The sequence below is a fragment of the Hoplias malabaricus genome, chromosome 13, assembly GCF_029633855.1.
Source record: "Hoplias malabaricus isolate fHopMal1 chromosome 13, fHopMal1.hap1, whole genome shotgun sequence".
NCBI lineage: Eukaryota > Metazoa > Chordata > Actinopteri > Characiformes > Erythrinidae > Hoplias > Hoplias malabaricus.
In genome coordinates this window covers 38,255,577-38,383,971 of record NC_089812.1, presented here as the reverse complement: position 1 = coordinate 38,383,971, position 128,395 = coordinate 38,255,577, and the positions used below count along the sequence as shown (strand labels likewise).

Genomic DNA, 128,395 nt, shown 5'->3' with positions numbered 1-128,395 from the left:
ACCTTCTAGGTGTAATTCATTGCTCTGCATACTTTTCTTCAGTGGTCACGACTCAAAAGATCACCACATACTAGATATTATTTGAGCAGCACTGCAGTGACGCTTTGAGTGGATCAGACAAAGCAGTGCTGCTGGACATTTTGAACACTGTTCACTCTCTGTCACACTATTATTTCGATACACTTTGCTGGCCCACACTGTAGATGTAAAGTCAGCGACAGTAGCATGTGTTGCTGCATAGTTTGTGTTGGTCATTGTAGTCTTTCATCAGTCATTGTGAGGGCTGATTACACGGCTAAATCTGATTTTAGAGTAACACAAGTGTGTGTGTGTGTGTGTGTGTGTGCGGCAAACCATTCTAACCTTAATAACTGTGTGTGTACAGTTTTTTAAAGACGGTCTGTATTTCATTTCTTTACAACACCTTAAATGTTGACCAAATGTCTAGGCCAATGTGAGATATCTCTAACTGCCTTTTTGAGAATTCAGAATGACATCACATTTTCCTTTGATTTGTGTGGAAGCTCCAGTTTAAGATATTAGCTATTAATCAGTGATTTAGTTCAGACTTGTCATAAATCCCTAATTAATTCTAGAATTGTATAGTTGAATCTTCCTTTAATGTATCTCCAAACACAAAATAGTTGCTGTGAACATATTTTAGCTAAACTGTTGACATCTTAGGCTGTAGAAAAGAAGTGTAAACCGGAAAGGGGTGGTAGAGAGAGGAATAACCACCACAGGATGACCTCTAGTGGGCCAGCTGAGAATTACAAGAAAAACCAGTCCAGGGAGGTCAATTCCTGCACTTCGAAATGTCATTGGACAGTGAAGGGAATGTTCTGGATTTAAGGTTAACAAGTTTATCAGAGGCAATTTGTCAGTTACAAGACACCCACCAGCACTTATATAGCGCCTTTCCAGTTACCCAAGGACGCTTTTACAATCCACACTGCACAGAACTCCATTCCATTCAACACTCAGTCCACACACACACTGGTGAGAAGCGGCATTCAAACGCGCACAGCGTACTCTCGACCAGGAACGACCACCTGGAGGACTACATCCGGCACTAGGATTTCACCCAGGACACAGCGCCAATCCATATCTGGGCTCACACTCATTCACTCACACACCAGGACTGTTATTACACAAGGCAGTTCACCAAATCTCCATGAACTGCGGGAGGAAACCAGAGACCCCGGAGGAAACCCACACAGACACAGGAAGAACATGGAAACTCCACCCAGACAGGACTTGAACACAACGCAAAGCGCAAAGAAATGCTGCTGTCCTCCACATGTCAGACTAGGGTTCAGATTTCAACTTGGACGGGAAGACTACACTACTTTGGGCAGTACTTTGGAATACAATGCTCCCATCTCTGTAACATAAGCAAAAATTGCACATTGTTCTACATAAGAACATCAGGTAAATGTCATAAATATATAACGTGACCGAGCAGTGAACACAGAAAACGTCCTGTGACTTGAGCACTTTAAAACCGCAGAAGTTTTCATTCTTAGTTAAGCAGAGTATAGACAGATTTTTGGCCTGGTCTCTATCCCAATTTGCTACTTCCCGTATACGGTATATTAATCTGAAGTTATTTTCCAATCTGTGAAACATTGCTGCCAGTTTGTAGTAAACATTACTGGATCAATCACTGATACAGTAATTACAGATGATACACTCTGTGTGTTTCAACTATTGAGTCATACACAGTTTGTGTTTTCATGTTGTTTCTTGTGTTCATCAAAGCACAAAGAGGTCTATGGCATAAAAACATGGCCAAATGTGTTTAAGAACCAAAAAAAAGCAGAATTCATAACTAAAAATACGATGTTGTAAAGGAAAGGAATGTTGCTAATATCAAGTTTTTAAAACTCATTTGTAAACAAATGTTTTCCATATGTAATTATCCATCATAAATAATACATCTCTACATGGCTGTGTATAATATACTCAGAGGGTGGGGCTTATCTCCAGCAGCCAATGACTAACTAGATCCTGCCCTCTCATTAAAACAGGGACTGAGCGACATGTAACTGGGATAAAGAGCCATTTAAAACATGTATACATGTTTTGTTATACCCATGTATATTTCCTTTGTGTGTATAGGAACCTCACCAAATTAAACAGAGAAAAAAAAAACAAAATTGATATAATTTCATGCAAAACTTCAGAAATGGGCTGGACACACCCTTTGGAAAAAAATAACCGAAATCAATCACTTCCTATAACCATCAACAAGCTTCTTACACTTCTCAACTGGAATTATGGACCATTCTTCTTTTCCAAACGACTCCAGGTCTCTCATATTTGAAGGGTGCCTTTTCTCAACAGCAATGTTATCATCTCTCCACAGGTGTTCACAGGTGTTCAGTGGGATTCCTGGTCACTTCAGAACTCTCCAGCGCTTTGTTTCCATCCATTTCTGGGTGCTTTTTGAAGTATGTTTGGGGTCATGTTCCTGCTGGAAGAACCATGACCCAGGACACAAACCCAGCTTTCTGTCACTGGGCCCTCAATTGCAACCCAAAATCCTTTGGTAATCTTCAGATTTAATGATGCCTTGCACACAGTCAAGGCCCCCAGTGCCAGAGGCAGCAAAACTACCCCAAAACATCTTTAAACCTCCACCATATTTGACTGTAGGCACTGTGTTCTTTTCTTTTTTATTTGAGGTAAACAATAGAGTCATGTGCATTACCAAAAAAGCTCTGTCTTGGTTTCATCTGTCCACAAGATGTTTTCCCAGAAGGATTACTCACATACATTTTGGCAATCTGCAGTCTAGCTTTTTTATGTCTCTGCGTCAGCAGTGGGGAACTCCTGGTTCTCCTGACATAGCGTTTCATTTCATTCAAGTATCGATGGATTGTTTGCGCTGACACTGATTCACCCTGAGCCTGGAGGACCGCTTGAATTGGGGCTGGTTCTCCACCATCTGGATTATCCTGCATTGCAACCTTTTATCAGTTTTTCTCGTCCGTCAGTGTCCAAGGAGATTAGCTACAGTGTCATGGGCTGTAAACTTCTTGATTATGTTGCGCACTGTGGACAAAGGAATATCAAGATCTATGGAAATGGACTTGTAACTTTGAGATTGTTGATATTTTTCCACAGTTTTGGTTCTCAAGTCCCAGTTCTCTTCTCCTCTTTCTGTTCTCCAGGCTTAGTGTGGCACACACAGACACAAACTGCAAAGATTGAGTCCACTTCTCTCCTTTTTTATCTGGTTTCAGGTGTGATTTGTATGTTGCCCACACTTGTTACTTGCCTCAGGAGAGTTTAAATGAGCGTTACATGCTTGAAACGGGGGTACTCGTTGGTTGTGTTTATCCTGTTTACTGTGTTGTTACAGCATGTTGGCGCAGCAGGTAGTGTTGCTGTCACACAGCTCCAGGAACCTGATAGGTGGATTGAGTGTTTATAGGTTAAACAGTGAGGGTTGTGTCAGGAAGGGCAACTGTGCCAGACTACCGGTGTGGATCATGGTTGATCTGCTGTGGCAAAAGAAGATTTATCTCGTTTATGGTATCTTTGAATAGCCTCATTTGATCATTCTGTAAATTAAAACATGTCATTAAATTGACTTCACACTGTTAATAAATCAGTCAGTGTTTCTTTAAGGTAACATGAAGTTTAATCTGTTTAAAAGCATTACTTAATACACCAAACAATACTTAGTCGTATAAAACCACACTTGATGCTAATGCTCTGTTAAACCACACTTCACTATTAACTCTTGTGTCTCCAAATTGTATTTAGGATGGGTGTGAGATCAGAAAAAACAGGGACACAGTGTCACACACACGATAATTACAGCATAAATCTCCCATTAATCACAAGATATCAACAAAGCTAAACTGGACAGGACATGGGTGCAAACAAGAAGCAAAAACTGAAAACTGGTGTTGAATGTGTGTCTGAGAAACACATCAGAGCAAGAGCTGGAGAAATATCGTACTACCAACTGGCAGCTGATTCTCGCTGCAGAACCTCTGTCTTTGTTGGTTCCGTAGATGTTTCTCACTCTGCTGAGATGAAGGATGTGCTCTGTGTTGTGTCAGGTTACATGTAAGGCTGATATTTTAAACTAATTACAGACCATAGGTTTTCTTTCAGCAGGTGCAGTGAAATGTAGCTGACGTCAGTGATGATGTATTTCAATCTGTGGCCAACTACTTTTCTGTCTCCAGACTACCTAAACCTTACCTACTCACTTGTCTGACACCTGTGATATCTGTGTGTGTGTGTGTGTGATTATACAGCCGTTCATGTGCAAACCTATGGACGTCTGGTGTCTTTTATGTGTCTGTGGTGTGGTTTTGTGTGGTTATTTAAATATATAATAACATAATTGTATGAGCTAAATACCTTATAGAATGTTTCCAAATTGGTGCTTTCCCCTGCTGCCACTTTGCTGGATTGCCAACCTGCTTTTATCCGTGGTACTACTTTGATGTACACGCCGGTGTTCTGACGAGTTTTGCTACCTTGTCAAAATGTGCTACCATAGTGTACTTTTATACGTACAGTTGTTTAAATAAAATAGAAAGTAACCTAAATGTAGTGTATCAAGAGATGATGCCCACAGAAATATAAGCAACAGATACTCACATCATCAACCGTGCATAACATCATCAAAAGGTTCAGAGAATCAGGAACAATTGCTGTGTGTAAGGGTCAAGGCTGTAAAATTCTACTGGATGCTTGTGATCTCCGGGCCCTTAAACGTCACTGCACCTCAAACAGGAACGCCACTGTCAAGGAAATAACGGAATGGGCTCAGGAATACTTCCAGAAAGCATTGTCAGTGAACACAATCCACCGTGCCATCCGCCGTTACCAGCTGAAACTCTACAGTGCAAAGAGGAAGCCATTTCTAAGCAAGCTCCACAAGCTCAGACGTTTGCACTGGGCCAGGGCTCTTTTAAAATGGAGTGTGGCAAAATGGAAGACTGTTCTGAGGTCAGATGAGTCACGATTTGAAGTTCTTTATGGAACACTGGGACGCCATGTCATCCGGACCAGAGAGGACAAGGATAACCCGAGTTGTTATCAACGCTCCGTTCAGAAGCCTGCATCACTGATGGTATGGGGTTGCATGAGTGCTTGTGGCATGGGCAGCTTGCATGTCTGGAAAGGCACCATTAATGCAGAGAACTATGTTCAGGTTCTAGAACAACACATGCTCCCATCTAGACATCATCTCTTTCAGGGAAGACCCTGCATTTTTCAACAAGATAATGCCAGACCACATTCTGCAGCAATCACAACATCATGGCTACGTAGGAGAAGGATCCGGGGACTGAAATGACCAGCCTGCAGTCCAGATCTTTCACCTGTAGAGAACATTTGGAGCATCATAAAGAGGAAGGTGCGACAAAGAAGGCCCAAGACGATTGAACAGTTAGAGGCCTGTATTAGACATGAATGGGAGAGCGTTCCTATTTCTAAACTTGAGAAACTGGTCTCCTCTGTCCCCAGACGTCTGTTGAGTGTTGTAAGAAGAAGGGGGGATGCCACACAGTGGTAAAAAATGGCCTTGTCCCAACTTTTTTGGGATTTGTTGACGCCATGAAATTTTGAAACAACATATTTTTCCCCTAAAATGATACATTCTCTCAGTTTAAACTGTTGACCTGTTGTTTGTGTTCTATTCTGAATAAAATATTAGATGTTGGCTCCTCCACATCATTGCATTCAGCTTTTATTCACAATTTGTTTAGCGTCCCAAATTTTTTGGAATCCGGTTTGTACCAAACACAAATGTCCTTACTTTTTGTGATATGTTTATTTTTAAGTGGAGAAACATATTCTTCAATTATTGAACTGTTTGCCTGTGGAGTGTTTCACTGATCAAACTTCCCCATTTTTAGTTCTCTCTGAGATGCTAATTTTAAACCAAAACAGGCCGGTTTCCTGGACATAGATTAAACTTTATTTTAGACTCAGACGTTATAAGGGAATAAAAACAGACACTCATGGAGATGTGTAGGTTTATTATCCACTACTAAAATGTGTGTCATTTGGGCCTAGTGCTACAATCTGTGCAGTTTTGTTGAGCCAGTGATCACAAACAGCTATCACTTTTGGTGTTAAGTTACTTCTCATTCAAAGAGATAGGAGCGTGCTCTTATGTATGTGTGAACAAAACTGCTTGCTTTGTATTAAAGTTTATGCTTAACATGGAGATTTTTGTGCTTTCATGAGTGCTTTAAAAGTATTAATAAAAAGTGTTTTATAGTTTTAACACGTGTAGCAAATCCTCTCATTTTGCATTTCATTTTTTACAATTATTTTGCGTTAAAATAAATATCTTGACGCTTTAAATCCTTTGCTTGCATGATGTAAATAGCTGGAATAACATTTTCATATATTCAGCCAAAAGTATTGTGTTTGTTGAACTTTAATGTCTAATAGTTGACTTTTTCTTACCTGTGTTCAATAAAAATGCAAGTCACTTCATCTCACGGTTATAGTTTTTATTTTATTGTGAATGCAAAAAAATTCAAAAAAGATTTTGAAATATTCTATTAATTAAGAAATCAAGAGGATGCTGAATTCATTTGACATTATTTTTATTTTTACAGGATCAAGTGTGTAATCACACTTTTAGTTCCAATAAATGCAGTTGAATCATTGCTTTCAAAGGTGTGGGATTTGGGAATGACATAAAGATGCGGATAAAGAAAACGCTTTGACAAACTTATGCCAAGGTTCTAGACGGTGAAAGCACAGAGACAAGCGGCTGAGGCAGGGTCTGTAATGGCTGACACATGAAAATAGAGAGGAGGAGGAGAGAGAGAGAGAGAGAGAGAGAGAGAGAGAGAGAGAGAGAGAGGGAGGGAGTACGAGAACGAGGAGAAGGTTGTTATCCGAGCTTGTTTGGACAAAAACTGAGCCGGAAGAGAAACTGAAGAAAGAGGGTGTGGAGCTAAAAGACAGAGATCTTACGGCGAAAGATCATTTAAAGACAAAATGGCAGAAGACGAGGATCACTACAGAAAGCATGGTAACTGCTTATTTAACGCCAAATACCCCCGTGTGTCTTCGCCGCTTAGACGGAGTTTACTGAGAGAAAACACATTTAATCGAAACTGAAAGTATTTGTCGCATTCCGTTTTATTCAATAAATATTCCCGAGACAGACATATCTAAGCTATATATGAGAATATTCCCGTTGAATATAATTGTTTATCCTCCTTAGGTGTGTACACCTGAAAATGCCGTTGGTCTGTTGTGTGTTTTGTGTAAAAAACAGCAGCGCATTGTGTTTCTACGGCGCAGGAAATCAATAAACTAGGAGCAGCGGTGCTTCAACAGGGAATTAACCGCTGCACAGTACATTCACCAGGACGTGAACAAAGTCCTTCACTGTGTTTATTTATTTCCATAACCCCAGCGAACCTACACACCTCACGCTATTTAAAAACGGTCATTTTAATTCTGAGGAGAAAAAACGAGAGCGAATATATATATTTGTTTGCAGTGAAACGCCCTGTGTCTGTGTTTACAGCGCTGTTGTCGGGTCATAACTGTTTAAATATGTTGTTTATCGCTGAGACTTATATAATTTTAAATAATAATTAAAAAAAACATTCAGCTGAGCCTACTATACATAGTCGTATTAAATTTCACTTTTATCCCAAGTCCAAACTGATAAGCAATAGATATTTGGTCGTTATATTTTTGTCTTCGAGTGTTTCTGCTGGACATGCTAAATGCTAATTTGACTGAACGTTGAGTCCTGCCTGTGTTATTAATAACTTACGGCTACTCCCTGGTAATGTCGGGCCTTTGTGTGCTCTTAAGCGGAAAGTGAAACCTCTGTTTATTTGAAATGTTGTGCTGCTAAACTATTTTAAAAAGCCATTAGCTCACAGTGCGTACTCTGAGTTTTATTTTAATGGCAAACTGTCTCAGACGGGTTGGATTAAAATAGAGGAAAAAAAATTGGGGAAAGGGCAGTGTACCAGGCCCCGCCAAACAGGCGTTTGCTAATGGCTGGTCTGTTTAAATGCACGTTTAAGCAAAGAAAGTTGATATGAAACTGTAACATGTTCATGATTAAGGCTGCTCACACCACTTATAAATGTTTTATGTACAGTCACTTTGTGGCCTGCTTAATCATCGCTACTTTTCGGACTTTTTCTTGGCTGTATCTGTGTTTGTTGCTAAATGTTCTAGGCATTGGCTTACAGTGTTATTCAAATCATCACAACCCTTCCTATATAATGCTGACTATGTCTCAAATTATTGAGCAAGAATCTTAAATTGTGTGTTGTTTAAGTTGCATTTTCTAACTAAACATGGCACAAAAAGCAAGGAAATTTATGTTTGGTTGATATTTCTTTGTTGTAACAGTGCTTGACAATAAATCATATACCGTTGGAAAGCCTGTTAATTTCGCTTTTAAATGGTGTCACATATGTAAGGAACGTGTGTTTGTGGGAGGAGCGGTAAAGATGAGTGTGTGGGTTGCACCTAAAACAATTTTTCCAAATCCTCACTGCTAAAACCAAACAGCTCATTTTGTGTGATGATATGGAGTGGGGGATCTCCCTCACTGGAAATATTAGACTTGTCATCATTGGGGCTGATCTCAATGCAGAGAGACATCGAGATTAAATTCTGCCACCAGTCACAGTCCCATATCTCCACAGTCTGGGACCAAACTCTATCCTCCAAGTTGACAATGCTCGCCCCCCACAGAGCATTTGTCAGACACTATCTCCAGAATTTGGGAGAGGATGGAATGGCTAAATGAACAAATTGTTAAATTGCCAGTGTGTCATCCAGTCCACCAAACGAGTCAATGGCAGAATAAGTTGTTTGGCATTGGCAGAGAGGATTTGGCAAGTTTTTCATGGGCGCAACACACACATTCAGCTCTACTACTCATCCAACGAATGCATGTTCCTTACAAATGTGGCACCACTGAAAAGGGAAATTAACAGGATTTCCAACGGTATAAGATTTATTGCCAAGAAGCATTGTTACAACAAAGATATAATCTACCAAACACAAATTTCCTTACTTTTTGTGCTATGTTTAGTAAAACTTGTGTTAAATAAGAATATGACTTGAACATCTGTATTGGGAAACCTGTTTGGAAAAACTAAAGCATATTACCAATGAAGAGCGCTATTTGATATCATAGATGATCAGTGTAGGATGTTTTTATTTGTTTAATTTTTACTTTAATTGTTAATTTTCAAAGTGTTGAAATAATCTATGACCAATTCAGATTATAAGTCAATTATAGGGTTTACTAGCTTTAATTAAATTTACTTGGTTTATAACTTGCATTGGAAAGGTTTGCAATTACGTTACCACAATATGCTAGAGAGCAATCCACTAGTTACATGTGAAGACCACAATAACTAAAGAAATATTCTGAAGCCATTTCCTAGTCCTGCCCATTAAAACCACACCACTCTAAAATCTAGAGGCCACCTGTGAAACAGGGCAAGCATAATGTCACACTAAATCTTTGAAAATGTATGGTCTATGTTGAAGACGTTTTCATATATGGTGCATCATTACATTTACAATCTTTAAATATGGCTAAGTACTGCATTTACATTTTTATTTTAACAGAGGAAAAAAATTGTCATCTGGCATGAATGAGTTGTTCTTATTTTCCACTCAAATCACAACCAAGCGGGCATAATTCTTTATAGTTTGTGTGTTTCATTTTTAAGTAATATTTCTGGAATGTTTAAAATGCTATCAACAATGTTGGCTACATGTGTTACAGTAAGTTAGCCTTCTCATTTAACTCAAGAATTAAGGGGAAATTCAAATGAATCAGAGGGTCATGCTGCACAGCTCCATGGTCCTCTCCGCGCGGCGCGGCTTACTGGGTCGTGCCACACTGTTCACTGGTTCTCTCCGCGCTGCTCGTTGGTCCGCACTGCGTGGTTCAACCGAGTACCTTGATTTTGGCAGACTTTTGAGCTGTTCAGCTTCCCATACCTTCGTTGCTAGGCACTATCCAGTAACAGAGGGAGAAAATGTGGAGCTTAAAACTTTGCTAAGCACTGTTGCTGTTGAATTAAAAAAATAACATTTTATCTATAAATATGTCTGTTATTTACAATCAGTCTAATTTTGTGTTAACTGTTAAATTAATATTTTAAAATGTATATATTTTAAATTGCACAAACCTGTGCAATTACTGTGACATTTATTTATTTAAATAAATATTTACTGGCAATTTCAATTTGGGTCACCCAGTGTTATAAAACAGCAAATGTTTATATCCCCTTATTATAGGCAATTTGAAGAGACTACATACATAGGTTAATCTAAATATGATTAAGCATTCAGTGCAGAACAACCCCATCATTTGTTTTGCCATGTGATTTTATATCATTCCAAGATGATTTCCCAAAAGCAGCAACACTCAATATAATGAGCTGCTACCTCAATATACTTCAGAGTTAAAATAAATAAATTACTTGGATATCTTGTATTCTTTATAAATCTTTGATGTGAAATACACTTCTTTTTTTTTAGATTTACCAGACACATTAGGTGTATATGCAGTATCGCTATCAGCTCGGTATTGCAGATACCAGTCTGCATTTACTCAGGATTGTAAAGGATGTCGGTGGTATTGAACATCACAAAATTTCAGTGCAGTTCCTGGGCTGTGTTATACTTGAGGCTGACATTTGTCTGGAATTAATGTCTGAATCTTTGTCTGGGATTCAGAAGTTGGTGTAGCACAGTGAATCAATATTGTGGTATTCCTTTAGAATAGCATAGAATAGAATGAACTGTATTATCCACAATATGGAAATTCATCTTCAATCACTCATGGCATAACGATACAAACAACATATAACATCCACAAGCATATACCAAATAAAAACAAAACAAAACAAAAAAACAAACATTAAGAATTCATCATCTCCACAGCATTTGGTAAAAATGATATCCTGTATATCTCTAGTAGTGCTTGGCATCCTATACCATCTAGCTCATGGCAGCTGTTCAGATTGTGAGTTCACTGGATGTTGTATATCCATTACGATCCTTCATAGATCTGACTTCTTTCTACCAAGTTACAACCCATTCGCCTATTCTCATAAGCCTTCCCTTTCCCCTACAGCTCTGGCTCCCAAACCAGAGTGTCACAACACCTCAATAACACATTACACTATCAACCAGAGATCGATACATTCCGCTATATCTGAACTGACCTCAAACTCACACAGTTTATTAATAAGATAAAGACGCTGCAGAGCTTTCTTATAAACAAACTCTCAATTTTACTCAAAATCCAAACAGGTGTCCAAAATTATGGCAGGACATCTAAAAAACACCTAACTACCTCTATACTCTTCCCCTTAATATCCACCATTGGCTGGTAATAGCTGTGCCCTCTGCTGCTAAAAAAAAATCTCCTTTTTCTTCTCCTCATTAATTTCCAACCTTCTCATCATGGCTTTCTTTTCTGTTTAATAAACGGAGGAGTGCCATGTCATCTGCATATTTAAATAGATAAAATCCATTTTAAAACCATTTTTATAAATAGAAAACAACACAGGAGATAAAACACATCCTTGAGGTGCAACATAATTCACAACCACCCATTCTGATACCTTTCCATTCATGTTCACTTTGAGGGCGGTCTGTCAAAAAGATTTTCATCCACAGAATAATACCACCATTCACTCCTAATTCCAATAAGAGCTGTAACAAAATGTGTTTTCATCATATTATACGCCGCACTAAAATCTATGAACAGTGCTGTAGTGTACGCTTTTGGTTGTTGGAGGTGACTGCTTACGTTATCATATAATGTAAGAATGGTGTCCTCAGGACCCCTGTGACTCTTATACGCAAACTGAAGTGGATCAAGCTCACTCTCTAAACTAGACATGAGGTGTTTAGCAACACTTTCCATTGTTTTACACAAAACAGATGTCGGGGCTACTGGCTGAAAATCATTAAAAGCTGAATTCCCAACCTTAGATAAGGGAACAAGAGGAAAACTCCATTTTCAAGAGTATTTGGCAACCCCTTTCTATCAGTCGCTGAAAGAGCGGAGTAAAGACTCCTCTCATGGATGGATGCAATATCCAATAGAGATTTGCATAGGGCCCACCACACTCTTTTTCCAAACTGCAGCCACAAAATTTCTGTTGAATCCTACACCTCAACGCTGAGGTTGTTGTGGCCTGTTATCGATCAGCAGCCGGCTACGTCTAGCCACTTTAACTCACTAGCATTGCTGGGGTAGTTTATGATCCGATCAGCAACCAGCTACTCATTGAGCCCAGCCCATCAGTACCCAGACCACCCACTGTATCACTAGCTCTTTACAGGGGTCATCAGGTAGGCACGACCTCATTTTGGTGTTTCGCTGAATTAAGCCCACAGCACCTCCGGAAGCCTCAACATTGAAGTCTGGCATCCCAGACCCACCCCCACCCAACTCCAAGCCAGGTTTACAGTCCCCTTTACAATCAACAACCGTAAAACCACACTGGCCTCCCTGGTGACTAAGGATGTACGTAACCCCACTGGCACCGTTAATGCATGCTCTCTGGGGTTGCTGCTCTTGGCCTTTACAATATGGGGGTGGTGGTTCAGTAGATTTTAGGACATGAAACAGTAATTGATACAAAATTGTAAAGATGTACTAAAATAAGTAAAATGAACCCATTACACAATGTAATGAGCAGGTACTTCACTGATGTTAACAAACCTTTTAGGACAAATAGCTGAGGAACATTGTAGCCTGTGGTCAAGGTGTGTTACTTTGGTCCCCATGGTTGTATGGGAGAGGTGATTGTAGCTGGAAAAGTAGCGTGTTGCAGAATGTGTATATATTTTCTGGGCATGTCTGCACTGCTAAAGCACTCATTATAAACTCCCTTCTGAGCCATGCTTCAGATCCATTTGACTCCACCTTCATTTAGTATTTCCATTGCCAAATGTCACATCAGATAAAGTTACCGTTCGCAAACAAGAAATATTACATTTTACTGAACAATATTTAGTTTATAATTTCTATATTTGCAAAGTTTATTGGTAAGGATCTCTGAATCTTTTAAAGAAACATAAAAGATATGTTCTGTAGAGTTTGAAACCCCCTGATTCTTTTCTATTTTAAGTTGAGAAACATTGTTATTGAACTGATTCATTATTTGTGATGTTACATTAGAGAGGGTTCATAATCCAGCCCAAGATGCGGACTGCAGTCTGGTCGGTATGTGCATCAGCCCGGTCCATCTGAGTGAATGACCTAATGTTGAACCCGATTCCTAAAATGTATCAGATCTAACACAGTTCAACAGAAAAATCTCAGTACACCACCACAAATTTTTGTTTTTTTTTAAATCAGCAATTTCGAAATAACTCAAAATCCCACAAGCTGCTCTAAAAACAACTGACTAAGAAAACAGGGAACAAGATACAGTTACATTGCTTAACTTATTTTAGCCTAAAATATTGCAAACGAACAAAAGACAAAACTTGGTAACTGATGCTTTCAGTTCTTCACCAAAGTGTCCACATCCTTACGATGTAAATATATTTGCTTATTTAATAGTCTTATTTTTTTTAATAGTATGTTTTGGCTCTTTTGATTAATATAAATAAGAGTGTCAGAATATTACTTACTTACTCATGTAACCTGTACTGTATATTGCTCTATGTAGATGTGTGTGTTTGTTACATTTCTAAGTGATGTAGTATTTTGAGTAGCTTGCAGAGTTGGCACTCTTGAAGATGTGTGCGTATCTCAGTTTGATCCTCTTTTTTTGTTTGTTTGCACAGGCGAACCCAGGAAATATGACCCGAGCTTCAAAGGGCCCATTCAAAATAGGTAAACAAATGTTTCTTATTCAAAAGTATTGTAGTATTATTATTATTATTAGAGATATTGGTGAGGCTTGTGGTACGCTTGATTTTACAGAAACCTGTCTATGTTTCTTATTACAGAGGCTGCACAGATATCATCTGCTGTATTATTTTTGTTGTGGCCATTGTTGGCTATGTTGCCGTGGGAATACTTGGTAAGTGTGTATACTGTATGCTATGTGTATACTGTACTGACATGGAGTGTTACTGCTGTTTGAAAAATGGTTGCTAACTGGAGCACAGGTTAAAACAAATCATTTTACATTTATTAGGTTCAAGGCTTTTTGAACAGTGTAGTTCATGTTTGTGCATCACTGATACACACTTGTGCCATTACAGATGTTAAATTTGCACTATGTACTTATAATAATCTGAACCCTACTTTGTGTTTATGGTACAGGAAAATACACACAGTTTTTCTTAAAGGAAACTCACACCTTGTCACGTGTGATCACACATTTCCTCTGTCAGTAATGCTGCAAGCACACTGCATATCTGCCTTACTACATCTTCATGATATCTAGGCTCGGGCGTTTCTCTGGACTGTTTTGGCATTCCACAGTGAGAAAGAGGGAGTTAGTGTCCTGGGGAGTGTGAGCATAGTTTGAGAATGAGCTGTTAGAATGACTACCTTTTATGTCATGGCTTTGTCCAAACACAGCTAAATTAAAAACAAGTAATAAATAGATAAATAAACAAATAATAAAAATTAAAAAATTACCTCAGCTCTTTTTTTTTAAATGAGTGCATGTGTTTACTGCCTGCTGGATGTTACAGCATTTCAAATCATGAATTGTGAGCACAGTCAAAAACAGCAGAAGGCCTTGTTCATATGCATCTGGATATTCCTGAAAAGTTCCTCATATTAAACAGTCATTTTCAGAAATCTCTCACCCACATAAAATGACTAGCAACTAATCTTGGCTGTAGAAGTGTCCCACCCAAGTTTAATGGATTGTATGTGTAAAAATATGTATGTGTTAATTGTAGGTGTGTTTTTAATGTTTATTGCTTTTGTAAGTGTTTTTGACCCCAGTAAATTGCCATCAAGGAATAAAAACCACAGGCAGTATCCTGGGGTTTTAGTAATTTCAGATCAGTAGATCAGTACATATCAGCATATCTCAACCATGTGTTGATCCTCGCTTTGTGTGTACGTCAAAGCACTAATTAGTCTGGTAGCATTTCACAAATCAGACCACCTAAGCTCAAAGATGTCTGTTAGAATTGTCCTATGGCACTTTTGTCTGGTACACGCTTGACTTTGGAGTATAGTTTTTTGGCTAATCTGAGAAATCTTGCTAAGGAAGCGCCCTCCTGGAACCTCTCTTACTCATAGTTAAGTGACTCTAAGTTTTAGAATTTGACTCTGTTGTGTTGTGTATGCTAAGAGTTGAGGGGAAAACCTTTGTTGAACTGTGACTTGCTCTTTTGAGTGAAATTAAAGAGGAAATGGATCTTTTTACAAAAGGCACACAACTGACAAACCTAAGTTAGCGAACTGAAACCACACTGTTGGCAAAAGGTGCTAGGTGCACAGTGAAGCTCAATAAAACAAATCCTAATTTATAGGAAGTTTATAATTGATTAACTCTACCATGGTTTCCTGCTTTATATCCAAACACATATTCATTTATTTAATTTATGCTTGAATCATTCAATTTATACATGTTTTGTTCTATGAATTTCATGATATATAGTGATTAAATGTAACTTTTTTTTTAATGCACAAGGCTTCTTTCTTTAATTTCCACCTTAAACACTATAGAAATAGATTTTTAATAATTTTTTTTTAAACATTCTGTCTGAACACTAAACAGAAAAGCTGGTGTAAAGCCAGTGTAAGAATGGTGTGTTTTTTTTTGAGGCTGAACAGCGTAGTCACTGCTCATGTTTCATTTTGCTCCTCCTCAGCATGGTCTCAGGGCGACCCCAGGAAAGTCATCTACCCCACAGACAGTGAAGGACAATTCTGTGGGCAAGTTGGAACTCCTCTGGAGTAAGTGAATTTCTTGCCGTCGAAAATGCCGTCGAATTTCTTGCCGTCGAAATAAGTTTGACAGTGAATGGTTTCAGATCCTCCTACAATGAGTAATGCATGGCAAGAAATGCATGAAGAAGCAGTTATAAGAAAAGTATCGTGAGTTATTAAAAGTACTTTTGGAGAACCTCAGTCATACAACTGAAACATAGTTACTTGCTTCTTGACTGTAAGAAGTGGCAAGCTGTAAACATTGAAAGAGGGAGTTCTCTGTAGGTGTGCCTCATCAAAAGGAGACTGGGAAATGGCTTTAGAATATTTCACATTATTGTAGTTACTGACAGATATAAGTATGAATTAAAATGAAAATAGCAGCTTAATTTGCTTTAAAACTGACAATTTTATTAAACTGACGGAAAAACCCGAGCTCCCTACGGAAATTCTTGAACGCGACCGTGACGTCACTGGTGGACAACAGCTGAACAACGCCGCGGTAAAACACCGTTATGACTGACTGTTATGACAGTATCTAGCTAAATAACCAACATTATTCATGACAATAGCCTAGCAATAAGCTAAACTCAAATGTAGAGGTACCGTTATTCTTGTAAATGTGATCGAAGTCGAACTCGAATTCATCCGACACTATAAACCTCCGTAATGCAGCTACGTAGCCGAGTATAATCTGAGACACCAAGTTTAGCGAGTCAAGCTAACGTTAACTAACACCAACTAAAACAGGCGAAGTGAGTGTCCTTACCCTGTTTACCTCCATGTTACAGAGGCTCTTCAACACCTTTCGTTGGTGTCCTTACATGCCCATAGTGTTGGAAAAGCACCAGTGAAATGAGCTACAGATAACGGAGTGAGCGGATGGTCCTTTCCAAAGTGCCCGTTTAAAGTGGACAAATTTAGTCCATTTTCTGGATATTTTGGGATCTTTGGGCCATTTGTTCACAGATGTCCCACTGTACATTGAATGATTGCAGCCAAAAACAACACACCTTTTCCTCATTCTGCATTAAATTAAGTGCAGCTTCTAGAGTGTTGTCCACCATCTACGTCACAGGCAAGACGCCTATTAGAGTTTCCCAACACCGCTGGGGGGGGGGGGGACCAACGGTCTTTTAAACCTTATTCCTTCAATTAGTAAGAAATAACATGTTTTCTGACGATCAATAAACACAAGTTAGGAACTCAAACTCCACTGGATTTATTTGACACTTTCATAGAACTGCTGCTGCTTAGCCTTTAAGTTTTCAAGATTTTAAGGCTTTAAGGACAATAGGTGAAAATTTCAACAGTATTGAGGTTGGATCAATATATCAGTGAACTGGTCAAAGTATTGTTTGGGTTATAGGCCAGTGACATACAACGCAGCTGTAACTGAAATAAGAAAAAGCACGCCCACTATATCACTCTGTGTTATGGAATGTACTATGTTTATTAAAAAAAAAAAAACAAAAAAAAAACTCAGAAACATGAAAGATTTTGAAGCATATGATGTTTCCTGCAAATCTCAAGGTCTAATTGAGGGCTTTTTTTTTTTTTTTTTTTAATAAATTAATTTCAGGAACAAACCCTACTTGTTCTATTACAACATCCTGAAGTGTGCCAGTCCAATGGTCCTTGTGGCGTTTCAGTGTCCTACAACTCAGGTACGTGTCCACACTCTGCCCTCTTTCTATCGCCCTTCTTTCAGTTTTCCACTTTACCTGTTGATAGCCTCCCACTGAGCTCTCTACTATTATTTATTATTTTATTTTTAGGTGTTATGCGAGATTAAACATTGTATATTTAACCTTGTGGTTGCACTGTTCTAGTCTGCACCATCTTGGCCTTCTATATACAGTCCATGGCCAAAGGTTTGTGGACACGCCCTCTTCTAAAAAAAATAAGTATTATGGGTATATTATATACACTTGCTTACACAAGCCCTCCAAACTCAAATGGTTGTGTTCAAAAATATCGTAGCAATTGTAGTGTTGATTTGTTTTTGTTGGTGAGAATATAAAAAAAAAACCCTGAAAAAGTAAATAAGCTTGGACTTAAGAGAATGAGCGATTCATTGTTAACGGTAACTTGGTCCAAGACAAGGCATTACCCATTCTCTAGGCCTGAATTTTTCTCTCTTCTCTGGTAGATTTGTGTGGAGGAATGTCCCAGTACCTCCATCACCTTGATGACTGCCTACAGTAATGCCGAAAAGTGGAAGAGCTACACGAAATTCTGTAAAAAAGACATAGCTGGCAAGGTAAGTTGGGTGGGGTGGGCTTGTTCCTCCCTCCTTTATTCGAGATTTTTGCTGTATTAATTTGCATGTTTTTTCATTTTTAAAACGTTACAGCCACCCCAACAGATACTGAAAGACCAACTGTGTCCTGGAATGCTCATCGCTAGCAAACCATGTAAGCCTTTGTAATTTGTAATAGATTTAGCCCTTATCCACTTACATAGATCAGCATTTGTGTCTTTTCATTGCTTGTTATAACTGTTTTACGTCATTGTTTTTCTTTATCCCCCTCAAAGTCACACGCAGGTGTTTCCCAGCCCTTGGTGTAAAGGAGAATAATATCTTCACTGTAGGAAATCAAACCACATTTGTTGATGATGAGAGCAAAAACAGAAAGGCTAGTGACCTATTGCCTGCAGTAGGGTGAGTTCACACACACTCACATTCGCAATAAAACAACACCCTGTCTCCTTTAAATAGATCGCAGGGTAAAATCAGTGTTGATTTTTGGGCAGCAGTATTTTGTTCACTTTCCACTAGTTCTAACATTTGCAGGCAACCTAATCTCACTCCACCAGTCACTACTGTCTGTGGTACGACTGAGTGCCTGTAACTAGATCTTTTTGACAGATATCCCAGGCTTTGGTTTGACGTCTGCTTCATCACATATAAGTGCTCTCACAGATTCTTTTCTAGAAGAGAGGCACAGCAGAAACATTTTGGGAACCACTGGTCTAATCTTTAATTAGTTTAACATATACAATGTTGTATATAGAAAATAAAGAAATGCCCTCCACACTGCAAAAAATGAAATCTAAGCAGGTAAAATGTACTTAAATCTAGTCTAAATATCTAGTGTTACTCATTTGGAAATTGTCGTAAGAATATAATTATTCAACTTATTTCTCACAGATTTTTACCTGTTTTAAATCATTTTATCTACAGAAAGGGTCTTATTCCATCGGCAGATATTTTTGCTTCTTTTAAGCATCATTTTATGTTAATTCTTGAATTAAGAAAAAATATCTGCCGCTGGAATAAGACACTTTCTGTTGATAAAATGACTTAAAACAGGTAAAAATATGTTAGAAATAAGTTGAATAACCTTAATAAATTCTTACAACAATTTCCAAATGAGTAACACTAGATATTTAGACTAGATTTAAGTAAATTTTACTTGCTTAGATTTCATTTTTTGCAGTGCACACAGAACACATTTCTATGTATTTTAATACACCATTACACTTTATTTGCTAAATCTAAGATATTGGGATTACCTGATGATTATAATATAATCAGAGGAAAAAGTATGGCACAGCTTTGATCAAAATGCACTTTTGATATCGACAGGAATGCCACAATAGTGAGCGAGGCTAGACTGGTGGTCGTGAAGATCTTTGAGGATTACACGCAGTCGTGGCATTGGATCATCCTGTAAGTCACACGTTGCTTGTATAAGAATACAACATGTCTTTAAATCCTGAAGTAACACAGGCCTGTATTTAGCCAGGTTACTGTAGTTTCATATTTGTGCAATTATCCTGATTATGTGTAAGGTTTATATTTTGGTGAAGCAGTGAATGATTTTTAGTTTTTGTTGTTCTTCATACTGTTTTCACAGAGGTCTTGTTATTGCCATGGTCCTGAGTCTGATCTTCGTTGTGCTGCTGAGGTTCCTGGCTGGCGTCATGGTCTGGGTCATGATTGTCCTGGTCATCGTGGTCCTTGGATATGGTACAGAGCATCTAAGATTTATAACGATCTTTTTTTTTTAATGGGTTTTCTGTGACAGTCTGGTGCAGAAAATGAACATGTCATGAAGCAAAGATTTAGAGTGAAAATGAATGTGTTCGTTACAGTTTTTATTTGGTTTAGTTTGTAGTATTTGGGTGAATATTAGTGCACTGTTATTTCCTTCTTTTACATTGTTAGCAATGCTACATTTGCTAAAAGATACCTTATGCTTAACTAGATTCTTTACACCATCAGGGAACTTTAAAATTTGAAGGTTTTTCATGTTAAACAGAATCTGTGGGTTTTCTGGAGTTCTTTTTTCATGTCAGGCACTAACATCAGCTAATGAGCAGTTATTTCTTCTGTGTGTTCAGCTTTGAAAAATTAAGCTTTCCTTCCTATGGAATATATTTATAAAACTTCATTCACCTCAGTGACATTCTGTGAATTCACAGATAAGTGTAAGCAGAGTTTCTTTATGAAATGGCAGTCATTCATGATTTTATGCGAATTGATGAAAGGTTATCCCAACCCCACCCCCCCGCCCCGTAGACCACACTATTACAGCACCCATTGCAATAATGTGTGTTACTATGGTCTTGTACCACATTTTTCTCATGAGCAAAATGTACATAAACTTTCCATATGGAGTATGTAAACGGATACAGGCATTTACTTGGTCATTATTCATCTATTTAACAGATTATTTAAAGGATTACTCTTGTTTATTCACATAGACATTGTAATCAGATTGAACTCAGTCAGATTACTGGGATGTATAGTGTACATGTACTGGAAGGTATGTACTTGGAAATGTTAAATTCCAATTAAGATATGAGTAGGTTTATTAACAGATTATCACTTTGCGTGTTAAGTTGGGGGCGGCACGGTGGCGCAGCAGGTTAGTGTCGCAGTCACACAGCTCCAGGGACCTGGAGGTCGTGGGTTCGATTCCCGCTCCAGGTGACTGTCTGTGAGGAGTGTGGTGTGTTCTCCCTGTGTCTGCGTGGGTTTCCTCCGGGTGCTCCGGTTTCCTCCCACAGTCCAAAAACACACGTTGGTAGGTGGATTGGCGACTCAAAGTGTCCGTAGGAGTGGATGTGTGTGTGTGTGTGTGTGTTGCCCTGTGAAGGACTGGCGCCCATTGATTCCAGGTAGGCTCTGGACCCACCGCGACCCTGAATTGGATAAGTGGTTACAGATAATGAATGAATGTTAAGTTGGCTTATGTCAGTCATTCTGCTGTTTTTTGTTCATGTGGTTCTTCCTCTGCATTGTTATAAACAGGTATAATCCACTGTAGTGTTGTGTATAGTAACCTGAAGAATGAGGAAAAGTCAAACATCACCCTCAAGGAACTGGGCTTCCAGATGGACTTGAAAGTGTATTTTAAAATCAGACAGACCTGGTTGGCCTTCAGTGAGTATCACAGAGCTGGGATTCTTGATTTTCTTCACAAGGAACTGGACAGGTTGTCCTAAAGTGACATTAAAGTATGCTGAAATTGTTACCTCCTTGATGTTCCAAAGGACATTAAAAAGTAGACCCCCAGAGAGGATAGAATATCCTATTATATGATATGTGCATTAAAATTTAAGAATATTTCCTTTCTTGTAAGTAAGAATTTTGGATATTTGCCTAGACCACAGCATTTGCAAATCAAATACTGGAGCACTGAGTGTCCTTCTCTGTTTCACTGTACAGTAATCATTTTGGCCATAGTGGAGTTGGTGGTCATCGTACTCCTTATATTTATCAGAAACAGGATCAGAATCGCCATTGCTCTCATCGCAGAGGCCAGCAGGTATGTGGTGTGGTGTAGTGCCCTGACTGTATAAATATAAATGAACTATAACGAATAAACTTAAAAGGTAACATTAAAAAGTACAGAAATATACAAATACTAAAAAAAGAATTTGTTTTATTTTAATCCAAAGTGAATTTGCTTTAATTAAAAAAATATCGGTGTAAATATCGGCTACTCCAAGGTGGTAATTATCGGTTATCGTATCGGCCCTAATATAAATCATTTTAAATGTTGTTGTCATTCTGTTGTACATATTTCCAGTTTATTCAGAATAATTTAAATATTAAAGGCTGTGTTTTTCAATTTTGGACACATCAAAAGCTTATATTTTCAGTTTGTAGTTTTCTTCAATTAACACATTTATTTATAAAAGGAAATCCTTGTTAAGTATAATTTGCTCAAAAAGCCATGGAAATAAACTTTGAAAATGTTTTGAAATCATGCCTCAGTATTGAACTCTAACTTTTCCTAAGGATTATTTTGATTTGTTAAGGTCAGGTCTGATTATGTCAGATCTGTGATAACAGATATATGAAGGTATATAAAGCTGCTCTTTTCACTCACTTACAGGGCCATCGGTCATGTGATGTCATCACTGTTTTATCCCCTGTTTACCTTTGTCCTGCTGGCCGTGGTCATTGCGTACTGGGCCATCACAGCGGTGTATCCTGATGTTGTTGGTCATGTGCTGCAAGTGCTTCTAGAGTTCTGTTCATTGTTGTTAATTATTTTTTGAACTATGGAAGATGTGCTAAACATGCGTCTGATTAATCTTTGCATTTGACAGTGCATTGTTACAAGTGGTTTGCGTCTGTCCTACTGTGAATTTAATAATGATTTTAACATGCGCTTGTTGAAATACGTAGTGGAATGTCACAAAAAGTACCCAATTGCAAGAAATTGTGAGGAAAGAGCAACAGATTTTCCAGTAGAAGCACACAAGGTTTAAACTGGGCTAGGTTTATGACCCAATTTGCAACGCAGTTTATTTTTCCAAAGAGTAAATGCAAACTGTTCAATAACTAACCTTTTTTTTCTAAACGGGGTTGGTATTAGCTTTATAACTAGCAAATTAGCGTAGAAATAAAATGGGGATATACTTGGCTCTGTACAAACCAGTTTAAATGCAGCACTAAACGTGATATTTTTTTTTTTGCGCTGGCTTATAAATAGCTTGTTTTAAATCCAGCTTGTTTTATTTCAGATTGCATTGTTTTCTGAGGTGGTTATTTATTTATTTTTATTACGTTTTGTAAACAATGACAGGAACTAGGGCAGGGCAGTGATTAGTAACATTAATTATTATGTTATTGTTATGAAATGATCAGAAATTGTGATGTTAGCCCTTAACTTGTTCAGCTTCCTCTCAACATCTAATGAGGCCGTGTACAAAGTGTTCAACGAGGGAAAACAGGAATGCATTCATGAAAACAAAACGTGCTTTCCTGGGGTGAGTGTAATGACACATGCATGCATACCATAATTAGTAATGAATAGCATTAAATAAATTGAATGCTAATTAAATAGCATTAAATTAATTTGTTTTTAAATCAAAATATAATCCTACATTATTTGAACACAGCAGCTGTCCTTCATTTTGTGTGAAAATTTCATGAGAAATGGACCAATAGAAATGCTTTATGCAATAGAAAATTTTACATGGACTTCCATTGAAAGCTCAGGAGTTTTCCTTCTTTTATAAAGTTACTATTTTGAAGATAAGTTTTTCTTTGGACATGGATGATTACTCGGTTTGACTGGCTGCGTAATTAACGGTTGCGTTGAGCTGAAGGGGCAATTACAAGATCAATGAATCTACAAGGAATCTACCAAAATACAAGGAATCTACCAAAACTGAGAGCATACTTTTCCTTTTACTGCACTTTTAATTTCTGAAATCTTATATTTTAATCTAAATGTAGTCGGAAGTAGTTCAAAAGGTCTTGTTTTTTTTTTGGCTATTTCAGAATTACTCAGAAAGTGATGACAAGAAGGACTGCCCAGAGTCGCAGTGCCTTTTTACTTTCTACGGTGGAGAAACCCCATACCACAAGTACCTCATCTTCCTCCAGTTCTACAACATCTTCCTCTTCTTCTGGTGTGCCAACTTTGTAACAGCCTTAGGTCAGATGACCTTGGCAGGGGCCTTTGCGTCGTACTATTGGGCATTCAACAAGTCTAAGGATATGCCCGATTGCCCAGTGTTTGCCTCCCTTGGCAGAGCTCTCAGGTATGCACTCAAGTATGGATTCAGTTTGGTTGGTTTTACGCTTGTGTTGGCTGACAGACCTGTTTTGTTTCTTGTGTGGAATCCATTTGTCATGTTGAATTAACTGTTTATGCACTTTGGGTGTGTGTGTGTGTGAAGATATCACACAGGTTCTCTTGCATTCGGCTCTCTCCTCTTGGCAATCGTTCAGGTTATCAGGGTTCAGTTGGAGTATTTGGACCATAAACTGAAAGGTAAATTTAAAAAATACATATCTGCAAATCCTGCATTCTTTTGAAGGAGTAGCGTGGACAATTGAACTGAACTCATTTTTCTCTAATGAACTCTGTGAGTAGATTAGCCAAGGCATGTTTGGTTGTAGGTATATTTGTGTTTTTGTTACTACATAACATTGTGATATTGTTATGTATAAAAATGCATAAGAGTATGATACACAGCCCCACAGACATTAGCTGATAAAGTCCTGCGTTTACCCTTTAATTTTTTGTCCCTCCACACCGAAATTCACTTGACTATTTAACATCTCATTGTGTGACCCCTGATCCAGTTGCCCATGCAGTGAAAACAACCCAGTGGTAATGGTTGAAAACCTACATCAGTGACATGCAGGAAAATGGCGGCAAAGCATGAATGAGTTTGTGCCGCTACATTCATGTTTTCATGGGTCAGTTTTGATCCCTCTGTATCAGAGATGATTTACAAAAGATGAACACAATAGCCCAACAAGCCAGATATAGAAGCCAGATCATCTGGTTTGTGTGCATAAGATACATGACATGACCAGTGAAGCGGATCCAAGTTGATAACAGCATATCATGCAGTAAAAAGAAGAAAAGTTCACCCAAATGTGATTTAGACATTTTACCAAAGTCATTTTTGAGTTGTTTAAAGCCATTTAAAGGAAGCATGAGGAATAACAACATTTGTGCTTTAAGAGCTATATTTACATTTTAAAATATGTAGGTTTATTAGATTGTTGCTTGACATTGGCACTGCCACACTTGAATCACCTATAGACTAAGGGTGTAATTATAATGTATACCAAATGAAATAACCAAACTTTGGATAGTTATGCCTTGTTCTAATCAACTAATCAATATCTTTAGCTGTGTGAATAGTGAATGACCGCCAGGGTAGTCCTTCACAAGTGTATGGTTTGCTGCTGTCACTGTGCCACACACTGTATACAAAAAAAAAAACCCTAAAAAAATAAAATAAAATAAAAACACTCGCTGACCAAGCGTTCGTGTACAAGGATGTCTGCAAGGTGTATGCTTAACACTAGAACCACCGTGCTGTTTTGACTTACTGATACCTAGAAACTCCGGGAGCGGGTTATTTGACCGTATTGGCTTCCCATAACAAACCAAAACCTAGCTCTCTACTATCTTCTAGTGATTATATCCTTCAGGACCTAGCTCTTCTTATTTCTTTGGCAGTCATCCAACAAATAAGAGAACAGAATTTAATAGGTAGTCATTTTTGCACAAATGTAAATGAACAGTAACAGAACAGGTAAAGGATATCAACAGTTGTTGAAATGTTATTTCCAAGTCAAAATCCAGACTTCAACCTCATTTGAGATGCTGTGCTGGCCGTCACTAGAGATTAATGATTAGGGAGGCTAAGCTTTAAACGGGGGGTCTAGAAATAATCGCCTCATAGCAGCAAATAGAAGCAAATTTGAATATCTGTCTACAGGTAGAAAAACTAAACTGAGTTGTGATCAACTATTGACTCTTTATATATTACATATTATATACAGGTATCTGTAAAATATACGTCATAACATCAGGAAAGAACCTAAACATTTTACATTTATGCATTTGGTAGACGCTTTTATCCAAAGCGACTTACAAAAGAGGATCTAACATTCAAACTACAGCACGATTTATACAAAGTACCTTACATTGAGTGCAATATGCAGGAAGTAATAAGTGCATTAAAGGAAGACATTCAGTGCAAGAGATACTCTTGGAAGAGCTGGGTCTTGAAGGATTTCTTGAATGCGGAGAGGGTTTCTGTTGCTCTGATGGTGCTTGGAAGCTGGTTCCACCAGCGTGGTAAGCATCAATTCAGTCTTCCCTAAATACTGCAGGGTTTAATGCATGAACGTTTTAACTGGCTTTTTCAGCAGGCTTACTTTACGTTCATCAATAATCAGGTTTGCTCTGCTAGCAGAGTGCTATTGCAACAGTGGTTTTTCAGTTTGGTTAATTATAGATTGTGGGGGGCGCTAAAGAGAACAGGTCTGACGATGTGCATGGCTGTGCATAAACAATGCCCTCAAACGTTAATAAAATGAATACATTTTGTAAAGAAACGTAGGCAAAATTTCTCAAAAATGTTGAAACTGATGAGCTCATTACTGATGAAGTTACTATTGCTGAAGCTGGTCTTTTGTGTTATTAAAAAATAGGTTGTGTTTATTTTACTCGTTTACTGTTTTTTTGTTTATTTTGGTTGTCTAAAGGAGGGTATACTTTGTTTTTTCCCATGGCTGTACATCCACTTCTGAAGCATTTACCCAGCGGTCAGTTGGTATCCAACATAAATGTACTGTCCACACTCCCTGAATTTAAACAGTGAGTGTTTTTGTTTACATGTTCTCTCTACAGGAGCAGAGAATAAATTTGCCAAATTTGTCCTCTGCTGCCTCAAGTGCTGCTTCTGGTGCCTGGAGAAGTTCATCAAGTTCCTCAACAGAAACGCTTACATCATGGTATTTTGGCATTTATAATGTGGCATAGTTACAGTTCTAGTTGCAGTAAACAGAACTGTGGAAGAATGGCAATAATGAAATTTTGGGCTATAACCTGAGACATTTGACACTGGTGTACTGATCTTTGGCATGAGGGAACAGTGCTAATGTTACCTTTATAGCATGGACTTTGAGTGTATTATTGCTTGTACAGTTAGGACATGCCAGGTTTTTTTTTTTTTTAAACATTTTTTTAGTCATGTAAATAAACCTCATAGCAAGATGATTTCCCAATCATTCCTGGTCACGATTAGTGACAACATCATACATGCTCCAGCTTGGAAGCATTTTACATTGTAATCCCAAAGTAATTAGCAACATTTGGTGTATGTTAAAGACCCCTCCTAAATATATATATATATATATATATATATATATATATATATATATATATATATATATATAAAAAGTTGGCTCCATCTCCATTAAAGCGAGTCAAGCAGTAATACATTTAAGAATAATAATAATAAAGTAATATGTTGTTTCTCAGGTACACACTGACGACTGGGATTAGATTCTAGATTAACACACAAAGCAAGACTTTTTCAAAGAGTAGGTTGTAGGCCAAGAGGAGCCACCTTGTGGTTAACAATATTAATACAAGAGCATTCTAGCCATTTCGCTACATTACAGCAGAACAACCTTTTTGATTTGCTTACATGTGATCCCTTGTGTCTTAGTGAAAAGTAGGTGTGAGAACTGCAGTTAGAAGCTGTATGTATTCCCACAGGTGGCGATATACGGTAAAAACTTCTGCACATCAGCCCGGGATGCCTTTTTCCTCTTGATGAGAAACGTGATTAGGTGAGTAAAGTCCATCATGGCAGAATTACCTGCCTGGCCAACAAGGGTCCTGTGTTACAGTGTGATTAGGTTTCTGTTTTAATGGCTCTGTTTCACGGCTCTTTTAGGGTGGCGGTCCTGGATAAGGTCACCGACTTTTTGCTGTTCTTGGGAAAACTCTTGATTGTTGGAATTGTGGGTGAGTAAAAGACAATGGAGGGCAGAGTTAAGTAGAGGTCCTAATTACTGGCGTTACAGTTTGTGCTAATGGGTGTGGTCATTTTAACGGTTTAGTCTGCTAAATATGAGTAATAATTTAGATGACTAAAAACTGGTCTGCAGTTAAAAAACAGGTTATAGTACTCTAAAGAGCTAAAGGGAAACAATCTTGAATTGTGGATATTTAGATATTTAGACTTTTTGACGATTTTATCCTTCTCACTGCTTCTGGAATAAATATGCCATTCATTTGAACATGTTACATTTAATTTCATTCCTTTAGAGGGAAATACAATAAATGAATAAAATGTTGACCATTTCAAAGTAGATTTGTTTCCCTTTTTCATAAAGAACCGTATTAATTTATTAGAAGTATTTTGCCAGAAATAACTATTTAAATGTGTGCTGCTTTCGTTTACTTCTCTCTTTCTTCATCCAGGAATTATTTCCTTCTTCTTCTTCTCTGGGAGGACACAAAGGTTGGATTTTGTCCCCAATCTGCACTACTACTGGGTGCCTATTCTGGTGAGAGAAAAGCACATCATGTGCGGATCTGAATCTCCGCACAATAAAGATTTTGATTGTCAATAGACACAAGGCCAAATGTGCTCTGGGATTTTCGGCAAAAACTGGAGTGGTGCAAATTTTGAGTAGGAGTACTGTAGCATATTAAATTTCTATAAAGTTACATTACAATAAAGGCACAGTTAGTTCATATTATTTGTGCATCAAACACATACAGGGGCTGGTCATTAAATCAGAATATCAGGAAAAAGTTGATTTATTTCAGTAATTCCATTCAAGAAGTGAAACTTTTCACACAGACTGATATATTTCGTGTTTACTTCTTTTAATTTGATGATTATATTTGATGATAACTCTTTAAATATATCAGTCTGTGTGTTATGAATGAGAATAATACACACGTCTCACTTTTTGAATGGAATTACTGAAATAAATCAACTTTTTCATCATATTCTAATTGTATAACCAGCCCCTGTATTTACCAAACAAGCTGCATGAAGTAGTTGGGTGTTGGAGTACAGGAATGTGTGCAAGTCAGGAAAACTACCCCATTAAGGATTAGAAACTAACAGGAAGCACCGGCAGGATCCTGAGAGGGAATTCTGGGGGTGTTTATGTTTTGTGAGGCTTATACAACACAAACTAATTTGCAGATATTCCTCTAATTCTGCGTTTTCCTTTCACAGACAATTGTGGTGGGCTCTTACTTTATAGCTCACGGATTCTTCAGTGTGTACGCCATGTGTGTGGACACACTCTTCCTCTGCTTCTGTAAGTATCAGATACAATTATTATTCCATACTATACACTTCCTATGGAAACAGACTTTACTCAATCACAATGAAGAATTTATTTCATTTTTTAGCTCTGTCACTATTCACTTTTTATTTTAAAAAACAAACTAAAACAAAAAACTGGACTGGAGCGCTTCGTATTTGAAAATAAATAAAAGCCTTGGACTAATCCAAACTCACTGAAATGAAGCGTGAAAAGCTTGTAATCCTGGATATGTATATTTTTCTATTACAACTTAGATGAAAGACATTAAAACTAGAGTATGAGCCTTTTTAAAATGTGTGTTAGTGTTAACTAGCCATTGCTCAACCATCGAGGACTAGGTTTTAAAGCTTCATCTATGTTTATAAAACTTTTTTGTACACAGTACAGCTTTTATAATAGCTATTGGTTTTCTGCTAATGGAATGCCATTGTTTGTTTGTGGGTGTGCGTTAACACACTATTAACGTTACAAGGGGAAACTCTACATAGCTCAGTGGTTGAGATGTAAACAGTCTTTCACAATGGTTTGATGTTGGATGATTCATTAGAGAATAAACAAGGAACTTAAGGTTTAGATGTAACCATTTTATTTACCATCCAAAGAGACTGATGCATCTACATAAGCTTGTGTTTTGTATAATGTTTACTCTTTTTCATCTGGGGGTTGTTTCCCCTTATAACACCCAGAATGTACATTGATACAGGAGCACTTTGTAGTTCTGCAATTAGACTGTAGTCCAGCTGCTTCTTCCTTCTTCCCATTTCATGGTCAGGACCCACACAGGACCACCACAGAGCGAGTATGATTGGGTGGTGGATCATTCTCAGCGCTGTGGTAGCGTGGTGGTGATGTTTGTGTTTGTTATGCTGGTATGAGTGGATCAGACACAGTAGCGTTGCTGGAGTGCTACATCTGGAGCAATGAGTTGTGTGTGTAACAGAATGGACAGTGAGTGGACACTCTAGGAGCGCTGCTTTGTCTGATCCACTCACAACATACTTAAACACCAGTGCACAAGCCACACAATAACACACACAAAATGTTCTATACCTATAATAATATTTTTTTATATTTTATTTTCTATTTCATATTTATACTTCTACTTGCTGTTTTATTCAGTTCTATATTTCTACTTTTGTTGCCACTATAGAGCTGAATACAGGGGGTCCTCGACTTACGACGTTGATCCATTCCTACGTCGCGTCGTAAACCGATTTTCGGTGTAAGTCGGAACATACGTACATACTGTACGTAAATAACATACTGTAAGCACTGATCCTCCTCCTAACACTTATCCTCCTCGGTCCCGAGCCCGTAACCATGTATTCTTTCGCCGCGCACACCACACACAAACTTCACGTTACGACGTTTACGATGTGTCGTAACCATGAAACATTGTAACTCGGGACTGACGTAACCCGAGGACCTCCTGTATATGTAAAACATAGTTCTATATTTGTTGTCTTATTTTTGTTATATATATTACTCTTGTATGCGGAACAGCTACTGGATGCCTTGAATTTTCCTTTGGGATCAGTAAAGTATGTCCCTGCAGCGCTGAGAATAATCCACCACCCAATCCTATCTGTTCTGTGGGGGTCCTGACAGTTGGAATATCAGGGTGAAATGGGGATAAAGAAACTGGTCTGTAATTGTAGAACTACAAAGTGCTCCTGTACAGTCAGTAGAGCTGATAAAATGGGTAGGTGTTCCTAAATACACAGTAGGTGTTCCTAATCAAGTGTACTTCAGTCATAAATGCCTTAAAAACGTTATAGCTTTCATAATCATTTCGTGTCCCACAGTGAATGACTGTTTTCAATCTTAATGCTTTAAATATGCTCAGTGTAGATACATGCTCTGAAATGTGGGTTCTTAACACTTCATTTGGTCTTTCCTGGTGAGCTGTGCGACCTTCATGAGACTAAAATGGTGTTCTGCTGGCTTTTGGCATTGTGTCTTTACTCTTTCACTAATTCTATCTTTCCCTCTCTCTCTCTCTTTCTCCCTCTCCTTGTTGGTCTCCTCCTCTCTCTACCCTTCACAATCCTCCTTGTCCCGTCGTCTCTGGCCATTTTATCTCACATTACTACCATTCAATTGATCTTCCCCCAAAATAATGGTCCTCCCATCATCTTCCTCACTCCGATATACCTGCATGATCACATCAATTACCCCCCCCCCCCCCCACGCACACAATCCCATTTTCATGTATATACATACACAAACATAAGGTGAGGACCTGGAGCGTAATGATGGATCAGCAGCTCGGCCGTATTACATGTCCTCCACGCTGCATGAAATTCTCTCATTGAACCCGGAGGAGCCCGTCTCCCAGTCTCCGTCTTCGCCTCAGAACGAGGAGCTCCCACTGAAAACCAGGAAGGATTCCACAGAATGAAGCTAACACACATTAGCACCAAGCTTCAAAAATGCTTTTGTTTGCAATATTTTGTTTTTGACACGAAGGCAGGAACTGAAAACGCAGGTATAACCCAATGGCTGATGTCTTTATTTGTAAGAACTGCTACAACATTATAGGTGATCAGCAAATCATCTCTCTCTTTTCTTAATTGATCATTAGATTTAAAGATTGACACGGGTGGTGGTGTTGGCCAGCATTTAATTTTTTGTTTGTCACTTTTTGAAACAGGGTTGGGGTGGGACCCCCTCAAAATCAAAAAATGTGTTATTCAGCTAAAAAGTACCTTTTACAGCTCTTTAAATTAGCTTTAGCTCTTTTGTTGCCACATTGTGCTTGCCACTGGTGAAAGTTGTATGTTGTTTGTGTGGTGATGAATGAAGGAAAGGAACAGGAGTGTGTGTTAAACACATATAAGGAAAATATATGTTTGCGCTATTATTGTGACCTTAATGTGTATATAATGTACATGCCAGCTAGTGAGGTTAGCATGCGACATACAAACAGTGTATTGTTTTTTTTTTAATTTAAGATTAAACATCTTCCACACACACGTTCATATGCAAGAAAGATAAATCTGACATTTTTGCTGTGTAGAAATGTTAGAGATTCTAACAAGGATAAGGCCCAAGCCCTAGTTAATTTAGTAACTGACATTAGCTTTACTTCACAAGGCTCTGTTTGATTCACCACAGACGCTGAAGACAAAATCAGCTACATCAATCTGGTAGTTGACTGCCGAAGTGCGTGCATGGGAGCACAGTTGGCCTTGCTATCTCCGGGTGGTTACAGTCCCTCCATCTTCCCCATAACATGGGCAGTGCTAGCCAATACAGCCATCTGTTAGCGACTAGCATTCTCCTCAAAGCAATATTAAGTTGTCTAGTGACACTTCATTAGCAGCAGTTCAAAAAGAAGCGGGGTCTGGATTCACTTGACTCAGAGAAGGCTTGTGTTAGACATCGCCCTCAGTTTGTAGCACTATGTGATTGGGGGGATTTGTGATTAATCTTGAGGAATTAGCATAAGAATAAATCTCAGCTGAACTATGTGTTCTGCATAAATGAAAATGAAGTGTATCGCACTATTTAGTAGTTTGAAATGTGCAACTTCTTCCGAAGGTCCTTGTAATTATGTAATTATGTTTTAATATAACAAGTATCATAAATCAGACTAGTTTTTGTAGAATTGTAATTGTTACAAACTCACAGTTAAGACAAAGTTTAATTTATTTTTTCTTTTTCTGAATGTTATGGCCTCTGTTATCACTTGTATGCCTTTATTAGTTTGAATATCGTTTAATTACACATTATGTTTGGAATAATTATGGCTGTGGACTGACTAAATGGATCTCATTTTACTTTTGCAATCTTCTTATAACATTGCAGTGACTGCACCCCCCCCCCCCCCAAGATGATAAGCCTTATCTCTGGGCCTGAGCCCAGACAAAAATGCCTCTTTGCCTTGAAATGCACCAACTATCTGCATCCTAACAACAAACACGTCATTGTGAATTTTCTTCCTCCTCCTTTTCTCTGTCTGTTTGGAATGGTGCCTTTTTTAAATCTGTCTATTAAAAAGTCTTTCTCTTACATACTCTTGTTGTCCTTCAAATGTTCAAATCCTTCTCTGTCCTGAGAAACTAGTTACAAAGCCTTGGTGTATCAGGATGGAACTGGTTTAAAACAGTTTGCCGGAACAATTGGGTGCAAGTGCTTTTAAGTTTCTTACTTATTCACCCTTTGTGTAATAGAGTGTAAAAGTCAGAGATCACGCCTCGTACGTTTCAAGTCTAATCAGAAATGAAGCAATGCTTGCCTAATGTTTTTTTAAGAACACACTGTTAACAGCTCTACCTTTCAGACCTGTAGTTTAATTTACTTCTCAGTGGACGTAGAGAAACCCTTGTGAATTTGAAGTGAAAAATCTGCATTCACTTTAAGACTGTGTTTTCAAAGGATGGCTGTTCTAATGTTGACTTTTTGACAGTTGTCAAAGCAAAAGATTTTTAAAGACATTATAGTTGAGGAATTGTAATGTTTCTTGTAATCACTTGTTTCTGAATGATTTCATTCATCTCCTTACGTGTTCCTCCAGAAGAATGAATGGTCAGTGGCATAAAGCTACATAAATTAATGAAAAGTTGAACTCTTGAGAGGGAACTGTATTGTCATGAAAAGGTGGCAATAAAACTGATCCCTGATGTTTGCTCCTCACCTCTTTTCTGTTCTGAATCTCTACTAGTGGAAGACCTGGAGCGGAATGATGGGAGCAATGAGAAGCCTTACCTGATGCCTGAGTCTTTGCTCAACATCCTGAACAAGTCTAATAAGGGCAAAAAGTAACGACACTGAGAGAGAGTACTCCCATGTGGTCAGAACTTACGGCATGACCTTCCAGTGGCAACTATCAATCGCAAGCCAAAGTAAATGTATACAGATAAGTGCCTTCATGTGTTTTGACAAATCAAGAAATGGCTCTAAGTGCCAGAACAGAACGGGAAGACATATTTTATGTATAGTTTTATACAACTACTATTTTTTTTTTTATCTGTTACTGCCTACAAATGCTGTTTTCTGTAAACTGTTACAAGATTGAAGAAGCGAAAGTGTTGGCAACAATTCTCATCAACTGAATGTAAACCTTAGGCCCAGTGCACGTGCATCCAGATATTTTTAAAAAAAATTATATATATATATCAAATCCCAGTCAAATTCCATCACTACAGATAATATTTTTTTTAATTATGCAAATCTTTATGTACTCAAAGTTGAATTTTTCTTCATTCTATCATAATTAACTCTCTCTAAAAAAAAAATAAAAATGACCTGCAGTTTGGACATTTTTGAAAAAAACAACTTTTCAGGTGAATACACGCATGTTTGTTTCTGTTAAAATTTCCTTTTAATCTTCACCCAACTCTTCTGAGTCTGAGGGACACTGCTGATGAAAGGCAACTAAAATATCAGAGTACTTGCTTCTACTGAAGTCCCCGTGGTCATTCTCCTGGGTCTTGTTAGCCTTGTACTCCAGTGTGAGTTCAGCAGCAGGTGTACGTCGTCAGTGTAAATAAACGAGTCCCCTTTATTTGTGACAGCCTTCTGTGCCTAGGTGCATCCTCAGTTTCAGAACCCTCATAGTGGTGAAGTTATTATTATTTATATATAAAGTGTATGTTAAAGGTGTTTTTAAATGTCCAGATGCACGTGAACGGGCCCATAGTGTTATTTTAAAAGCACATGTATTTTGTGAATAGAAAAGGCCTACAGTCCTCAGCGCTGAACCCCTTGGTAGAGTGTGAGAAATTCATCAGGACCAGAAACTGTTGATTTGTAACTCATCTTGTTTATTCTTGGATATAAAAGGAGCTTTCAAAGACGACCGAATACCCTGAGCAAGAGTGGGTTATGTTTTGGGATCAGCGTTTTAAGAGCAATGTTTTTTTGTAGAGAGCCGCCCTAAAAAAACACATTTAACATTCACAATTGTCAACATGACCTCTTTTCTGCAGAAGCTCCACTTCTTTAATCAAAACAGCCACATGTGTGTATCATCATCGACTGCTACAATACACATATTTTGAGCTCATGTTAGTGTCGATGCAGTTTTGTCAGGGATTTGTAGTGAGTCCTTACATTTTTATAAAGCACAGCTGTAGCCTTCAGTGGGGTGTTTATAGATCATTCACAGAGAGACGATAGTGCTCTTGATTGAGTGGAAATAACTGCTCAGTGGGGCTCAGGTGGAATGTCAGTGGTGATTCTCTGCTGGTATTAATCTGAGAATCTTTATATTTTGTGGATGAGGACTAATTTAATTAAAGATTTTGGAGTTGAAGTGCCTTAATAAAAATGTTGTTTTATACTATGTTTAACATGTTTAGTAAAACTGTATTTACTGTGTGTATATTTTTACAGTTGTTCTTTTGTTTAATGTAAACATGAACATGCTTGAATTGCATGATGGGATATATACAGCCAAAAGCATGTTTGTTGAAAGTGTATTGTTCACTTTTGCTACTTTCTAGCTATTAATACATACAATAAAGTTGCAGTTCCCTCCCACACCATCTCATTCTGGTTTTTGTTTATTTGTTTTTGTTTTAATTTAAACTTGATAGTGAAAGCAAAAGTGATGGTGGCCACAGAGACATGATTTCTACAACATGGGCTTCCCCAGAAACACTTGTAAAGCTTCCCTTTTCCTCTAATGAGAATATGCTCCACAAATTTTACTTTTTGATGCAGGTTTACAGGAAGTATTTACAGTAACTGTGAACTCACATTGTTTGTGTCCAAATGTCTGGTATTTTGAGCTTTATTGTGTGGCCATGACTTAAATGAGAGGAGCTGTGATTTGGATTTACTCACAGCTGCAAATCATTTAATGAACTGAGCTTATCATTAGCCATCAGACTATCCTTTCATATCATTTGGGTAAATACTGCTGCTTTGACTAATTTTTTGTTTTTATTGTTATAAATACTGAGTATAGTATGCTTTAATTTTATAAAATCAAAGATAATTCTTGTTAAATAAATGCACGAGGCAGTGAGTGGGTGTGAAATGGAGCACGTGGAGCGTTTTAAATTTTTGAGCTCTGCGTCATGGGGACTGTGATGCTGTAAAGTGGATTTCATTCATTCCATTACTTCATTGAATTTCACTGCTGGTTTCCTCATTTTTCCACCTGTCCTTCAGACACATTTTCACTATCACTTGCTTCGCTCGCTCTGTGTGTGTGTGTGTGTGTGTGTTGGTTGGTGGTGAATACAATAAAATCACAGGCTTATGAATAAATTCTTTAGAGACCAAAAAGCCATAAAAAAAGTAAGTGCATCTTATGAAAAAGAGATCATTTTACTTCTCGTAATAATTATTTTTGGGATTTTCTTAATAATTCATATAAATGCAATAGTAAAATTTATTCCTGAGAATGCATTTGCATTGGGTTTGTTGTGGTTAGATGAGGTTAGATGGTCTGATGATGCTGTGGTTGGCTCACTTTCCAAATATTATGCAAAGGTTTGGAAAAACCTGTCAGTTATATGTTGACTTTCTAAGCTGAAATATCTTAATTCATACAAAGAAATTATTTCACATGAGATGCCACCACTCAGCGAACACAGACACGGCAGGGCTTGAACCCTCAGAATTACAGATTCTCTTATCACCAATAATAAGATGAAATAACACGTTTTATTTTGTATGTATGTCTGAGTGTATTTAATAGACTCCCGTCTTAGAATCCGATTCGGAGTCGACACCTATGTTTCTGAATATTTCTATTAATGGAATATTTATGACCGTGAACTTGTTGCCATGGGGACGGACACGCCTCCGAGACAGAGGCCGGCTCCGCCCACTCGACGCTCCGCGACACCTCAGTGGATCCGGGAGCGCGCGCGGGGAGCGGCTCAGCGCTGCTAGCTTTGGGACAGACCCAGAGATCCTTCTCTGAGAGACTTCACCCGCTCTGAACCGAGCAGCGGCTTCATACGACACTTCGGCGTCTTAGAGATGGCTTTACCGGAGCTTTAACTCCTAATACCCGCTCACTACAAGACCTTAAAGCTTTAGTATCCGTTTTTATTCGACGACACAGCAGCATGGAAGGACCCGCACCTTAGGACTCTCACCGGAGACATGGGAAAATGGGAGTTAACCATGGTAAAGTTCATTACAGGATTCAGCTTTGAAGAGAGAGATATTCTGTGCGTTACCTGTGAGTTATTACCTCTGTCTACACACAAAAAAAGTGTGTTTCAGTGGTTGTTTTGTTAAGGTTTCTTTACAGAATCTGAGGCACTGGAAGAACCCTTTGGATAAGAGGTTTTTAATGATGGAATGCCTGCTCTTCATGGCGTATAGTTAAATAACTACTGTGTTACTGTGTATCATTCTTATCCATTTAGTACCATTGGGAAACCTTCAGAACCCAGTAAGGGTGTTTACACAGAATAATGTTGAATAAGCAGCAGGAAACTAAAGGCTGGCTTTGCCCGGAGGTGGAGAGAGTGAAGGGAAAGAGTCCCAGTCTCTCCCTCGTCCACCTGCTGTCCATATTTCAGTGCTTGTGTACGGACTGACAGTCACTGAGGGGGCGAGGGGCATTTTAAGTTTGTGTATCAAGGCCAAGTTGCTTTTTAACTGCTATCTGACCCTGTATGGGGCTGCAGCTTATCTGTGTGTTTATTCCTTTCTCCTGAAGCTAAGGTGGTCTATTGACACGTCCCCCTTTCTGTTTTTGTTCTGTTCTCTCCGGTCCTTATTCAGTAAATACAGTTCCCCCTCCTTAAAGTGCATTAGTTCACTTTTCTTACTCTAATTCACTACGTAAAGGCACTTATCACATTCTCAGTGGAGGGAGAAATACTGAGCCTTTAAATCTTTTATACGGTGCACAATTCAGACCATTGTTTTACTTTTGAATTTATATTTTTTTGTGAAAGATTCTATGAGGTTGGAAAGGAAGATGTGCTTGGTGTTGTTTGGTACGAGACAAAGGCTTTATGTAGCGTTTAAAGCTGGGTTGCAGTGTTTTGTTAGACCCTTGTTTAACAACTTTTGTTTTTTTTAGATACACTCTCAATAGCACCGTGCAGGTACATTACGGTCACTAAATAATGGTCTTTAATGGTACCTAAAGGTGTTCTAGTCCAGCGGTGTTCCCTAAATGTACATTATAAGGTACATCTCCTGAAGGAGAGGTGAATATTTGTGTACGGTGTAAAATAAAAGAACATAAGCCCTGAAGATGAATGTGGCGTATCAAATCAACACAGCATTAAAGTCTAATATTAGTGTAGAATATGGAAGGGTTATGCTCCCTAATTAAACGTACTGAATGTGTACACGGTGAGTTTTTCTGAGAGTGTGAAACAGGCGCTGGGATTGTTGTTGTTGTTGTTTTAAACACCTAATACATCAAAATCATTCAGTACACCTCATTAGACTCAGGCAGAATATGTTTTGCGAATAGATAATGTTCAGATTTATATTTCTGTGGCGGGCCCTGAGCTTCTTTCCTTCACTGAGCCTCATTGTCCCCGTTATATAATTGTGACGCCTCATCCAGCTGATTTAGCCATGGGTGTGTGCATCATAACCTGCTGGATGACCACTGCGTACTTGTTTGTTCTGCAGCATGTACGGCCGTCATTGTGTCTCTGTAGCTTGACCTAAGGACAGAACAATCTCGCTTGATTTGAAGAGATATCTGGGTCTAAGAAGCATAACTGAGTATTGTACAACCTGCTGAATAATCCTGATCAGTCTGAGAGTTGGATCCTCATTGACTGAGATGAGCAGCAGCACATCTGTATTCAGCAATGAACCCTTTTATTGCAATAAACAAAAGATCCAATCTAGGAGGGAAAAAAAGCCATTATGATGCTACTAAAGCATATGATCTGTATGTCATGGGAAAGATTGGAGATTTGAAAAATGATATGAGATGAAGTAGAGCACTGAAATAGAGGCCATTCTTTTCATTACTGCCTCGAAACGTGACACTCGTGACCTGATTGTATCAAGTCCAAGTACTGGTCGAGCAAGAAAGAGGCACTTGGCTTGACCTAGTGCCTTCTGAAAGAGAGTCTTAGGGGAAGGATATATTTTGGGCAAAGAAGGAAGACAAAATCTTCTTTTGGTGTGCAGTTGAATGTACTACAAGCCCTTATTTAAACTCCCCTAAATAAAGGTGACCAAGTTCCAGTTCATGGCAAATCTAAGCTTGAAAGGTCCAGGTTAGGGATTGATACTGAACTCAACACTGAATTTCAGTCATGATAACAATAACCTACACTGAAGAGTTAGGTATTTTCTGTCCTCATGAAGTGTTTATATTCAGTTTCAGCTTCGTTCCAGACACTCCACGTACTTGTCAGCTTTGGTTCGATTAAAGCAAGCCTTAGTGCAGTTCATTAGAGTAAGAGTGAACATTACATTTTTGAACTCAGGTGCTCACCAATCAAACAAAACAAGCCCGTCTGAGCAGGCGGGTCTCGGTCCAGTTTTAATTATGAAAACAATACAAACCAATGGCATCTACACAAACCAAACATAGGATGTGACTTCCTTATCCGCTTTACCACTTCTAACTGTGGTTCAGATTGGTAAAAATACCACCAGGAACACACAACACCAAGTGAATTTTTTAAAAATCATATTTTGGTTAGACTGGACTTTTGTCAGTGTGAAAGCTATATAATGTAACAATTTAACATTTTCTTGTTTGGTTCAGAACAAGGGATTTATATTTTTGATTATGAAAGGAATAATACTTGTAATTGACTATTTCTATTTAAACAAAATTGAATTTATACTTTATATAACTAATAGCTTCAGTGATTATAAGACCGCTTTAAAATCTAAATATGCATCTCTGCTCATTTCAATGGTAATGTATTCCATCATGTGGCATTTGCATGATCTCCTTAAAAAACTGCAGTAAAGTATCAGATGTTATTTCTGTGAATAACCTTATGACTAATAATATATTGCATACTACTTATGAACTGATTATCCCCAGTAGAGCAGTAGGTCTGTGTGCATTAGACACAGGGCAACATCAGTAATTTACAATGAGGTTCCCAAGGAAAAGGTTGTAAAACGGCGTAGTTAAAAAGGTAATTGTGAGTCCACATGTAATATTAATGCAGGATTTATTGCTTTATTTCTGATTCCAACCTCTTTGTCTGTGTTATGTCACGATGCTCCAGGTGTTTTTCCTTTGAACTGTTTCTCAAGTGATTGTTCTTTTTTACTCGCTGAGTTCATGCATTTACATGAAAATTAGGGACGGCCCTAACGCTTATTCTTCAGAAACGATAATGAACTCATGAGCTTTTTTAGTGCTGGAGATCAAGGGTTGCACCTGAGGCAGCTAATAACTAGGATATTACAGATCCCATTATCTGCGGGAAGAAGCAAAAGCAAAAAAGGTGCTGCTCATTTATTATTGATGCAGGTTTATGAACAAAAAACTGGCATCTGTGATCAGGAATATAGAACATCTAACATCCTCTGATTTGTACAGCTTCCTGTTGTGATACATGACATGGCCTGGGCTATGTTTATATATATATATTCACCTCATTCCTAATTTTAGATTTTGTTATAATTGTCAAATAATAAGCAGTGATCAATTCACTGATCAGTGATGAGCCATCAGTTTTTATGAGAATAAATAAAATGATCAATTCTCCTATTGACCACTTAAATGCCTTTTTGTGAGGTTTTCTTTTTTAAGGACGTCGTAGCTGACCGGCTTTCCAAAAATGTATCATCGATGTTAAAATATGTTTTAAAGGCTTCTTGTTTTTGTTGTTGTTGTTGTTTAAGTCAATCTATGATAGTCATTGACTAATGTAATTGAGACATTACTAAATGACTAATCCTGAGAAACATTCCAGTCTAAAAAAAAAATACAAGTATGTCTGTATGATAAACCTTGAGATCACCGCTCATAGTTGGCTCACCTGTGCAGTCGCATGTTTTCCTAGCTGCAGTTGCTTAAATGGACCATAAATAGTAGTCTAAAAACCGCACAGCTGCTCATTATGGGCTTTTGCGTTGGCCTGTAGTTTGGTTACTCAGCCAGAGAGAAGCTCAACGCTGCTTCCAATCACACGCATATTTCTTGTGTTAACTTGTACCAGACGGCCTTTTTTGCTGACATCACTGGTTGTCTTAGTTCTTTGGCGTGTGATGGTTGTCTAAGTGAGTGTTTGCTGCGGGTTACAGCTCTGCTTTTAGCTGACCGTTCAGCTTCACTGTTGTTTCTCCAAACACAAGAGACTAAGGGCTGCTGGTAGGAGCAGGTTAGCAGTGGAGCAGTGTTCCTAGGAGAAAATTCCACTACATCATTCGTTTTACCAATCGGTGATTTGGCCAGAAATTCACACCAGGGTACAACTGAAATCACAGCGGTTTCGGTATATATCACAGCGCAGTGCCTTAATTCACTATGTTGCCAGATGTTTGTGGACAAATATCCATTTTGGTTTTCCCCCTGTGTTGCAACAGAAATGCTTTTCTATTCTGGGAAAGATTAAGGCTAGATTTTGAAGCATTTCTGTGAGGATTTGATGACATTCGGCCACAATATCATTAGAGAGGTCAGGCTGGATCGTTTGTGTTGGATTATAAAGACAGAGGTTGAGTTGATTTTGGTTGCAGTTCTATCACACCAGGGAATATTATATTTTATTATAGTTAGTTATAGTTATAAACCCCTCTAGCCCACTCTTGGCTCAAATTTTTGATATTGGATTTACACTATAAATCCTACTGTAGGTATTTCTTCCAAAATAGCATGGCTCCTTTAACAAAGATTTTGAATATAGCAAAGGAATATCAGGTGATATGGACACTAGACGAAGCTTGTGTTATGTAACCATCATTTAATAACTAATAAACTTTGTATTTGTAAAGACTTTTATATTTTCTATGTTGACATTCTACGTTGAAATATCTTAATCCATACAAAGAAATTATTTCACAGTATGAGATGCCCATACAAATGCAAAATAACACTCCCAGAGCAACACACACACATTTTCTGTCTTGTTTTTTTCTATTTATTACGCCCCCCGTTTCCCTTTTGTTGTCTGAATTTTTTTCTTTTCACCTTCTCTTTTCTTATGCAAGATATCTACCATCTAACGTTACTGTAAGAACAATGTATAATGTAATATAGTTAAAGGCTACTTTGTCCAGAAATTAATTAAAAGAAGATTGGCTTCACTTTTAATCCCAAAATCTAAAATTATTTTTTTTATTTTATTTTCTGTGACGTTGACCTTCCAGAATCCAGTTCAGGAGTGGGGTGAGGAGTTTGAAGATGGTGCAGTGTTTGGGATTACTCTGCGCAGAGAACCTGTCCAGCAGTCGAGCGAGGCCACAGCGGCATGTCCTTGCTCTAAGTTTGTGCAGTATCGCACCTGCAAGGTACGGAGGCTAAAAGCAGCCACTTTGGAGCGACTGATGGCCCACCTGCTCGATCCCAGCTGCCAAGAACAGGACTATAGTAGGATACTTCTGTCCACATACCGCACCTTTACCACCTCCAACGAACTCATTGAGATGCTTTTTCAGAGGTACGTGTTTGTGTGTGTGTGTGTGTGTGTGTTTGGCCTAATCAAAATTGGCAAAAAAATAAAATGAAGCTTCCAATTAGCAACATCAAGCCAAGCACATAAACGAATGTACTACAGGACGCCTTGTCTTTTGATTTCTTTAAATGTTTAGATATTGATTTACTCATTTTTATAAAATAAAGCCAATATTTTCTTTGGATATTTGGACACGTTTGGTTACAGCTTGTTTAAAACATATGTATTGTTCTATACACGTGGAGCTAAAAGCAGTAGCAAATGCTCCTGTTGTAATTCTTCTCTACTATATCAAGAACAATTTCTTTCATTTTAAATATTAATGGGGATATTTTGGCTGCTGGCTTTGATTTACTTTTGCTAACGCTGGAGAGAAGGAAAAATTATGGTCCAACCTCTTTCCCAATATTGAAACTGATTTAGTTAAAACTAGTTGGTAGGTTACTGACTTCCTCTGGGCATCCTTTGAGCATCCTGTAGCACTTTGTGTCCTGGGGTGTGTCTAAAGTACAAAATGTACATATATGTGTGCTTGAATATGTTTTGTAGCTTTCTGTCCCACCTGGACTTTCCTGCTTTCTTGACTGTTATTATTTAGCATTATATAACACCATCAGCCTTGAACTCAAACCCCATGACTATTCTCCATGGGATGCTGGAAATGACTCAATTTCTGTTATGAATGGGACATTTCCTGGAGAGGTTATGAGCCTACAGTGATTTCTCTTGAAATGTTGACACCATGGAGCAGTGCCAGAACTTTTCAGAGTCTGCAATCTCACACTTTCACTGAATGAACGTTTTCTGTTTTCCGATGCCACAAGTCTCTTTTCATTTGTTATTTACCAAGAGCAGACACATTCCAGAAAATCCCTGCATAACAACAGTGAAGGTAGCCTACACAGCCTGTTCAAGGGTGTCTTGATTAGAGGTTAAATGTCTTGTATAAAGAATGTGTTTTCAGAAAAATACCACTTGGAAGGACAATAAACAAAGGCAGGGTCATCATATTAAGTCACACTCCTAGACAACAGGGCTATGTCTCAGCATGTTTGGAGTGAGGACAATTGGCACTTTCAGCAAAATGCTCATTACAGGTCTGTTGTGTTAAAACCATCTGAAACAGAAGTGTTTCTGCAGACGAGTCTGGTTTGCTACACGAATATATGTGCATTTAAAATACTTGGCTTTAGCATTCATTTAAATCCATACCAATATTTATGGGATATTTCCTCTATTCACATAAACAGGGACAATCTTGCTTCTGAGCTGGAAAAGTGCCATCAAAGGTAAGACACTTAATAAATCACACAGAAAAACTATTTCTTCTTTCCTTAACCCTTTAGGTTTTTAAAGGCTAAGGTTAATGTATGAGTGAGGAAACTGCCACCAGGTGTTTGAGAACTATTGTAGATAGAAAATATATTTAAAGGGTTTCATTAAGAATGATTTGTTAAATTTTACATGTTTTTGATTTTAAAAAATGCTTAGTATTTTGTTATTTTTTTAGCTTGTTGTGGACGGTGCTCCAGACCTGGTTGGAAGAGTTCGCTGAGGATTTCAGAGACACTCCAATGCACTCTTCTTTGCGCTTGATGTGCCTTCAGCTGAGACGGCACCCCTCCCTCTCACCTTTGGCCAAGCGCTACGAGTCTCTCCTGAAAAGATTCCAAGCAGAAGGTCAGACATTTCCTCCTTAGTTAATTTAAGATTGTTTATTTTGTGCTCAGAGGTGTTGTATAGGGGTTGTGTATGTAAAATTGATATTTTGTAGTTCATCCATCCATTATCTGTAACCGCTTATCCAGTTCAGTTCAGGGTCACGGTGGGTCCAGAGCCTACCTGGAATCATTGGGTGCAAGGCGGGAATGCACCCTGGAGGGGGCGCCAGTCCTTCACAGGGCAACACACACACATTCACTCACACAGAGAAAACACAGCACACTCCTCACAGACAGTCACCCAGAGGAAACCCACGCAGACACAGGGAGAACACACCACACCCCTCACAGACAGGGCACAGGGCAACACACACACATTCACTCACACCTACGGACACTTTTGAGTCCCCAATCCACCTACCAACGTGTGTTTTTGGACTGTGGGAGGAAACCAGAGCACCCGGAGGAAACCCACGCAGACACAGAGAGAACACACCATACTCCTCACAGACTGTCACCCGGAGGAAACCCACGCAGACACAGGGAGAACACACCACACTCCTCACAGACAGTCACCTGGAGCGGGAATCGAACCCACAACCTCCAGGTCCCTGGAGCTGTGTGACTGCGACACTAACCTGCTGCACCGCCGTGCCGCCACTTTTGTAGTTCATTTACTGTCAAAACATTTGAAAATGGCAATCATCCTTATTTATATCAACATTTTGGACATTCAAAAACACAAAATTTTGATGTGTTATAAAGCTACCATTTCAGAGATGTACAAAATGTATTTTGTTTTTTTGTATGTAGCTCTATCAGGATCATGGTATTAGTAATATAATAGTAATGTGGCTGTACTCATTAACCATACAAAATGAATGGCATTTTCTTTTTCAGATGTTATGAATAACGAGGAGTCTGGTCTGAACGACGAGCCAGTGATGGATCAGGAAGAGAAAGATGAAGACACAAATGATCTCACCAGTCAGGCCGAGTTTATGGAGTTTTCTGTTACAGAACTTGCAGAACACCTCACCAGGCTGGACGCTGTGAGTCTAGTTACTATACGTCCTACATTGACCTAGTTGCTTCTTCATAATGTTTATGTCCACTATGTCCTTACATGTGAATCTTCCTTTGTATGGATTCATAGGAGCTGTTTGCAAAGGTGGTGCCCTTCCAGTGTTTGGGCTGCGTATGGTCACAGAGAGACAAGAAAGAACATCTCTCCCCCACTATCCGAGCCACTATCTCCCAGTTCAATGCCATCACTAACCGGGTCATAACCTCACTGCTTTGCCCCTCCGCCAGTCCACTGTCCACAGCGGCGCAGAGATCCAGAGTCATTGAGAAGTGGATATGTGTTGCACAGGTTCAATTATTTACTAAGCATTATATTACAACACTCACTGTTATTGGGAAACGTCCTAATTTAGTTTGTTATGTAATTGTTATGTCAGAGAGACATTGAAAATGCTAAAAAGATGATCAACAGCAACATGTAAACATAGATGTCCTTTACGGTCTGTTTCTCACAGTGAGAGAGAATTAGGAGAATTATAATATGCATGAACATTGCAAACTAATTATGACTGAAGCAACAAAAATGTACATATTAATCTATTACATATAATCTATAATTTATTACTTGAATAATTGACGGTAACCAGTTTCAATCACATTTTGTCACAGCCTTTGGGGCCTACGGTGGTATTAAGGTTGTAAGGTGTTATCGTAAGTGAAAAGGAAAAGGCACAAGGATGTAATCTCTTCATGTATCTTCACAGTGGTGTAATTGTCTGATTTTAATTGTTACCACAGGAATGCAGACAGTTAAAAAACTTTTCTTCCCTGAGGGCCATTCTGTCTGCCTTGCAGTCCAACCCTATCTACAGACTGAGGAAGACCTGGGCAACAGTGAGCAGGTACATATTAATCCAGCAGGGTTCATTTAGCTGAGATGCGAATCAAGTAACTGCTCACCAATTATACTGTTTGAGTAACTTTTTCCTGGAGTCGGATCCTGATTTCTGAAAGCCAAGGTGTAGATCCTGTGCAGCTTTGTGGAAAATGACTTGAAGCCACTGTGTAGGAATTACAGTGTGTTCCGGTTTGTTTATGTTTGTACTTGAGCTGGGCTTTGTACTTTTCCAGGGAGAGCTTGAGTATATTTGACAACCTTTGTGAAACTTTCCCTGATGAGAACTGTGTACTGACCAACAGAGAAATCCTTGTGGAGGTAAGACAACACTCGTACACATCGCCTTGATGATTTTCCATGTCAACACTGGCTATGTTTTATAGCTAAAAAACATCAGATAGCAACACCGCACTTAAGTTTATTTCATTTCCATTCAAAACAACAATTTTATACTATCTATATTTTACGTTTACATTTGTTAAAAATCAAATGAAATAGCAAAAATATAATTTCTCAGTATTTTTCTCAAGCTCCATTAATGGAATATCATTCTAAGTCCAGTGTTAGACATTGGTACGTTTTCTGCTTGTGTCATGATCCAGGTAAATCCATGTTACACACTAAAACATGTCAGCGTAAGTCTTAGATGTCCAGTTTTGTCTTCTTTTTGGTCCGTTTTGGTCCAGCAATTAGTAACCGCTTCTTAAGAGTAGCTGCAAATCCTTCCAGACCTAGGGCCTTGAGTTTTCTTCTCACAGTGGAAAGATGGACAGTAAAACATGTAGATTATCATCAGTTCTGAAGCAAGACTGGAGCTTCCTTGTGAAAGTTGATTCATTTCCATCGAATGACCCTTGTTCCTGAAAATAACTTGTACTTAATGGACAATCTGTCTGGAAAAACTAAATTAGGGCATAGTACAATTTCACTGTGCGGATATTTATTCATTTATTCTCATAGTTAGCTGTTAACAGATTTGTAAACGGACACTGATGCTGTTTCGTAGACGTTTAACTTAGCTCTTGTACATCCAAACACTGTCCTTTATGCCGTATTTATGGCAGTTGGAATTGTTAATCACTGGACAGAAGGGAAGCCAAATCCGTTGTTAATTGTTCTGTTTGTGAGATGAATTTATTTCAATTTATGCTCAGCGTCCACCCTCAATTAGTTTTAGTTTAAAATAAGTTTCACGTGTTCTTCATCTAAAGGTAATGTCCACGAAAACTGATGTTTACACATTTCAGATGTTTCTTCCTCACTTCAAAAGAAAGACACGTTTGTTCACATTTTTAAGAATTCCAAAAACAAATCAGGCTTCAAAGCTCATGGTGGAGGGTGTCTCTAAGTGCACGCCTGGCCTAACATTTCCAACAGCACTCTTCAGATGTTTCTTAAAGTGGTTTTCCATGAGTAACTCATACACATAACTCACACCATGAGTAAGCCACCGTCTACCACTGAAAACGTAACTAATTAATAAAGTGAGTTTTATATACTCTGTAATATTGAGCAAACGACTCCTGTGTTTGAAGTTGTAATTCACAGAATGAAAAAGAGAGTGAAATGTGTGGTAGATACGGTGTGTGTGAGTAAGGGTTATTTGATTATAAGTGTCTCTCAACATGTTTCAGGAAGGGAGCCGTGCAGCTGTGGAGAACATTTCATCCAGCACGTCCAAGCAATGCCCTGTATCCAGACAGATGGTAAAGCTCTTATGTGCATGTACACAGAGGCTATAATTAATCCCTTTTTTTTCCCCTAGACAAAACTGTGCTTCTTCCTCTAGTCAAAAAATATAAACGAGAAGGAAGCAGATGTGTTACCAATCTGACACCACGTCCAAAAAGAAGGAAGTACACGTAAAGTGGGTTAGATCGTGTTAACTCAGGGCTTTTTTGCAGGAGAGAGATTCTGTGTATTACAAGAAATCACATGCAGAGAACTTTCTTTTTCATTTCTCTGTGTGTGTGTCTCTCTCTCTCTCTCTCTCTCTCTCTCACTCACACACACACTGGTGCTTTCTCTCTTTGTTTTTTGGTCAACCTCTCCGTCTTTTAGTTGCACTGAATGTCAACATATTCATTATTATTATAGAATTTATAAACAGACGCCTAATTCTATATTTGGCCTTAAACATTACTGCCTTGTGTGAACAATGAGTTCTTTCTATATTCTCATAGACTGTTGACTGTATTAACTGATCTCACTTAATGACAGTTCTGCTAATGCCTACATTTTTCCACAGAGCCCCGCAAATGGGGTCGTGCCTTACCTGGGAACGTACCTGACTGTGCTCACCATGCTTGATACAGCACTGCCTGACACGGTGGAGGTGAAATATATCTACTTTTACTATTAATAATGTTTCAGTGCTTATCCTATGACTTGATTTGAACGCTATGGTTTTTCTCGAGTTCTCTCGTGATAGGAAGAATCTTTGATTGATGACTGATGACACTTTGTTTGAAAGCGGCAGAGTTAATACGATTTAAATGTGAATTTTTTGCATTGTCTACTTTTCAATAGAAAGAAGAACACTTTGTATTTCATGTGATTATCTTTGGTGATTGCTTGACCTTTGGGACAGAAAACCCAAACCAGACTTGAACCTGTTAATACAATAATCTTTAAACCATATATGAATGTAATCAACTGTGTTACTCACTGTGTAGTTAAATACACGAATGAGTGATTGCCTTTGAATGGCTCAGTAAAACAAAATCAATAAAGCAGGAATTTCTGATCGTAGAAAGACTGCAGACTACGGCACCGTGTAGGACAGTTGTGTGAGGTCATGTGAAGTTATTTATTGTTAAGTCTGTAATTAACATGCATTTGTTTTAAATCCACAGTGTGGTCTTATAAATTTTGAAAAGCGGAGGAGGGTGAGTATCTGGCTTTCTCCCACACTTTAATCAGCATTTACATTCAACACTTTACATATGCGTGGGTGGTCACATTGTGTGCTTTATCAATACACACTGGTGTGGCCTCAAAGATAAGGCCATTCTGAGCCCCAGGGAAATCCTCTAAAATCTTTTATTGTTGAGTATTGACACTGAAGGGATGGGTTCATATCTCTTGGCTAGTTGCTGAGTTACTAGTGTGATCTAATCTTATGACTGCTCATTCCTTATACAATTATATGCCCTCATACACCATCTCTATCTCTCCAAACCCTTCTTTCCTGAAGGAGTATGAGATTCTGTGGCAGATTCGTCAGCTACAGGCATCCTGCTCCCAGTATGTGTTGCCTCACCATCCTCAGATTGCAGCTTGGCTACAGCATCAGAGGATTCTCACAGATCAGGAGAGGTGAGGGTCGAGCTTGGCAGAAACGTTTATTTCATTATGTCTTTTCCCTGATTTTGTTTTAAATAAGCACAATCTTGAGCATGAGTCAGATTTTCAGTCAAAATGACTATTATGAAATTTTTCAGGATATATTTTACTGTGATTTGATTCAATTGTACATTTGAAATATATAGAGAAAGAGATGTCCCCTAACAGCTCCTAACAAATCCACAGGCATTTCTGATCGTCCTTTCACTGTGAGCAGATGACTCAATGCCATGGATCTGAAGGAAGTGTAGTAGAGACAGAGATGTGAAGTAGAGACTGAAGGAAGTGTAGTAGAAAAAAAAAGCAAACCAACAAAGTCAAATGGTGTCAAAACAAACTAATGTCTGCACCTGACACTCCAGACTTCACTTAGAGTTGTGGAAAAATACATTCATTCATTGTCTGTATCCGCTTATCCAATTCAGGGTTGCATTGGCTATGGACCCTACCTAGAATCACTGCGTGCAAGGCGGAGAGGGTGCCAGGCCTTTGCAGGGCGACACACACTCACAGACACTTGAGTAGCCAACCTACATACCGACGTTTGTTTTTTGGATCAAACCGGAGCACCCGCAGGAAACCCACGCTGACAGTCACCCGGAGGAAACCCACGCAGACACAGAGAGAACACACCACACTCCTCACAGACAGTCACCCGGAGGAAACCCACACAGACACAGAGAAAACACACCACACTCCTCACAGACAGTCACCCGGAAGAAACCCACGCAGACACAGGGAGAACACACCACACTCCTCACAGACAGTCACTCAGAGGAAACCCACGTGGACACAGAGAGAACACACCACACTCCTCACAGACAGTCACCCAGAGCAGTGTGACTCTGACACTACCTGCTGTGCCACCATGCCAATCATGGTGGAAAATGTTTCTTAGAAAACTAAAAATAATTTGCCTCAAAAAGGAAAACTGTATGATACAATAATTATAGATAATTCTGTTTTAAAAATAGACTGTTGGTCCCAGTCAAGACAAAATGTGTATACAATTTAATGTCACTTTTGACTGAAAATAAAATTTTGCACTGTACAATGTCTAAGAGGTCTTTGTTATTTCTACATAATGTTTATTATTTATTTTCAATGATTATTTCAATTCCTAAGCTATACATTATTAATGTCACTGTCTCTGTATATCCCACGTTAGTTATGAATTGTCCAGGCAGTTAGAGCCACCCATGGACACCTGTTCACCTATCAGCAGTAGAGCCTGGAGTCACCGCATGCTCACCAGGAAACTCTCTTCGTGAGTATAAAAATGAAACATGGCATTCTACAACATGCGAGATACTCTGAAATACTTTAATATGACCCACTAACACAGTGTTCCCAGTGTGGTATCTCAGGCAGCACTACTGGGTTCATAATATCTATCAAGTTCAGAATACAAACTAGAGCTGAATACTAAACACTTATAAACAAGATCTGACACAAAGGACAGAGGGAAACAGATAAGCTGTGTTGTCTGAGTGTACACCTAAAATGTAGATGAGATTAATCATGTGAGTAGTCAGTGTATAGCACCACTCACTGTCTCTGTATGCACGCAGCCTCTTGAATGTGAGTGACAGCTCAAGAAAAAATGCTGACCAGATCAGTGTTTCGTCTTCTGGATCCAGCAGCTCAGAAATGGAGGATCTCTCCACCAATCAGCTGTCTCCTCTCGGAGCACAGGTACTGCAAGTGTACACACACATGCCAATGAGTTCATGTATAATCACAAAAACAAACAAACACCAGGTACTCTCCTTCCACGTTATCTAAACAGAGATATGTCTAGAAAACCCTGACTGTAACGAGTAACAGTTGATTACTTCTCTTAGGTTTACATAATGTTCTCCATTCTTAACAGTCTGTCCCTAACTATGGAATCTTCCATTTTACATTAACCTGGATCTTGAAACTCACCTGACTGTGTTTGCACAGCTGACAGCACTTAAGCAAAGCATGGCTGAGTTTTACGTCAGCAATCACACTCCCTTTTTTTTTAAATGTTCTTAACTCACTGAGGCACCCAGCAGCTGTACTTAGGCGCATTCTAAAATACACCGAATAAATTAATAAAATTCTGGGAATTCTCCGCAGTTCAAAACTGTTTATCCCTCATAGGTCCCCAATGGCACAAATATATTTTTCTCATTCTTAGCTAATTGAAAGAAGCAGAGAATTCTAATTATCTTGACACCACATTTGTAAGACAAAAAAAAAGCAGAGACTGTGGACTATACATGATATTTAAATATAATTCACTCAATAACTTTCAATGTAACAAATGTGTAACTGTGAGCATATTTAATTTATGACATAACTCTGATACCTACACAGGAGGTCCTCGGGTTACGTCAGTCCTGAGTTACGATGTTTCATGGTTACGACACATCTCCCATTTACTGTATAAAGCCTTGTTTCGACGTAAGTGGTTTTGCGTCGTAAACGTTGTAACGTGAACTTCGTGTGTGGTGTGTGCGGCGCGGCGGAAGAATACACGGTTACGCGGTTCGGGACCGAGGAGGATAGGTGTTAGGAGGAGGATAAGTGCTTACAGTATGTACAGATGTTCCGACTTACACCGAAAATCGGTTTACGACGCGACGTAGGAACAGATCAACGTCATAAGTCGAGGACCCCCTGTACTTCTAAAGGTTATACTACGCTTAACGTGAACAATGTAAAACAGTATTTTAATGAAAGGCAGTTTTGCAAGTATAGAATATTTGGCATCTTAATTCAAATGGCATTACACTGCAGTACATGCTTCTGCTTAAGTTGCCTTAGTTTCTGTCAAGTCTTTCGTAAGAAACATTTACAATTGCATTAAAAAAAGTTGCTTGCATTTGTTCCTCCGGGTGCTCCGGTTTCCTCCCACAGTCAAAAAAAAAAAAAAAAAAAAAACACGTTGGTAGGTGGATTGGCGACTCAAAAGTGTCCGTAAGTGTGAATGTGTGAGTGTGTGTTGCCCTGTGAAGGATTGGCGCCCCCTCCAGGGTGTGTTCCCGCCTTGCGCCCAATGATTCCAAGTAGACTCCGGACCCACCGTGAGCCTGAACTGGATAAGGGTTACAGATAATGAATGAATGCTTACAGTTGACACTTTTTCTTGGCTGGGGAGTGCCATGTTTATTTTCATTTATTTCTGTATCATTACAGATCAAACCTACTTTTTTTCCCACTTCCAATTTGTGTGGTTTGAAAACAGTTCCATTTCTAAAATCTGATTGAATGAGCTATGTTCAAAGCTACTGCATTTTATCAAAATATTAAAATACATCATATTTAGCCGCCATCTTGCTTTCTCCCTCTAGTCCCTGTCCAACTCTTGCCAAAACGTGTCTGAGGCTCGTCCTTCCTCATCTTCTCCGGACTCCACTTGTTCCTCTTCCAGCTCCTCAACTGACCTCATACCTTCTCCACAATCCTCTTCTTTGACTATGTCCAAGCACTGCCATAAACGCTCAGTCTCTATGACCACCCTGCCCCTCTACAACAGACAAGTGGCAGACTCCTGCATCATCAGGGTCAGCGTGGAGAGCAGTAACAATGGAAACATGTACAAAAGCATCTTGGTAAGTGCCGACCAGCTGGACTAGTTATACTCATTACTATTTAACTCTCCAATATAAAACATTTATCTCCATTACTGTGGACACAACAGCTGTCTTTAATACTCTGTGAAAAGTTAATGATGAATGGACCAGGAGAAATGCCCCAGAATGACTTGGAATAAAATCCTTTTACATAGACTTCCATTGAAAGTTAAGGTTTTTGCTTTCTCCTGTTAAGTTACTGTTTTTGGAGATACATGTTTTTCATTGGACAGTGACGTAAATGTTATTGAAAAAACAGACAGACTAATAGTACAGTAAATCTTATCTCTGAGTAGTGAAACAGTGTAGAGGTTATGTTGTCACCAGCTACACGACTGACCAGATTACATTCCTCACCTGCTACATAAACTCACTGACATAGGTTTCCTAATATTACTTTCAACTACCATTGTAAATGACTGTGGATATGAGCAGCTGCTAATTGTGCTGTAGCAGGAGAACATCTTTGAAAGATCAAGTTGATTTCTTCCATTCCATTCCAACCAGATTTTTTTTTGTTTAGTTTTTTGTTGTCATATAATAAAAATGGGGAGGCGCAGTGGCTCGGCCCGTAGTGTTACAGTCTCACAGCTCCAGGATCCTGGGGTTGTGGGTTCCAATCCCACTCCGGGTGACTGTCTGTGAGGAGTGTGGTGTGTTCTCCCTGTGTCTGCGTGAATTTCCTCCGGGTGACTGTCTGTGAGGAGTGTGGTGTGTTCTCCCTGTGTCTGCGTGAATTTCCTCCGGGTGACTGTCTGTGAGGAGTGTGGTGTGTTCTCTCTGTGTCTGCGTGAGTTTCCTCCAGGTGACTGTCTGTGAGGAGTGTGGTGTGTTCTCTCTGTGTCTGCATGGGTTTCCTCCGGGTGACTGTCTGTGAGGAGTGTGGTGTGTTCTCCCTGTGTCTGCGTGAATTTCCTCCGGGTGACTGTCTGTGAGGAGTGTGGTGTGTTCTCTCTGTGTCTGCATGGGTTTCCTCCGGGTCACTGTCTGTGAGGAGTGTGGTGTGTTCTCCCTGTGTCTGCATGGGTTTCCTCCAGGTGACTGTCTGTGAGGATTGTGGTGTGTTCTCCCTGTGTCTGCGTGGGTTTCCTCCGGGTGCTCTGGTCTCCTCCCATGTTCCAAAACCACACCTTGCTAGGTGACTCATATGTCAGTAGGTTTGAGTGAATGTGTGGGTGTGTCGCTCTCAAGGACTGGCGCCCCCTCTAAGGTGTGTTTTTCCGTGCACCCAGTGATCCAGGGTAGGCTCCGGACCCAACACGATCCTGAACTGAATAAGCAGTTATCATTCAATGAATGAATTATAAAGATGTACAGATATTCAGCCCCCCACCTCAGGAAAAGAAAATGTAATGTACTTTCAAGATACTTAACTGGACTTTAAGACCACTGCTGTGACTTTAAAGGGACTTGGACAGTGTAGGTAACCTTTGGATCAGTACATAATAGATGCATATCTTTACATCTTCAATCGTCAGATTATAACAGAACCTGCATTATTTTAGGTCTCAATCCTTTACTGAGTTAAAAGTTGTGGCATTACCCTGTTCCCTGACATATCAGTAAAGTTCCCACAATGTTGTATAAGCAATAAGCTCATGTGCCATCAGTGCTTGGTCACTGTTTCTGGATTCACGCAGCAGTCATGCAAAACCTATATTTTCATTTCTTGTTGAATGAAGGGAAATGGGTTTGCTTAGCTATCTGTGTGTAAATTAGCACTTTGTGTCCTCCTCAGCTAACGAGTCAGGATAAGACCGCCCACGTGATAGAGAGGGCTCTGCAGAAGCACAACATGGAGAATGCCAGTGTTGAGGACTTCTCACTTATTCAGATGATGTCGCAAGACAAAGGTCAGTGGAATATACTGTACACTGCTGCAGTTATTTTAAAGGGCCCATGTCTTACAGCACTCCTGCAGTTTTTGTTTTTATTTTAACCTTGGGTCTGCATTTGGTGTCAGGGTTTTGTGCCTTAAGCACTTTTAAGAAACTTTTACACCATTTCATCTTCACCACTCTACAACTCACCAGTGACGAGGTTCTGTCACAGTTCCTTTAAAATACAAACATGTAAATAACCACTTTTCTGACTGTGTTTATCTATTTCATCATATATTTATTTCCCAAAATATCAATGTGTATGTAAAAATAATTCTTTTCTATGACATGGACCTCTTTATTAATATTAACGTTTATTGTCCTTACATCCATTTTCAGAACTACTCATTCCAGACAAAGCCAACGTCTACTACGCGATGTCTACTTCAGCCAACTATGACTTTGTTTTGCGCCCGTGTCCAAAAGGTCATCGGAAGCAACTCACACGCTCTGTGTCGCTGTCAGCGGGCCGCAGCACAAAATAACTACGCCCCCTACACCCATGGAGACAACTGATAAGTTGAAAACCTGCACAGAAAAATGCACAAGACTCTTATTGCTTGTCTTATTCTAGTTTTATAGATGTGTACAAAATGTAAATAATATGTAAAAGTATTTATTAAATATTAGCTATTTGAAAGACAGTACTTTAATATATAAGCACTCTGCCCATCCTTGAATTTTTTTTCATTGTGGGTTGAGGAAGGGCCCTAAACTGTCTCTAAAAACAGAGGAAGGTCTCATGCCAGAAGTATGATGTAAGAACAGAGGTAAATTATGTGCAATTTTTATTTTCTTTTACGTTCAAGTTTCAGATTCCCCAAGGGCTCTCTCTTCATGCTGCAAAGTCATAAATGTGTCATATCTGTTGAAGCACAGACACCCTGTATAGGTTCTACCTGTTCGTGCACACATTCACAGCACATACCTGGGGTTTAGATGATCAGTATGTGACACCGACATGTAGTTGGAGTTATAGTTAAAGGCAGCTGAAGAGTGGAGATGTAAAGAGCATTGCAAGAAATAAATTGCATATCAGTGATGTATGATAAGTAATTGACTGGATGACCATCTAATGTCATGTTTATATCAGAAGAGTTTCTTTAGTAATACATTCATTCATTATCTGTAAGCGCGTATCCAGTTCAGGGTCGTGGTGGGTCTAGAGCCTACCTGGAATCATTGGAGGGGGTGCTAGTCCTTCACAGGGCAATACACACACATTCACTCACACACTCACACCTACGGACACTTTTGAGTCACCAATCCACCTACCAACGTGTGTTTTTGGACTGTGGGAGGTAACCGGAGCCCACGCGAGAACACACCATACAGAGAACACACCACACTCCTCACAAACAGTCACCTGGAGGAAACCCACACAGACACAGGGAGAACACACCACACTCCTCACAAACAGTCACCTGGAGGAAACCCACGCAGACACAGGGAGAACACACCACACTCCTCACAGACAGTCACCCGGAGGAAACCCACGCAGACACAGAGAGAACACATCACACTCCTCACAGTCACCCAGAGGAAACCCACGCAGACACAGAGAGAACACACCACACTCCTCACAGTCACCCAGAGGAAACCCACGCAGACACAGAGAGAACACACCACACTCCTCACAGTCACCCAGAGGAAACCCACGCAGACACAGAGAGAACACACCACACTCCTCACAGTCACCCAGAGGAAACCCACGCAGACACATAGAGAACACACCACACTCCTCACAGTCACCCAGAGGAAACCCACGCAGACACAGAGAGAACACACCACACTCCTCACAGTCACCCAGAGGAAACCCACGCAGACACAGAGAGAACACACCACACTCCTCACAGTCACCCAGAGGAAACCCACGCAGACACAGAGAGAACACACCACACTCCTCACAGTCACCCAGAGGAAACCCACGCAGACACATAGAGAACACACCACACTCCTCACAGGAGCGGGAATCGAACCCACAACCTACAGGTCCCTGGAGCTGTGTGACTGCGACACTACCTGCTGCACCCCTTTAATAATAACATGTCATGCTTAACTGTTCTTTTGGATTATTCTTATGGTCATTTATGGACAATGTGTCCTCACAGATCAGTTTATTTGTGAGGTGGCTTCAGCAGAATAAACTGGTAAATCAAAAAAAAAAAGGTAGCAATTGTATAAAACATTCACATTGCAATGTGCTCTTTACCCAGAATGGTGATACTGCCATGGTGATGAGGGATGTACGTTTGTGTGCGTGCGTCAGATTAACTGGTGCAGTGGCATTCCACAGCCAGAGTGACAGGAACCCAGTCAGGAATTACAGTAGTTTCTCTGAACTGCAATGACAACAATGTGCACGTTTGCCACTGCTTTACTCAGTCTACAATTATTTGAATTGTTGATTAATTCCTGACTGGGGTTTCAAAGAGACCTTAAAATCTGGTTATTGTTTCAGGCTTTAAAACGCCATGAAGCACAGCTAGGGATGTGTTCTTGTACTTTCACTTTGCTCCTGAACAGATATCACTCTACAAGGCAAACATGTAGCTCCCTATTTGTTGATTTTTTGTCCTTCACACTGAGTGAAAACTTGATGATTAAGCCAATCTTATCACATTGACGTCCATTGAAACTTAAGTTGTTTTTTTGTTTTCTTCACTTATTAAATTGCTACTTTGGATATATTTTTTTTACCGTGATGATATTCTCTTGGACGTAGATGTTTAAATTCTACAGATTCCCATTATTAATATTTCACAAGGGTTTCAAAACAGCAACAAATGTGGAGTAGTACCTTTAAATGTTTTGTACCATTCTTGTTTGTCATTTATTTGTTTTCCTTATTCCATGTGCACTGTGCAATCCATAGCATTTCAATATCATTGTAGAATGCTGCTTATGCATGAATATGTTCATGTAGCACTTTTCTCGAAAGATTAAAATGAAGCTGAGCTGTTCTGGAAAGCTCCCTGTCACTTTCTGTAACGAGTGAAGTTGTCTTCTTATGCATTACACACTACGTATATCATTCTACTAAAGCAGAGTCATCCAACATTAAGATAACATTCATTATGGATCACAGTCTCTAGCTCAATGCTGGGGGCAGCCGTGGCCTTGAGGTTAGAGTGGAGCTTGAGGCGGGAGGGTCGCAGGTTCAATTCTGGGGGAAAAGTTGAACCCTTGAACAAGGCACCCAACCCCCAAACTGCTCCCCAGGTGCCGAGGTGGATGGTAGCCCCCTGCTCCGGTGGTGTGCATGTGTTCACTGCCCCTAGTGTTTGTGAAGAATTGCTCATTAGTGTGTGTTGGTGTGTTCACTCCCATGGATGGGTCAAACGCAGAAGTAATTTCCCTAAGGAGATCAATAAAGGTGTTTCTTCTTCTGAAAACCCAGAGCACATTTGCAGGATGGTGAATATCCACATGTTTATATCTTGATGAGTCTTTATTATATAGACATTTTCGCAGTGTAACAACATCATCAGTAATTCCACCTTCTGAAGGACTGCTTCCGGTTAAATCCCAGTTAATTACATTTGGAAGAACACCAGCAGTCTCTGACACACACATGGAAAATTAATACCCAGGAACAAGACAGAAGCTGTTTTTTCTACTCTCCCTTTGTTTAGAACAATCTCACTGATCTAATCAGTAATAACTTGGAAAGAATGGTGTTCTGAACCAGATCACTCACATCCTCTGAAGCTGTTTAATCATTCATGCTTTACGTTTTCCTGTTTTCTAGTTGTTCACTACAGTGACCCCTCGTTTTTCGCGGAGGATGCGTTCCAAGACCATGTATTTAATGAGTATTTGGACTGTGCTGTTGCTAACAACCCACCCTTTGCATTAAACATCCATCCATCCATCCATTATCTGTAACCGCTTATCCAATTTAGGGTCGCGGGGGGTCCAGAGCCTACCTGGAATCATCGGGCGCAAGGCGGGAATACACCCTGGAGGGGACACCAGTCCTTCACAGGGCAACACAGACACACACACACACTCACACCTACGGACACTTTTGAGTCGCCAATCCACCTACCAACGTGTGTTTTTGGACTGTGGGAAGAAACCAGAGCACCCGGAGGAAACCCACGCAGACACGGGGAGAACACACCACACTCCTCACAGACAGTCACCCGGAGGAAACCCACGCGGACACGGGGAGAACACACCAACTCCTCACAGACAGTCACCCGGAGGAAACCCATGCAGACACAGGGAGAACACACCACACTCCTCACAGACAGTCACCCGGAGGAAACCCACGCGGACACGGGGAGAACACACCAACTCCTCACAGACAGTCACCCGGAGGAAACCCACGCAGACACAGAGAGAACACACCAACTCCTCACAGACAGTCACCCGGAGGAAACCCACGCAGACACAGGGAGAACACACCACACTCCTCACAGACAGTCACCCGGAGGAAACCCACGCGGACACGGGGAGAACACACCACACTCCTCACAGACAGTCACCCGGAGCGGGAATCGAACCCACAACCTCCAGGCCCCTGGAGCTGTGTGACTGCAACACTACCTGCTGCGCCACCGTGCCGCCCTTACAGTAAACAGTCGTTCTCTAATGTTCTTCAGCTGGAACTACATGTGATATCCCACCAGTTTCTTTAATAGAGTCATTCCTAAGCTGTGATTTAGCATCAGTAAATTTCACTCGGATGTGGACGTGAACAACACATGTACTGTACGTAAGAAACACTTGTAAATGAGATATTTTGTCACCTACAGCCCCAGTCTAATACATGTAAATAATAAAAAAGCCCCCTTGAAAAAACCTGCGAAGTAACTCTAGTGGAAATTCTCAGTGTTCATCATATTGCTGTAGAACCTAAGGAGCCGATGTGGATTTTTAAAACTATTCTGTATTTTATATAAATATTAATTAAAGATGATATTAAGGATGACAAAAAACAAACAACAAAAACAGATTCCACTGAAATGTCTACCTTTCTGTTCAATAAAGTACATAAATTGATGTTGCAATGTCTATTGTCAAATGTATATAGGAGTCATTCTATAATCTTTCCCAAAGTCAGGCACAGGTTTATGTTTGTCTCCTCTGTCAGTTGAAATACACTGAGAAGCAGTTTGTTCTGATTCAAATTTCAGATCCATCGTAACTGCTATAACACGGGTTAGTGGAGCTACTGAAATCTAATGTTTGAGTCTTATTACACTTCAATTCCACGTGGTACAGAATTGTCATGTTGCTGCGTTTCTGTAATAAACACGTATTTATTTTCATTTTTCAATCATTTTAGTTGTTGCCATTAAACAGGAACTGATTTTATAGTTTACCGTATCACACTGAATTCACTTTGACAAAAGTGTTTTTTTTAAAGGGGAAATGAAGCCTATTTTACTTAAAGACACGCCGTTCTGACATCATTAAATGTCTAAATTTAAAAGTTATTTCCCAAAGTATGGAAGTGTGTCTGTATCTAAATTAAAATGTAACTACGGAAAATGGAAAACACATCCTAAATCTGAATTTAAAAAATAAACAGCGCCTCTCTGCTTCACGATAACACTGTCCTCCCCACTGCACTCTGTCTGTCTTCCACCTCAATCGGCCAATCATGTTCCACAGATATTTTTTATTCTAATCAAGGGCGTAGAATTAGCACGGAGGGAAGTGACGTGTCCCCACCAGTTTATAGCGATTACTGAACCGTCCCCAGCAAAGACATAGATTTGCTCTTGACATTGGTGTGGACAGAAATTATTCCCCCCTCTGCGCTCCTTGAAAAAAAAAAAACGATAAAAAGGACTGATATACTACTGTTATTCGACATATTTTTAAAACTATTCTAAATCACAATTTACAATTTAATTCATGAATTATATAATGTTAAATCAATGTTGAACTAATGACTGATAAAGAAGTAGTTTAGACTTCAGTTTACTTCGGCCGTAGTGCAAATGAAACAGGTCTTAAACATCATTCATTCATTCATCCATTGTCTGTAACCCTTGTCCAGTTCAGGGTCGCGGTGGGTCCGGAGCCTACCTGGAATCATTGGGAGTAAGGCTCTCATACATCAGCAATAATAAAATAATAAAAGCAGATGGAGCACTGCATAATCTCCACAAAACAAACAAAAGACGATTGTAGCCTGCTGTGCGCTGTGCGCCAAAGCCTAGCATCGCCATTAACGTTATGATGATTTCCTGTCAGTTTTCCTGTCAGTTCTGGCGCTGCTAACAACCAAACGTAGCTATGGAGTCTCACGTGACAGCGCGGAAAGGCATAGTCAGTCACAGTTGCCATATGTGTTATATGTGTGTTATGATATGTGTTACGGGGAGATAGAGAACCTTGAATTAACCCTTTCTGCAACTCTAGGTTAATGAGATGTTGACAGATCCTTTTTTGTTTTTTGGAAGGGAACAAATTATTGGTGAGGACACGCCACTTCCACCCAACGCCAATTCTATGCCCTTGGTCGAAACCAATAATTTGAGCACAAGAGAGCAAGTGCAAGAGAGAGGGAGGGATTTACTTAAGACATGTCTCTGAGGCCTAATATTTATGCAATTGTACCATGTTTAAAATGTTATTGCACAAAAACAGGGAATACTACAGCTGAGAGTGTGTTTATTTAGTGTTTATTTCTTTTAATTTGATGATTATAACTGACAACTAATGAAAACCCCATATTCAGTTTCTCAGAAAATTAGAACATTGTGAAAAGGTTCAATATTGAAGACACCTGCTGCCACTCTCTAATCAGTGAATTAACTCAAAACACCTGCAAAGGCCTTTAAATGGTCTCTCAGTCTAGTTCTGTAGGCTCCACACTCACGGGGAAGACTGCTGAACCTGTACTTGGCCAATTCAGAAATATTTGGCTTAAATTATTTGCATGTCATTGCATTTTGTTTTTATAATTTTGTTAGTATCATCACAATTACGCACTAAGCTTCATGTAAACCTTCTCTAACTCCACCATTCACTGAAACTATCCTCATTTACTAATACACTGAGAAAGCTGTACTCAAGAAATGACTACAGAGAGAGTTTTAATTGAATAGAAATAACCCCATGTACAACGCTCCACATGTCACTCACCTCCGAATAGATTCTTTTTGTGACGTATCTGTGGTCATCTCCTCATACTCTGCCTCAGTCCTACACTTCCTCTTAGAGAGCACTGCGAGAGACAGAAACATGGAGCCAGGTCAGTGGAAGACTGAAGACAGACTGAAGTACTAAATACGCTTAAAACAATGCTGGATGGACTGTAGACTTCTGAATTTCTACCTCTTGAGTGCTCTGTTCTGATAAAACAGCACGGACAGGAGCACTAAGGCAAGAAAGAGCAGCGTTCCGAGCAAAAGGACAGGCAATGGACAGACACAGGGAGCCGGCAGAGACGTTGGCAAAGGACTGTTCTCTTCATTGAATAACCAACTGTGGGAGAAAAATAAATAAATAAAGAAAGAAAGAACATTTTACAGCAATCGATGTGTAGCATTAAAAATGACTTTTGTCATTTCATTCAGCCTAAATCAATAAACGTAAATAAGTTTAAATGGCAATTAATCAATCAACTTGTGTAGTCAATTACAACCATCCATTTTAATAATCAATTAATCTATGGATTATTTTAATGTTTGAATAATCATTTCTTAATTTAGGTCAGGTTTATGTTTAATAAACTCTAAATGTGTGAAACCCTGAGAACTCCATTAACCCAAGTAGCTAATTAACCAAAATAACTGGGAGAATTAAGTAAATAAAAGCCTCAATTAATTCCTCTTGACAAATTTCAGAAGTCTCCAGTTGTTTAAAACTGTAAAGGAGAATGTGGAAAGGCTAACTCATGTTTAAAGGAACAAAGTCCCTCACTCTTGAAGACAAAGCTCTTCTTTTCTTTGGAGAACAGTCTCTTTGCTGCTATACGCTAAATGTGTTTAGGTCAGCGCATGCGCCGTCCAAAAATCGGGTAGGGACACCCTCTTAAAAAAAACTTCATACCACCCAACTGATTTTGAAAGTATTAAGAAGTGTCTTAACTGTGTTCTTAAGAAGTTCATATCGTGCAAACAGATAAATTAACAAAACTCCAACTCTTACTCAGCTGAAGAGTCAGAGAACCGAAAAGACTGCAGCGGCGCTAGTGGAGTGACCGTTAAGTCAGTTGAGAGAACTCGTGAATTTTCAAGAACACGTTTTCACTGTTATTATTCAAGGTTAATAAATTCAGATAAAAAAATTCAAACAATATATTTCGAAGTTGCTCAAATACGATAGACGAAATTCAGAACCAAATTACGAGATCACAAAAAAATTCAGATACACATCCGGGTCACCAAGGATGAGCAATCGATTCATGAGGATTTTCTCTTTCACCTTAAATGGTGCAGTAGTTGCATTCTGTCGCCGCTAGATGGCGAAATACGAACACATCTTCCATACCGTGGAAAAACTACACGTTTAGCTTCCGCGGATATTATCTCTTTATTTTAAAAGTGTATCAAAAATCTGAAAGGCTCAGTAAAGACACAATATAACAGACTATTGATGTCCTGAAGATGAAGACATTTTACTGAGTATTTTTTGTAATGGCCCTGTGAAGAGAGCGTGTGATATGTTGTGCTACAAATTCAAAGGTGGTATTATTTCAAATTCTGATGAGACCGATTTGCTTCCATAAGGTGCGGCCGCAAATAACTGACACGTCAGAGATTAGAATCACAAACAGAACCCGGACTGGATCAGGATTAGAGCCACTATCCGTAGCTGGAAAGTTAAAAGTTAAGTTCGCTAATGAAATGTGTCCATCATCATAACGTTAATGGCGATGCTAGGCTTTGGCGCACAGCAGGCTACAATCGTCTTTTGTTTGTTTTGTGGAGATTATGCAGTGCTCCGTCTGCTTTTATTATTTTATTATTGCTGATGTATAAGAGCTGTTTCATTTGCACTATGGCCAAAGTAAACTGAAGTCTAAACTACTTCTTTATCAGTCATTATTTCAATATTGATTTAACATTATATAATTCATGAATTAAATTGTGATTCATCCATTATCTGTAACCCTTATCCAGTTCAGGGTCGCGGTGGGTCCAGAGTCTACCCGGAATCATTGGGCGCAAGGCAGGAACACACCCTGGAGGAGGCGCCAGTCCTTCACAGGGCAACACACACTCACACATACTTTTGAATCGCCAATCCACCTACCAACGTGTGTTTTTTTTTTTTTTTTGGACTGTGGGAGGAAACCAGAGCACCCAGAAGAAACCCACTCAGACACGGGGAGAACACACCACACTCCTCACAGACAGTCACCCGGAGCGGGAATCGAACCCACAACCTCCAGGTCCCTGGAGCTGTGTGACTGCGACACTAACCTGCTGCACCACCGTGCCGCCCAATTGAGATTCAGAATAGTTTTAAAACACGTAGAATAGCATATATAGTATATTGTTGTTGTTGCTTTTTTTTCACGGAGCAAAGAGTGGGATGGGATCCCCTATGGAATCAGATTCGTGCCAAAAAGAATCTCACAAAAAATTATCTCAAACGTAAAAGTTAGCAAACAAAATATCCAGCTATGACTTTTGTGCGTGAGTTCTGCGTGTGCTCTCTGAGTTTTGTGCGCCTGATCCTTGAGTTTTGCAGTTTTGGCACAACGCTCTCGCGTGGGCGGGACTTCTCAGGGGTGCCTTCCCATTGGCTAATGAATTTTTGAGTGACAACTTAGTGCCCTGAACGTTGTTCACGACTGTGAGTGCAGCAAGCGTGTGTATTCGGAATATAACGCATATGAACGTTTACGTTGCTGAGTAGCTCTGATATTTAATTAATTTCCTCTCTCATAATATTTAAACAGGGTTAGTTTTGCTTGAACTGTATAGTGTTAGAACATTTTGACTTCTTGTTTATCATTTAGTATTAATGATCATCGTTATTATTAATAATTCATTATTGTTAATAATTATTAATGATTTATTAATTATTCACATTATTAACATCGGTGTGGATTTACCTCAGATCAGTATCTGGTAATGAGGGACAAACAGGTTTGTACTCACAGTGAAATCTTTAATGCTTTGTTTTAGACAGAACATTACCTCAATATCTACATTGATTGTCGGAGTTTGCAGGTATTTCATCGTTTTAAAACAGTAAAGTACAAAGAGAATTCGTGTTTGTGTAAAATTAAACTCTTTAATGTTGAAATCTTTCCTGTCTTTCCGCTGCTGAGCTGCAACGAATGCCTTGGGCACTGAGTTGTCACTCAAACTCATTAGCCAATGGAAAGGCACCCCTGAGAAGTCCCGCCCACGCGAGAGCGTTGTGCCGAAACTTTGTGCAGAGCGCACGCGCAGAACTCAGAGCTCACGCACAAAAGTCATGGAGCACAAAGGTCAGAGCTGGATATTTTGTTTGCAAATTTTAAGTTTTACGTTTGGGAAAATTTTTTTGTGCGATTTTTCTTGGCACAAATCTGATTCCGTAGTCCCCTCCAATGTCAAGAGCAAATCTACGCCCTTGATTCTAAAAGCATTGGAGTGTGTTTTTTATTTTTTTTTTAATTAATTTATTATATTTTTTGTCTGATTTCACTTGCTGTAGTTAATTACGATAATAAGGCGCGTTTTTATGGATTGGCTTTGCATCTTAGGATCCTGAAATAAAGACTGGATTTATACATAAAGACGTGCACTTTAATGACGGTGCCTTATTTTTTCATTTGACGAACAAACCGGGTTCCACCGCTCGTATTATTCTGACGGCAATAAACGTGGAGTTTTTTTTATTTTAAAGGGTAGTGAGCTCCACCTAGCGGTCAGGAAATCAATTTGAACTTCACCTAGTCATAGAGAAAGATCAGACTAGGTCAGTCAACAGTTCTCACTCATCTGCTGACAACGTGGATCCAAATCCTTTCGTAGTCTAAGTAGTTTTGTGAGTTCTGTCCGTGTCAGAGGGGGTTTCCTCCAGGTGCTCCCCACAGTCCAAAAACACAGGTTGGTAAGTGTGAGTGCTCTGTGAAGGACTTGTGCCCTGTCAAAGATATGTTCCTGCCTTGTTTTTGTGATTCATGTCAGATAGACTCAGAGTCACCTCAGCCCTGAACCTGTATACCCTTTTTATAGACGGTATTGATTACTGCCTAGTTCTTCTTGAGAGTTGAGTATTATAACACATATAAGCCACAAACGTCAAAGGTTAAGGCTAAGCAGCAGCTCTATGAAAGTGTCAAACAAATAAATACAGTGGAATTTGAGTTCCTGTGTTTTTTGATAGTCAGAAAACATGTTATTTCTTACTAATTCAAGGAATAAGGTTTAAAAGACCGTTGGTCCCTGGCGCTTTTCCAACAATATGGGCGTGTTCAAGAGCCTCTGTAACATGGAGGTAAACAGGGTAAGGACACTCACTTCGCCTGTTTTAGTTGGTGTTAGTTAACGTTAGCTTGACTCGCTAAACTCGGGGGCTCAGATTATACTCAGCTACGTAGCTGCATTACGGAGGTTTATAGTGTCGGAGGAATTCGAGTTCGACTTCGATCACATTTACAAGAATAACGGTACCTCTACATTTGAGTTTAGCTTATTGCTAGGCTATTGTCATGAATAATGTTGGTTATTTAGCTAGATACTGTCATAACAGTCAGTCATAACGGTGTTTTACCGCGGCGTTGTTCAGCTGTTGTCCACCAGTGACGTCACGGTCGCGTTCGAGAATTTCCGTAGAGAGCTCGGTTTTTTCCGTCAATTTAATGAATTTGTCAGTTTTAAAGCAAATTAAGCTGCTATTTTCATTTTAATTCATACTTATATCTGTCAGTAACTACAATAATGTGGAATATTTATGGAGGTCCATTACGTGGTGCTTAGCCTTTAAGAAGTTTCTGGACAGTTAATAGTAGCCTATTGGTTTAGCCTCCATTTGGCATAACCACATTTTACATACGCTGTTTCACATAGTATTCAATATTCGATCACGAGGTGTCACAGAGAACGACCATTTACTCAAGAAATAATCATGAATACTGCTTTAAAATTGTGGCATTTTCACATGCATGTTTTCATAAGATGAGAAAAGTTGACTTAAAATGATGATAGTCAGCAAGTACAGTATAGTGTTTTAACCACAATGTTCTGGTCCCTAAGGGGAGTGTGGAATGTTGTTTTAAGAACATTGGTGACTGCCACAGACTTGAAGTTAATGCTAGTTAAATTTTATTAATTAAGTGCAAACCAAGTGTTGTTGACTAATGGTAGCACAGTTGAATACCGTGACCAGATCGACCTGTTATTATAGAAGATTATATTCTCCCAGAGTCAGTTGAGCTGTTTAGTTTTGTAGCACTTTTGCTCTGTGTTTACTTTCATGCAGTTAGCTGTGTTTGGAATTTGGAGACATTTTCACATTAAGTAATCAGAAACAGCAAAAATGAATCAATGTTACCATGTTACCCACCTATGGAGCAGGAATTGAGTAAAATCATCATCACGGTTCATGCTTTTCAATGTTTGGAGTTTTCTGCCATTGTCTAAAAATTTCAGATGCATTTTCTTATTTTCTTTGCCATGATGAGAGAGAGTGTGAGAGCTAGAGCCTAGCATAACGGACTGAGACACTTTGTTTTTCTTTTTTTTTGTTTTTGTTTTCTTTGAACTGGGCTTCAAAAACACTTACTCCACTTTTTTTAATTGAAAATTGTGAATGTGGCATTTATAGGACTTTGACGCCAATAAAACACTTCAGTCAGTGACACTGAGGTCAGAATTAACTAACTGCAGTACACCGTCAGAAAAATTCACTGTGGTGGTACCTTTTGCTGTTTCTCTGATGGTACCCTCAAAGGGTCATAACTTTGATTAAGAAACACAATTGTAACTTATTCTATTATAATTGTAGATTTTAAAATTGTGTTGGTTTAATTTGCCCCCATTTCATCTCCAGGACCTTAATTACGGAACATAATTGGATTTTAAAACCACTGTTGTACCTTTTTAAAGGTACATTTACACTGTTTCTACATTTAGTGCCCAGTACTGTCCCTCTACTCTTTTTTTTTTTTTTTTTTTACTTCTTTTTCTGAGAGTGTATAATGAACAATAAAATCAAAAAGTACATGACGCACACACAGCCCACCAAATGTGTACTTGCAGTTTCCCAGTATCTTAACTAACTTACAGTATGTATTAAATGTGGGGCGGCACGGTGGCGCAGCAGGTAGTGTCACACAGCTCCAGGGGCCTGGAGGTTGTGGGTTCAATTCCCGCTCAGGGTGACTGTCTGTGAGGAGTGTGGTGTGTTCTCTCTGTGTCTGCGTGGGTTTCCTCCGGGTGACTTGTCTGTGGGGAGTGTGGTGTGTTCTCTCTGTGTCTGTGTGGGTTTCCTCTGGGTGACTGTCTGTGAGGAGTGTGGTGTGTTCTCCCTGTGTCTGCATGGGTTTCCTCCGGGTGACTGTCTGTGGGGAGTGCGGTGTGTTCTCTCTGTGTGCTCCGGTTTCCTCCCACAGTCCAAAAACACACGTTGCAGGTGGATTGGCGACTCAAAAGTGTCCGTAGGTGTGAATGTGTGTGTGTCTCTGTGTTGCCCTGTGAAGGACTGGCGCCCCCTCCAGGGTGTATTCCCGCCTTGCGCCCAATGATTCCTGGTAGACTCTGGACCCCCGCGACCGTAAAATTGGATAAGCGGTTACAGATAATGGATGGATAGATTAAATGTATTAATAAGATTTGATCCATTGTTTTATTCCTAATACATTTTGGTTAGCATTTAGGCAGCATGCATCATCATTTCTAAAATATGTTTCATGTAGTGGATTTTACCCAATGTTCCCAGTGAATCTTAAGCCAATATTAATAAGAATATTGATTCTGGATTTATAACAAACAAACAAACGTAACTGGCCCAAACATGTACAGATTTATTTCAGATTCAGACCAATCTCAACAAAGCCATGTAGTTTTTTGTTTCTTTGTGAGTTTAAAATAACATTTCTGTGAAAATATTTTAATGAATGTTTATAAAAAGAGAAAAAATACAAAACAACATACAGTATTCCCCTCAGAGTAATCACCTGTCAGAGTAAATAACTGAATCATGATGGTAGTGAATTGTTTTTCTTTTATCAGTTTAAATCCATAATTCCACCAGCGAGACTATGCATCATATTTAGTTTTTTTCCGTTGTATTTTTATACCACTTTTCACAAAGGACGTGGTCACAAAGCAGCTTCATATAAAAACTCTTAGTGCATGAACAAACCAAACAAGGCAGTGGAATAACTTCCTCAGGGCAAAGGCGTAGATTAGCTCTTGACATTGGTGGGGACCTATGAAGCTACTTGTGTGTGTGTGTTCACTGCATGGATGTGGATGTCACATTCCTCTGTGTGCAAGTAGACACAGTAGACAAGGAGGTGTATCCTAATAAAAGTGTTTGATGAATCTACAGGGGTTGGACAGTGAAAGTGAAACACCTGTCATTGTAGTGTGGGAGGTGTCATGGCTAAACTGGAGCAGCCTGGTGGACAATCTTCATTAACTCCACACTGCACCAGTGAGACCATGTGCATCCAATGGTTCAAACACTGTGTCCTGAAGGCGGTGCCGTGTATCAGGACGACAACGCACCAATACACACAGCGAGACTGGTGAAAGACTGGTTTGATGAACATGAAAGTGAAGTTGAACATCTCCCATGGCCTGCACAGTCACCAGATCTAAATATTATTGAGCCACTTTGGGGTGTTTTGGAGGAGCGAGTCAGGAAACGTTTTCCTCCACCAGCATCACGTAGAGACCTGGCCACTATCCTGCAAGAAGAATGGCTTCAAATCCCTCTGACCACTGTGCAGGACTTGTGTATGTCATTCCCAAGACCAACTGACGCTGTATCGGCCGCAAAAGGAGGCCCTACACCACACTAATACATTACTGTGGTCTAAAACCAGGTGTTTCACTTTCATTGTCCAACCCCTGTATGTTTTAAACACATTTGAGTGTTAAACGCTTGGCCGAACTTTGTGGCAGTTTGCAGTTATTGGGATCTATAGCCACTAGGTGTCGCTGTTCTACTATATTCGCTGTTTCCATATCAGAGTGTTTCCAAAAGACATAATCAGTGCCCATCATTGTGTGTGTGTGTGTGTATAATGATTGACCATGTTCAGCTTTGAAACAGTAAGCAAAGAATATAAAATGCTCCAGATGAAAATGGAATAGTGATGAAAAACCTGTCAAAGTTGGGTCTGAGCACGTGCAGAACTTGTCACAACAGCCCTGTGTTTACCAAACGTGAGCCTTTACTAAGATCTCCACTAAAACCAAAGAGGACAACCTTAGCATTTCAGAGCTCTTTGGCTCAGGAGGAGTATCTAAGCTTCACTTTAGTTTAGGAGACACTAGAGGGGTATTAAGAAGATCTGTGGTTTGCACACAGTACACGAAGGGGACACACATCCTCCTACGTTTATGAGCTCTGGCGTCTTCACACACTTCTCCGCAGAAAACACCTGAACATAACTCACTGCTTTGTAGTTTTTATGACCATGACATTCTCCTCAGGGTTTTTTTTCCTCCCCTTTTATTGGAGATTGGTTGTTTGTTATTGTTTGACTTGTTCTGTATTTCTGAGCCAACAACACACACATTCTTCTTTATTTTAATGTTGACCGTGTTTAGTGTTGAGTGGTAGTTGTTCGGGCTGAATCCCAAATGGCTCCTTACTCCCTACACAGAGAGAGTGAATGCCCTTTGGATTACGATCAGTGAAATGACGAGCTCATATCTGCAGTGTTAATGCTCAGAGTCCTGGGTTTAGAGCTGTCCAGTTCACACAGAACTCTAGTCTGACGCGTCTGGATTTGATATAAAAATGTTCCTGTGGACCCTGAGGATCTGGCTCTGTTGGAGTTGGAGTTAATAAAAGCCCGTGGGTCACAGGCTCAGACGAGCCAAGCTTTACAAATATATCTGTATTTCAGTGAGCACTGATATTGTATGAACGAGATGCTTGGGCACTGTTAGTCAAAAGATTATGGAAACTGGACCCACTTTTTAAATTGTACGGTTTTTAAGATAAACACTGTTCAACTCTCAGCATCATCCATTTACAAGTTACTGCCTTTTTCATGAAAAAATGTTAACTCCTGATTCAATGAATATTGTGATGATATTTTGGGCTGAAAATTGTGGCTTTTTAAAAATAAGGTGAACCTCTGTGCTCTTGTGTGTGTATGTGTGTGTGTGTGTGTGTGTGTGAGACTACCATTTTGCACCTGTCCCAACATTTTTGAGATGCATTATTGCCATCAGTTCCTAATGAGTTAATGTTGTTTTCATGTGGTCTTCAAATAATTGCTGTTTTTAAAAAAAATCCGTTTTTATTTACATGTATTTCACACAGTGTCCCAGATAATATTTTGGAATAAGGGCTGTATATAAATGGAGTGGTGATCTCTGATTTTTGCTCTGTACATTGACCTTAGAGTAAATAAATAAATAAATAAACAAACAAATAAATAAATATATCAAACAAAGACAATGTAAACAACTTTGCACGACTAACCTACACCTTTTAAAATAGTTATTCTGTATTTACATTTTTGGTGTCTGAATTTTTGCTTCCCGTGTGATGGAGCGTTTAAGGCTAATGTCGATAAGAGGAACCTGAATCATGTTTGGACCCCATTACAACACGGTTATCACAGTGTCAGAAACCACATAAAGATCTGTGATAATTTAGGCTTAGAATTTACACAATGTTCATTGGCAGCATAGAAAGTACTAAGAAGCAAAAACACCGTCCGATTGGCTGTTAATGGTCTTCTTTATTCTGGTGTTTTAATGAGATGTAAATGAAGGCACTGAATAAATGAATAGCCTAAATAATGCAGATGAACATGAAGCAGACCAAAAGTGATCCATAGGCTATTTTGCCCTGGAACGACTCTTACAATAATGACCACAAGGGGGCGGCATTGTCATTGAGCTTTATTCTGGATCTACTAGAATATAATATCCCTTTGTAGTCTTCATACTGCAAGATGCCCCGTGGAAGAAAGTTGACGAGGACAAGCTGAACTCTGGGCCTTTCAGTAAAGTTATTTCAGTTTTCTGCTGGCGCTGTGCCATTTCATTCATTATAATATCGCACACATTTTTATAACTATTAAAAAATATATTGTGATAATATTGATGGTCTGACGTGTTTACGTAGTGATGTCATGCACTTGTGCTTATTATGGTATACGTTCATTACCCGAGTCCATCACAGCGACAGATATATCGTTAGAAGTTGCGGTGGAAGAAAGCAAATATTTATACTTTTTTTGTTGTTTCTTCTGAATGTTTGAAAATGATAAATAAATCTCTGTGTAATTAATATTAATTTAATATTTATTTTGATGCAATTGTGTTCTTGAAATAAAAATAAAAGTAGTTTTTTAGTTTATTGTCATATCACAAAAAATATTGTTATTTGCAAAATATCGTGATATCGTTTTAGGGCCGTATCGTCCGCCCCTAGTTTCCGCTATTGTTGGCTTTTACTGTGTCAATGTTTAGACATTGTTTGCAAGTTTCTTTATGGACCCGTCTTATTGGTGGTGTCACTATCAGAATTTAACAGGTCAGAGAGAGATAGAGAGAGAGACACAGAGAGAGAGAGAGAGAGAGAGAGACATTCTTCTGTGATTGGTGTGTCTGGTTGGAAAGTCCTGACTCATACTCTGGCAGGTCAGTGGGGGTTTTTTTTGGGTCGGCCGGCCTCTCCTGTCCCAGTAAGGTCAGTACACCAAGTTAATTCAGACGTTGTACGGTCCGTGGGTTATTGCATAAATTAACTCGGTGCAGACATTCTACTGTGTGAAACTGCAGAAAAGACACTTTGCATTTGGAACCAGCATCAACATCCTTTTATCAAGCCTCATAACTCAGTTGTAAATCTTAAAGGTCTTGAACATCTGCAGCACATGGTTTATTATCAGACACTATGAATGTGACACCTTTTCTGTTACTGAGTAAAAGAGCAAGCTGTAAGACATAGGCCTGAGAATTCTCTTGAGGCAGACTGTGGAAGGTATGTTATGGCTGTAGGTGTTGAAGTGTGAACTCGATGGAGGTGTAATCATTTTCTGCAGGCCACATTGCCTCAGTTGTGCTGCCAGAAACATAATAGATTTGATTATATTTAAAATACTGTGTGTAATCAAATAAAATACTCCCCTACAACTAGGACGCTGTTGGGTTTCTCCTGATGAACTGTTGTGAATAGACGTTGAGCTGTTCATGAGCAAAGAGGTGTGAAAATATAAGTTGGGGTCCTGTGAAAACAATGCTTCTTTCCGAGAATGGCCGTAATGAGAGATATGTTCACAAAAACAAACACAAACAAAAATGTTTTGTAAATCATATTTTTTTATATTTTATATAAATATATTCAACACTGGGGCGGCACGGTGGCGCAGCAGGTAGGTGTTCTCCCTGTGTCTGCGTGGGTTTCCTCCAGGTGACTGTCTGTGAGGAGTGTGGTGTGTTCTCCCTGTGTCTGCGTGGGTTTCCTCCAGGTGACTGTCTGTGAGGAGTGTGGTGTGTTCTCCCTGTGTCTGTGTGGGTTTCCTCCGGGTGACTGTCTGTGAGGAGTGTGGTGTGTTCTCTCTGTGTCTGTGTGGGTTTCCTCCGGGTGACTGTCTGTGAGGAGTGTGGTGTGTTCTCTCTGTGTCTGTGTGGGTTTCCTCCGGGTGACTGTCTGTGAGGAGTGTGGTGTGTTCTCCGTGTCTGCGTGGGTTTCCTCCGGGTGACTGTCTGTGAGGAGTGTGGTGTGTTCTCCCTGTGTCTGCGTGGGTTTCCTCCGGGTGACTTGTCTGTGGGGAGTGTGGTGTGTTCTCTCTGTGTCTGTGTGGGTTTCCTCTGGGTGACTGTCTGTGGGGAGTGCGGTGTGTTCTCTCTGTGTCTGTGTGGGTTTCCTCTGGGTGACTGTCTGTGAGGAGTGTGGTGTGTTCTCTCTGTGTCTGCATGGGTTTCCTCCGGGTGACTGTCTGTGAGGTGTGTGGTGTGTTCTCTCTGTGTCTGCGTGGGTTTCCTCCAGGTGACTGTCTGTGAGGTAGGTTCTGGACCCACCGCGACCCTGAACTGGATAAGCGGTTACAGATAATGGATGGATGGATATTCAACACTGTTTCACGGCTCCTGCTTGTGTGCAGAGGTTTGTTGCACTTGCTGTGATCAGTACCCCAGCCGATCAGGTGTGGAGAATATATCCCTTTGGGTGCTGTTTAGAAAGAGCAATAAACCCAAGCTCTTCAATAAACACTACCCCCAAGGGCGGTGACCTCACGTGAAGCTCAGAAGGGATGCCTGAACTTTATGATTTTCTTGTTTTGTTGGCCCTGTTATTGTAGGAAGTCATTCATAATTGTATTGGTCCTCCAGCTACGTGAGTCTTCCTGTAATCACCGCGTTGTTTTTGTTATTCTTTTCACATGGACGTCCTATTCTGTGGTGGCAGGTCTTTAATATGGAAGTGTGTTCCTGTGTGTTCGTGTGTTTGTGCGCAAGTTGCTTCCGTAAAAAATGTGTCCTTGCCAGTACAGTAGCAGAACATTTTTATTTTATTTTTAATGCTAAAACAGGCATTCCAAATATACACTCATACACTCAGTGGTTCCATATTCACTCACACTGTCGTACAAAATATCACACACATTCTCACTGACACACAAAATATGACACCACCTCTGAATTAGGTCAGCTTCCTCTTTCATGAACATGCCTTCAGTGACCTGTACATCCTACGCATATGTTTTTCATATGCAGGCACACCCTAAACCTTGCTGCCTTTGCATTTATAAGAGCTGAGGCTGTGTAAACGTGTGTCATTTGTCAAAGGAAAAGGGTCATTGAAGTAGTTCTTTTTTTTTTAGCTGCTGTATAAAGGAACAGTTCACTGAAGAAACTACATTAGGGGTTTGTCTTGGAATACGTTTAGTCAAAACAGACCTTGTGTAGAGGAAATTCACTTGTGAGTGTGTGTACATGTATGCTGGACATTATAATCATTATTGGGTTAACACAGTAACCAGATTATTGAAGTGGTGATGTGAACAGCATGCTGTGAAACCTTTGTGTCGAATTAAAGCCAGTGCAGGATTTCAAGAAATCCGACAAAATCTGATAATTGGCCAAATAATCGAGTTATTCAGCACACGAGTAGTTATCATGTCTTTATTACGTTCTGTCTTCTTCGCCTACTGCTTCACACAAGTGTCCAAAGTGTTGGGACACCCTCCAGTCATCCCTACATCCACTATAGCGCCAAATGTTTGTAGACACCCCTTCTAACAGTTGAGGCTAACCCAAGGTGGACACACTATTCAATATTGCAAAAATAGTATAATGTGTTAGGGGAAAAAAAATAAAATGAAATGAGACTCACTGTAGCTGCACGTGCCCAGTGTGGGCTTTAGGAGCGGAGCAGTGGGGCTGCAGTCTCTGGAGTGATGGATCACCAACTTTGGGATGGATTGAATTAGTATTCGTGATCCAAAGCTAATCACTCAACATCACTGCCAGACTTCACTGACGCTCTCGTGGCTGAATGTTATCAAAGCCTCAAATATGTTGCAGAATCTAATGTAAATCCTTCTTAGACGTTTAGAAGCTTTTACTGATACAAACAAGCTACAAATGCCCTTGATTTTAGTAGAAATGTTGGATACACCAGCGTCTACAAACTCAAATAGTGTAGTTTTCTAACCGTACAGTAATTTCAATACAACCACTTCTCATTTGACTAATTAAGAGCAAAAGCCTTGCAGGTGACTAAGTGGTGCAGTAGCACAGATGCCAACATGCACTGCTGATTACAACAAGAGCTTTGTGTTGATTTCAGGAAGAACAAAAGCAGTCACGCTGATTGGAAATGTTTGGGGAATATTTTGAATAGCTTTGGATTCCTTTTCTTTTCAAGAACGTCGAACTTTCCCCGGAGCTCAAATGTCAGAGTCATGTTATAAAAAGTAGAACAATGCCTTTACTTCCTGCTGTATCGGGTGCCATGGACAATACACTAATTAGGTTTAATAAACGGAATGACCCTGCTTATGAGATATTCTTGTTTGAATTGTATTTGTTGTATTATACACTATTTTATAGAGTTGCACTATATGCCTGAGCATTGTGATAAAACTTGATTGTACCTTTGTTTCAGGTTCATTTATTTCAATATAGTTTTCTCGCTATAATACCTGGCATATGTTAGAAAATTACATCAGTAGACCTTTAGGAATCCCTGTGATTTGAAGCAAGATAGCCTAGTCACTGATATGTAGGTTAATAATATAAGCAAGTTAGCATTAGCATCCGTTTGTCATTACACAGAAAATAAAAATGGATGCCACAGACAAGATTTTTTTATTTTTTTTTTAATAGTTTTTCAAAGTCACTGATCAGACAAATTATAAACAAATTATAAACATTAGCCCAAAGACATTGTGAGGTGGCAGTTTGAAAATAAGCTCTGGCTGGTTTCAAGTCTCACAGGAACAATGTGCTAGCATTCCTCTCAGATTAGTAGCATGCGGTTTGGGGAGTTCTAGCTAATAGGTGGAATTAGCAATGAATAAATTGGTGGAACATAAACAAACAAAAACCTCAAACCGATTATTTTATAATGCAAAAATTCCTTTAATCGTGCACAGTTTTTGTAGAAGAGCTTGGTGGCTGTTGGCAGTAGCTCAGGTCACCCATATGCTAGAAGCTTGTAACAGTTTTCTCACTGAGGCTAATGCTGCTGGCCTACTGTCCTTCTGCTGCTGTTTGTCTTGCTCCTGTTAATGGTGTAATTAGCCCTGCTGCTGTTGATCTGATTGTGCAGTTTGGCCTCAACTGCACTGAGCTGTTAATTTTGCAGAACCTGTGAACTTTCCCCCAGTGACCTCAGCAATAGCATGCTAGCTTTGTGTGTGCACACTTGTGAGCGTGTGGTTGTGGGCGGTTGTGCTGTGCTGTGTTGGTTTGTATTGACTTTTTTTTTTTCTGCTTTTTCATTATTCGCTTATTTTGGTGACGGCTTAATGTCTTTTCCATCATTATGTGTGTGTGTGTGTGTAGCAGTGTGTGAATGGAGAGAGCTCCTTCAGTATGACTCATACACTGACGCTGACCACCCCTCTCTCACACGCTTGCTCGCAGCACATGGCCTGAAGTCAACACACAATCTGCCTTCACGTGGTGACTTCACATCTCTCTCTCACTCTCTCTCACTCTCTCTCTCTCTCTCTCTCTCTCTCTCTCTCTCTCTCTCTCTCTCTCTACCCCTCCCTTATCTTCTCTTTCTTCTGCCAGAACAATACTGTTCCTTTTTTTCTGTTGCTATCCTTGCCTGTTTTAGCCAACATAACCCAGTTCCTGCACAAATCTACAGCAGAAGTAGTTTAGCAGAGCTTTGGCTTGTCCCTCTGCAGCTCGCCTTTCGACACCGTTTTTCTTACACTAACTTGGAACACACTTGTTGCTCCTGTTTGCTTTCAATTAGTTTGCACGTTGACAAGGCGCAGATGGACTAGATAAAGCAGAAACATCTATAAATATCACCCCTCTCAAAATAGCTCTTAAAGGCATCTGGTGTTCTGCAAGCAACTGTTCAATCCTCTCTGTCTGTCACACAGGCCCTAGATCATTTGCATAGCGGCGTCCTGAAGACACAGTCATTTCTGTAAAATGTAGACGGTGCAGTATTCATTCATTCAGGAAAACTGACCCAAAGTTGCAATGTGTGGTCTCTGTAAGAAACGTGTAGCCTGTATATAATAACTTACACCACCCCCCAGTAAACAATATTCAATTCTACACTAACATTTGTAGGAGATGCCATATACTGAAGTTTGTTTCCTGTTGAGGATGTGTTAACTTTATTCAAATGTAATCAATTATAAGTCATTAGATTCATTAGATTTTCTATTCATTGTTTTACCTGAATTGTAAACAAGGGTCTGATTCACTCGTATAAGCACAACACACACTAACACACCACCACCACCCACAACGTCAGCACAGAGAATGATCCACCGCCCGGATGATACCTGCTCTGTGTTGGTACGGTGGGGGTCCTGACCAATGGAGTTCAGGGTGAACTGGGAATAAGAAGATATGCAGATGGACTACAGTCTGTAATTCTGTAATTGTAGAACCACAAAGTGCTCTTGTATGGTCAGTGGCACAATGAGTGAAGATCCAGTGATCGTTCAATGCAGTATAAGGTTTTTTTGTCAATGTATCTGAGGTGATTAGATAATCTGCATGCATATAGATGGGTAAATACATTCAAATTGCCCACACAAACAATCACTATCAGATAAAGAGTAGTGGGCGGCACGGTGGTGCAGCAGGTCACACAGTTCCAGGGTCCTGAAGGTTTTGGGTTCGATTCCCGGTGAGCGTCTGTGAGGAGTGTGGTGTGTTCTCCCTGTGTCTGCGTGGGTTTCCTCCGGGTGAGAGTCTGTGAGGAGTGTGGTGTGTTCTCTCTGTGTCTGCGTGGGTTTCCTCCGGGTGACTGTCTGTGAGGAGTGTGGTGTGTTCTCTCTGTGTCTGCGTGGGTTTCCTCCGGGTGACTGTGTGTGAGGAGTGTGGTGTGTTCTCTCTGTGTCTGCGTGGGTTTCCTCCGGGTGACTGTCTGTGAGGAGTGTGGTGTGTTCTCTCTGTGTCTGCGTGGGTTTCCTCCGGGTGAATGTCTGTGAGGAGTGTGGTGTGTTCTCCCTGTGTCTGCATGGGTTTCCTCCGGGTGACTGTGTGTGAGGAGTGTGGTGTGTTCTCTCTGTGTCTGCGTGGGTTTCCTCCGGGTGACTGTCTGTGAGGAGTGTGGTGTGTTCTCTCTGTGTCTGCGTGGGTTTCCTCCGGGTGACTGTCTGTGAGGAGTGTGGTGTGTTCTCTCTGTGTCTGCATGGGTTTCCTCCCACGCTCCAAAAACACACGTTGGTAGGTGGATTGGCGACTCAAAAGTGTCCGTAGGTGTGAGTGTGTGTGTGTGTGTTGCCCTGTGAAGGACTGGCGCCCCCTCCAGGGTGTATTCCCGCCTTGCACCCAATGATTCCAGGTAGGCTCTGGACCCACTGCGACCCTGAACTGGATAAGGGTTACAGATAATGAATGGATGGATAAACAGTAGTTCAAGTTTGTGAGAACAGTGTGAAACGAGGATATCAAACTCAGCTTTTGTTTTGGATCTTTAAACACCCCCCAAAGTTTTAGTCCATACTGGTGTATAGATGTGTAGGTGTAAAGAAGTCGCTTTTGAGAAAAAGAAAGTTTCAGATGAAATAAATAAGCTGCTGTTTCTCAGTGAATGAGTTGGAGATACTCGGTACATGAAAAGCAGAAAGTGCAACCAAATTTGATGACTGTGCTTTCACAGTGAGGAAGGATCTTGCAGCAGGTTTCTTTGTAAATTTGAAATTGGGAAATTGAGAAATGGCAGTGGGTGAACATGTCTGTTCAATGTGTGTGAGACTCCAGCTGACCTTTATACCTTTCCATACATGGTTTGTATTTGATGCTTAACTTTGCAAGTGCTTTTAGAGCACACGATTGTTGTTCAGTGTGTGTTGTTGTTGTTGTTGTTGTTTTTCCTGTGAGTCTGTTCTCTCTCCCTGACACTTTCAGTCAGTCTACACACAGCACTTGCTCATTCTCTTTTCTGGGCTGCATTTCCTTCTGCTGAGAAAGTCCTTGAGAAAGAAAACGTCTTCTGCTGTAACTGGAAGCGCAGGGCTGCTGTGTGTTTTGGCTGGAAGAAAGGCTGCGTGTCATGGTTGCTGTCATCCTGCTGTTCTGTGTAAGCCCAGTGTGACCTATTCAGGGGGCTCCCTCTCGTTCTTAAATCCCAGATTAACCTCCCTCTCAGGCTCATCCTAAACCCACAAATATGTACTGTGGCTAAGTGGGTCATTTTTAATTTATTAACCCAGGTTTAAGTCTAACAAGTAAAATGTAAATAAGCATAGTGCTCAAGCCCTTAAAGGCACCATTAAGTGCTGTTCAACTAATGTGTGTAGCATTATAAAAGTTAAAGATTTCAACATGTTTCCCGCTCTTCAGCAAATGAACAGAAACTTGCTGACTCCAAGCTCCAATTATAATCGCAGTCAGGGGCACATTCTTAACAGCTATCCACTGACTTCTGTTATAAGTCTTTTTTGAATCGGCAGAGTAACTACTTGCTGCAGATTAAGTGAAACGTATTCATTTGAACAGTCATGTGATCATAACTATAATTACTCACTAATAATTCATTCATCCATTCATTGTCTGTAACCCTTATCCAGTTCAGGGTCGCGGTGGGTCCAGAGCCTACCTGGAATCATTGGGAACAAAGCGGGAATACACCCTGGAGGGGGCGCCAGTCCTTCACAGGGCAACACACACTCACACACATTCACTCACACCTACGGTCACTTTTGAGTCGCCAATCCACCTACCAACGTGTGTTTTTGGAGCGTGAGAGGAAACCGGCACAGACACAGGGAGAACACACCACACTCCTCACAGACAGTCACCCGGAGGAAACCCACGCAGACACAGAGAGAACACACCACACTCCTCACAGACAGTCACCCGGAGGAAACCCATGCAGACACAGGGAGAACACACCACACTCCTCACAGACAGTCACCCGGAGGAAACCCTTGCAGACCCAGAGAGACCACACCACACTCTTCACAGACGGTCACCTGGAGGAAACCCACGCAGACCCAGAGAGACCACACCACACTCTTCACAGACGGTCACCAGGAGGAAACCCACGCAGACACAGAGAGAACACACCACACTCCTCACAGACAGTCACCCGGAGGAAACCCATGCAGACACTGAGAGAACACACCACACTCCTCACAGACAGTCACCCGGAGCGGGAATCGAACCCACAACCTCCAGGTCCCTGGAGCTGTGTGACTGTGACACTAACCTGCTGCTCCACCGTGCCGCCCATCTCACTAATAATAACATTATGTAGTAGCTGACATAACAGAATATTAGATTCATAAAAGTAGTATTTTATAATACTTTATAACACACAATACTTGTATGCTCTAGACATACAGTACATATGCATTTACCACTTCACCACCAGTTCAGTGAAAGAGCTGAACCATGCAGTGGAAGGGACTAGGTCATTGAGCTCAGCGTCCATTTTGTTACAGTTTCTTGTTGGTCTTTGGGAAGTGGTAAAGATTCATCAGTGTTTTGTGGCTTATCTGCTTTTGCAGTCCACATTGTAAGATGTTTCTTGGGATTTGGAAGTGGCAGCTTGTGGTGGCAGCCCTCTTTTATGGTGGATGTGCACTGCCTCTGATCTGATCTTATTTGGCCACATGGTATATTTTGAAAAATAATTTTATTTAAACAGATTTATTTTTCACTTTTCAGTGCATGTAGTGAATTTTCAGATTTCATCTGGCGCAGCACCTCAGGATATGTCACGAACCCCTGAGACCAGTCCAGGAGATATAAGGCTGTTACTGTAACAAGGGGGAAAAACTCTATTATAATACACTTGATTTCCAAAGCAGTAATCAGTGAGCAGGTGTCTGCAAACTTTTGACCGTTCAGTGCACAGCGGTAGTGTGTTATTTATATTTCACCATGAGGAGATACATCAGAAAGCTTTCCTTCTTATTGCAGCTTCTGTCCTTTTTTAGAGAGGGATTCTCAGTTTAAGACGGGGACTCTGGGGCAGAATGAGGGAGCTGCAGATGTAACTGCCACACACTGCAGATGCCTCTGTTTCCTCCCAGAGTTCAAAAACACATGGTGGTTGGTGGATTGGCTGTGCTTAATTGTCCACAGGTGGGAGGGTGTGAGTGAATGTGTGGGTGTGTGTTGCCCTTTGATGGACTGCCTCCCTGTCCGGTGTGTGTTCCTGCCTTGCGCCCAGTGAGTCCAGTGGACCCAACAAGACCCTGAACAGGATGAAGCACTTACAGAAAATGAAAAAAAATGGATTAATCGATCAATGAATGAATGCAACAATGAAACACCTCTGAAGTTTAGTGAAAGAAGTTGGTTGTGTTTTCTGCTTCGCTTCATCACAGTGATCCCAGTTTAAAATGTTGAACCCCAGTTTTGCATTCCTCTATTTCACCTGCTATCTCTGTTTATTAAAATAATGTATATCCATTGTTGTAGATTTTCAGTTTACTCCATCATTTAAACACAGCCGCTGTCCTTCATTCTGTTTGACAAGTTTGTGAGGAGTGGACTAATAGAAATGCTTTAAAATGAGCTGGATTCATTTTTACATTGACTTCAATTGTACATTAATTCATTTTTTCTTTTTTAAGTTGCTATTTTGGAGATGGAAACGTATTTTTTGGACAGCAACAATGCTTTTTGACTTTCTATATGTGGACCCACGTTCATCCAGCATTTCTTGTGAAATGAAGGGTATCAGTGTGAGAATGTAATCGCTAAAACAAAAATAACATTAAAATTAGTAACTTTTTTTTTTTCTAAACTTTGTCTACAAATGTACTGTGGCAACAAAAAATAGCAATGCATCTGACTCCGCAGAAATGTAAACAGTGTTGCGGCAGGCTGAAATAACCTGTTGCGTTCATGTCCCAGTTCCCTGACAAGCTTTACATAACTGCCCTGGCCTCTGACAAGGTGTTACAGTAACACGTTTTACTCGTACTGCATGTGAACACGCTGTCACATGGGGACCTCCTCACCCCCCCCCCCCCCCCCCCCCTGTCATTCTCTCCCTCTCTCAGGTGTTTGGATTAAAGCAGGAGGAGGAAACAGAGAGGCCGGTAAATGACTGCAGTAACCTGATTCCTTCCCCACTGTAGCCCTGGGACAGCATCCATTAATACAGTCTTATTAATACAGTGTTCAAGGTCTCTCATTGTTTCTCACTCTTTCTGTACTGTAAACAAATGCTAATTAAATGTAGACGTGTTATACTTTTAATTGTGAGATTATATTAAGATAATACCCTGATTAATGGCCTAATAATCTATGGGGTTATTATGAGATTGTAAGGTGATAGTATAATTATTATGAATTAGTGTGTATCGAGAAATGTATTTCACAGGACATCTTTAGAGTGTCATATGCAAAAGATTGGGTGGTCTTGGTCAAATGACTATACAGAGAATATGACATATGCATACATTAGCCAGCAGTTAATGTCCAAAGAAGAACATATCTGCGTCTTTGTGTATTGTTTGTAGATCATTTGAACCCAGCAATCCACAGTCCTTTACAATGTATGAACATTTCGTGATGAATGGACCAATAGCAATGCTCCAAAATTGTTGGAAGAAAACCATTTCACATTGACCTTCTCCTATAAATTTACTCTTTTGGAGATATATTAATTTAAGATTAAATTAAATTAAGATTTCATTTTCTGCTATCACTTCATCTGGTTCAGGGCCATGGTGAGTCTGGAGCCTACCTGGAACCTTTAGGCCCAAGGCAGGAAGACACCTTGGACAGGGCATTGCAGTTCATCATGCATTCACCAGTCAGACAGGCACTCACTGCGATGGACACTGTTGCACGGCCAGTCAACACCTACCAACCTACCAACATGTGACTTCGGTAGATCTGGGAAACCAGAGCACCTGTAAGAAACCCATGCAGACACAAAGAGAACACGCTGGGCAATGAATTGAAAGTGAATCAGAACTGACATTCAGAACTTCTAACTTTAAACCACACCACCGCACGTGTATTCACAGGATTCAGCCTCATCCAACCTGCCACATGGAAGCAACATGGAGGAGAAACTAAACACAGAGGACAACCGAGCAGCTCAAGCAGTTTGTACCAAAGAAAATCGCTGCGTCTGTCGTTTGGACACGTTTTGACTTCAGTGAAGACAACACAACACAAGTCAAAGGTAAACACTGACAAAACCAGCCTGTTTCAACACCTGAAGCACAATCCCATCACCAAATATAAACAGTGTATGACTCATTTAAAAAAGACTGACAGGCTCCCAGCTACATTACAAACAATATCCCAGGTTTAATAATTTATTACAGTACAAGCTTTGTCTGTAAACTGAGGGCAAAAACCAAAACAATCGCCCTGTTTCCTTCTCTCCTGCTCTGTTTGTTTCCTTTGTCCTACCGCGTGTTCCTTTAGCACATGGCTCTTTTTGGTTCCTGGTTCCCTCCTTGTCTCCGCCTTAGCTCCACCCTCTTGTTGTGCCTCCTTTGTGGTCCTGCCCCCTCGTTATCTGTCCCAGGTGTTCCTTGTCAGTGTTTGTCCACCATTTGACGTTCCTGTCCTAGTTGCTCCCTGTGTTAAGGTTTAACTTTGGCTTTTTAGGTTTAGCTTTAGCTTTCTGTGTTTAGCTTCTCTGTTTAGTCTTTAGCCCCTTTGTCTGTCCAGTGTGTTTAATCTGTCTGTTCTTGTTTAGCCCCTCGCATTATGTTTAATGTTTCTGTATTGTGTTTTTCTCAGTGTGCTTAGCCTTTTGTGTGTTTAGCCCCTCTGTCTAGTTCCCTAAAGTCTCCTGGACTTACCTCTGTTCCTGTCCTCACTCCTTGCCCACCCGTAAACCTGCAGCATGGCAGTTATTTAGGTTAAATATTCAGTTCATTATGATATTGGTTTGAGGTCATACTTCCCAGCATCAGGCTCATGTGCAACTGTCCCATTCTACGCCTGCTGCAGCTCAGTTCACTAATTAGCACAGGTGTCCTTATACTATTTGTTTCATACGTATACGATGCTTGCACTTGTAAAATAACATTGGGATTGAGAAGTTTCTGGATTACATTGTTAAAGCTATGATTGATCTGAATCTTTGTAAACGTGAACAACATCATCATTGCTTTAAGCATCATGCCAGTCGCATCTGTGATGTTATCAGGCTCTTAATCCGTCATTACTGCTGATTGGACTGTATTTTTAGACAGGGATTAAGCGTACAGTGGCACTGTCTCTGGTGGATTATATACTGAAAGGCATTTTTGAGCTGATATGGAGATAAGGATGGGGTACAGCCTCAATTGTATATGCACAGCTTCCACAATCTCCTGAAACACTGCACCTAATGCAACTGTGGGCTACAAGGGTATAAGATCCTCAGCATTAAGCCGTGGAGCAGTGGAACACCATCCTTTGGAGTGATTCGGGATCCTTGGGATGAGTTTGTGATCCAGATGTTATCATCCACATTCAGTACCTCACCTCTCTAATGTTCTGTGGCCAAATACCATAAGATCCTCATAGATTTATTCCAACATCTAGTGGTAAATCTTCACATGGCACTAAAAGCTGACACCGATATAAAGGAACACATCCTCCCTAAACGTATGTGCTCACAAATGTTTGGCCATATTCTGCAATTCCAGCTAATCACATACGTGTGTTTGGGCTCATTCTGGGTATAGTTTATTTGTACCTAGAATCCCTGGCTTGTATTCTGCCTCTATTTGAACTCCATCAACCCTGAGAAGGACAGAGTATCGTTTGTGTTGGTGAACAAGTGTAATTATGTAATTATGTCTTTGACTGCACTGACACAAGTGACGCAATGCATTTAAGGCTGTTATGGTTGACTCACACACTGTAAAAATGGTTTAGAATCTATGTTTCCAGTTTGCTTTTTGGCTTTTGTTGAAAGAATAAATGGTGAAAGCTTTCTTTTCTATAAAATCAGCGCACACACAACAATAGTTCTCCAGATTCACAATGACATGGATCTCTTATTAATCACAAACGAAGATGTACTAGCTTCCAGTACGTGCAGTAGGAATCGTTTTTAAGGTCATCCCTCAGCAGGCAATCTGACACCTCCTCTCTGTCCTGCGTGTTCATATATGGGCCGTATTTAGAGTGCGGCACTGTCAGCTTCTCAGGAAGTGTGGGTCAGTTAATTAACTAATATGTGTCATCTGATACAGGTCTGACAAGGACAGGTCACGATGCCCAGAGTCCACGGACAGACGTGTGTTTGGAGACCTGTCTGAAAGACTGTGTGTGTGTGTGTGTGTGTGTGTGTATCGTAACCAGTGACCAGGGCTTCAAAAAAAAAAAAGTAATCACAATGGATGAATGTCTGCAAGTACGATTGAGGAAATCCCTATATATTGTATGATAAGCATATGGTTATTATTGTGACAGACCTTCTGACAAGTGTTTTTGTGGCTGAATGCAATATAATCCTCACATCATAGTTCCAATAGTTAGTGTTAAACCTTTCTAGAAGAAACTGTAGCATAAAAGTGAAACGCTCCCTATATATTCCCTTGATTTCAGAAGAAATGTCAGGAGAGCAAGGCTCTGCAAGCTTTGGGCCGTGAAGTGCTAATAGTTTGCTTTTAGTTTTCAGCTGTTGTCTAAGGCCTTCAGCACCGCTCTGTATATGAGCTGCAGCAGATTTTTGAGCATGTAAACAATGTGTCTTTGAGCCTAGCAGACCAGATGGACGTGTGTGTGTGTGTGTGTGTGTGTGTGTGTGTGTGAGAGAGACACAGTGAGATAATGTTTGCTGTGTGATTTCCCCTCCTTACTCGCTCTTTCTGCTCACGTGTGCCTGTTGAGTCCAGCAAAGCCACCTTCCTGTCGTTTCCTCATAACTCTCCTTTGCTTGAAATGGCCTCATTGTTTGAGGTGGTTATGTGACTGTAATGTTTTCTAATGCACCAACGTCTACACACACACACACACACGTACATTCGTACACTGCTACGTTTGTTGTCATACTTAGATAAGATTGTGGTTGAATCATTAACCGGTCTGAGCCTGAGGGGTGTGTGTGTGTGTGTGTGTGTGAGAGAGAGAGAGAGAGAGAGAGAGAGAGAGAGAGAGAGGGTGTGTTATGGAGCCAAAGGAAAAATAGTGAGGGGAAAGAAAAGCAGGTCAGCAGTTACACGTGAGAGAATATTTATGCCACCTGCCAGGAAAACCAAAGTTTTACCAGGCATTCAGACACACACATACACACACAAACAAACAGACCTTCATTGATAATGAAAATGTAGATACCTGTGCAAATTAAAACACCACACTTCAGTCATTTATTGATCCATCAGAAAGGCAGCTAAGTGCTGAACAGTTATTACTTTTTCACTGTCAGAATTATGCAAAAAAGCTGACTAAACATTACTCTGAAGCATTCATTTCTAAAATAAAATGTAATGCTCCTTCCCTTTCCACGTGTACATTACTGCTTCCGTTATCTACTTGTCATTTTATAAACACATCTTCATAGATATTTTTCTACATCTCCCACGTTCAGCCTTGAGTTGGTTGTATTTTCTGACTTTAACAGAGTCAGTGAGTTTGAGGTCTGGACGCAGCCGGTCGGTTGAAGAAAGAAGAAACCTTGTTCATTTTTTGACTATTTCTTGCTTTTTTCCCCAGAGTATCAGCTTTTTCACAGCAACAAGAGTTTAGAGTCTTACAGAATGGACAGAAAAACCTGTGAATTTCGTCCGATTTGAAGCAAGAATTTAGTTTGAGTTCCTCCTGCCTTTCAAAAATCTCTTATGAAAATGTGTAACATTTAACTTGTGATTATAAAGGTCCATTTTTAGTAGGAAATTAAAGAAGTGAATATCTGAACTTTGCGCTATGTTCGTCCATTAATTCATTCATTATCTGTAACCCTTATCCAGTTCAGGGTCCCGGTGGGTCATGGTGGGCCTGGAATCATTGGCGCAAGGCAGGAATACACCCTGGAGGAGGCGCCAGTCCTTCACACACACACACACACACACACACTCACACATTCACTCACACACTCGCACCTACGGACACTTTTGAGTCACCAATCCACCTACCAACATGTGTTTTTGGAGCGTGGAAGGAAACCGGAGCACCCGGAGGAAACCGACGCAGACACAGGGAGAACACACCACACTCCTCACAGACAATCACCCGGAGGAAACCCACGCAGACACAGGGAGAACACACCACACTCCTCAAAGACAGTCACCTGGAGGAAACCCACGCAGACACAGGGAGAACACACCACACTCCTCAAAGACAGTCACCCGGAGGAAACCCACGCAGACACAGAGAGAACACACCACACTCCTCACAGACAGTCACCCGGAGGAAACCCACGCAGACACAGAGAGAACACGCCACACTCCTCACAGACAGTCACCCGGAGGAAACCCACGCAGACACAGAGAGAACACGCCACACTCCTCACAGACAGTCACCCAGAGGAAACCCACGCAGACACAGAGAGAACACTCCACACTCCTCAAAGACAGACACCCGGAGGAAACCCACGCAGACACAGAGAGAACACACCACACTCCTCACAGACAGTCACCCGGAGGAAACCCACGCAGACACAGAGAGAACACACCACACTCCTCACAGACAGTCACCCGGAGGAAACCCACGCAGACACAGAGAGAACACACCACACTCTTCACAGACAGTCACCCGGAGGAAACCCATGCAGACACAGGGAGAACACACGTCCCTGAAGCTGTGTGACTGCGTCACCCACCTGCTGTGCCACCGTGCCACCCTCACTATATATATATTGTGTGTGTGTAAGTAAAATAAGCAGTATTATAGAAGGAGGATTTTAATATATGTTTAGACAACCAGACTTTTCAGATTGTATCCCTCATCCCCTCATAATGTTGCACATAAAAACACAAACAGACAAAATCTTCCACTGCCTTTGCTTTGTTAATGATTCACTGTACTCTTATCTGTGTTTGACAGCAACTGTGCTGGTGTGGAGGAGTACTGAGGAGCCCTTGTATGTAAACAGTAGATCCTGATGGTTTTGCTAACCCTGCACTAGACCTGCTTTAATTACTTAAATCTTTTTTGTTTTACAGACACTCAGTTATAACAAGTGAGAGTCTTGTAAATTCACTCTACTATCCATTTAATGTCTAATTTAGCTTTTCTGACTCAAGCACTTCAGTGCGCTAACTGCCGTGTACGTAGTTATTACAGTGAAAGTCGTGGCCTCTATTTTTCACAATATCTGTAGTTGGTCATCAATCAAAATGAGACTTTGTAGTTCCGTTGAAACCATATTCACTATTGACTACATTTTTTCCCCCCTCCCTGCCTCCTCTACTACTACTGCTTCTTCTTCTTTTCTCCTCTAAAGGACATACTGTAATATGTAGTGCGCTGCAAATAATGTATTCAGAGTCTGTGCTGTTTCTTTACAGGGAAAATGAAGGCTGTTTTAATCCCCCCCACTATCTCACCATGTGGTAAACAAAAGTTTCAAAGACAAGGATTATAAGGGTTCTTCATCTGATGCCACATACGTTAAGGTTATGAGAAGAACTCTACACCATACGCATGTCCTCTACTCCCACAGACACAGTTCGGCTGTGAACAAAAAGTGGTTCTTCAGTGGTTACGTTATCATACAGTATACCGATATATCTTCAATGATTTTTGTTGACCTCAGAAATGCCCGTTGTCATGGTTACAGACAATGAATGATGATTATTGCCCATTGCGTTTACTGGCATGTTTGTTTACAAAGTCTGGGGTCGCTATGACAATTGGTCTGAAAACTGTGGATTTGTTTTATTCTATATTTTTCCCAGTGTTTGTATATTCTCAATAAACAGATTATTGATAAAAGTGAATTGCCCTTTATAGGGTTGTTATTGCATTATAATGATATTATACTATTAATATATCAGTGGAATAAAATGATCCAAAAACGACAGTAATATCGCTTATCGCAATTAATTATTTCTGGGACGATACATCGGCCACAGTGTGACGGGCCTAATCTATCCATGGATTCTTTGATCCTTTGTCTTTTAAATAAAGGGTGCATGGGCAGTTATTCTGGATCTCCTAAGGCTCCCAAATCCAGAATGATGACTCAGAGAATGTCTATTCCGTACGTTAATGTTTAAACAGTAAATATACAGATGATAACATCTGAGCTAAAGACATTCACAAACACTGGCCATTATGCAATATTTACTCAGGTACACCTCCTGCCCTTCTCTACACTGTGTTCCAGTTTGATTTATTCCTCCTACTACGTGCATAATGAAAGTGAGCAAGGCCACTGTCAATGGAGAGTGTATCAGCCTCTCCGGCAGCTGAATGAATGGAGAACGATGGGCGGCAATTGATTTCCCTCTTCAGTCTGGGTAGAGTGGCGTGAGTGGGGTAATTAATTAGCCTGATAAGTCTAGTGGAGGATCCTGAATGGGAAATCCATTCATCTTTTTCCTTGCTCCCCCCCCCGATTCTCCATCATCTATAATCAAATGTAACTGGCTGTGAGGGAAGTGAATAATACAAGCCTGACTGCTAACCCAGCAGGGGGATGTAGGTCAGAGTCAGTGGGTTAGGAGAGAAGGGTGGGGGTGGGGGGTATAGAATATGTGAGAGAGAGGGAGACAGAGAAAGGGAGTATGAGTGGCAGAGAGAATAAAAGGCAGCTTTTGTTTGCCATTGCCCAGAACGACACAAAGGCAGTGGTGATGCACACAGAAGCTCTGCTGGAATCCAGGCCTGCGTGTGAGGTCACTGCTCTCGGATCAGATGGACAGACAGACGGACAGAGGAACACACGCTAAATAATTCGTACCTCTTTGTTGACTGTGTTTCTAGCATTATCTCACCTGTAACACACCTGTGTGTGATATTTCTCACTTTTTGCTCCCTTTCAGGGTTTTGATTAGCAACCCCTGCCTAGGTCTGGAATTCATGCGCATCTCTTCCCGAGAGTTACCTTCGAGATATAGTCCTACGTTTGCATTTTTTAAGGATTCTTTTTAGTTCTCTCCTCCAGAAACCTTCCAAGAATCATTGCTTTTGCACAAATGTGCATGTTTTTCCTTTTACCGTCCTTCCCTTTACCCGTTAGCTAGGTCTCCCCAATAACACTGGAACATAACCATAGAGGTACTTTTATTCTCATTGTGTAGTGGTACCACAGAATGTTACCATTTAACATAGACCCCCACCCCCAGCTTCATTGTCTTCATTGTGCTGAGTGTTCAAAAATTCAGAAGGTAATCTTGTTTTAAAAAATCAATAGCTTCTGATGAATAAGAGGATTGTATATTACAGTTTGCAGAACAGTAGCTGTTATGATGTCTCTGTGACAGGTGAAGGTGTCATGCCCTGGCCCTGGCCTGTGTCTGTTTTTACCACCTGCTCTAGCACATGGCTCTGTTTGTTATTGTTCCTGTCTCCGCCCTAGTCCCGCCTTAGTTCCGCCCTCTTGTTGTGCCTCCTTTGTAGTCCTGCCTTCTCATTATCTCTCCCAGGTGTTCCTTGTCTGTGGTGTATTTAAGTTCCATTTTGTTAGTGCCTCTTTGTTGGACTATTCCCTTTCACTTGCTCTTGCTTTGCCTGTTTGGGCTGGTCCGGTTTAGCTCTCCCTGTCTAGGTTTTAGTCCGGTTTAGCTCTCCCTGTCTAGGTTTTAGTCCGTTTTTAGCTCTCTCTGTCTAGGTTTTAGTCCGGTTTAGCTCTCTCTGTCTAGGTTTTAGTCCGGTTTAGCTCTCTCTGTTTAGGATTTAGTCCGGTTTAGCTCTCCCTGTCTAGGTTTTAGTCCGTTTTTAGCTCTCTCTGTCTAGGTTTTAGTCCGGTTTAGCTCTCTCTGTTTAGTATTTAGTCCGGTTTAGCTCTCTCTGTCTAGGTTTTAGTCCGGTTTAGCTCTCTCTGTTTAGGATTTAGTCCGGTTTAGCTCTCCCTGTCTAGGTTTTAGTCCGTTTTTAGCTCTCTCTGTCTAGGTTTTAGTCCGGTTTAGCTCTCTCTGTTTAGTATTTAGTCCGGTTTAGCTCTTCCTGTCTAGGTTTTAGTCTGTTTTTAGCTCTCTCTGTCTAGGTTTTATTCCGGTTTAGCTCTCTCTGTCTAGGTTTTAGTCTGGTTTAGCTCTCTGTCTAGGTTTTAGTCCGGTTTAGCTCTCCCTGTCTAGGATTTAGTCCGGTTTAGCTCTCCCTGTCTAGGTTTTAGTCAGTTTTTAGCTCTCCCTGTCTAGGTTTTAGTCCGTTTTTAGCTCTCTCTGTCTAGGTTTTAGTCCGTTTTTAGTCCGGTTCCAAAACACAATGTTTAAATGTGTGAGGAAATTGGTTACCATTGATTATCTTCTGCTTACAGTGGTCCCTGTGAAGATGTGGGAGCAGGTCAGCAGTCAGTTCTGAGAATCTTTCAGGGTCAAACTGTAATGATCATGATGTTTGGGTTTTGGTCAGAGTACCTCCAAAACGACAGGTCTTGTGGTGTGTTCTTGATGTGGTGGTCAATGCCTACCAAACGTGGTCCAGGGGGGACAACAGGTGAACTGACCACAGGTGCATGGCCACCCAAGGTTCATGCATCAGCATGCAGCCCAATACAAGACAAGTTGCAATGCACTGTGTTCTGACATCTTTCTGTGAAAGCCAGAATTAATCTTTTTCCACAGTCTGGACTAGAGGGGTTTTGTTGGATGGCACTAGTGTGGCTAGCCTTCACTTTCCATGCACATCAATGAGAGTTGAGAGCCCTTCCTTAAACCTTTTCTTATAGGTGCTATCCATTGCATAGAGGAAACACCCCACTAGACCTGCCATTATGAAGATGATTTGACCAAAACATTATGACCATCGCAATTAGGCCCTCATCCTCATACGTGCATGTTTCTTGCTTCTAAAACACAAGATCTAAATGCTGGTAGTTGGCACTGTAATGAGATAATGTCAGGCACTTCACCTTTCATTGGTTTTAATCTTGTGGCTAATTGGAGTAAATGGGTATAATGGGGCAATATCCAAACCTTAGCATTTCTTGCCACTTTAATCAGTGTTGAATTCATTGTGCTGACTGTTAAAAATATAAGAAGCTGTACTTAAATGACAATGATTCATGAATAAAAAAATCAATATCTGCTGAGGACTATGTTCGTTTGAGCTGTTTAGCAGAATATGAGACTGTCTGTATTGGTCAAGCATTGTTTTGGTGTAATTTCTTAACATCAAGAACATGTTTAAAGGCCTCACCACCACCGTAATTAGTAAATTAAGCTTCTTTAGTGTGACTGTTTGTTTGATGATGAGTTGTGTTAATTTGTGTTATCTCCATAGAGAAGAATAAAATGGAAATGGGACCCTGGAGAAGTTAAGGTCACCATTCCCAGAACCAAGCATGGGTTACAGTGACGATGAAGCCTTGCAGTTTTGAGCTGTTGAGCAGTGGAACATAATTTTTTTGGAGTGATCCTCATCCGTTCACTACATATTTTTTGAAGTGGTGCTTTGGATTTAAAACTAACCCAGTATCTACATCTACAGCAGTTTGACATCAAATACTCATCCAATATCTAATGTAAGGCATTCCTAGAAGGGTTGATGCTGTTATGGCAGTAAATGGGGGCACACAGGTGACGGGTGTTCTCAAACTTTAGGCCACATGCTGTAGCTGTTGTGATGAAGTGGGTTAAAGATGTTAAACCGAGTAGAACAGATTCCTCTGCTGCCCCTTAGAGCCTTCAAGCAATATTTTTCAAGACAGCATGTTCTGATCTGACTGACGTGTTTCTGCTATTGTACAGCCTCAGGCTAACAGGTTTAATTATTCCCAGACCACAGTAAGCTTAGCTTTATAAGAGGAGAATATATAAGCTTTTTGGCTGAAAATAGAAACACCTGCAGTGTATTTCCACTTTGACAAAAGCTGTAATTGCTTGGTTGCGTGTTTTATCTCGGGGTCTTCTGAAGAGTTGACTTCACAGTAATCACATTTCCACTGTGGTCTGCAAAACTGGAGAAAAAAATTAGTTTCATTGTGAGATGGAAAACGGAAGGTGACTAGGAATTAATTTTTCAACGAATATAAACGAAAATCACTGAAATTTCTAAAGGAGCTATGGAGCTTAAAAAGAATTTGATTAGCAATTTGGATGGTTTTAAACTCCTGCTGTAGGTTTTGTCCTCTGATGTCTTGCTAGTCAGTGATGCAGTATACAGTTTATCTTAAAAAATTAGAATATGATCAAGAAGTTAATTGATTTCAGTAATTCAATTCAAAAAGTGAAACTCATAGATTCATTACAAACAGAGTGATATATTTCGTGTGTTTATTTCTTTTAATGTTGATGATCATGGCTAACAGCCAATGAGACTACAACCCAAAAGTCATTATCTCAGAAAATTAGAATAATCAACACAAACCACTTGCAAAGGTTTCCTAAGCCTTTAAAATGGTCCTTTAGTCTGGTTCAGTAGTCCACACCATCATGGAGAACACTGCTGACTTGACAGATGTCCTGAAGGCAGTCATTGACACCCTCCTGCTATATCCAAGCACATTAATGGAAAGTTGAGTGAAAGGAAAAAGTGTGGTATAAAAAGGTGCACAAGCAACATGGCCATTCAAAAATTTAGGGGAGATACACAAGGAGTGGACTGCTGCTGGAGACAGTGCTTCAAGAGCCACCACACACAGACGAGTCCAGGACACGGGCCACAACTGTCGCAGTCCTTGTGTCGAGCCGCTCATGACCCAGACACAACACCAGGACCTTCTTATCTGGGTCGAGGAGAAAAAGGAACTGGACTGTGGCCCAAGGTTTTCAGATGAAGGTAAATTTTGCATTAAATTTGTAAATCAAGACCCGGAGTCTGGAGGAAGAGTGGAGAGACACAGTCCAAGCTGCTGGAGTCTAGTGTGAAGTTTCCACAGTCAGTGATGGTTTGTGGAGCCGTGTCTTCTGCTGGTGTTGGTCCACTGTGTTATATCAAGTCCAAAGTCAGTGCGGACGTCTACCAGGAAAATGTAGAGCACTCCATGCTTCCCTCTGACGAGCTTTATGTAGTTGTGGATTTAATGTTCCAGCAGGACTTGGCCCCTGTCCTCACTCCTAAAACTACCAACACCTGGTTTAATGACCACAGCATCACTGCACATGACTGGACAGCACACTCACCCGACCTATTCACTATTTGAATTGAATTACTGAAAAAAATAAACTTTTTTAAGCTATTCAAATTTATTGAGATGAAACTGTATGTGTGAGTGAATTTGTTCAAAACAGCAGCCACTGTGGTGCTATTCTTAACCATGAGTGAGTGTGAGTGTACGAGTGAAGGAGTTGAGATTAGAGATTATAAATGGGCCTGATTCTATCCTATATCCGTGTTGGGGCTGATTTTGAGGTCATTTACATATCAGACAGTCTCAGCCACAGATGATTTGCCCACAAGTAGATGGAGGAGTCTGATACTTTCAGTGGATTTACTGGGCCTCACTGTCAGATGCAGTTTGTATTCACACTTCTGTATATCGTTCTGTACTGGCTCTGGTACTGGTCCAACATGAATCATAAATATGTCACGCCAAAATAGCAGACGCGTGATTGGTCCTTTTGTGTCAGTCACATTTCTTTTTGTGATATCAGACTACTAATTGGATATCGGACGGACAGGGCCGATCCACACACCGCTCCATGTTCCAGTCCGCAGCTTGTGCTGGACCTTGAACTGGCCGTAAGAACATAATGTCACTGATCCACATTCCATTTCACATCTTACCATGAACGCCTGCTTCAATCCAGGCCCCGTCAGCGCTCTTCAAAAACGCTCTCTTGTCTGAATCTGTATCCATATCTACACTTGTGTATCAGAATGTTAAGCGTGGGAAAATATAATTGATAAACACATATCAAGATGGATGCCATGGGTTAATATAAGGAGTCTTGAGGAGGCCTACAGAGAATATTCATTATGTGACCATGGCCTCAGTGTGGTTAATCATTAATCCCACGGAGTGAAACACAAAGAAGCGAATCCTTGCTACAAAAACAGGCTGATTTATAACTCAGGAAGGTATGGACCAAGACTTCACTTCCTTGTTGTACGACCTAAATACTTGTTATCTGACCCCTTAGAGGAATTTGAGCATATCCCCATGTTTGTTTTCACATCTGAGCCGTCTGGTTGCTGCAGTTGACAGCAGATGTTTTAAAGGGTTTTTCGGCTTGAGCTCTTAAGCCATGGCCCACCTTTAAGCTCTGGCCCACCTGCTGTTCAAAGAGCTTCAGTGTTGCTTAGAGTACTTATGAGCAGATATGACTAATTTGGGCCCAGACTCTGCCTGAAAGAGCTAGTCTTACTGTACAGCAGTCTGCTTTAATCTAAGGAACCATGCTGTTGTAGCTGTGGTTGTGGTTAGCGAGAGGAAAACATGCAATGCTTCCGTGTAATCTTGTGTAATAGGGACGATTTCTTAGAAAATTTCATAGCAGCGCCATTAGAAATGATTCACTCCACTGCGTTCTTTCAACAGAGCAAAGGTGCATTTCTGTTACTGGCTGCCCCACTGGAGCGGGGCGTCTTGACTGTTGCATAACTGCACTGATGAATGGGGTACAGCGCTCTGCCTAATCTTGCTCTGAAAGCATCTCTCCTCTCTCTCCTTTACCTTCTCCTCTTTCATGTGGAAATTACAGAGGCGATTCCGGGCTGGTCCTGAGACACGCTCGCAGCACTCCAAAGGAGAATCTTGACGATGGCTTAGGTTTCACTGTGATTGGGCTCCGGGTTCAAGTTGGAATCAAACATTCTGAGCACTTTGTTCAGGCATGATTTTAAACAACAGTCGCACACAGATGACTAATGCATGAGCTGTTTGATCATTGCTGCATGACGTTAAACAGTTCGAAATAAACTGTTTCAGCAGACTCCTGTATGTTAATCAGTCCCACACTGGGTTGGAACAGCTTTAATTTAACTCTTATACAGTTTTGAGTTCTTTCCCCGTGTATTGTGTATCATTTCAGTGTAATTCCTCTTTTCAAACCACAACAGGAAGTAAGTAGGAGTCAGACAGTGAAGACAGAGAAGAAAGACACCTTTGCTAATTTTGTCATTACCAAAGCCGCCTATCGTGAAGCAAGGTGTGTGTGTGTGTGTGTGTTTTCACTCAAGGTCTCAAACATGATCATTGATTGTTGTTACCTACATTTGTTCCAAATTAAATCACCCTCGGACAGAGGAACATTTGAAACATCTGGTGTATTACTATTAATACATCATTACAGTCCTACCACATGTGTTTACATCCTGTGGGGTCTTTTTTTTGGAGCATTTATAGATTTGCACAATACAAGACTTCCTGTTTGTCTGTCTTTATGATGTATTTGTGTGTTTGTGTGTGTGTGGTGGTGGTGGGGGGGTTCTATCTAGCATTTCTGCACACACACTGATTCATTTTTCAGTGCACACAAACATACCCACAATCCACCGCAATGTATGGTATAAAGCCCTATGAGGTAGTGTCCAAAATCGTTCACTAGTGTACTGAGTTCAGTGCCCTATGATGGTACACTGTACAGTGAGTAATGTAGGGAATCGTCAATAGGGAGTCATTTCAGACACAGCAAGCTTTTGAGTATTAGTTGCGAACCAACAAGCTCAGGTTCAGGCTCAAGTCTCCGGCCTTCAAGTCTGAATGGAGTCTCAGGTCCAATCTGATTCAGAATCAAGTATCTGGCTTTCAAGTGTGAATTGAGTCTCAAGTCTACTGGTTCTGAGTCAAGCTTTCCTAAGTGAATCAGAATTGAGTCTTGAGTCTTTGGGGGAGTGATCTGAGTCTCAAGTCTCCACGATTGGGTATGAGCTGAGAATCACGTCTCAAGGATCCATATCTGAGTCATGTCTAGAGTTCTGAATCTCTGAGGTGAGTCTCTGAGGTCATAATCCAAGTCAAGCTTGAGTCTCTGGCATTCAAGTCTGAGTTATCACTCTGAGTCTCTGGTGTCCAGTTTGTGTCTCGCACCTCTTGCATCCAAGTTTCTTGTGGCACATGCTTGATGTACTTGTCAGCCCTGGTTGCTTCATAGCGTGTGATGTCGCAAAACCCTGTTTCTTATGGGAACTGTGGGCTTTGAAAACCACAACAACGGTAGCTTTAACTTTAGGCGCTGTTTATTACCCTTTGTGTTAATGTGTGTTTTTATTCTTTGAGACTGAACACAGCCCCTCAGTCCAGTTCTCACAGGTCTGCAGAGTTTTTTCGTTGTTGCTCAGCCACCTCTTGCTGGAGTTTTTCCATCGGCCACCGATCCAAGGAGTGTTTGAACCCCTGTAAAAGACCACGGCGTAATTTTACAAGCTGCCGTTGTGAATCAGATGAAAACAAATGTTGTCTCTGCAGAAGCTTATAGATTTTTCAGATGGTTAGTTTGTGCTGGATGTGTGCATTCCATAGTGATTGACAAGTCTCTCTGTCCAGTCAGCGCTCTACGTGTTTTACATGTCATGATTAGTCCCTGCTCAGCTCCCTTGGAACTAGGCCTGAGCAGGGACTATAAGAAGTTAACGGTTCCACCACCTGCCTAGTGCAAAAGCACAAAAGCTGAGCCAAGCTGAGCAGAGTAGGTACCCTGCAGTGGAAAAGCCCCATAAGGCAAAGTCACAGACATGTGAGTCAACTCTGTGTCCTTGGGTTCCAAGTTGAGGCTTGAGTGTCTGAGGCATTCAGTGTGTGCTGTCTTTAAGTATCATGATGTAATTTTTAGTTGCTTCATTGCCAAACCTTAGTGTGTGTGTGTGTGTGTGTGAGACAGTGAGACAGGCCAGCAGACTCATAAAAGGAGGCCTGTCTTTATCCCAGGCTGTGACCCCCGCCAGCTGATGGGGACCCCAAGCCCCCCACAACACAAGTGCTAAAATTCCTTTCTGAGCACCGGAAAACATCCACCCATCCCTCCTTCCCTATACTTCTCTTTCTCTGTTTTCACCCCACTCTCCCTCTCTCCTTCTAAACACACTCCGCTCTTTGTATCCTTGTCCTTAAAAGGAGCCTTTTGTTCTTTTACATTCGACCGCCGCCTGACACACGAACGGCCTCGTCTTAGCTTAGTATCAACCGTCGCGAGATAAAGGCATGAAAGCTTAGGGAGAGAATGAGTGGAGGAAAAAAGGAAAAGCGGGAGGGGGAGAGAAAAGCGAGACACGTGGCTTTGATCGAAGCTGTGCTCTACACGGATGGGATTCATGGAAAAGGCGGCCAGGTTACTCAGAAGCGAGAGGAAAGGAGGGTGGGGCGAGGGTGCATGTGAGTGGGCGGAGCCAAACAGAGAGGGCTGGACCAGGTCGGCCCTGTTTGTCTGGTGGCCTCTCGCTTGGCTGTGCTCTGATTGGCTGGCTCGCTGGTCGTCATGGTGAACGGGTTCACTCTAGGTTCTGTGGGTGAAAGCTTGTTTGCCAGAGGGACGGGAGGGGCCGGAGAGGAGGAGGAGAAGGAGGAGGAGGAGGAGGAGGAGGAGATGACCTACATTTCTGATTTCGTCCCAGGACTCAATGGCCTGCCCTGAAGCTAGTCTTTTCTTACACGTTGCACATGAAATCTTTTAATAGCCTTTAAGGACATTTTTCTCTGCATATTTAAGTAATCACCTGTTGATCGTGACAATGATATCACGTTGCATTATTAACCAAAACCAGAGCCTCATTAATTCAGTAATTTAAGTAATGTTGTAGAGCGTTGACAGCTGAACTGAGCTTTAAATAAATACCTCCTCATTCACTTGTTGCTATGTCTGAAAATTAGCCTGTAATTTAGAATTCAAAGTGCGCTTAGAAACTCTCTCTCTCTCTGTCTCTCAATAAAAATAAATAAATAAAAATAAATGTGATCACTCCTGTAACTTCGACATTTTACAGAACATCCTAAAAACATTTACAGGTCTCTCTGACCAGTCAGGGACTAAAAAAAAGGACCCAGTTCCAACGTCCAAGTACCAAATTTGCCTAATGGAGAAGCAGTGGAACTGAGCCGAGTCGAGAAGGTACGCCATTTGTGGACATGATTTCTACCCCTCTGCGAAGGCTTAGCACTGGATTCAGCCACAAGAACCTTAATGAGGTCAGGTGCTGTTGATGGATCCTCCAACTTCATTCCAAAATGATTGAATGGAGCACCATCCTTCACTTCCACTGCGTGGGTTTCCTCCGGGTGACTGTCTGTGAGGAGTGTGGCGTGTTCTCCCTGTGTCTGCGTGGGTTTCCTCCGGGTGACTGTCTGTGAGGAGTGTGGCGTGTTCTCTCTGTGTCTGCGTGAGTTTCCTCCGGGTGACTGTCTGTGAGGAGTGTGGTGTGTTCTCCCTGTGTCTGCGTGGGTTTCCTCGGGTGACTGTCTGTGAGGAGTGTGGTGTGTTCTCCCTGTGTCTGCGTGGGTTTCCTCCGGGTGCTCCGGTTTCCTTCCACACGTTGGTATGTGGATTGGCGACTCAAATGTGTCCATAGGTGTGAGTGAATGTGTGAGTGTGTGTCACCCTGCAAAGGACTGACGCCCCCTCCAAGGTGTGTTCCCGCCTTGCGCCCAATGATTCTGGGTAGGCTCCGGACCCACCACATCCCTGAACTGGATAAGGGTTACAGACATTTTTGTTAATGTTAAATATCCTTGTTTTTGTCAATTTCGTCTTTTGAGTTCTCACACTGCTGTGGTTTAAATTTACACTGTTGGTGGGAATGTGTTATTTTAATCAAAGTGGCATATTTTCACTTGTAGTCCTGAACAGGTACAAACAAGACCAGAGCACTGAAATATTCTTAGTATTTTAATGAATAATAAAAATGGAAATAACGAAGGGATGAAGAGCCATAATACACCAGGTCATTTTAAAAATTATAACAAAAAATTAAGTATTTCCAACTTAAAAAATAATATATTCTCTCTCTCTCTCTCTCTCTCTCTCTCTCTCTCTCTCTCTTTTGCTCTCTCCTCCTCCTCTCGGCAGCACCTGTTGCTATGCTGAAAGGTCAGTGTGGCTGGAATGCTTCCAGTCTCAGCTAACTGCCATTTGCTGTTTATGTGGTGTGTGTCTCTCTCTCTGTGTGTGTGTGTGTGTGTGTGTGTGTGTGAGTTTCCTAATGTGTGCTGAATGCAGCCGGTTAATCCATTAAGGCCACAAATTTGCCCAGAGGGTGGTTCAACAAAGTCATATAAGGAAAGGGTCCAGGTTCATACAGTAGCTACTTAACTAGAACGATGAAGTCATGTGACTGATTAAGGTCTCTCTCTCTCTCTATCTCTCTCTTTCTCAATGCCCCCCTCACCTCAGATTATTCAACTGACCTAATTTCCAACAGGGAACGGGGAAATGAAAACAATAACAGTTTTTTTATGAGCGAGCGCGCACACACACACACACACACACACACAGAGACTTGTTATTTTCATGCATGCATTATATATACATTACATTCTAATTGTTATGTTCGGATTTTTAGTTATTTTTAGTTGTTTACTGAATGTGTTGGGGCATATAAAGCTTATGTCTAATATCAGTGAGCCGAAAATAACTCGGTATATCAGTGTAAATCAATGGAATCTGTAGCTTTAGTAGAAAAAGTAAACATGGACAAAGTCGGTGAGCTCCATCTTTCCATCCATGGGTCAGGACTGTGGCCAAAATGGCCTTCAGTTCAAGTCAATCATTTGGATGGAAGCCCCTACGTAAGGTGTTGCTTCACACGGCTGAATGTGCAGAAAGGACCCTTCCTGCAAAGTAATTTTCGTCCTGAGAGTGTATGTCCACACAAACACACACACACACACACACAGTGCTTGACCAACCAATATTGAACGGAGGTGGTTTGACACAGCTGCTCAAAAACAAACACACACGCTGTAACACACTGGCCAATGTTGCACAACAGCCAGTAACATTGTGTAATCTGGCTTTGCTGTTTGTGTCCTGAGACAGCTTCTCTTGTAGCTCACACATGGTGATATTTGGTAAATAACGCAGTAGCGGCTTAATCCTATAAGCCACGTGATTAACTAACGCAGGGTTTCCAGAGCCTCGGAGAGCTTGTCAGTTGTGATCTACGGCCTGATGCAACTGTTGTTGAAGGAGTCCCTGCGTGAGATCCTCACTCTGCTGAAGATTTGGGGGCTGTGTCTGAGATTGCTCGGGTTTATCCAGCCGATCGTATCAGTTCCACCACGTCCAGTGGGTTTAATGTATTAAGGATTGATGTCATTCTTAAAATCCTGCTGATTCACTGGTCATCTGGACAGAAGCCGTTCGTGTTTGTTTTGAAGCGGTACGATATTGTGGCCCTTGATTTCTGAGGTCACGGCTGAACACCTGAACGTCGTGCTCTTTTTTTTACTGTCCGTTCTTTACAATGAGAGTATATTAGAGACCCCTGAGCCAATAAATCTTATATAAACAAAAGTTTGTGGATATGTTCTCTTCTAAAACCAGAGGTGTTTATAGACTAGACATTAGAACATTGTGAGGATTTGATTGGATTTAGATTCCAAAGAGTTAGTGAAATAAACTACTGATGAAGATGGTTAGATCTGGATCGCAAACACAACTCCAACACGTCTCAAATGTTTTACAGTGATCCCTCGCTACTTCGCGGTTCATCTTTCGCGGATTCCTGGGTTTTTTCAAGGGGGCTTTTTTATTATTTCCATGTATTAGACTGGGGCTGTAGGTGACACAATATATCACTTACAAGTGTTTCTCACGTACAGTACATGTGTTGTTCACGTCCACATCCGAGTGAAATTTACTGACGCTAAATCACAGCTTAGGAATGACTCTATTAAAGAAACTGGGAGGATATCACATGTAGTTCCAGCTGAAAAACATTAGAGAACGACTGTTTAATGCAAAGGGTGGGTTGTTAACAGCAACAGGGAGGGGTTTAAAAGTCCAAATACTCGTTAAATACATAAATATCTTTCCTCTACTTCGCGGAAATTCATTTTTCGGGGGTGGTCTTGGAACGCATCCCCTGTGAAAAACGAGGGGTCACTGTAGATGTTGCTCCGTTACTCCAGGTGTATACCCCTCCCTCCCATGCCTGTGCAGGGTAAACTCAAAATCACGTATGGCTGCTCCAGAGGGTCCTACAATATTGGAGATTATGCAAATAAAGATATGCATGTAATTTAAATGATTTACATTGGTTGAAGACTGACCCAAGTGTCTGATCGAGGCCCTTGGGCATTGGCCTAAAAGGACTGGTCAGTAACCCATAATCCACAGCAGTTATGGAGTTAATAATTTGTTTTTGTACTTTTAGACAACCTCTGATATGTACTTTATCCTTTGACTAGATTCCGAATTTTTTTATATTCATTAAGCATTTTTAAATTCAATATTCCATTATTCCTCATTCTTATTAAAGAGTCTTTCCCCTGCCACTGCTGGCCTTGTCTTTCTCACCAAGCTCCGAGTGAACCAAGAGTCATCGACAAACCCTCGTCTTTTGAAGAGTGTACCTCATCCAGGCATCTTTGGCCATCAGTATTATGAGCAAGGCTTGGTGTCTCGAGCTTTATTGCCTGTGGCTCATGGTTCGATCACAAACAGGCTACTGGAATGTGTGAAGGGTGTGAGTGTGCTATAAGATTAAACGTACTTCCTCTGACTAATGCTGTCATGGCCTTGCGCAAAGCACTTCAACCGCAGGCTCTGAGGGTTTGAAACAAATATAGATTTTTTTTTTTACATCATTGCCATGCTATCATTCACCTCAGACTTGTTTTGATGCTTATTTTTACCTCAGCTGGTATCAGGATGTGGCAACAGGGGCAACTAATGGTGCATAGGTACCGACAAACAAAGCCTTAAAACTACCCAGAAGACTTTTTCAAAAGAGCAGCATTTCCAGACGTGCCCTGCCATCTGTGTCCTGAACTGGTTTCCTAATTGTAACTGCAGTGTTCCAAAAATAGACAAATTCAGGCAGCCAGGGTTCCTCAGGTCATAAACCCAAGGTCATAAGCCTGCAGGTCAGCAGCAGGGGGCTAGTGGAGTCTAGTTGCATATTCCTAGATCTATCTGTCTGTTCTGATTTTTTTTTTTTTCATTTATTTTAAAAAGTAGCGGCACAGTGGTGCAGCAGGTTAGTGTCGCAGTCACACAGCTCCAGGGACCTGGAAGTTATGGGTTCAAGTCTTTGTCTGCGTGGGTTTCCTCCGGGTGACTGTCTGTGAGGAGTGTGGTGTGTTCTCCCTGTGTCTGCATGGGTTTCCTCCGGGAGACTGTCTGTGAGGGGTGTGGTGTGTTCTCCCTGTGTCTGCATGGGTTTCCTCCAGGTGACTGTCTGTGAGGAGTGTGGTGTGTTCTCCCTGTGTCTGCGTGGGTTTCCTCCGGGAGACTGTCTGTGAGGAGTGTGGTGTGTTCTCCCTGTGTCTGCGTGGGTTTCCTCCGGGAGACTGTCTGTGAGGAGTGTGGTGTGTTCTCCCTGTGTCTGCGTGGGTTTCCTCCGGGTGCTCCGATTTCCTCCCACGGTCCAAAAACACACGTTGGTAGGTGGATTGGAGACTCAAAAGTGTGAGTGTGTTGCCCTGTGAAGGACTGGCGCCCCCTCCAGGGTGTATTCTCGCCTTGCGCCCAATGATTCCAGGTAGACTCTGGACCCACCGCGACCCTGAACTGGATAAAGGTTACAGATAATGAATGAATGAATGAATGAATTTTAAAAAGTAAATCTGTCATTTAATGAATGGAGAGTTATAAGGGATTAATCAATTAATGGAACAGGACTTGAAAAAACAATATTGTGCTTTAGTTTGATTCCCCACTGGATGGATTTGCAAAGCTGTGAGTTCATGAAACGCTTGATGTCTTATATATGGCTCATTATGGAATATTTGGACAAATGTATTTTTGCCGTAGTTAAAGATTGACTAGCATCATTTTGACCAAAAGTACCTGATGATTCATTTAAACACCCACCTAACATCTGGAGCGTCTTGGCTTTGACAGGAAGCCCAATGTTCTCACTGCTACAGAACAAATACAGTACATAGAAACAGAGACATAGAAACATCAGATAGCTTTGTTATTTGGGACTGTCGATACTGAAAAGGCTGTAAATAAGAAACAATTAAGAAACAATGTTTTGGTAATGGATTTCACCTGCGTCATTAAGCCACAGGTTTAAAACCACTGAGAGGTGAAGTTAACAACACTGATGATCTCATTACAACAGCATCTGACGAGGGGTGGGAAATATGAGGCAGCAAGTGTTGAACAGTCAAAAGTTCATGAAGCTGATATTTTGAGAAGCAGGATAAAGCTGACAATTAAAGGATTTGAGTAACTTGGAAAAGGGTCATATTTAATTGTTTATATTGTTTTACTCAGAACATCTCCCAAAGGACCTGGCGGAGTAATCCCAGTATGCGGTGGTCAGCCTGGAAGGACAAGCATTGAACTGGTGACCGGGACAAGTGTCCCCAAGGTTCGCAGATGTCTGAGGTGAGCGAGGGTTTAGGGAGCGACAGACGAAATATGGGGACCTGGGTGATACAGGAGAGTGATAGGAGATGTAGGGGAACACAAGAGACATAGTGGTTCAATAATAAATATATGGGGGGCTTTAGAAGACATATATGGGGACATTGGGGTGGGGGCATAGGAAACCTAGGGCATAGAAGAGTTTAGGAAGAAATATAGAGGATATAGGTGACATAGGAGAGAGCTCGGAGGTCGAGGGGAGGCATGGTCGAGGAGGGGGCATCATAGGAGATGGGGGACACACATCAGTTTGGGGAGTGGTAGGAGATGTACCCAGGCGATATAGGAGTGTGTTGGGGGATGTAGTGCTTTGTGGGTGGCACATGAAACCTTGGGAGCTATAGAAGATGTAGGGGAGACACTGGAGACATGGTGGAGCGAAAGGATATGTTGGAGGGACACAACAGAAGTAGAGGGACATGTGCTGACACAAAGGAGACATGGGTTACAAAGGAGATGTAGGGAGACATAAGAGAAATAGATGCACATAAGCAACATAGGAGAGTGATAGGAGATGTAGAGGGGAAATGAAAGAAGTAAAGTCAAATCAAATCAAATCAAATTTATTTGTATAGCGCTTTTTACAACTGACGTTGTCACAAAGCAGCTTCACAGTTTCAAAACAGAACATTTAAATCAAAGCCCAATGCGAGCAAGCTGAAGGCGACAGTGGCAAGGAAAAACTCCCTCGAGGCTGGAGGAAGAAACCTTGGGAGGAACCAAGACTCACAAAGGGGACCCATCCTCCTCTGATCAAACTATAGATTGAATTTTAAATGATCACCAATGAAGTGTCATTATGCTACATAATAATAATAATAATAATAATAATAATAATAATAATAAGGTGAGCAGCTGGTCTGGTCTGGTCTGGTCTGCAGGAGAATCCAGCAAACAATCTTCCATCAGTGGGCCACCATTCTATCAGAAAACAGTAAAACTGTAAAAGGGAAGCAGTTAGTTTAGTTGAGTGCAGCAGAGAATAAGAGCATGTGAATATTTTCTTTAGTGTAGTGACGGATCAGACTGTAACAGACTGGGAGTAGGGAAACCAGAAGGAGCTCAGGCAAAGACATCCTTTCGTTCGAAGCAAGAGAAATTGTGAGCACATCATCCAGGTTTACCCTGATTCTCCATGTCCATGAGTTCCTGAAATGACAACCTTAAACTAGACAGAGGTTAGTTGCCAAAGGCTAAACTGAACAAGTGTGTTTTGAGCCTAGACTTAAACATAGTGACTGTGTCTGCGTCCCGAACACTAGCTGGAAGATTGTTCCAGAGCTGAGGGGCTTTGTAGGAGAAGGCTTTCCCCCCCGCTGAAGTCTTATGAATTCTGGGTACTAGTAAGAGGCCGGCGCCCTGATATCTGAGTAATCTTGGTGGTTCATAGTGTGTGATGAGGTCTTGCAAGTATTCAGGGGCGAGACCATGTAAGGATTTATACGTGAGTAAAAGAATTTTGTAATCAATACGGAATTTAACTGGAAGCCAGTGAAGGGCCGATAAGACTGGACTGATATGATCAAATTTTCTAATCTTAGTGAGGACCCTGGCTGCAGCATTTTTAATTAACTGGAGTTTACTCAAGTTTCTGCTGGAGCATCCTGATAAAAGTGCATTGCAATAATCTAATCTTGATGTAATAAAAGCGTGAACTAATTTTTCCGCATCTGGGAGGGATAAGGAATTTCTTAACTTAGCGAGGTTCCGAAGATGTAGGAAAGCTATTCTTGTAATGTTACCTATATGCTGATCAAATGATAGATCTGAATCAATTATAACACCCAGATTTTTAGCTGATGATCTCGGGAGAACAGGTAAGTCAAAATTATGTATTAAATCTGATACCTTATTTATAGCAGGTTTTGGACCTAGAAGGAGAACCTCGGTTTTGTCGCTGTTTAGCAGAAGGAAATTGTATGACATCCAATGCTTCACTTCTTTAACACAGTCCTCCATTTTCTTTAGTGTAGGTTTGTCATCTGGTTTGGCTGATATGTATAACTGTGTGTCATCTGCATAACTGTGGAAGGTAATGCCATGCCTGCTAATAACTCTGCCCAGTGGCAGCATGTATAATATGAATAGTAAAGGTCCTAAAATGGAGCCTTGGGGAACTCCAAATCTCATTTTTGTATGAGTAGAAGAAACATTATTTACGTTTACAAACTGATAGCGATCTGTGAGGTAAGACTTAAACCATGACAGGGCTGTTCCTGTTATTCCAACCATGTTTTTTAATCTTTCTAGCAGAATAGTATGATCAATTGTATCGAAAGCTGCACTGAGGTCTAGTAGAACTAGCATGGATACGCAGCCTCGATCAGAGGCGAGAAGAAGGTCGTTTGTTATCTTAACTAAAGCTGTTTCGGTGCTATGGTGTGGCCTAAAACCAGATTGAAATTTTTCATATATGTTATTCTTATGCAAGTATGACCTAAGTTGTTGGGCCACAACTTTTTCTAAGATCTTACATATGAAGGGAAGGTTAGAGATGGGTCTGTAATTGGATAGTACACTAGGATCAAGATTCGGTTTTTTGATCAGGGGCTTAATAACTGCTAGTTTAAATGCTTTGGGTATGTGACCTAGTCTAAGGGACGAATTTATGATTGTTAAAATGGGATTGATTATGACTGGTAATACTTCTTTAAATAGTTTTGTTGGTATTGCATCAAGTGTGCAGGTCGTACAATTTGACGAGTAGATGATTTTCTCCAGTTCTAGCTGTGGTAGTGGGTCAAAGTCCTCTAGTCTTTCTTCTATGTTTTGTTCTATATCATCCACACCAGATGACAGGCAGGCTGGATTTAGTAATATGGTATTTATTGTTTGTCTAATATTTTCAATCTTATTGTTAAAAAAGTCCATAAAAGCATTGCTGGTGTGAATGGCTGGGATCTGTGGATCAGTAGCTGCCCGATTGTTTGTAAGTTTAGAGATTACATTAAAGAGTGCTCTAGGATTGTGTTTATTATTTTCAATCAGTGAGGACAGATGTGCTGAACGTGCATTGACGAGTGCCCTTCTATATTGGATAAGGCTGTCTTTCCAGGCACAGTGAAATACTTCCAGTCCATAAAGTCCATGTAGGAGAACAAAAGGAGAGGTAGGAGCCACAGATAAGACATAGGGGAGACAGAAAGGAGACTAGAGTGACATTTTTTTTATTCCACTGTTAATTCCTCATTAGCCACTAATTCATATTCTGTAACCACTTCATCCTGATCAAGAATTACTGGTCGCACGGCAGGAACACAGCCAGGAAATAGTGCTAGTCCATCACAGGGCCTCACACACTCGCACCGTGGACAGTTAGATTGGATTTTTCCGCTAGGCGAGTCAATGTTTTTAATATTTGTTTCTAGTTTGAGAGCCATGAGGATTATAGTACAATAAACTGAACTTATAATTATAGATAAATATATTTTTCCTTCCCAGATCTCATTAGGTCTGAGGGACCTGAGGGACCCTCTGTGATATTTTCTTCATCAGCCTCAGTACACGAGGTCTCATTAATAATAATCATATAATAATTAGTAGGATCTTTCATTAGATCCCCCCCCCCCCGTAAGCGCCCGTGTTTTGTGTAAACAAAACTAACAATAAATCACACTCAAACAGCCTGTATAAATGTAGGTCACTGTGTTTTGATCTGAAGTAAAGTTGTCTTGCTGGTTTGGAGGCTTGTTGCGTAACAGGCGGACTCTTTGTTTACTGTATGTGAGCCTTGTATCTCTCTTGTGTAACATCACTGATAAGCCTTATCATGGAGAGGCTGGTTATTTTCTGTCTTTCTGCAGGATGACCTAACAGCCGAAGTTTGCCTTGGGCCCCTCTTTGATGCAGGAGGAGTGCCTCACGCCATTAGTGCGGTATATTGTCTCTTTTTAAAAGAAACCTGGACCTTAGACAGTAGTGAGCTGGTCTAATACCGAGAAACTAGATTTTAATCTTCAAAACTCATACTCTGAATGATCACTGGATTAGGAACACCTACAGCTCCACTGACCGTACAAGGACAATTACAGAATGTAATCGATATATTTCTATGCATTCTTTCTTATCTTCAATGGTCAGGACCACCACTTGGGCGGTGGATCATTCTCAGCGCTGCAGTGACACTGACGTGGTGGTGGTGTGTTAGTGTGTGGATCAGACACAGCAGTGCTGCTGGAGTTTTTAAACCCTGTGTCCACTCTCTGTCCACTCTGTGAGACACTCCTCCCTCGTTGGTCCACCTTGTAGATGTAGAGTCAGAGACAGTAGCTCATCTGTCGCTGCACAGTGTGTGTCGCTCGTCCTCTAGTCCTTCATCAGTGACACAGGACGCTGTCGGCTGGATGTTTTTGGTCGGTGGACTGTTCTCAGTCCAGACACTGATCCACTCTACACCAGCACAACACACACTAACACACCACCACAGCGTCAGTGTCACTGCAGCGCTGAGAATGATCCACCACCACATCACACCTGCTCTGTGGGGGTCCTAACCATTGAAGAGCAGGGTGTGATGGGGAACATGCAGAAAAACAGGTGGCCCACAGTCTGTAATTGTATTGTGAGCTACAGATTGCTCCTTTATGGTCAGTGGATTTTTAAAGCATGAACTTTGAAGCTTATTTCACCCAATCTCCATCAAACACACCACACTTTCCGTGTTGAAATGTTACTCCCTCTTAATTACACTATGTATAATCATAACACTTACTGATTCATTAGGAAATAATGCAGTAATTATTCTGTGGGTACAATTTCCACCTCATCATTCAGCATACGTGCTAACCACCAAACTTAGCAAACAGGTGGAATTGGCAATGAATACTATGCCACTCTGGTAGGTTTTTTTAATGAATTACATGCTACTCTTGTCTAAACCTGTTTTAGTAGCTGCAGAAGAGCACATGTGTGTGGGGAGCATGGACAGGTCGGTTGCTAGAAGGTCCTCTCTCATTCACATCGGATACTTGGCTAATTCACATTGTGGAACATTGAACATAATCTCGACCATCAGCGTGAGATCCGCCAGCATTAGTAGGTCAGTGTGTCGAGGCCTGAACTGAGGACTCCAGGTACATCCATGTGGAACAGAGTCCCTCCGTGTGGATGTGTGATCAGTTGTGAGTTGTTATTTAGGAGATAGGGGTGGGTGGAGAAGAGGGGGGTGGAGGGTGAGGAATATTCCGCTTCAGGAAGGAAATGGAGCAGGAAGAGATAGTGCACTTCTTTGTTTTCTCTCACTCCAAGTTGCACACTAACTCTCCAATCCACACCCCTCTCTCACTCTATCTCTCCCTTCAGTTATTTTCCCCCTCATTTTCTCTCTCTCTCTCTCTCTCTCTTGCACTGTTCATTCTTCTCGGCTTGTCCCCTCCTCGCCCTCCCTCCCTCCACTTAGAATCTGACCTAGTTTCTATTAAGAGCCAGGGTTGCATAATGGGGAAATTTGTTTTGCAACTAATAGTCCACTTTCCAGAGGTGGTTCACTGTGGCAGTGTTTGCTGAGTTTGGGAGGCAACTATCAGAGAGAGATAAAAGTATGTTTAAGTATGTATATTAATAATAATAATAATAATAATAACTCTATATATACAGTGCTATGCAGATGTCGTAGGCACCTAAGATAATGATATATATATAAACTAAAGCCTTCTCAGTGAGTGTGGTGCTTGAATAAAGTTATATATAATCACTGTAAACACACAAAATAATAATATACAACATATAAGAAATATAAGATAATGTTTTTCTATAAAGCAGTAGGTGAGAGTGAGTTTGAAGAAAAGTGTTTTATTCAGATTCTCCTTGATTTGCATGAATTTGTTTTAATCAACAGCACACATTATTTAAAATCATTATTTATTCACCACTAAAACAAGGTACTGGATTTGATTAGAAGCCCATTTCCACTGTTAAGGAGAAATATGGATTGTTTTATTTTGACTTGTCTCAAAATATTCGCTTAGAAATATCTGTAACCCTTATCCAGTTCAGGGTCGCGGTGGGTCCGGAGTCTACCCGGAATCACTGGGTGCAAGGCAGAAGTTCACCATGGAGAGGGTGCCAGTCCTTTAAAGGGTGACACACACACACACACCAATCCATCTACAAATGTGTGTTTTTGGGGCCGTGTGAGGAAACTGGAGCATCCGGAAGAAACCCACGCAGACACAGGGAGAACACACCACACTCCTCACAGACAGTCACCCGGAGGAAACCCACGCAGACACAGAGAGAACACACCACACTCCTCACAGACAGTCACCTGGAGGAAACCCACGCAGACACAGGGAGAACACACCACACTCCTCACAGACAGTCACCCGGAGGAAACCCACGCAGACACAGGGAGAACACACCACACTCCTCACAGACAGTCACCTGGAGGAAACCCACGCAGACACAGGGAGAACACACCACACTCCTCACAGACAGTCACCCGGAGGAAACCCACGCAGACACAGGGAGAACACACCACACTCCTCACAGACAGTCACCCGGAGTGGGATTTGAACACACAACCTCCAGGTCCCTGGAGCTGTGTGACTGCGACTGCTGCTCCACTGTGCCGCCCTTAAAATAAATTATTACATTTAATTTAAAAAATTATAAATTATTTGGGAAACTAAAGTAATATGTTTAAAAGATGCATCATCGCTTTAATGAAAGTGGGTCCTTTCAAGAAAATAAGTGAAAATTGGGAGATACTGAATCATTAATTTGAGACACTTAGTTCTTATTTTGCAGAAAGCTAGCAGTTGTTTGAGAAAACAAGTTTTAATTGTGACCTACAGCTCTAAGGGAAACCTTGAGTTAGTGTAGATACTGGACATCGTATGAAGAAGCCTCCATGGTACACGTTGTTCTTATTTGGCATTCTGCTTCTCAGGTTCCATTTGGCAACTTGCTGCTAACAGTTTATGAAGAGAGATTTGTAAATCATCTGCAGAAACATTTGTAGTCAAACCTTGCATAGAGTCATCTATGGCATTTTTTATGGGAGTCGTTCTTACCGTAGCTAAGCCGATGCATTGGATATGTGTGGCATTTTATTTTCTCTCCTGTTGAACCAGTCCTGTGTCCACTTTTTGGAAAGAGCCGTGAGCCCCAGATCGTTCTGTACGTGCCACTCCACGCAGCTATCAATTTCAAGGAAGCAACCTCCTGGACAAGAACAAGACGTTCTCCTGACTCACCTGTTCCAAAATTCGACATGCCATTTTCCATTCATTGTCATGGTCTACTGAATCTTCTACAAACAACCTGAGAAACACTACACTGGTGAAACATTACACTCATTGTGTGATAAAATTCTTTAATATGCAGGATGCGATTGCAGTTCCAGCTCAAAGATAAGGCGGAAACATATTAACAATCTTATGCAACAGTATTCATGCAAATAAACATGTTTCTTAAGTGATATGCAACACTCTTACAGTTTAGTTCAAAATAGTGTCAAATGCTTTACTCAGCTCTCAAAACGTCAAGCATTTGTACACGACATATAGGCTACACCTTATGCATTTGTTGTTTAGAGCTACACTAAGAAACCAAATGTTTGTGGACACCTCTCTCTGTGTTTTCCTCTATGCTATGGTACACCTGTTTCACACAGAAGTGGATGTGGTGATGGTATTGCACCCAACGTTTAACAGAATGAAGTGTTTATAGAAAATAAACACATGTAAAAAACACTACCAGTAAGGATTATTATCACTGTCCAAAAAAAACTCACTTGAATGTCACTAGAACACAGCAGCTGACATTATGTGAACATTCCTAAATGATCTGATAAAAATGCCCAAAACTGGTGCTACTCTTTACAAGACCATACCTTAGAAGATAAGATTATTTTTCTGTAAAGTTACTATTCATTCATTCATTCATTATCTGTAACCCTTATCCAGTTCAGGGTCGCGGTGGGTCCAGAGCCTACCTGGAATCATTGGGCGCAAGGCGGGAATACACCCTGGAGGGGGCGCCAGTCCTTCACAGGGCAACACACACACACACACACACACACACATATTCACTCACACCTACTGACACTTTTGAGTCGCCAAATCCACCTACCAACGTGTGTTTTTGGACTGTGGGAGGAAACCAGACACAGATGCAGGGAGAACACACCACACTCCTCACAGTGAGTCACCCGGAGGAAACCCACGCAGACACAGAGAGAACACACCACACTCCTCACAGACAGTCACCCGGAGGAAACCCACGCAGACAAAGGGAGAACACACCACACTCCTCACAGACAGTCACCCGGAGGAAACCCATGCAGACACAGGGAGAACACACCACACTCCTCACAGACAGTCACCCGGAGGAAACCCACGCAGACACAGGGAGAACACACCACACTCCTCACAGACAGTCACCCGGAGGAAACCCACACAGACACAGGGAGAACACACCACACAAGATAGGACTTTTTTTTTAAAATACAGTAATAACAAGAATCTGTGATGTGTTCATTCTGTTGAAACTTTATTTAACGGACAAAAGCACAAAGAAAAATATCCTAAGTTTTTTACTGAACAACTTATAACCATTTTTAGAATTTGATGCCTGCAATACACTCCAAAAAATGTAGGGACAAATGTTTCCTACTGTATTACATCATCATTACTTTAAATTGTTTAATCATTTGGGAATTGAGGATACTAATTGTTTAAGTTTTGTGAATGGAATTTTGCCCATTCTGGTTTGATACAAGACTTCACCTGCTCAACAGTCTGTGGTCATTTGGCTTGCATAAATACAACTATGTGATGCTGTCCTTGCTCTTTCTGCAGGATTTGACCCACACTGAATTATCCCCTGTACTGTAACATGCTCCAGAGCTGAGGCAGGGCCTAAATCACTTAAGGATGTACTGTAAGTGTCTGGGAGGAGCTGGAAGGCCAGAATGTCTGGATTATCTCAAGTCTCACTGTACAATTAATGGCAGCAATGCTGCAGCTCGTCCTAGAGCCTTTAGATAAAAACATGAAGAATTGTACCGCCTTTATATAGGACTCAGTTCTGTGAAACAATCAGAGCTCTCTTTCATTTGTTTGATGTTTTTACTCATTAATAAAAAGTTATAATTTTCCATTGTCAGCATAAAGCATATTTATCAGAAATTCCTCCAGGAACTTCATCTGTTTTTAGTATTTGTGTTCATGTTTTGGTACGGTGGCCTTTGGGACAGATTCCGATTCATTTTACAACATCTACATTCTGATTTCACCACAGCCTGCAGATATGTTTTCCACATTTCAAAAGTTCAGTCTCAGTAGCTGGTTGCATATTCATTTTTCCCATGATCCAAGTTCCTGACGCTGAAGGAAAATGCTTTTTTAAATGCTTTTCATGTTGCTGTTAAAATAAAACTTCCCATTGTTGAGATGAAAGCCTTTCCAAGAGAACTTTCTACTTGCCACTTCTATTTTCTGAAACCTTTAGACAATGTTAACTGCAGCTGGCTTTTTGAATGATGTCAAATATATATCAATTTTTTAAAAAAATGTCATGTTGACTCAGTGCTTTTGAAGTCCCGAATCAAATTACTGATAAGAAGCAAGCATAGATTCAAGAGGACGGAGTGTTCTGTACAACATGAGTGGAGCATTATGTAGTTATCTTATTAGTGTTGGAGTTAATAGACGTTCAGTAGATGTTTGCGTATGTGACAGCGAGCCTCATAACACAATGTGTAACATATAACTTCTGTTAAACTTGTTACAGCATAAACACCGGTGTTTTGTTTTACATCAACAGAAACTCAGATCTAATGTATCATTTATTTTCTTTAATTCATTTTATTCCATATCATTTTAAAAATGTCATATTTTTGTCAGGGCGCCACAGTGGCGCAGTCACACAGCTCCAGGGACCTCCAGGTTCGATTCCTGCTCTGGGTGACTGTCTGTGAGGAGTGTGGTGTGTTCTCCCTGTGTCTGCGTGGGTTTCCTCCGGGTGACTGTCTGTGAGGAGTGTGGTGTGTTCTCTCTGTGTCTGCGTGGGTTTCCTCTGGGTGACTGTCTGTGAGGAGTTTGGTGTGTTCTCTCTGTGTCTGCGTGGGTTTCCTCCGGGTGACTGTCTGTGAGGAGTGTGGTTTGTTCTCTCTGTGTCTGCGTGGGTTTCCTCCGGGTGACTGTCTGTGAGGAGTTTGGTGTGTTCTCTCTGTGTCTGTGTGGGTTTCCTCCGGGTGACTGTCTGTGAGGAGTGTGGTGTGTTCTCTCTGTGTCTGCGTGGGTTTCCTCTGGGTGACTGTCTGTGAGGGGTGTGGTGTGTTCTCCCTGTGTCTGCGTGGGTTTCCTCCGGGTGCTCCGGTTTCCTCTCATGGTCCAAAAACACACGTTGGTAGGTGGATTGGAGACTCAAAAGTGTCCGTAGGTGATTGTGTGAGTGAATGTGTGAGTGTGTGTTGCCCTGTGAAGGTCTGGTGCCCCCTCCAGGGTGTGTTCCCGCCTTGCACCCAATGATTCCAGGTAGGCTCTGGACCCACCGCAACCCTGAACTGGATAAGGGTTACAGATAATGAATGGATGGATGGATATTTTGGTCAAAACACAGGCTGTGTTCTAGAAATCGGTGGGGGATAAAAATCACAGAAATCCATCTAATACTTCAAAAAATATAAATAAAATAAAATGACCAAACTACTTACAGTAAAATAATTGCATTATTGTGTTTATTTACTTTAATGTACTTTCATCTCTGCTGTATTCCATTCATTTGCTTGACGTCACTTAGAAATTCCTTCTCAGTGATATCCAGCTTGGCCAATAAAACCAGCAGGGATTCTGTGTAACGAGACTCTCTTTGTTTGACTGTATATTTCCTTTTGTTTCTGTCGGTCTGTGTCTGTCTCTCTGTCCTGCTGCCTCAGAGCAAGCCAGGTAACACGAGAACCCCGTACAGGCTCCAAACTTTCCTCCACACAAGCCTCTGTTTAATGCAAAACCTCTCTCTCTCTCTCTCCCTCTCCCTCTCATTCTTTTTCTCAACCTCCTTCCACCCCATCTCTCACTCCCTCCCTTCCACACTGACCTACTTTTCCACTGACCTGTTTATGCAGCCTCTCCCTTGTGCGCCAATCAAAAGGGAGGGAGAAAAGGGGAAACGCAGCAGAATCCTGCCGTTCCCGGCGCCGTTGTTTGGGAATGTCACCTTGCCGATGTTGCAGATGCCGTGGCAACCGTGGGCAGAGTGCTGCAGAGACCAAACCTCTGTAATGCATTCGACTCAACAAAGACGGAGCATCACGCTCAAATGTGTTTCTGCAGTGTGCAGGGAATGTATTGGCGTGTTGGCTTCAAAGGTTTTGCTTTTTATGCCTGCAATAACCCTCGCACACACACATACACACACACACACACACATTGATGTCCTTGTTATTTTGAACATGACCTCATTTTGGATGCAGCAAATAAAGGATTAGAGAAAGGCAGCACATCCCAGAGGGATCTCTCTCTCTCTCTCTCTCTCTGTCTCTTGTTTTCTTTCTTCTTCTTCACTCTCTCTCTCTCTCTCTATCTGACCCCCCTCTCTTTTTTCTTCCTCACTGGCTCTCCTTCCTTTCTCTTCCTCTCCCTCCATCTTGCTTCTCTCCTTTTTTCCTCTCTGGCCTAGTGTGACTGTACTCTAGCTCCGATTGTGTAATGTTCCCTGTGGTGACAGGTAATCGGGCCAGAGGTTTCAGTTTAACAGGAATGCCAGCCAAAAGAACGGAATGCGATTTCTCGGACGTTCGAAAACTTAGTCTGAAGTTCAGATCTCCGGATGTTTCCTCCTTAGGCACCTGTTGACCTAGTTTTGGAAACACCGTGACGAGTCAACACAGATCTTGCCAGTTCTGCAGCTAAGGCCGGGTCAGTTGTCTCAGAGAAAACAGGGCCAGGAGGTTGTGTAACATCCTCTTTACTCTCCGGGCCCTGTGGTTAACTGTTTGTGTGTCATTAATGTGACTGCGGACCTGGATCTGACCTCCTTCTGCAGTTAAAAACACGTGTCAAGTCCTGGCACTGTGATTTCACTCCAAGGCCGGTGTTCTCGACTACAGTGGAAGAATATAGGAGCATTAGGTCATTTAATGTGGGGCTATATGTTGATGATGTGTTTGGAGGTTTAATTATAGTGCCTTATTATATAATTATATACTATTTTAGATCAATCAATCAGAGGCTGAGGAGTGCTCTACCCATTCTGCTCTTTGTACAAACAGTTATCCATACAGTTATTACTACTACTTCTATTACCTTTTAGCCCACAAAGTAACACAAAACTGATTCGATAGTTCACTTCTTTAAGCTATTGTTGGAGCTGCAGCTTGTTTGGAGAGATTCTGAAGACTTCAGTTCCAACTGTGTTGAAGGAACCGTTACAAATGAGGCTCAAATGAGTTGTTTATCTGCCAGCCTCTTGCTTGAATGTTATATTCTCTCTTACACAGTGCAGCAGTTACGTTATGGCTCCTCTATCCTGCCTTAAATGGTGTGGCAGTTACATTGTGGTGCCTCTGGTCCACCTTAAATGGTTTGGCCGTTAAATTCCAGTGCCTACCATGTATCAGGGTGTAACTGCCGCACCACTGAAGACGTCAAGGCAGATACAAATAAGTGTTCTACAGAACTGATTGATTCATTAGCAATGACAGTATCATATGGTCATAGTGTCCATGTGACTACACACAGTGAAGGAGAAGAAGAGGTAAAATGACACATTGATTCAGTTCATTTCTGTTACCCTTATTAGGTAACAGTCACTTATACTTTGTGTTAGAGTCTCGCATATGTAACTGTGTGCCAGTTTGCGTGCGCGTGTGTGTGTGTACGTGTGTGTTATGAGTGCCGCTCTGCTGCATTGCTGTGTCTGAGTTTAGCACCAGGCTGAGTAAGTAGGGCAGTGTTACGTCAGTGCAGTAAGCACGCAGCAGTAGTTCTGGGACAATGTGTGTCAGTGTGTCAGCGACGTCTCTCTCAGACTAACTCCACACAGGGCTCAGAGCTGAAAATTCCACAGCTCTACTGGCCCAGGAATGTTGTCTCATAACAGATTAGCAACATCCCTGCATTCCAGGTGCCATCTTTTTGTTTAATTCTTTGCCCAAATTTAAAGGTGAATTCTACTGAGTTTAGGTTAGAAACACAGCATTTTCCACTGGCCTGTTGCTGCCAAAATCTCGGACAGCAAAACTGGTGTCACTCTAGCCTCAACATCATAATAATGATAATAACAGGTATGTTAATAATCTTAATAATTATCCTCTTGCCGGTCTGAGACAAACAAACTTGTGACATAAGCAGCTGATGTGCCCTTGCATCACTGAAGCTGTTTACTCGCTTTTGGCCCATTTACAACGAAAAGCAAAAGAACCACAACAAAAAGAGCAGAAATGAATCATCAGTGGTCCGTGAAAGAAAACAAGATTTCCTGCGATACGGGCCTCGGAAATGTAGCCACAAAGTACCCAGATTAATACATGGTGTGCAAACACGTACTGAAGAAGAATCTTAAAACTGGGAGCAGTGGAAATACAGCATGTTTATACGTATACTAATTAAGCTTAAAAAATACTGCGTAGACAACAACAACAACAAAAAAGAACAGTCTAACAGTGGTGCGGGACACTAGAAAAATATAAGTGGTAAATTACATATTAACTAAGACACCCCTTAAACTCTGAAGATGAGGATAAACACATGCTTTCTCAGAGACTTACAGTGAATCAGCTGCTACAGCTTTCATTAACATCAGTGGATCAGTCAAGGCACTGCCCAGATCTGTCACACTAGCTCCCACTCTGGCATACTGATGAAGAAGGACGTGCCACCCTTCACACCCAGAGAGTGGTGCTGATTAATAAGAGGCATCAATGGGGATCGAGCCTGCAGTCAATGCTTAGACCACTTTAAATGGTATTAATTATCATGAGCTGGGACTGTTATATGACTTATCATTAGATGTTTTCCAAATTGTGTTTCTGGGTAAGGGAAACCCCCACATCCTGATACATGCATGTGCTGGGCTCTGTAAGCAGGGGAAATATGGGTCACAGGAACCAGCACGAGTCCCAGCCCCAGCACTTTCATCACGTTGTTGATGAAAAAGTGGTAACAGTGTCTTAATGAGGACTTTACAGGCTCCTCGGCAATAAACCAGTGCAAACAGACAAACAGACATGAGTCTTTTCAAAATGGCAGCTTTGCAAAGAAGGCAAAAACTTTATTTCCAGTTTAAGTTCATGTTCAGAGACTGGTCCATGCTTTATCCAAGTTTCAGACAAAGCAATGTTCAAATAATGTAGAAAATTACGAAAATAAAACAAGGTTAATGTAGTCTGAGGTTGGTATAATAACTGATTATTCATCATCAAAAGCAGGCTAATGATTGAGCTGTTATTACATTATTGCTGTTACCATGAGTCATGGTTGTAAATTTGCATAAGCATTAATAAAGTTACATAAGAGGGTCACCATAGACTCCTCTGTGCGATAAGCCCAAGCTCAAGTTGCAATTACTTATAGAAATGCCATTATATTGGTATTATTTTAACACGGACCTGGACAGGGAACAATCTTCTCCTGGAATGCACTCGTCCTGGTAAGAGTTTCCATTAAAAGACAAACCTAGACCAGGACTAAACTAGGAAACCAATCCTTTATATTATCATCCAGAGGAACATACCGTTTTTAACTATTTTAAAATGAACGAAATTAAAATGAGCAGTTGTAAAAATGAAGGCAAAACAGAGGCAATTTCTGAAAAGCAACATACTTTTTATTTTTATTTTTTTTTGTCATTTTTGAAATGCACCCATCCTTTTTCGATGATTATTAGTGTTTTTACATCACACATCCATTTCAAAACAGAGACCTGACAGCAGAGCTGCCGTCCACTCCGCATCTACACAAAAGTCTCGCTTGATTTTTTTTTCTTCTTTTTCATGAATCCATCGGCATAAAACACAAACGTCACTGATTTAATACACATTGAAAGAACAAGGGAAGGGTCAAAGAGGGGTGGGGTTGGGGTTTGCCAGTACATACCACGGTAAACAACAGAAAAAAGGAAAAAAAAGCACAGAATACAGTGTTGTCCAGGGGTAGGAGAAACTTTACATTTATACATAAGTGCCATATGTCAGACATGACATGTAGACTTGACTTTAAAATGAAGAACAAAAGGCAAGGGGTGTGTGAATCTGAGACACACAGAAGCAATAGCAATTGGTTTCCAATAAATGTATGTTTCCTTAATTTTGAGTGTTCATTTGGAGGAAAAACTACATTTTTTTATTCACTCTGAGGCACAGGGGGAAAGTGGAGAGCTATAACCAACTAAAACGTCCATGCAGATTTTGTGAAAATGTAACATCAGCTGGCTGAGGGGCTCAACTGAAGGTTTCGAGAGCATTGGGTCAAGTTCATGGCTGCAAACAGCAGCCTCCTCGTGCTGATGTAATGAGGACACCATTCCCGTCAACCAAAGCTTGGGCAATGCTAAACCTGTTTTTGTTTGTTACTCTATCTTTAAAATTCTATAAATATTCTTTACAATATTTTGTACCAAATATTGTGAGTTGGACAAGCTCTACCTCATGGGCCCTAGGAGAACTCCCTTATGAAAAGAGAGGAAAGTAAGCTGTAGCTTGTAACAGTATCAATCTTAAAATTTGACGCAATGGAGCTCAACTCTACCATTTTTTTTTTTTAAGGATTTGGGGCATTTTGATTTTTTTTATAAAAAAAGACAAGTCACTACTGAGAACTTTCAAAGAAACAATAAAAAAATTAACAAAATATGAATGAGTGGCATCTCAAATAGTAAACACATGGATACTGTACAGTTTTAGTGAAAGTGACACATGATTTGTGACGGTGAGCCATCTCTATCTTCTCTGCCCTCGTACAGTCTTTTATTTTTTTTCCTTTTTTTTCAACAGTGTTTTTGTTTTCTTCTTAAAATATATATTTATATGTAATATTTATATCACAGCAATATACAAACCAAGTGCTTGGACACCAGAAAGAATTGGTTGGGGTGAGTATGTTTGTAGGAGGATGAGAAGCATGTTAGAGGTATGAAATTTAAAGCCGTTGTATTTCTTTGGTCAAGGGAATGCTCCCAGAATGCTCAGAAGTTTGGTATGTTTTGTGTTCAATGGGCACCCTCTGATTTGGTTTGAAAAAGGGACCCATATCACTGCGGGTGCTTTTACGGTGTTATATTTACAGTTTGTAAGTGGGGTGCAATGCCTCAAAAACTGACTGATATTGCCAAGTTCGCTCTTACATTGACATCAGTTTATAATAAAGTAACAAGGGGGAAATGTGAACATTTCTCTTTTTGATTCTGATTGATCTGGAAGGAGATGCAGACAGAGTCTCTACAATATAATACAGTGCACACAGAACTTCTGCACACCTTTTGGTACTGAAAGTTTCATGTCCATGTCTCTGGTTCCCACTATAGTGAGAGGAGGCTAAAAGATAATGCCTTTGACTTGAAAAGAGGAAAGGGGAGTTGATAAAAGTCGATCAAGGCATTGAAGTAACCCTGTACACTGCGAAAGTCCTTTGACAGTTCCCAGAGTGTCCCTCGCTTAGTCAAGTCTCTTATTCCTACTGTTGCGTGCGCCAGGATCTTTCCTCCCACATTCCATCTTTCCTTCCTCTGTTGAACTTGTCTGCTTACAGAACCCTTCGTTTGGCTGTCCGTCCATTTCTTTACCAGCCTGCAGCTGATGGCTGGTTTGAGGCAAAGCCAGGTAAGGGTGCTGAGGTAATGGGTGAGTTGATTCTGGAGTCGCTCCACCATTACTGAGCGCTCTGTGCTTGAGGCGCAATTTGTGTGGTAGTGCTGTGCCTTTGACCTCAGCTTGGCTGTCTCTGCTTTGGCTTTGTGGGGAGGAGTTTGGACCCCCTGCCAGAGGTGACTGCTGGTGGTAGCTACCTGTGTCTGAACAAGATGACGACGGGCACTCGTCGTCGGTGGAGGCGTCTTTGTCAGAACTGCGGGGATCACCGTCACTCGAGGAGGTATCCTTTCCAGAACGACTCTGATAGTATCCTTCGTTCCTTGGTCCGCCTTCATAGGTCAGCACGGGAGGCTCTTCATCTTGAGGGCTGTGAAAGGAGAAGTGGTATAGCTGTGCCTCTTCACCTTCTTCTTTCCTATGAAGAAGATCTGGTGCCATCATGGCATCGGCTTTATGAGTATCAAGGGCTAGCGGCTGATGTTGGACCCTGTATGCTTGTCTTTCTGTCACTTCTCCTTCTGTGTACTCATAAGGTGGAGAGTCCAACGTCTTCTTCTCAAGCTGTTTGGTCACTTCTGCTAGGCTTTCAGTGCTTCCGGGTCCCTCTGTAGACTGGGACAAGGTCTGTGGCAGTGTGTGTTGAGTCATTTCCTGAGGTCTTGAACTCTCTACAGGATATGAGATGCTGCTGGAGCGATACAGGATGACGCTTCTCTGAGAAGCCTGCACAGGAGGTGCAGCAGCACTGATAATGGTCTCTTGATGTCGCCGCTGCTGCGGGTGATTATGATATCCTGACTGAAAGTTATGCTGATGATGTGATGTGGGCAACTCACGGTGGACATTGAACATGACCTGAGTTGTTGTGCCATTTGCAATTTCCATCTCTAGCCCTGCCCCTTCCTGCTTGATGTCGTAGCTCATCGGCTCCGGACTGTCACGGGAAGAGCCATCAGACATATCAGAAAGAGAACCTCGAGGGGAGTACTTTACTAACTGGGCACGTCCCTCCCCTCGCCCAGACTGCTCTGCCTCTGAAGAATCAGAGTTCATCATCACTTGAGAACTACTGGAGTAGCCACTAGGATAGAAATGACTGGAAGAACTAGAAGAGCCTCCAGAAGATCCACTGACTGTTCCCCCAATCTGCTGGCTCTTCTCCATGTAGGAGGCTGCGCTGATGAGGCCAAACCGGAGTTTTAGCTGCAGAAGTTCAGTTTTTAGGCGTACATTTTCATCGTTCAGTGCAATAACTCTGTTCTCCAGGACCATGTCGTTGAGTCGTCGCTTTTCCCTAGAGCGTTTGGCTGCCTCGTTGTTCTTGCGACGCTTCTCCCAGTAAGAGGCATCCTTCTTCTCGTCAGAGATGAACTCACGCTTGCGGCGGCACGTCATGTTTTGCTTTGATTTGATGAGGCGAACTGGACGAGTGTTGCCTTCAGGTGAAGGAAGAGGATTGTTATAGTCTGAGAAGGTTTCCAGGTTCTCTAAAGTCTTGCCTCCACTCGAATTTAAGCTTTCCATTGTTCCTCAGTGGGATCCAGTTTGGAAGCTTGTTGTTACCACTACAAAGTTTGATGGGAATATAAGGGACGGGGTGAAGGGGAAAGGTAAGTACCAGAATGGTCTTAAGATCCACTTCCTTTTAGTAGCCTTGAGAAGGACTAAGTAGCTGGATCAGCAAAAACTTTATGAGGTGTTTCAGCTCCAGGATGGGTGAACCTCATTGATTTAGCTGATGATCCTGTAATACAACGCTGGGTAAAGACTGTGCTGTTTCAAGTGTCCACATTGGCTAAAAAGATCAAGAAGAGGTGAGCCTCTGTAACAGTTTCCTGCATTTAACTAATATTAGAGGGCCTCAGTATGAATGGTGTTTTCCACTCTGCCAAGGCCAAATGTGCCAGAAAACAGTAATTTTAACACACAGCAAACCGAACCAGGTGGAAGAAGTTCTTGATGTCTGGAGAATGTGACACAATTAGCTTAGAGCCTCCCTGACCCCTTCTCTTTGTTTGTTTTCAGCTTTTTTTCAACAGGGCTGTGTCAAGCTGTCAAAGATGTGCCCCAGTGCTCCAGGCGTACTGCAGGATGTAGGTCACTCAGTCTGTCTCAGCTTGTCAGCCTCTTGGGGAGGGGTGCAGCCTCTCTCTGAAACTCCAGCTGGCTGTGCGATAAAAGGCTGCGGACACAAAGGAGGGGGAAAAGTAGATCTGTTAATCCCTCGAGAGCACAAGAAGCACTGATCTTCAAATACTTGAGGAAATCATTTACGTTTTAGATTTTCACAGTGTGAAAAATCACTTCATGCCTCTCCATATGTCTGGAGAATCAAAGGGTTTAGGAATGGATTGTCTTACAGTGTCTCCCTCATATCCCCTCACCTCATGTCTGGTTTTAGTTGGACGGTAACCCATGGCAACCAGTGAATAGTCTCTTGAGCCTGGTAACCACTGTCTGACCTCCTCTGCCTTGCTATTGATCTCCTCTGTCTGTGACCCCTGACCTATGCTCTCTGTCTAGAAGTGGTCTATTATGACGTAATGGGCTGCCAGGCTCTTAACATTTTAAAAGGTAACATCCTTCTCTGTCTGAATTCCGGTGAGTGACATGCCATGACTCTTCTTTGCTTAAAATGAAAGCTTACACTGAATCCATCTGTTGAAAGACCAACACTTAGTGCTTACAGCATTAATCACCCTTCGTATAGAATTCCCCTACAGGTCTGAGAGCTGGAACCATAACTCCATGTCTGGCAAATGTTAGCGATGAGCACATGATTTGTTTTTACATTTTGAAACATTAGCTCCTATTACATCACTGAGGGTGAGGGATCCAGAGCGAGGCTAAATTATAAGCTTTTGAAACATTAACACGGATGTTACTGATTCTCCTCTTTGGCTCCATGGCTTGAACGGTCTGCTGAATAGATCTGGGATCTGGCCAGCGTAATAGATCTTTCAGATACAATCGTGTAAGTTTCCCTCTGTATCTGGGTCAAGAGTTAAGATTCCAAAACATTCAAGCTGGAAAATACAACCAGATATGCTGGATGTTTTCTTTCTCTGAATAAACCACTAAAGTCAAATGGTAGCTGATGAAGGGCAAGATCCATTTGTTTAACAATGAAGGACAGACAAGAAGCTCATTGATGAATGTGGTCACAAAAGATAAATAGAGGTCAATCCAAAAGGCTAAGCAGGTCACATTGCACACTTTTTGGAGGCCTTCTATATATAGGTCAAACCCCCGTTTGGAACATGGGTGGTCCCAAGGCCCTGTCTGGCTAAAAGCAGGTTCAAGAGGAACCTCAGTGAACCCTTCACCTGCTCTTTCCTGTGATCATAGTGTTTTACAATGGTCTAAAACAGGTTTAAAAACAACAGGCTTAAATTGGAGGTGGCTGTTATTTATTTCTCCTAGTCATGTTCTGGTTACATCAGCATAGCACAAACACTAGGCTGGTAATATTGTCAATGGATAGGTTAAGAGCTCATGTGACAGATGGCGCTTTGGAGATATTGAGTGGAAGAATTTAATACGAGGATTCTCGTTTAATATTGTGCCCTGCGGTGCACGGGGATGATTTAATTTAATAACACTTGAGACATCAGAGGGCAGGCATCACAATGTGCCACTTGTGTGTGGAGTAAAAAAATATTCTTGGTATTTTATCTTGTTTTTCCTTGAAGGCATCATTAAGAGTCAGATGCAACCCACACTAGCCATAGTTGTAATTTCAGTAGTGTGTCAGATCACTATCAATTGGGTCTTGTGTTTCATTGGTTGATACCGACCATCACAAATATTAGAGCAGAGCATTCTAATACTGATTCCCATTTATGATTGTTTAATTGTCCAACCTGAATTCATCGTCCTGCTCAGATCACAGGCACCATCAGTGAACTGTGATCATTTTTGACTTGGCTTCAAAACTGCATATCTTTCAATCAACTTCCTATCATACCCCTATACAGGTTCTCGCTGTAATGAGTTTCATTTTGCCTTTTACTACTGCTGCATAATCTTCTGATCTGGGCTCTTGTTTACTCCTCAGTTTAATTCTCTTGCCAGGCATCAAATTCGATATTACATAACCACAACACCATCACATGTCTCCAATGGGGTTAAAACACAACTCCCCTGTCTCACACAGAGAGGTTCGTGCACTGGTTAACGCGATATTGAAAGGTTAGTAAACCGGGACCATAAAACTGTGCTTTTTTGGAGCTCAGGGCTGAAAAAAAGAGACTTTCTCGCCTGCTGGCCCACTGACCCAGAAACCGGGCAGCGCATGAGGCAATGCTGGCTTCTTTCCCTCCCTGCACTCAAATATAGGTCAGGAGTACTTCGGCAAGAGCTGGAGCAAAAGAAAGAGAGCGGGGGGAGAAGAGAATTGGCTAAAAATAGAGGGAGGTGAGAAAACGGATTAGAGGAGAATGAGACGAAGGAGGCGACAGACAAAGCGGGGGGAGAAAAGCAGTGCGTGGATGTGTGCAGTCAAAGAGACTTGAATGCCAGCGATTCTAACAATGAAACACCTAACTATCGGCCTAGACTCATTCATATGTCTGAAAACTGAGTGTCAAAAAACAGTTTTTGATGTTTCCACCACCACATGAGGTGATATAGGCTAGATCCCCAAATAGCTCTCCTTTTTTCCAATAAAAAAAGATATTAGCTTGGTTTCTTCAAAAATGACTAATAAATAAACGTAATAAAACTAATAAATGTGGTAATATCAAAGCCCTCATCAAAGTATCAAACAGAAGTGTATTGCCAGCTGTAGGTGGGTTGTTTAGGTGAAGTTTGACTCAACACCTGCAGTACTATTAATAATGAATTAAGTTTTATTGCTTATAATGAAACCAGATACGTTATTGTGTATACTGCGTATTGTACAGTGCAATGCGTTATGCAATCACAATATCCAGGTATTACTAGATCATGTTTTAATTATTGTATATATAAAAAGTATGAATTAAATTCTGTTAGGTAATAAAACCCCCAGCTAAAATAACACATACACTTACTGTATGCATTCAAAGAAAAAAGCCACATACACAGACACTAGGAGAAGCTACAGAGTCTGAGTCTGGGCGAGGCATGGAAACTATAATTCAGCTCGAATGTTTTGTGCACGTGTTGCTTTGGGCTTGTTTAAAGTAATGGAAATAGCAGAGAACGGCGGTGGTGCAGGGTTTCAGCCAAGCGACTGACCCCTGGGGTTGAATAATGTTTGCCACGTGGGGGGGAGGAGAGAGAGGGGGGTTCTTTTCTGCCTGAAATTCCCCGTCTTAGCTTATCTTCCCAAGAAAAAAAGGGCGGTGAATCTCGGACAGCCGGGCTCAGATCCAGGCCTTTTATAAACACACTCATATCACCCTCGCCTCACTCGAACAAGGAAAAAAAAAAAGCGGCCTGCCCCAGTCCATGTGTTGCTCAGTCACATGCACTCCCCTGCCCTACAAAACTCAGAGATTTGCCTCTCCCTCTAAGCCACATTGGCACAATAACCATGCGGCTCCTCCTCTGCAAGTTTTTTTTTATTTATCACCCCCCCCCCCCTCTCCCTGGGCCAAGAAATCCCAAGAAATTCAGGAACTAACCCAAAGAGACGATTCTAAAAAAGTCAACTTCATGGCCATACATACATTAAATCAAACAGAAGTACGTACACACACACACACACACACACACACAGAGACTAGCCATTTACTTTGTTGTTCCCCTCAGCTATATATGCTCCACTGTAAAAGGAACTATGGCCATGAAAACAATAACATGTGACCGTCCTGAAAACCACAGCAGCACCAGAAAAGTTAGATATTTATAAAGAATAAATCCTGATAGGATCATGTTGGGCTGGGTTCAGTGAAGTGGATTTAGGGCCATTTTAAATAGATACCCATCCAAATGTTAATGCTAGTTTTGAACGTGGTGCTAAAATAAATACAATTCATATTCGAGTATTGTGACACACACACACACTGTGTTTCCCTCCCCTGTTTGATGAGGACTCGCCCTGTTTCCTCGTTGTGTGAATCTTCTTTGTTATGGCGGCGAGGGTTTATTTTGGTGGGGTTTCATTGCTCCTGCTCCCTCCCTCTCACTGATATTGACCTACATTCAGCAGCAGCGCTCTCAAACGGGGTGAACACGGACCCCCGCTCTTCGGGCATGTGTACCACAACACTTTGGAGGATTTCCGTCGATTGCATCACCTTTTCTGTGGCGATAGATGCATTCACAACGCGGTCATTTTGAAATAAGGCGAGCGATGTTTCTCGAGGGGCAAAAGGTGTCAAATTGCGTAACGAGCCAGCTCCGTTTTTGCTCACATTGCAACCGCCCGGGCTTCGCTGACGTAATATATTTGGGGTTGGTTTCACTCGTAGCTCACGACTGCTGCCTGATATTAAAGAAGAGAATATATTTTCCCAGGGGTTTTTATTATCTTACATAATTGTACTAACCGTTTTAACAGTA

General features: G+C 40.9%; 3 protein-coding genes and 2 long non-coding RNA genes across 8 annotated transcripts in view; 3 read left to right on the top strand and 2 right to left on the bottom strand.

The window, feature by feature from the left end:
* Window positions 1–6,828: 6,828 nt before the first annotated feature.
* Window positions 6,829–35,426, top strand: LOC136664687 (choline transporter-like protein 2). Of its 2 annotated transcripts, none has more exons than XM_066642039.1 (22): window positions 6,829–7,024; window positions 13,807–13,855; window positions 13,972–14,045; window positions 15,805–15,889; window positions 17,445–17,529; window positions 18,015–18,125; window positions 18,219–18,279; window positions 18,401–18,527; window positions 19,455–19,538; window positions 19,726–19,838; window positions 21,126–21,257; window positions 21,543–21,642; window positions 22,216–22,308; window positions 23,005–23,095; window positions 23,613–23,875; window positions 24,014–24,108; window positions 26,494–26,597; window positions 27,367–27,440; window positions 27,548–27,618; window positions 28,078–28,163; window positions 28,850–28,934; window positions 31,178–33,595. In XM_066642039.1, the coding sequence occupies exons 1-22, from the start codon at window positions 6,991–6,993 to the stop codon at window positions 31,342–31,344; spliced, it is 2,184 nt and encodes a 727-aa protein (XP_066498136.1). In that variant the 5' UTR covers window positions 6,829–6,990; the 3' UTR covers window positions 31,345–33,595. The 2 variants fall into 2 exon arrangements, with proteins under 2 accessions (XP_066498136.1, XP_066498137.1); XM_066642040.1 differs by lacking the exon at window positions 31,178–33,595 and adding an exon at window positions 33,610–35,426 and having other exon boundaries at window positions 6,830–7,024.
* Window positions 31,180–63,206, bottom strand: LOC136664690 (uncharacterized). The gene is made up of 5 exons (XR_010795169.1): window positions 63,012–63,206; window positions 62,196–62,345; window positions 62,004–62,085; window positions 44,016–44,139; window positions 31,180–31,314 (listed from the first exon to the last, which is right to left on the bottom strand). It is a non-coding gene; the product is annotated as an uncharacterized lncRNA (long non-coding RNA).
* Window positions 36,807–57,906, top strand: LOC136664689 (ral guanine nucleotide dissociation stimulator-like 1). 2 transcript variants are annotated; one of them, XM_066642041.1, is made up of 17 exons: window positions 36,807–37,034; window positions 42,177–42,466; window positions 43,732–43,770; window positions 43,992–44,161; window positions 45,043–45,194; window positions 45,299–45,517; window positions 45,967–46,070; window positions 46,300–46,384; window positions 47,701–47,772; window positions 48,315–48,401; window positions 48,922–48,954; window positions 49,263–49,384; window positions 50,580–50,678; window positions 50,983–51,106; window positions 52,735–52,995; window positions 54,755–54,869; window positions 55,236–57,906. In XM_066642041.1, exons 1-17 carry the CDS (start codon window positions 37,011–37,013, stop codon window positions 55,379–55,381), a joined length of 2,142 nt encoding a protein of 713 aa, XP_066498138.1. In that variant the 5' UTR covers window positions 36,807–37,010; the 3' UTR covers window positions 55,382–57,906. The 2 variants fall into 2 exon arrangements, with proteins under 2 accessions (XP_066498138.1, XP_066498139.1); XM_066642042.1 differs by lacking the exon at window positions 43,732–43,770.
* A 2,515-nt stretch (window positions 63,207–65,721) lies between the features above and the next one.
* Window positions 65,722–114,247, top strand: LOC136664926 (uncharacterized). Of its 2 annotated transcripts, XR_010795189.1 has the most exons (5): window positions 65,722–65,911; window positions 83,340–83,534; window positions 83,650–83,810; window positions 105,001–105,114; window positions 113,955–114,247. It is a non-coding gene; the product is annotated as an uncharacterized lncRNA (long non-coding RNA). The 2 variants fall into 2 exon arrangements; XR_010795190.1 differs by lacking the exon at window positions 105,001–105,114.
* A 5,970-nt stretch (window positions 114,248–120,217) lies between these two features.
* nfil3-2 (nuclear factor, interleukin 3 regulated, member 2) overlaps window positions 120,218–128,395 on the bottom strand; it is a 9,806-nt gene continuing 1,628 nt past the window's right edge. Inside the window, exon 2 of the mRNA XM_066642174.1 lies at window positions 120,218–124,088. Within this exon, the coding sequence (XP_066498271.1) occupies window positions 121,751–123,430 (1,680 nt within the window). The 5' untranslated portion in view covers window positions 123,431–124,088 and the 3' untranslated portion in view covers window positions 120,218–121,750. The remainder of the gene's footprint in view (window positions 124,089–128,395) is intronic.

What these genes read in the sequence shown, in the direction of transcription:
- LOC136664687 (XM_066642039.1), top strand. Translation starts at nt 6,991, where the DNA reads ATGGCAGAAGACGAGGATCACTACAGAAAGCATG. An exon ending in TTCAGTGTCCTACAACTCAG is followed by an intron (nt 17,530 to 18,014) that starts GTACGTGTCCAC and finishes CTTCTCTGGTAG; the next exon opens with ATTTGTGTGGAGGAATGTCC. An exon ending in TCGTGGCATTGGATCATCCT is followed by an intron (nt 19,539 to 19,725) that starts GTAAGTCACACG and finishes CTGTTTTCACAG; the next exon opens with AGGTCTTGTTATTGCCATGG.
- LOC136664689 (XM_066642041.1), top strand. Translation starts at nt 37,011, where the DNA reads ATGGGAAAATGGGAGTTAACCATG. An exon ending in ATTTTGAAAAGCGGAGGAGG is followed by an intron (nt 48,955 to 49,262) that starts GTGAGTATCTGG and finishes TCTTTCCTGAAG; the next exon opens with GAGTATGAGATTCTGTGGCA. An exon ending in TGTCTCCTCTCGGAGCACAG is followed by an intron (nt 51,107 to 52,734) that starts GTACTGCAAGTG and finishes TTCTCCCTCTAG; the next exon opens with TCCCTGTCCAACTCTTGCCA.